The sequence below is a fragment of the Carassius auratus genome, chromosome 14 (genome assembly GCF_003368295.1).
Source record: "Carassius auratus strain Wakin chromosome 14, ASM336829v1, whole genome shotgun sequence".
Taxonomy (NCBI): Eukaryota; Metazoa; Chordata; class Actinopteri; order Cypriniformes; family Cyprinidae; genus Carassius; species Carassius auratus.
In genome coordinates this window covers 7597703-7741881 of record NC_039256.1, presented here as the reverse complement: position 1 = coordinate 7741881, position 144179 = coordinate 7597703, and the positions used below count along the sequence as shown (strand labels likewise).

Here is a 144179-nt window from a genome sequence, read left to right as displayed (position 1 = left end):
ATACACTACAGTCTCCACGCTCACAGTGTCCAAAACACAAATAATTTTAATATATTTTTTTTATATATATATATATATATATATTTTCATTGTCTGGCTATCAGGGACTTCGGTATGGAGTTAAAGGTTAAGATTATAACTTTTTTGCTAGTATTCTATAACATTGTGAGTTTATAGTAGCACCTTTTGTTGTTTTCTCATGGTAACTGATAGAGCTTTTGGACACGGAAATGCTGCTACGTGATGTCAGACTGAACAAGGGAATAGACTAAACAAAAGCAAAGTACATGGATTTAAACACTTGCATGGCATCGTGCTGGTCATTTAGTGTTCCCTGAAAAAGCAGGAACGAGATGCTGCCCTTAATAACGCTATTGAGAACATTCTTTGTGTGACCGGTTGCAAAGCATGTGTGTCAAACAAGCCAAGAATTGGCTTAAATAACCTCTGTGAGTTACGTCATTGATTATGAGCACCTGCAGGTGATAAAAATAGACATGAAACGAAAATATCTTCAAGGTTACGCTTTGTCTGAAGAGATGCCCAGACAGGTCTAGAGTGCAGCATTGAGGTGCAGCATCTCGTTCCAGCTTTTTCAGGGAACAAGGTTACAGTCAAGTAAGCCAAGATGTTCCTTTATAAAAAGCTACTCTCAATGCTGTGCTCAATAGTAAAAATTAGAACGAAAATACCATCGCCGCCTCACTAGAAGTGTCTGGACCCCCAAGGTCATTTAAAATGACATTTTTAAAAATTTTAAACATTTAAAAGGTCTCACACATGCCTAAGGGATGTTGACTCAAGGGCATATGAGCCTGGAGTAGCATGGACATCCAAACTATAGAATCTGACAAATGTGTGCAGAGAGGACCAACCTACTGCATCACACACTTGCTGCAGGGTGCTCCTCTTGCTAAAACCATTGAAGGTTGTTGAATGGGCCCTAACACAAAGAGGTAAAGTTTGACCATGCACCTCGTAGGCTAGGGCAATAGCATCCCTCACCCAATGTCAAGTCAAGTCACCTTTATTTATATAGTGCTAGAGAGAGTAAAGGGTGGCTTGTCTCCAAAAAATTGATTGATGAGGGTCATAAAAGCCATCTGTTCTGGACACCTGTTTGTACACCCCCTCCCCTCCCTGTACACCCAGTGATCTAAATATGAACCTAAGAAGGAATTTCGGTGAGGGAGGGGTAAAATGTGTTGGGATCTATGTGCTTTTTTAAAACTCTGAAAAGGGTGAAATCGTGAAAATGGCATAAGGGAAGATTTTATTAAGGTTTTAAGTACACAGTGAATTTCAAGAAAAAGGTTATAAACACATACGAAATGGAAACAATGTAATGGTCGTTTTCATAATTGGAAAAGTGTAAAAACGTTGTTAAAGTTGTAACAAATGAAATAAAAAGAAAACTAGGTTGCTGGTTATTTATCTAAAACAACTTAAGTAAAAAAAAACTATCAGATACGTCTGGTTAAGCAACACGTGAAAAAGATGTGAGAGCTTGTAGCATTGCAGTTTAAAAAGGTGTAAAAAAAAACTTTGCTACAGTTGTTACAAATTAAATAAAAAGAAAAGTAGGTTACTGGATATTTATCTAAAATGACTAAACAAGTCAAAAACTATCAGAAAAAGGTTATAAACACAGACAAGATGGATACAATGTAATGGTCGTTTTTTCGTACTTGGAAGTGTAAAAACGGTGTTAAAGTTGTTACAAATTAAATAAAAAGAAAACTAGGTTACTGATTATTTATCTAAAACACCTAAACAAGTCAAAAACTAACAGATATGTTTCATTAAGCAACATGTGAAAAAAATGTGAGAGCTTGTAGTATTACTATTTAAGCTGTTTTGTTACCAGTTAGAAAACTAGGTAACAGAGTTTTAGAATTTATACCTTACCTCAAACAAACAAAAAAAAGAAGCGAATGTAAAGCAGCGATACAAACCAGAAAAGTTGGTGTTTGTCACAATGTTAGAAAAAGTTAAAACAAAAGAAAATAGATTGAAGGCATCTACGCTGATCTCAAAGATAATACATCGGACCCCGTCTTTAAAACATCAGCACAAGATACTTGTCAAAACTATGCTATACTTTACCACTAAATACAATTTTAAAAATCTAGACTGTTACTGACAGAGAGTTAAACGAAAGAAAATAAAAAGATCTCCCAGCAGAATTTGCGAAGCCTCCGGTAAAACAACCTCACACCACCGCACACCACACTCAGAATGCTTACTTCTGGTCCCACTCAAACCACTCCTTCTGCCTCTTTCACGCGAAGCTTTAGGTGCATTTACCGCCACCTACAGGGAAGGAGTGTGGAGCATTGACCTTAATAAAAACTAACTCAAACATTAAGAGATAATAGAAATACAAAAATAAAATGAACGATAATAATAAACTTAGTAGTGATTCTTTAAATCCTGTTTATCAACTCTTTGAGATACTTAATCATTAAAACATTTCTATAGTCACATCTTTATTTAACATTTTCTAAAATGAGCTCTGTTTTATTTTTTATATTAAGTGTAAGTAAGTTGTATTCTTTCATTGTCATGTCTTTTACATTTTATTAAAATAGGTTCAACTGATTCAGGTAGATCACATTTAACACAAAGTCCAGACACATGTTTTTCCTCTTATAAATAATGACTGATTAGGTGCAATGTGTCCAATTCTATGGCGAGATCTTCTTTTCTATCCCCCAAATTCTCCTTTCATTTCCAACTGTTCTCTGAATATTATATTTATTCTCACCACCCCATTTAACTTGCCACATATCTTTTTTTTTTTTATTATTATTATTATTATTATTATTTTTTATTACCCATTTTATTTCTAACTTACTCATTGGAGTATCAAATTTGATGTCTGACATTTTAATGTTTTTATCTGATCCAGTACTTTCATCACCTATATGTGTGGGTATCCATACAAAATAAATATTAGTTTTTGCTTGTATTCTGAACAAACTCTGTAAAATGACTGACAAATTGTCTTGTCTAGTTGAAGATTCGCCACACTTTAAACTTGAAAGTGCTGAAAATTAGTCTGAACATATGACTACTTTAGGTATATTAACGTGTTTACCCCACTGAAGAGCCAACAATATGGCAATCTGACGGATGATTAGATGTTCTTTTTGCTATTCTATGCCTAACCCCTAGGAATATGTGTCCTGTTTCAGGAGCTTTAGATCCAACTGTGTATATGAGTTACTTTAAAACAAGGTTAGCCTATATGATCTTTATTTTTCATCTAAACAGTCCTTGTTGTTTTTATTTTATTTTAATAAGCCCACTTACACTTACTTTACTAGGCTAAACTAAATCCTTTAATATGTCTTTTATTTTGTCAATATCAACTTCTGGCACAAAATTGTACATTCATAAATGTATGTTTTTCAAAACTCCCCACGTTTAGTGGCATTTAAAGAGGAATTTGTGATGTATTTGTAGATGTTAAAAGGAATGAAAAGTCCCAAAGCAAGATTTTTGTATTCTTCATTAGTGGACTTTGGTTACTTAATGTGAAAATCTCTTACTCTATCTTTATCTTTATTTAAAAAAAAAAATTCTTAAGTGTTGTTTTATTTATTTTACATTTATTTTGTTTTATGATGTACAGAGTGTGAATGAAAATTTAGTGTAATCTCAGACCATATTTGTAAATCTACCAGTAATGTACGCCTTTATGTTTTTAATGTTTAAAGCATCGAATAAAAAATAAAAAAAAACACCCACTAACACTTCCCCCTAACACCTCCCTAATAATGTTGGTCGCAAAGGTTTAAATGTATGTTAAAATAATTAAACAAAATAAAGTTTTTTTAATAAAAACACATCAGTTCTTATTTGATGAAAACATTCTACCTGGTTTTAATATTAGATCAATGTTTTTTACTTTAAAATTAGGTCAACCTATACGATTTTATTTTCCATCTCAACAAAAGTTCTTGTTTTATTTTATTTTAATAAGTCACTCACACATAATGTTGTTAAGGGGAAGTTGTGGCCTGACGGTTAGCGACTCTGACTTGCAATCCAAAGGTTGTGAGTTCGAGCCTTGGGCCGGCAGGAATTGTAGTTGGGGGGAGTACATGTACAGTGCTCTCTCTACCTTCAATACCACGACTTAGGTGTTAGGTAAACAATAAAAAATGACTTATTTGTATAGCATAACTTACTTTCTTTTCATAACAATAAACATTCTTATGACTTTTTTAACTGCGAACAACTGGTTTGGTTGGAAAATAAAAAAAATAAATAAAATTAAAGCTGCAAGCAGCATTTTACCGGGGTTCAAGCACATTAAGGCCTCTGAGGTGGTCAGAGCCAACCTGGATGTATGGATGACAGTTAAACACTTCCAAAATGGAGAACAGGCTGGCAGACAGACACAAACACTGAAATTAAATGATTACTTAATTAAATGACTAATATATGTATACTCTATAAGCATATGCATACACACACACACACACAAAGACACACATATACATGGACACACATCTTGTTGCAGATATAGGTATTTGAAATAAGTGATAGGTGACAATAAACTTATTACATACACACTGAAAGTAAATGATTAGACTAATATATTAATTCTCTATAGGCATGTGCACACACACACACACACACACACACACACACGAAGACAAAGACAAAGACACACGTATACACGCACACACATTTTGTTGCAGATATAGGTATTTGAAATAAGTGATAGGTGACAATAAACTTATTGCAAGTCTTCTCTTTTTAAGAGTTTAGATGTCATTTTCAGGTTGAACTGTAATCATAATGTGGCAAAATTGTAAAAACTGATATATCTGTATGAACAAAATGGAAAACATTGACTCAATGAGATTTAAAATGTTACAACAGTTAATTTTTTAATGTTTTGGCATGAATTCATGAATCCTTTCAACAGTACTGTTCAACTTAACTGAATGAGCCCATTAGTGGTCTTCCGCTGCCATCTAGTGGTTATAAATTGCATTTACTCAAGCAACACTGTGATTTTAAAAATAACTGTTATTGTGTTCTTTTTTTTTTGCCCAATCTCTCTTAAATTTTGCATGCTTGTTTAGAATGAAATTATGCATTATTTTACACAGTTTTGATAATTTGTGGGCTTTCTGTTTGTATTAATAGGCCTTTGTGTACACTATGCAAATAACATATTATAAAATTACTGGTTTATAGTTGTCCAAATGCAATTGTTCAACATGTTTTTGATAATTATTGACCTTCAGAGTCTAGAGAATTGTACTTCAGTGGTTTATTGATTTTCAGCTTATACCCTATCACTAGTTTGCCAAAGTAACTTTTTTTTAATAATCTTGAATATTTAATTAACAGCTTTATTGACAACATTGGTCCCAGAGGCAAAGTTGTTCAGAATGAGGAGATCTATCATATGATATGAAGATCAAGTGTTTTTGAGTGAATATATGAGCATTTTCAAATAATTTGAGGCCATTTACCTTATAAATCTTGTGTTTTGAGACCTTTTCTACTGTTATAGCGCCACCTATGGCCTGATCTCCATGATCTTTGCATGCTTGTTAAGAGTCACCTGTTACATGTTCTAACCTAGTTTCGTAAAGTTTTGAGTTTTTGTTTAGGTTTTATAGGCTTTGGGGTATGTTTGGCCACACCCCTTTTCTAAAATTACCTCTTTAAAGCTAACCAAAGGACACAATTCAACATTTTTTTGATAATTATTGATCTAGAGAGTCCACAGAATATTACTGCAGTGGTTTGGTTCCGATCGGGCAAAAAACCTAGGACTAGTTCGCAAAAGTAGGTTTTTAACATATTTGTGAATAACAATTGAACGATTTGATTGACAGCAATGGTTCTTGAGGCAAAGTTGTGCATTATGAGGAGATCTATGAAATGATATGCATATTGTGTTGATATGTGAAACACCACGTGATTACAGAGCCATAAAACTCGTTAGCGCCAACTAGTGGCCGATTTATTTCAAAATTCTTACAGACCTTGAGGTCGAATGTACCCAGCGAGTTTCGTTCCGATCAACATCCGTTAACCCTTTCAAATAGGTGCTTAAAAATCTTTGGCCAATGGCGGCCATGTTTGTTGAGATATGCAAATGTCCTCATAGGTACTTGTGCCCCTTCAGACCAAGACATTGCATACCAATTTTCAAGTCGATCGAGCCAACGGTTGCCTAGTTATAGCCATTTATGTGTTTTTTAAATCTTATTGCGCCCTCAAGTGGCAAAGATGCGCAATTTTTTTTTTATTTGACCAAAGATTGAGCTCATACATATGTGTACCGATTTTGGTGAAGATATCTCATTCTATTCTAGAGTTATAGTCAAAATAGCATTTGGCTAACGTTAGCATAGACGCTTTTTGGTGTACTGTTTCGCGTAAGAATTGAAATTTCAACTTTTTTTTGATAATTATTGATATTGAGTTTTCAGGGAATATTTATGAAGTGGTTTGTTTCTGATTGGTTGAAAATCCTAGGACTAGTTTGCAAAAGTAGGTTTCGGATATAGCTCGATTTTACGAGAAAACGGTGCGTCGTAGACCCCAAAAAGGCGATGTACACTTTTGTTTGGGCTAACCCAAGGATTGCAACAATGCCATGTTTTTGAGTCTATGGCTAACGGTTTACACTTTACGGCCAAAAATTTTCAGATGTATATTCAGATGTAACATTTTCATAATTAACCGCAATTTAATTATTTTTTTCTCAGTGACTGTAACAGATTACATTTATTTTTGTAATCAAATGATATAATTGAGCTATATGTAACTATTTGACCCCTAACACTGATTATGCATTCTAACAATAATAGATGGTGAAAGAGTTCATTAACCTCTTTAACTTAAAAAATGCGTACAATGTCCGCAAACAAGGGTTTGTTCATAAAACAACCCAGTCCCCCGACTTGAAAGCACCGTAACAAGTATAGCCATTGCAGAAATTTATTATAGAGATGCAGTAAGATAAACTCTGGATGTACAATGGACCGAATTATCACGTTTACCATATTATTACAAAGCCCTGCTTTTATGATGAAATATGTCTGTAAAAATAAACAAGCATAAACACAATCTCCAGAATGGGGGCTGATGATGGGATTCATCATTTCATGATGAAGACAGACTGGATATTCAGACCACAGCAGCAGGACACGATTGTCTTTTTCTAAAGATAAATACAATTATTTGGTTTCTGGACACAATCCTAATGGTTCACAAGATAACATAACAACGGTTGCTCCATAGCCAACCCTATTTTAGCCTGTTTAAGCACATGTACAGTATATCGTATTATTGTTGAACATAGTCGTTTAGTCTAAATATGTGTTAACAGTTATCTTATTGCTATTATATGTATTATATGTTTTTGTTTTAAAAAGGGGTTCAATTTAAAACAATTAACTAATACCACATTCAAGCCATATAGATCTGCAGGTCAGGGAACTACAATACCCAACATACACCTCAGGCTTCAAATGTGGCCGTCATGGAGGCTTACTCATATTTTACATGGCAACGCTCTAAATCATCGGACATCTGATTAAATACATTTGCAGATAACCTGTGTAAAAAACGTAAATTTCTACGCTGTTTGTGAAGTATATTGTTACAAAACCTCTTTTTTGTGATCTGTTTTAGTGATGCAAAGTTAGATTCACTTCTGAAAAATTATTCATCTGGACAGTTTGGTTCAATGAACAGATTCATAGGGACCTTAAGTCATTTTCGCAGTTACGTCAGTACAATTTTTTTTGTCTTCTAAAAACTCAAGAGTCATTTTATTTCCGTGAATCATCTAATTAAATTTAATTGTGTGAACACATATTGGTGGTTATTATCTTTTCTCTTGTTCATTTAAGTTAATGTTGAATCATCTAAATAAAGTTAACTGTGTTAAAACATATTGATGATTATTGTCTTTTGTTCATTTAAATTAATGATGTTTGTGTTCGCAGTTTTATGCACAGTGCCTCTGTCATTTGTTTATCAGTTTTTAGTCAGTTACAAAGGTGTCAGGCATTATGTTTTTGTATTTTTAACTAACCTAATTATGACAGAGTTACAGGCTTCGGGTGTTTTTGGTCAGTGTAAGTGGTGAAAACTTAAATGTGACCGTCGAGTAACGTTAGCTACTTAAACAGTACACCTCGTCATCTTTTAATAAAATATTCCAGCGGAAAAACACTAAGACAAATTGTGTAAGTGTCCATTAAGATGCCAAAATGAAAATAAGCGTACAAATATTCATAATGACTATATACCCTACAATACAATAGTACAATAGTACAATATACCCTAAAAACACAATAGCCCCTGCTAAGTACACCTAAAATTTGCTAGAGTGGTGAGATATTTAGATTTATTAATTTAGCAGACACTTTTATGCAAAGTGACTTACAGATGAGGACAGTGGAAGCAATCAAAAACAAATCAGATTTTGTGGTGGTTGTGCTTTAAAATGAAATGATCACAATCCTAATTTAAGTGATGAAGGATTTTGAAAAGTCTGACGGTCATTAGCAGTTGAGCACACTAATGTTAACCCCGTCCTGTTTATATGTTTCAAAAGATTAACAGTTGAAAACATTACAAGTCTTAAAACATGTAATCAAATGTTATCAGTTACATAACTTTTTTTAAGAAATTGATATAGTTGCACAACCTTTTAGATTTTAAATGGGGTAATTTGTGATCTATTACAAAGTTCATAGTAACCTCCCCCAAAACTGTGCGTAAAATAATTCCACCAAGGTCTCAGCTACAGCTAAACGTTAAAACAAAAACTTAAGGTCCTTGTTGGCAGTTTTGCGAGGTGTGTGTGTGTGTGTGTGTGTGTGAAAACCGCGTGGTTTGGAAGAAAAATGTTTTAGCTTATATATGTGATTTTACTACAAACTATAAGCATTCTAACTAAGAAACACAATATATATATTTTTTTTCCAACCAAACCGGTTGTTCGCAGTTAAAAAAAGTCATAAGAATGTTTATTGTTATGAAAAGAAAGTAAGTTATGCTATATAAATAAGTCATTTTTTATTGTTTAACATCAACCAAAATGCAATTTAGTTAATTTAGAAAAAAAAAATAATTTCTTCACGCATCTATTTTCATCAGTCTCTGGACTCTTGCTAAAAACATTTGAGTGCTGACATGAATCCTGCATGAAAGCTAAAAAATTATACTTTTTTAAAACTATTTTAAACATCATGGTTAACAACACCATTTGGAAAGTGAGAAAGGACGTCTAATCTATTGTATAAATTTCTGTGAGACATTTGTAGCAACTTACACTTCTGGGTTTCAAAGAAAACTTATGACAACTCATTTTCAATCGTATATAGATATGTTTGTGTTTGTGACCTATTTTGTTTGTTTGTGTATTTTTGTACTTGTTTGAGTGTATATTAGCATTTATTTAGTTTGCATGTTCATGCTTTCTGTATGTTTAAGTTTGTGTGTGTGTGTGTGTGTGTTTATGATTGTATGGTTGTGTTTGTGTACTTGTTTGCATTCTCAGTACATTTATGTTGAGGTTGAAAGATATAGGGGTTAATAAAAATTATAAATGTAATTAAAATAAACTAAATTAACTCGAATTAAACTACATCTTCCTATATGGTCCGACTTGTTAAAAGATTTCACATCCTTTTGACCAGTAAATGAACTTTCAGCTAACCTCGCGATCACAGGCCTAAGCCATACAGCTGAAATTGTCACCCTTTGAATACACAAAACATTTTTTTTTCTTTTTTTTTTTTACTTTAGCTGACCTGCAGCACACCATTTACAACACCAGAATGCAGGAAAACTAATTAGATTACAGTTGAGTTGCTAACCCCAAAACCTTTAGATGTTTTACAATCTTCGCTGACATGGACGTAACAGTAAACACAAAGACATCAGATGTCAGACACCAGACGCGTTTCTCCGCACTATTTGAGATGAAATATTTAGCTTTTCCTGTAATGTTGTTAAAGTTTCTTTGGCAAGAAAAGCCCGTCTTGAATTTCTGTTTAATATTTGTATGCGTCTACAGGGTTTAAACTGATATAGCAACGATAAAGCAATGCCAGTAGTTAATATTGACAACGTTTAATACATATTAAAGGATTTAGACCACTAAAGTATGTGTGAGTGACTTATTAAAATAAAATAAAACAAGAATTTTGTTGAGATGGAAAATAAAATCGTATAGGTTTCACATTTAAACCTTTGCGACCAATGTTATTAGGGAGGTGTTAGGGGGAAGTGTTAGTGGGTGTTTTTTTTATTTTTTATTCGATGCTTTAAACATTAAAAACATAAAGGCGTACATTACTGGTAGATTTACAAATATGGTCTGAGATTACACTAAATTTTCATTCACACCAGAAGGAAAAACATGTGTCTGGACTTTGTGTTAAATGTGATCTTCCTGAATCAGTTGAACCTATTTTAATAAAATGTAAAAGATATGACAATGAAAGAATACAACTTACTTACACTTAATATAAAAATAAAACAGAGCTCATTTTAGAAAATGTTAAATAAAGTTGTGACTATAGAGATGTTATAATGATTAAGTATCTCAAAGAGTTGATAAACAGGATTTAAAGAATCACTACTAAGTTTATTATTTTCATTCATTTTATTTTTGTATTTATTTTATCTCTTAATGTTTGAGTTAGTTTTTATTAAGGTCAGTGGTCCGCAGATGGGAGTTTTACTTACTCAAACATGTTCTGAGGGCAGAAAGGAAAATGATTGGCTTACAGATTCAACCAATGAAATTGAAGCAGAGGCGGAGTCAGGAAATTTTAACGTGTGGAATGAATACTTCAGACAAATATATTACTGACGCTTCGTGGGAGGCATTTATTGCAAGGTAAGTTCATTTACCATATATTCTCATGAAAAAAATGAAAATCTCTAACATTTTAGATAATTAGACACAGCATTATTTACATAAAAGATAATTAGCAAACAAAGATACACAGAACAAATAATCATGCATTTTCACTTGACTGTTTCATCAGTTAATTGCAGCAAAGCTGGTTATGAGGTAACTGGAGTAAAACATGCTTTTCCGATGTTTCCACGCTGTCTGTGAAACCGAAATGAGCGAAAAAAGTACTCATTCGTATCTCCTTGACATCAGTCAGTTAGTGTTAGCATTAGCATTAGCACTGCTATCAGGGCAGGAGTACTCGATATAACTGTTATTTTTAATGAACTATGTGCTGCTTTTAGGGCAGGAAAACTCCATATTCATATTGCTAGTATTTTACTAAACTATGTGCTGCTTTCAGGGCAGGAGTATTCAATATTCATATTACTGTTATTTTTAGTGCGTTTTGTGCTGCACTCAGGGCAGAAGTACTCAATATTCATATTAATATTATTTTACTAAAATATGTGCTGCTCTCAGGGCACGAGTACTCAATATTCATATTACTGTTATGTTTAGTGTAAGGTACTGCTCTCAGGGTAGGAGTACTCAATATTCATATTACTATTATTTTACTAAACTATGTGCTGCTCTCAGGGCAGAAGTACTCAATATTCATGTTACTATTATTTTACAAAAATATGTGCTACTCTCAGGGCACGAGTAATCAATATTCATATTACTGTTATTTTTAGTGTATTATGTGCTACTCTCAGGTCACGAGTAATCAATATTCATATTACTGTTATTTTTAGTGTATTATGTGCTGTTCTCAGGGCAGAAGTACTCAATATTCATAATACTGTTATTTTACTAAACTATGTGCTGCTCTCAGGGAACAAGTAATCAATATTCATATTACTGTTATTTTACTAAAATATGTGCTGCTTTCAGGGCAGGAGTACTCAATATTCATATTACTATTATTTTACTAAAATATGTGCTGCTCTCAGGGCTCAAGTACTCAATATTCATATTGCTGTTATGTTTAGTGTAAGGTACTGCTCTCAGGGTAGGAGTACTCAATATTCATATTACTATTATTTTACTAAACTATGTGCTGGTCTCAGGGCAGAAGTACTCAATATTCATGTTACTATTATTTTACTAAAATATGTGCTACTCTCAGGGCACGAGTAATCAATATTCATATTACTGTTATTTTTAGTGTATTATGTGCTATTCTCTGGTCACGAGTAATCAATATTCATATTACTGTTATTTTTAGTGTTTTATGTGCTGGTCTCAGGGCAGAAGTACTCAATATTCCAGTGGTGGACAGTAACGGAGTAGCTTTACTTCGTTACTGTACTTAAGTAAATTTTTCAAGTATCTGTACTTTACTGGAGTAGTTTTATTTTGAGCAACTTTTACTTTTACTTCACTACATTCCAAAGCATAAAATCGTACTTTTTACTTCACTACATTTCATAAAACATATCGTTACTCCCTATAATATCATGTGCTCCGACACGCAGAAGTGGTGTCTGATTCATCATGAACGAACTGAATCTTTTCAAAATAAACTTTTAAATCGGATCGCGAATCACACCAAACGACTCGTTTACGAATTAGAATGATCCGATTGCAGCTGTTCTGGAGTCGACCCTTCACTGATTCAAATGAACCGTTTAGTGAGGGTCTACAGAAGTAAGAACCGGGAGATCTTGTGAGCGCGCTGGCGTCTGATGTTGCTAAAAGTAAGTTATTAATATCGAAATTTTGTTTGTCAAAACTGTCAGTTGTTTGGGAACTAAATCCATTGTAAAGAGTGATCTGTTGAAGCCCACTGAAATGCTCAAGTGCAGACGATGCAGACACATCAATTCTAGGTAAAAAAAAAAAAACAACAACAACAAAAAAAAAAAAAAAACATAAAATTACACAGATAAAATACAATAACTTGTGCACGTTCAAATTCACCGCTGCCGTAATGTTAACAGTTTAATTAAAATGTCCTTTGTGACATCTGTTTTTATATTGTTTATCGACAGTATCGTTATACATATGTATATTGTTTGGATTAACTAGACGAGTAGACAGACATGAATGTTCATCGTACTGAAAATAAGTAAATATTGTTAGCTGATGCTAACTGTCTAGCTAACAAGCTTGTTGGTGCTAAGTTGATGTAATTTTTATAAATAATGTCCAAATATTTTTATTCAGCCACCTATATATATATATATATATATATATATATATATATATATATATATATATAAATATATATATATATATATATATATATATATATATATATATATATATATATATATATATATAAATATATATATATATATATATATATATATATATATATATATATATATATATATATATGGTTAGAAAAGAAAGGATGTGATGTTCAGAACATGGTAACTACAGTAATTATCAGTGGGAAGAGATGCACCCCATTTGGCCATAGGTGTTTTTAAACCACAGACAAGATTTGAGAAGGAAAAAATCATTATGAAAATTATTTTATTATTTTTTTCCTTAAAATGTTCTTCCTAACTTCAGGCCTTATTATCATGTCATATTTACAGTAAAGACCAAAAGTTTGGACACACCTTCTCATTCAAAGAGTTTTCTTTATTTTGATGACTATGAAAATAGTAGATTCACACTGAAGGCATCAAAACTATGAATTAACACATGTGGAATTATACATGGAATTATATACATAACAAAAAAGTGTGAAACAACTGAAAATATGTCATATTCTAGGTTCTTCAAAGTAGCCATCTTTAGCTTTGATTACTGCTTTGCACACTCTTGGCATTTTCTTGATGAGCTTCAAGAGGTAGTCACCTGAAATGGTCTTCCAACAGTCTTGAAGGAGTTCCCCGAGAGATGCTTAGCACTTGTTGGCCCTTTTGCCTTCTGTCTGCGGTCCAGCTCACCCCTAAACCATCTCGATTGGGTTCAGGTCCGGTGACTGTGGAGGCCAGGTCATCTGGCGCAGCACCCCATCACTCTCCTTCTTGGTCAAATAGCCCATGATGCCTTCAGTGTGACTCGACAATTTACATAGTCATGAAAATAAAGAAAACTCTTTGAATGAGAAGGTGTCTCCAAACTTTTGGTCTGTACTGTAACTTTGATATTCTGTAAAACAACTAACTTTAAAATACTTTTTTCTTACTGGTGAAAATCAGATGGTCATCTCTGTTTTCTCTCAGGTACATCACAGTGTAAGCTTCACAGTGAACATCTGTCACGTTACGAGACGCTTGAAAGACGGCGAGAGAACCAATTGCAGGTAAGTAATATTTATTCAAGGGATAATCCAGAGGGGTAAACAGTCCAGGCAGGGGTCGAAACCAAAACATCCATCCACATAAAAACAAGACACGAAGACAAGGCAAGGCAAGACAAGGCAAGGATGACGGACATGAAATAACCTGACATTAAACAAGGACTCCGTAACACAGACTAAGACAGACTGGGTATTTATACACACAAGGATAATGAGGAGACAGGAGACAGGTGGGGAAACAATCAATTAACTTAACAAGGAGGAAGGTGACCATATAAGGGAACAGGAAGTGATCTGGTGACAGACACCGTGAGAAAGGAGGACATCTAGTGGAACCCCAGGGAACACAACCCAGACACTGTGACAGTACCCCCCCTCTATGGAGCGGCTCCCAGACGCTCCAAGACAAGACACAACACAGAAACCAGGAGGGAGGCGGACAGGTGGAGGCTCAGGGGGAGGGACGGAGGGCCGGAAAAGAAAAACATGGGGAATAAACACCAAAAATGTAACATAAAACAGGGAGAACCAGGAGGGAGGAGGAACGGAGGAGGTTCAGGGGGAGGGATGGAGGGCCAGAAAAACTAAGGGGAACAGACAGGAACATCACAGAACTCAAATACACAAAACAGAAGTCCATAAAGGGCATGTTGAGAGGCCACCAGGGCGGAGCAGAGGACAACCACAGCCATGTGGTCAAGGCCAGAGCACTCCAGGGCGGAGCGGAAGACCACCACAGCTTTGTAGTCAAAGACAGAGCCCTCCAGGGCGGAGCGGAAGACCACCACAGCCTTGTGGTCAAAGTCAGAGCCCTCCAGGGCGGAGGGGAAGACCACCACAGCTTTGTGGTCAAAGTCAGAGCCCTCCAGGGCGGAGTGGAAGACCACCACGGCCTTGTGGTCAAAGCCAGAGCCCTCCAGGGCGGAGCGGAAGACCACCACAGCTTTGTGGTCAGGACGGAAGCCCCCCAGGTCCAAGCGGAAGACCACCACAGCCATGTGGTCAGGACGAGAGCCCCCCAAGGCGGAGCAGATGACCCACACGCCCCCGTGGTTGAGGCCGGAGTCCCCCAGGACGGAGCAGCAGACCACCCAGTGACCTGACTCGACTCCGGAGAGTCCACCAGGACCTGACTCGACTCTGAACTGTCTGTGGAAACCTGAGGCGCCTCGGTCTCGGGCACTGCCTCTGGAACGGCCTCGGGCATCACCTCGGTAACGGCCTCTGGAACAGCCTCGGCATCAGGCACAGCCTCGGCCTCCGGATCAGTCTCGGGCACCGCCTCGGCATCGGGCACCGCCTCGGCCTCTGGAACAGCGTCGGGCACCGCCTCGGCCTCCGGAACAGCAACGGGAACCGCCTCGGCCTCCGGAACAGCATCGGGCACCGCCTCTGCCTCCGGGACAGCATCGTGCACCTTATCTGGAGACTCAGGCTTTGAGTCGGCCATCTTGTGCTGTGGCGCTGGGCTGGCGGCCATCTTGTGCTGTGGCGCTGGGCTGGCGGCCATGTTGTGCTGTGGCGCTGGGCTGGCGGCCATCTTGTGCTGTGGCGCTGGGCTGGCGGCCCTCTTGTACTGTGGCGCTGGACCGGTGGCCAATTTGGGCATTGGCGCCGGGTTAGCGGCCATCTGTACTGTGGCGCTGGGCTTGCAGCCATCTCGTGCTGTGGCACTGGGCTGGCGGCCATTTTGTGTTGTGGCGCTGGACTGGCGGCCATCCTGTACTGTGGCGCTGGACCGGTGGCCAATTTGGGCATTGGCGCTGGGTTAGCGGCCATCTTGTACTGTGGCGCTGGGCTGGCGGCCATCTCGTGCTGTGGCCCTGGGCTGGCGGCCATTTTGTGTTGTGGCGCTGGACTGGCGGCCATCTTGTACTGTGGCGCTGGACCGATGGCCAATTTGGGCATTGGCGCTGGGTTAGCGGCCATCTTGTACTGTGGCGCTGGACCGGTGGCCAATTTGGGCATTTGCGCTGGGTTAGCGGCCATCTTGTACTGTGGCGCTGGGCTGGCGGCCATCTCGTGCTGTGGCCCTGGGCTGACGGCCATTTTGTGTTGTGGCGCTGGACTGGCGGCCATCTTGTACTGTGGCGCTGGACCGATGGCCAATTTGGGCATTGGCGCTGGGTTAGCGGCCATCTTGTACTGTGGCGCTGGGCTGACGGCCTTCCTGGGCAGTGGTGCTGGGCTGACGACCACCCTGCCGGAAGTGACAGGAGTGGCTGGGGCATCCCACCGACACCGAAACTGCAGGTAGCGCACAAATTCCCAGAATTCCAGTGTCTCCAACTGCGACATCTCCTCCTGAGACACTGGATCATCCAGGCCGTCATTAAAATAGTCCTTTAGGGCCGCATCGTTGTAGCCCATGCCCTCGGCCAAGGACCAGAACACCTGAGCTAGGGCACCCACTTCATTGCCCTCTTGGCGGAGGGCGATTAACCTCAGGTATTTGGCTCGCCTCTCCGCCATCTTGGCTGGGGAGCGGAAAAATGACATACCGCTGGTTCTCTTAGTGAAGGAGTCCTTCTGTCACGTTACGAGACGCTTGAAAGACGGCGAGAAAACCAATTGCAGGTAAGTAATATTTATTCAAGGGATAATCCAGAGGGGTAAACAGTCCAGGCAGGGGTCGAAACCAAAACATCCATCCACATAAAAACAAGACAAGACAAGACAAGACAAGACAAGACAAGACAAGACAAGACAAGACAAGACAAGACAAGGATGACGGACATGAAATAACCTGACATTAAACAAGGACTCCGTAACACAGACTAAGACAGACTGGGTATTTATACACAGAAGGATAATGAGGAGACAGGAGACAGGTGGGGAAACAATCAATTAACTTAACAAGGAGGAAGGTGACCATATAAGGGAACAGGAAGTGATCTGGTGACAGACACCGTGAGAAAGGAGGACATCTAGTGGAACCCCAGGGAACACAACCCAGACACTGTGACAACATCACTCTCATCAGCGTAGTCCATATCAACAACAAAAATATATCTTGACTCCATATAGTGGTTATTTTGAAAAAATCCAAGGTATTTTGAGCAGTAGGATTATAAAAAAATGTGCTAATATAAAATTAAATTAAGTAGCCTATATAAAATTGCAAACATCTATCTTGCAGTACTTTTTTACTTAAGTACATAAAAAATTGAGTACTTTTGTACTTTCACTTGAGTAAAATTGAAAAAGGAGTACTTTTACTTTTACTGGAGTAATATTTTACCATATGTATCTGTACTTTTACTCAAGTACTTGATTTGTGTACTTCGTCCACCACTGCAATATTCATAATACTGTTATTTTACTAAACTATGTGCTGCTCTCAGGGAACAAGTACTCAATATTCATATTACTGTTATTTTACTAAAATATGTGCTGCTTTCAGGGCAGGAGTACTCAATATTCATATTACTGTAATTTTTAGTGCATTATGTGCTGCACTAAGGGGAGAAGTACTCAATATTCATATTACTATTATTTTACTAAAATATGTGCTGCTCTCAGGGCACGAGTACTCAATATTCATATTGCTGTTATGTTTAGTGTAAGGTACTGCTCTCAGGGTAGGAGTACTCAATATTCATATTACTATTATTTTACTAAAATATGTGCTACTCTCAGGGCACGAGTAATCAATATTCATATTACTGTTATTTTTTGTGTATTATGTGCTGCTCTCAGGGCAGAAGTACTCAATATTCATAATACTGTTATTTTACTAAAATATGTGCTTCTCTCAGGGCACGAGTAATCAATATTCATATTACTGTTATTTTTACTGATCTATGTGATGCTCTCAGGGCAGGAATACTCAGTATTCATATCACTGTTATTTTAATAAACGGTGCACTGTTCTCAGGGCAGGAGTACTTAATATTCATATTACAGTTATTTTTACTGCTCTCAGGGCAAGAGTACTCAATATTCAAATTACAGTTATTTTTATTGTTCTATGAGCTGCTCTCAGCATAGGAGTACTCTATATTCATACTACTGTTATTTTTAGTGTATTATATTCTGCTCTGGGGCAGAAGTACTCAATATTCATATTACTGTTATTTTTACTGAACTATGAGCTGCTCTCAGGGCAGGAGTACGTGATATTCATAGTTTTAAGAATAATCAGTTTTTTTGAATTATTACATTTATAAATCAATGGAAAATTTCTGCATTATTGAATGATCTTTTATTTTGTTTTCCAGTTACCTAGAAGAGCTGGCAGAAACAAGACAAATCAAAGGAGCTAACACTGAAGAGGCATCTGATGCTGCTGGGTGCAAAATGGTGCAAAAATGGAGATGAATGAAAAATGATGTGTGTTTGGTTCCACCTGATAAAAGCACATAATAGCCAAGGGTATTCGAAGGGTAATTGGTTCTCATGGGGACGTTAGTGATTATCAGCATTTACAGGGGTTAGTCTGTGATTTTATTGCCATCTGAATCCAGAATGTCATTATTTTTTCTCCCACAATCCCCATAAAAATCTCCAGCCGAATCCCAAGGTCATGTGTTAATTTAATCGCTGTCCAAATCCACATCTCTGAGATTAAATCATTTCAAAAGTAAAATTATAGTTATTTTTTACTGATCTCAGGGCAGGTGTCACGAATACGAACCCCGTGAGTCCCTCCAGAGGCCAGCAGAGGACACCATCGCCCGAATACTGACACCTACAGGCATCCAAACACTCACTTACACTGATACTCACCACATTACCCAACAGCCCCGTACCTTGGACTGATCACCGGCCAGGTGTTCCATATCAGAGACTGCCATATAAGCCAGACCTTTGCGTCACCTCATTGCGAAGTCTTGTTTCTGCCACGGCTAACATTTCTGAGCGTTCTACCCTGTCTTGCTATCCCAGTTGCCAACCCTTGTTGTTTATCGATCCTAGAACCTTTGCTGCCTACCTTTGAACCCAGATTGTTATACGGACTGTGATACTTGCTGGTTACCCCGACCCACTGCTTGGTATTGACTACGATTCTGATATCTCTATTATACTGTGTTTGCTGATCCTGACCCTTCGCCTGTACGACTACGAGTGTTCTAATAAAAGCTTGCAAATGGATCCCATGTCGAGTCAGTCATCGTTACAGAAGACTTCGCCAAGACAAGATCCAGCAGCCTATGAACATCTCTGCACCAACCTGGCAGCTCAGGCAAGTCAGATCGCTGCTAATCAGCAACAGTTAAATCATCTTACCGCCGTCACGGAGGAATTGGTGAAGGCTATTCAGAATCTCCATAGTCCTGTTGTCACGACACCCGCGCCACAAGCGGCCGCCATTGCACATGCGGTTCCCACGCCCTCTCAGATTAACCCACGACTGGCTTTTCCTGAGAGATTCGACGGTGACCCTAACAAATGTAAAGGCTTCTTACTACAATGTTCGCTGTTTGTGGAACAACAACCCATGCTCTATTCCACTAACAACAGTAAGGTTGCCTTTGTTTGCTCGTTGTTAACCGGAAGGGCTCTTGACTGGATTACCGCTGTATGGCGCACGGATGGATCATCCTTCTCCTCCTTCAATGATTTCCTCACACGCTTCCGTGAGGTTTTCGATCATCCCAAGGAGGGAAAGAGTGCTGGCGAACGCTTGCTAGAGCTCTCTCAGGGGAGATCTTCAGCTGCTGAGTATGCTATGAACTTCCGCACATTGGCAGCACAAACGACCTGGGTGAGTGACACCTTAAAAGTTCTGTTTCGAAAGGGTTTAAGTCATGAATTACAAGCTGAACTAGCATGTCGAGATGAGGGGAGAAGTTTGAACGATTTCATCGAGTTGACGATAGCAATTGACAATCTGCAGCGTTCACGTAAACCTCGCTCTCATGTCAGTACTGTCATTAAAGCAGCTCAGTCTGTCGAGGACTCTGAACCCATGCAAGTTAATACCTATCATCTCTCATCTGAGGAGAAGAATCGCCGCTTGGCAAATCGTCTATGTCTGTATTGCGGATCCCCTGGTCATCAACGAGCCAACTGTCCTTCACGTCCCTCATCTGTCTCATCCAAATTGGTGAGTGAATCCTTACACTCTCTCCATCCAGTAAACTGTGTGTTTGTACCCCTGAAGCTAACCATTAACAACGTTCAAGTGACCACATTTGCTTTACTGGACTCTGGAGCGGCTGGGAATTTCATGTCAGCTGAGTTTGCAAGAACAAACAACGTATCATTAATACCCTGTGCTAACTCTCTGTCTGTAGCTACCATAGATGGTCGTCCCCTGGGAACTGGTATCATCACTCACCTTACACAAAGTCTATCCGTCACAGCCGGTTTACTGCACCAGGAGGTCATTCAGTTCTACGTTCTGCCCACGTCTAATACACCCATAATTCTGGGACTACCATGGCTGAGACTGCACGATCCGCTAGTATCATGGAGGGAAGGTCAGATATTAAAGTGGAGCACTAAATGTCAAACAAAATGCCTATCTACCGTTTCTCCTCTTCCAGTGCGCTCGTTGGCGATTAACAAGGAGTCATTCGAGGTTCCCAACCTACCAGCGGAATATCACGACCTCAAGGCAGCTTTCAGCAAAACCCAAGCAAACACCTTACCACCTCATCGACCCCATGACTGTGCTGTTGATCTTCTACCAGGTCACAATCCACCCAAGGGTCGTGTGTTCCCACTGTCACTCCCAGAAACCGAAGCCATGACTAAATACATCAAGGAGGAGTTGGAGAAAGGCTTCATACGTCCTTCCACTTCCCCTGCATCCGCTGGTTTCTTCTTCGTCAAAAAGAAGGACGGCAGTTTAAGACCCTGCATTGATTACCGTGGTCTCAACGAGATCACGGTGAAGTACCGTTATCCCCTTCCTCTGGTTCCAGCTGCATTAGAACAACTTCGCACAGCTCAATACTACACCAAGCTTGACTTACGCTGTGCTTACAACCTGATTCGCATCAGAGAGGGTGACGAGTGGAAGACGGCCTTTTCTACAACCAACGGTCACTATGAATACCGGGTTATGCCGTTTGGACTGGTCAATAGTCCGTCCATCTTCCAGGCGTTCATTAATGATGTCTTCAGGGACATGCTGAACAAGTTTGTTGTGGTCTACATTGACGATATTCTCATCTACTCCAACACCCTACAGGATCATATTCAACACGTCAGAACTGTGCTACAGCGCCTCATCGAACATCAACTGTACGCCAAAGCCGAGAAATGTGAGTTTCACACCACATCCACTACCTTCCTGGGTTATGTCATCAGTCCGGGGGGAGTTGCTATGGACGACAGTAAGGTCTCTGCTGTACTCAAGTGGCCAGAGCCTCAGACTCTCAAGGAGCTACAACGGTTCCTGGGATTCGCCAATTTCTACAGACGCTTTATCAGAAATTTCAGTACAGTCGTCAGTCCTCTCACTTCCATGATCAAAAGAGGTACCCATCGTCTCACCTGGGCCGAAGCCTCCCGTCAAGCCTTTAAGGAATTAAAGGAACGCTTTGTCACCGCTCCTATCCTGCATCACCCTGACCCCTCTCTTCCCTTCTTAGTCGAAGTTGACGCTTCCAATACTGGCATTGGGGCCGTTCTCTCACAACGACCAGGCCCTCAGGAGAGACTTCATCCCTGTGCTTTCTACTCACGCAAGCTCAACCCAGCGGAGAGGAATTATGATGTGGGTGATAGAGAACTGTTAGCCATGAAGGCAGCGTTTGAAGAGTGGAGACATTGGCTCGAAGGGGCTATTCATCCTTTCACCGTCTTTACGGATCATAAAAATCTGGAATACCTACGCTCCGCCAAGAGACTCAACCCACGCCAAGCCAGATGGTCCTTGTTCTTCTCCCGGTTCCAGTTCAATGTCACTTATCGCCCAGGTTCCAAGAATACTAAAGCCGATGCTTTGTCACGTATCCATGATGACGACCCTTCCATCTCAGTCCCCGAACGCATATTGCCCTTCCATGTGGTGGTTGCTCCCATCCAGTGGGATATCATGACTCTTATTGAACAACACAATTCACAAGAAGCACCACCAGCCGCCTGTCCACCGGATAAAACCTACGTACCTGCCCCTCACCGTGATCAGGTCCTGAGTCATATTCACTGTCTTCCTGCCTCCGGTCACCCCGGCATCACAGCCACACTCCATCTCCTCAAGAACCGCTTCTGGTGGGAGACCATTAACCCCGACACTATTAAATTCATTCAGAACTGTCAGACGTGTAACATGCACAAAACCCCTCGTCAACTGCCAGCTGGACTCCTTCAACCTCTTCCTATCCCTCAACGACCCTGGTCACACCTTGCCATAGACTTCATCACAGACTTACCCCTATCCCAGGGTAACACGGTCATACTCACGATCATCGATCGCTTCTCCAAGGCTTGTCGCCTCATACCTCTACCCAAACTCCCTACTGCTCTTCAGACCGCCGAACTCCTGTGTAATTGGGTGTTCAGGTTTTACGGCATACCTGACGACATCGTTTCGGATAGAGGTCCTCAGTTCACCTCTCGTTTATGGAAGGATTTCTTTCAAGCCCTAGGGGTCAACGTAAGTCTCACGTCTGGCTATCACCCCGAAGCCAATGGTCAAGTGGAACGCCTCAACCAGGAGCTCACTCGGTTCCTCCGCTCCTACTGCAGCTCCCATCAAGAGGACTGGTCTCGTTTTCTCCTATGGGCCGAATATGCTCAGAACTCCCTGATCAAGCCTTCCACTGGAATCACCCCCTTCAAATGCGTTCTAGGGTACCAACCACCCATGTTTCCCTGGTCAGGTGAACCCACCAATGTTCCCGCTGTTACTGATTGGCTTCAACTAAGCGAGGACACATGGAATCAGGCCCATGTACATCTTCAACAAGCTGTACGGCGCCTGAAGGAACAGGCCGACCGTCGTCGACGCCCTGGACACACTTACCAACCTGGTCAATGGGTCTGGCTGTCCACCAGAGACCTTCGGATGAGATTGCCATGCCGAAAGCTAAGTCCTAGGTACGTGGGTCCATTCAAAATCACACAACAAATCACTCCTGTGTCATTCCGCCTTGCTTTGCCTGACACATATCGTATTTCTCCCACTTTCCACATGTCACTGCTCAAGCCCGCTGCTGCCCCTGAGGAGGAGGGTGAGGGGAGGTCCCGTGAGCAGAGTCCCCAACCGGTTCAGGTGGAGAGCGAGGAGACCTATCAGGTGCGAGAGCTGCTTGATTCAAGACGTCGGGGACGAGTTCTCCAATACTTGGTTGACTGGGAGGGGTACGGTCCAGAGGAACATTCCTGGGTCAATGCCGAGGACATTCTTGACCCCAACTTAACCACTGATTTCCATAGAGAACATCCAGAGAAACCGGCCCCTCGACCTCGAGGAAGACCCCGACGTCGCCCTCCACCTCACGCCAGGAGGCGTTCGCAGGGAGGGGGCTCTGTCACGAATACGAACCCCGTGAGTCCCTCCAGAGGCCAGCAGAGGGCACCATCGCCCGAATACTGACACCTACAGGCATCCAAACACTCACTTACACTGATACTCACTACATTACCCAACAGCCCCGTACTTTGGACTGATCACCGGCCAGGTGTTCCATATCAGAGACTGCCATATAAGCCAGACCTTTGCGTCACCTCATTGCGAAGTCTTGTTTCTGCCACGGCTAACATTTCTGAGCGTTCTACCCTGTCTTGCTATCCCAGTTGCCAACCCTTGTTGTTTATCGATCCTAGAACCTTTGCTGCCTACCTTTGAACCCAGATTGTTATACGGACTGTGATACTTGCTGGTTACCCCGACCCACTGCTTGGTATTGACTACGATTCTGATATCTCTATTATACGGTGTTTGCTGATCCTGACCCTTCGCCTGTACGACTACGAGTGTTCTAATAAAAGCTTGCAAATGGATCCCATGTCGAGTCAGTCATCGTTACATGTATGATGCATTATTACCTGTTTTTATTTTTGGATGTATTTTTTTTATTTGATATAGGCTATTAGAAGAAAGTGTAATAAAACCAAAAATAAAACCCCGAACAAACGACATGAAGTTATTTTTAAAACTAAATGAATGCCTTGTTCATTTTTCCTTTTAATTATCCGAAGGACTTGGTGGCCAAAAAAAAAAAGAAACAGCATCGATTTACAAAAATGAATCCAGCCTCAATATAATTTTCAAGTTTCAAAACAACAAATCAAATAAATAAAGGAGGAGCGGTTTCTGCACATGGACGTTCTTCTGCCATCTTTGGCCAATGATGACGCTAGAACGAGGGGTGTCGGAAAATCTCACTAATATTCATGATCTCCTTTATTTTTGATATCAGTAATCACATGGTTACTAGTACAGACGTCGATTCTTGATATCAAAAATTAAATTCTTGATATCAACAATTTAATTGTCACTAGTAACAATGTTAATTCTTGATATCAACAATTAGATTTTCACTAGTTAAAATGTTGATTCTTGATATCAGGAACTAGATTTCTACTAGTAATAATTGCTATTTTTGATATCAACAATTCAATTTTCACTAGTAAAAATGTTAATTCTTGATATCAATAATTCAATTTCCACTAGTAACAATATTAATTTTTGATATCAGGAATTAAATTTCTACTAGTAACAATTGCTATTTTTGATATCAACAATTCAATTTCCACTAGTAACAATGTTAATTCTTGATATCAGGAATTGTATTTTCACTAGTTAAATGTCACCATAGGCTTCCATTCAAATTTAATTGTTGATATCAAGAATTGCTTTCTTACTAGTTGAAATTCCGATCTCACATATCAGAAATACAATTCTTACTAGTAAAGACCTTTATTTTTGATATCAGTAATCACATGGTTACTAGTACTGACGTTTATTCTTGATATCAACAATTTAATTGTTGATATCAACAATTACATTTTCACTAGTAAGGACACGTATTCTTGATATCAAAAATGACGTCATCAGAAATGCAGAAATGCGTTAATCATATCAAAAATGAAATTACAACAAGTAATACACATAATTCTTGATATCTTTCACTTAATTGTTACATGTTAAAATTACATTTTCACTTGTAAAAAGTTTTATTTTAGATATCATGAATTCCTTTTTGGATATGTGCATAATTTAATGATGAGTGCAACCCTTTATGAATGCTTATTGCTGATAGACGACAAAATAAAGAGCCCAAAAGAGAATGGGCACATTCGATTGCCTTCTCATGAAAATAAACACTTCTGTAGGTTATTTTTAATAATTATTTGTATTTTATTTTGACAGAGACTATTTAACTCCGCCTACCAACGCGTGTTAGTGTTTGTCAAAACTGCAAAAAGACATCTAAAAGCTGTTAATGATTGTGGTGCAGATGGTGGGGCGCCAGGCAATCGCTTTTGGAGGCAGCAGACCCCGGTTCGATTCCGCCTTCTGCCAAGCTTTTTACTTCACCCTTTTCACGTCCCCTATCACATCGAAAGGCATATATTTTCAATAAAACTCAACGAAATTATCGAAAAGTGAAAAATAACGTGGAGATTGTGTAAGGCTAGGGCTAGTTGTAGGGACGGTTTCCATTTAATCATTTGTAAATAACAATTATAATTTACTCTCAGTATGTTATTATTGTAGCCTATACTGTTTTATAATGTAGCCTAATACAATAATGAGGTGCACATATTGGTCACTACTTGCACTAAGTAGCACGAACAGCATCAAACTATTACTGTAAGAAAATACTCATATTTATTAAAAAGTGTAAATAGAATGTATTGCTAATAAAATATGCTATTTTCACTTAGTGTAAATATAATTCATTGTATTCAAATAGCCCCTGGCAAAATCAAACTCTAAACTATCAGCCAATTCAAATGAAAGATTAAGGCTGTGGTATTAATTTTTCAGATTTCTAAGGATTCTTCTAAGCCTTTTTCAGTTTTATTTACATTTAATAATTTTGCAGACGCTTTTATCCAAAGCGACTTACAAATGAGAACAATAGAAGCAGTCAGGTCAACAAGAGAACAACAACAGTATACAAGTGCCATGACAAGTCTCAGTTAGTCTAGTACAGAACGCATAGCCAGGTTTTTTTTATATGAAATATGAAAAGAAAGAAAAGTGCTAGTATTAGTAGGTTAAGTGCAGGCGAAAAAGATGAGTCTTAAGATGTTTCATGAAAATGAGTAAAGACTCAGCTGTACGAATTGAGATTGGGAGGTCATTCCACCAGCTGGGCACAGTCCAGGAAAAGGTCCGTGAGAGTGATTTTGAACTTCTTTGGGATGGCACCACAAGGCGTCGTTCACTTGCAGAGTGCAAACTTCTGGAGGGCACATATGATTTAACCAGTGAGTTTAGGTATGTTGGTGTCGTGCCAGTGGTCGTCTTGTAGGCAAGCATCAGTACCTTGAATCTGATGCGAGCGGCTACTGGTAGCCAGTGTAACTTGATGAGGAGAGGAGTAACGTCAGCTTTTTTTGACTCATTAAAGACAACCCTTTCTGCTGCATTCTGGATCAGTTGCAAAGGCTTGATAGTACATGCAGGAAGAGCCAGGACGACATTACCATAGTCCAGTCTGGAGAGTAGACAAGAAGTTCTGTGGCTTGCTCTGACAGGAAGGGTCTAATCTTCCTAATGTTGTATAAGGCAAATCTGCAGGACCGGCTCGTTGTAGCAATGTGGTCTGTGAAGTATAACTGATGATCCATCATAACTCATAGGTTTCTGGCTGAATTGAAAATAAATGCAATAAATGTGTATAACCGTAGTGTAGCAGTAGTTTAATATTATTGGTGTGCATAGAAATATGTTTAAAGCTTGTAGATAATTTACCCCAATAAAACAAACTTGATTAAATATACAGTATCTCACAGAAGTGAGTACACTCCTCACATTTTTGTAAACGTTTTATTATACCTTTTCATGTGACAACACTGAAGAAATGACACTTTGCTACAATTTAAAGTAGTGAGTGTACAGCTTGTATAACAGTGTAAATTTACTGTCCCTTCAAAATAACTCAACACATACCCATTAATGTCTAAAGCGCCGGCCACAAAAGTGAGTACACTCCTAAGTGAAAATTTTCAAATTGGGCCCATTAGCCATTTTCTCTCCCTGGTGTCATGTGACTCGTTAGTGTTTCAAGATCTCAGGTGTGAATGGGGAGCAGGTGTGTTAATCTAGCCCTCACTCTCTCATACTGGTCACTGGAAGTTCAACACGGCACCTCATGGCAAAGAACTCTCTGAGGATCTGAAAAAAAGAATTGTTGCTCTACATAAAGATGACGTGGGCTATAAGAACATCGCCAAGACACTGAAACTGAGCTGCAGCACGGTGGTTTAACAGGATAGGTTTCACTCAGAACAGGCCTCGCCATGGTCAACCAAAGAAGTTGAGTGCACGTGCTCAGCATCATATCCAGATGTCATGTTTGGGAAATAGACGTATGAGTGCTGCCAGCATTGCTGCAGAGGTTGAAGGGGTGGGGGGTCAGCCTGTCAGTGCTCAGACTGCATCAGATTGGTCTGCAGGGCTGTCGTCCCAGAAGGAAGTCTCTTCTGAAGATGATGCACAAGAAAGCCTGCAAACAGTCTGCTGAAGACAAGCAGACTAAAGACATTACTGGAACCATGTCCTGTGATCTGATGAGACCAAAATAAACGTATTCCCTTCAGATAGTGTCAAGCGTGTGGCGGCGACCAGGTGAGGAGTACAAAGACAATGTGTCTTGCCTTCAGTCAAGCATGGTGGTGGAAGTGTCATGGTCTGGGGCTGCATGAGTGCTGCCGGTACTGGGGAGATGATACAGTCCACTGAGGGAACCATGAATGCCAACGTGTACTGTGAAATACTGAAGCAGAGCATGATCCCCTCCCTTTAGAGACTGGGCCACAGGGAAGTATTCCAACATGATAACGACCCCAAACACACCTTCAAGACGACCACTGCATTGCTAAAGAAGCTGAGGTGAAAGGTGATGGATTGGTCAAGCATGGGCATCGTCAAATGGAAGGTGGAAGACCACAAGGTCTCTAAGATCTGGAAGAGGACTCCAGTGGCAACATGTGATGCTCTGGTGAAATCCAAGCCCAAGGTTTCATGGGCTTTCATAACATTGAAATGGCTGAGACAGACATGAGAAAGAGGTTCAATAGACTTTATCATTCCTCTTGTCCACTGCTGCTTCATAATGCATATTAGGACACGACTCATTCAGGTAGCCAGCGATATTATAAAAAAAGAAAAGAAAAAAAGGTCCAGTAAAACGTTTGTATGATGCATTATCCCCTTTAATGTTTTTCCTTTTGGTTGTTTTTTATTTTTTATTTGATGTATTAGAGGAAAGTGTAATAAAACCAAAAATAAACGCCTGAAAAAACGACATGAAGACACTTTTAAAACTAAACGAATGCCTTGTTCAATTTTCCTTTTAAGTATCCGAAGGACTTGGTGGCCAATAAAAAGAAACAGCATCAACTTACTTTTTTACAATTAACAAACAAAATAATAATAATAATAATAATAATAATAATAATAATCCAGCCATAATATAATTTTGAAGTTTCAACGAAAAAATAAATTAAATAAAGGAGGAGCCGTTTCTGCACGTGGACGTTCTTCTGCCATCTTTGGCCAATGCTGACGCTTGAACGAGGGGTGTCGGAAAATCTCATTAATATTCATGATCTCCTTTATTTTTGATATCAGTAATCACGTGGTTACTAGTACAGACATCGATTCTTGATATCAATAATTTAATTCTTGATATCAACAATTTAATTCTTGATATCAACAATTTATTTGTCACTAGTAACAATGTTAATTCTTGATATCAACAATTCGATTTTCACTAGTTAAAATGTTGATTCTTGATATCAGGAATTAGATTTCTACTAGTAACAACTGCTATTTTTGATATCAACAATTTAATTTCCACTAGTAACAATGTTAATTCTTGATATCAACAATTCAATTTTCACTAGTAACAATGTTAATTCTTGATATCAACAATTCAATTTCCACTAGTAACAATGTTAATTCTTGATATCAGGAATTGTATTTTCACTAGTTAAATGCCACCATAGACTTCCATTCAAATTTAATTGTTGATATCAATAATTACTTTCTTACTAGTTGAAATTCCGATCTCACATATCAGAAATACAATTCTTACTAGTAAAGACCTTTATTTTTGATATCAGTAATCACACGTTACTAGTACCGACGTCAATTCTTGATATCAACAATTGAATTGTTGATATCAACAATTACATTTCCACTAGTAACGACACGTATTCTTGATATCACAAATGACGTCATCAGAAATGCAAAAATGCGTTTATCATATCAAAAATGAAATTACAACTAGTAATACACATAATTCTTGATATCTTTAACTTAATTGTTACATGTTAAAATTACATTTTCACTAGTAAAAATTGTTATTTTAGTTATCATGAATTCCTTTTTGGATATGTGCATAGCAATGAACTCCTTTTTGGATATGTGCATAATTTAATGACGAGTGCAACCTTTTATGAATGTTTATGGCGGATAAACTTCAAGATACAGAGCAGAAAAGAGAATGGGCACATTCGATTGCCCTCTTATGAAAATAAAACGCTCCTGTAGGCTATTTTTAATAATTATTTTGTTTTTATTTCGACAGGGACGATTTAACTCCAACTACAAACGTAGGGTAGTGTTTGTCAAAGATATTAAAAGACGCTAGAGCACTATCGTTTTCTATCAAAAATAGCAATTGTTACTAGTAGAAATCTAATTCCTGATATCAAGAATTAACATTGTTACTAGTGAAAATTGAATTGTTGATATCAAAAATACATATCCTGCGAATGAATAAAAGTTAATTTGGCTTGCCTATTGGCATTCCCAGGTTAAAAATAATTGATATCAAGAATTAACATTGTTACTAGTTGAAATATAATTCCTGATATCAAGAATTAGCATTGTTACTAGTGGAAATGTAATTGTTGATATCAAGAATTTACATTGTTACTAGTGGAAATGTAATTGTTGATATCAAAAATTCTAATTGTTACTAGTGGAAATGTAATTGTTGATATCAAGAATTAACATTGTTACTAGTGAAAATTGAATTGTTGATATCAAAAATACATATCCTGCGAATGAATAAAAGTTAATTTGGCTTGCCATACATTGTCACTAGTGACAATTAAATTGTTGATATCAAGAATTAAATTGTTGATATCAAGAATTAAATTGTTGATATCAAGAATAGACGTCTTTACTAGTAACCATGTGATTACTGATATCAAAAATAAAGGTCTTTACTAGTAAGAGTTGTATTTCTGATATGTGAGATCAGAATTTCAACTAGTAAGAAAGCAATTCTTGATATCAACAATTAAATTTGAATGGAAGCCTATGGTGACATTTAACTAGTGAAAATACAATTCCTGATATCAAGAATTAACATTGTTACTAGTGGAAATTGAATTGTTGATATCAAAAATAGCAATTGTTACTAGTAGAAATCTAATTCCTGATATCAAAATTAACATTGTTACTAGTGGAAATTGAATTGTTGATATCAAAAATAGCAATTGTTACTAGTAGAAATCTAATTCCTGATATCAAGAATTAACATTGTTACTAGTGAAAATTGAATTGTTGATATCAAAAATACATATCCTGCGAATGAATAAAAGTTAATTTGGCTTGCCTATTGGCATTCCCAGGTTAAAAATAATTGATATCAAGAATTAACATTGTTACTAGTTGAAATATAATTCCTGTTATCAAGAATTAGCATTGTTACTAGTGGAAATGTAATTGTTGATATCAAGAATTTACATTGTTACTAGTGGAAATGTAATTGTTGATATCAAAAATTCTAATTGTTACTAGTGGAAATGTAATTGTTGATATCAAGAATTAACATTGTTACTAGTGAAAATTGAATTGTTGATATCAAAAATACATATCCTGCGAATGAATAAAAGTTAATTTGGCTTGCCATAGTGACACTGTTCATTTCTGATATCTGAAAATGTATTTCTGATATCAACAATTGGGAGGGTAATTTCTGATATCTAAAATGGCATTCTTACTAGTAACAATTACATTCATGATATCAGAAATGAACATTGGCACTAGTGACAATTAAATTGTTGATATCAAGAATTAAATTGTTGATATCAAGAATAGACGTCTTTACTAGTAACCATGTGATTACTGATATCAAAAATAAAGGTCTTTACTAGTAAGAATTGTATTTCTGATATGTGAAATCGGAATTTCAACTAGTAAGAAAGCAATTCTTGATATCAACAATTACATTTGAATGGAAGCCTATGGTGACATTTAACTAGTGAAAATACAATTCCTGATATCAAGAATTAACATTGTTACTAGTGGAAATGTAATTGTTGATATCAAAAATTCTAATTGTTACTAGTGGAAATGTAATTGTTGATATCAAGAATTAACATTGTTACTAGTAAAAATTGAATTGTTGATATCAAGAATACATATCCTGTGAATGAATAAAAGATTTGGCTTGCCATAAAGATTGTAACGCTTTGACTCGGATAACTTGGTAAATCCATTAAAAAGAAAGAGATGGGAAACGAGGAGTTGTTGTCTCACACATTTAAAGGCTGGTAAACTGTAACCCACTCTTCTCATACATGAGATAACAACTCTTTCTTTGCATTACATACAAAGTAAAGACAGAAGAATAACAACTGGCTGAGCAAACTTATCATCTATCGTGGTTCTCTTTACACAGTCACATAGTCCTTCTATGTCATCACCACACAGCGCGTATCTTAAATCAAGCGATCACTCTCTTAAAGGGCACACCGCAATACAACGTGATGCATGCAAAACATACAGTTTTGGGCATTACAGATTCCCCACCGGAAAGAAAAACGCTGTCCCCAGCCATACACAACATAAGGACAACATTTAAATTCAGCGCCATGCATGGAAACTTGGAAATCCATCACCACAAGCAAAGTAGTAACTTTTAACACATCTGTCAGTATGATACTTATTAGTCCTTTTATTGTCTGACCACCCTTAGGTGATTCTAGGTGCCAGTCTAGGTCTGAGATTGTAGTGATGACCTTCAAGATCAATGTCAAAGTCAGGAAGATGTGCATGTTGTGAAGATGTATTAACATCAGTGTCAGCATTATGAGTACAACAACTCATGTTAAGCTTGGTCACGTCATGTAAATTGTCAGTTGAATCTTTACAATTAATATCAGCCTCATTAGGCAGAGAAAAACATGCATCTTGACGTTGGTCCTCACCCCTCTGTGTCACCAGCAAACTGTCCTCCAACCCCTTATTGGGTGTTTCAAACTCATCTTGAGGTCTACTTGGTGTATGGCTGCTGTATGCATTCCAAGTGTGGAAAGGCTGCATATTGAGCACATGATAGACTCCAGCATCATGGCCAGTGTCCAGCTTTGCAAGTCTGTAATTCACATCAGACAAAACTTGGGTGACACGGTGTGGACAAGAAGACAAGTGTGCCAGTTTTGCTGTAAAATTGGCCAGATTATCTGATTTGGGGTGAGTTTTCACTCTCACAAGGTCATCAATATCATAAAAAAAAACGGCGACGTCTTTTGTCATAGTGCTGCTTCCTTTGTTAATGATAAATCCCCTGTTATGTTTGTACTGGCTACTGTATACAGGCCACCAGGGCACCATACAGACTTTATTAAAGAGTTTGGTGATTTTACATCCGAGTTAGTTCTGGCTGCAGATAAAGTCTTAATAGTTGGTGATTTTAATATCCATGTCGATAATGAAAAAGATGTATTGGGATCAGCATTTATAGACATTCTGAACTCTATTGGTGTTAGACAACACGTTTCAGGACCTACTCATTGTCGAAATCATACTCTAGATTTAATACTGTCACATGGAATTGATGTTGATAGTGTTGAAATTATTCAGCCAAGTGATGATATCTCAGATCATTATTTAGTTCTGTGTAAACTTCATATAGCCAAAATTGTAAATTCTACTTCTTGTTACAAGTATCGAAGAACCATCACTTCTACCACAAAAGACAGCTTTTTAAGTTATCTTCCTGATGTATCCGAATTCCTTAGCATATCCAAAACCTCAGAACAACTTGATGATGTAACAGAAACTATGGACTCTCTCTTTTCTAGCACTTTAAATACAGTTGCTCCTTTACGCTTAAGAAAGGTTAAGGAAAACAGTTTGACACCATGGTATAATGAGCATACTCGCACCCTAAAGAGAGCAGCCCGAAAAATGGAGCGCAGCTGGAGGAAAACAAAACTAGAGGTATTTCGTATTGCTTGGCGGGAAAGTAGCATATCCTACCGAAAAGCATTAAAAACTGCTAGATCTGATTACTTTTCTTCTCTTTTAGAAGAAAACAAACATAACCCCAGGTATTTATTCAATACAGTGGCTAAATTAACGAAAAATAAAGCCTCAACAAGTGTTGACATTTCCCAACACCACAGCAGTAATGACTTTATGAACTACTTTACTTCTAAAATCGATACTATTAGAGATAAAATTGCAACCATTCAGCCGTCAGCTACAGTTTCGCATCAGACAGTGCACTATAGACCCCCTGAGGAACAGTTCCACTCATTCTCTACTATAGGAGAGGAAGAATTGTATAAACTTGTTAAATCATCTAAACTTACAACATGTATGTTAGACCCTATACCATCTAAGCTCTTAAAAGAGGTGCTTCCAGAAGTCATAGGTCCTCTTCTGACTATTATTAATTCCTCATTGTTATTAGGACATGTCCCCAAAACCTTCAAACTGGCTGTTATTAAGCCTCTCATAAAAAAGCCACAACTTGACCCCAGAGAACTAGTTAATTATAGACCAATCTCGAATCTCCCTTTTCTGTCCAAGATACTAGAAAAGGTGGTATCCTCAAAATTAAATTCCTTCTTAGAGAAAAATGGTATATGTGAGGATTTCCAGTCAGGATTTAGACCGTATCATAGTACTGAGACTGCTCTCCTTAGAGTTACAAATGACCTGCTCTTATCATCTGATCGTGGGTGTATCTCTCTATTAGTTTTATTGGATCTTAGTGCTGCGTTTGACACAATTGACCACAACATTCTTTTGCATAGACTTGAACACTTTGTTGGCATCAGTGGAAGTGCATTAGCATGGTTTAAATCGTACTTATATGACCGCCATCAGTTCGTAGCAGTGAATGAAGATGTATCATATCGATCACAAGTGCAGTATGGAGTACCTCAAGGCTCAGTTCTAGGGCCGCTACTCTTCACGCTTTATATGTTACCCTTGGGAGATATCATCAGGAAACATGGTGTTAGCTTTCACTGTTATGCTGATGATACGCAGCTCTATATTTCCTCGCAGCCCGGTGAAACACACCAATTTGAAAAACTAATGGAATGCATAGTCGATATAAAAAATTGGATGACGAGTAATTTCTTACTGCTAAATTCTGAAAAAACAGAGGTGTTAATCATAGGGCCTAAAAACTCTACTTGTAATAACCTAGAACACTGTCTAAGACTTGATGGTTGCTCTGTCAATTCTTCGTCATCAGTTAGGAACCTAGGTGTGCTACTTGATCGCAATCCTTCCTTAGAAAGCCACGTTTCTAGCATTTGTAAAACTGCATTTTTCCATCTCAAAAATATATCTAAATTACGGCCTATGCTCTCAATGTCAAATGCAGAAATGTTAATCCATGCATTTATGACTTCAAGGTTAGACTATTGTAATGCTTTATTGGGTGGTTGTTCTGCACGCTTGGTAAACAAACTACAGCTAGTCCAAAATGCAGCAGCAAGAGTTCTTACTAGAACCAGGAAGTATGACCATATTAGCCCGGTCCTGTCCACACTGCACTGGCTCCCTATCAAACATCGTATAGATTTTAAAATATTGCTTATTACTTATAAAGCCCTGAATGGTTTAGCACCTCAGTATTTGAATGAGCTCCTTTTACATTATACTCCTCTACGTCCGCTACGTTCTCAAAACTCAGGCAATTTGATAATACCTAGAATATCAAAATCAACTGCGGGCGGCAGATCCTTTTCCTATTTGGCGCCTAAACTCTGGAATAACCTACCTAACATTGTTCGGGAGGCAGACACACTCTTGCAGTTTAAATCTAGATTAAAGACCCATCTCTTTAACCTGGCATACACATAACATACTAATATGCTTTTAATATCCAAATCCGTTAAAGGATTTTTAGGCTGCATTAATTAGGTAAACTGGAACCGGAACACTTCACATAACACCGTACTTTCTACATCATTAGAAGAATGGCATCTACGCTAATATTTGTCTGTTTCTCTCTTGTTCCGAGGTCACCGTGGCCACCAGATCCAGTCTGTGTCCAGATCAGAGGGTCACTGCAGTCACCCGGATCCAGTACGTATCCAGACCAGATGGTGGATCAGCACCTAGAAAGGACCTCTACTGACCTGAAAGACAGCGGAGACCAGGACAACTAGAGCCCAGATACAGATCCCCTGTAAAGACCTTGTCTCAGAGGACCACCAGGACAAGACCACAGGAAACAGATGATTCTTCTGCACAATCTGACTTTGCTGCAGCCTGGAATTGAACTACTGGTTTCGTCTGGTCAGAGGAGAACTGGCCCCCCAACTGAGCCTGGTTTCTCCCAAGGTTTTTTTCTCCATTCTGTCACCGATGGAGTTTCGGTTCCTTGCCGCTGTCGCCTCTGGCTTGCTTAGTTGGGGTCACTTCATCTACAGCGATATCGTTGACTTGATTGCAAATTAAAACAGACACTATTTCAACTGAACAGAGATGACATCAATGAATTCAATGATGAACTGCCTTTAACTATCATTTTGCATTATTGAGACACTGTTTTCCAAATGAATGTTGTTCAGTGCTTTGGCGCAATGTATTTTGTTTAAAGCACTATATAAATAAAGGTGATTGATTGATTGATTTTGTTGTGACTGGTTTCCAGGGCTGCTCTATCATGGTCATGTGCCTCTTGCAATGTCACTCATAAGCTCCTGGGATAAGTAATTTCAGGTTTGTCTATTTCATCCCAGACAGGCATTTTTTTTTTCTGCCACTTGAGCAGTTGCTTCTCTCACTGCCACAATCTCGACTCACTTTGAAAAATAATCAACAAAAAACAAACTGTAAGAATTCCCACTGGCAGTACGTAGCGAAGGGCCAACGAAATCCACCCCAACGTTCTTCCAAGGTGTTTGGGGCTGAATTGGGACCATCAGACCGGCAGGTTTTCTCTGACTCGGTTTTGTTAGTTGGCAAACCATGCAAGAGATTACATATTTCTTCACCTCAGATGCCATTTTAGGCCAGAAAAACCTGAGTGTCAGTAAGGCCAAGGTCTTGGTTGTCCTAGGTGACCTGCAGTTTGGTGATCATGGCAGTGTTTCAACAAAGTATTTCTAAGAGACACAGAAGCATACAGCTTTAAAGATTTCAAGGGGTGGATGCCGCAAGCAGGTTTGGGATCATGGGAATACAACAGGCCATCCTGAATGGAATACTGAGGAACCATCATCCATCTCAGTCTAAAATTGCAGACTCCATTTTACGGAGGAGATCACCTGTGATTGGATCATCAAGTTGTAACCGTCTAACATGAGAGCGATCCGTAAAAGTCACTGAAGGCAGTGTACGGAGATCAAGACCACCAATCATAGCGTAGTCAGGAAGGAGGTCCATTGGTGGCATATCATCTGCTAGAGGATTCCTTGATAGCGCATCTGGGACTTTGTTTCGAGATCCAGGCTTGTGAACAACATCAAAATCGAAGTCCTGAAGGTGTAGAGACCAATGAGCGAGGTGACCAGTAGGGTTGGGACGGGACATCAACCACTTGAGACCACTGTGTTCAGTGAAGACTGATATGGAGACCCTCAATGTGCTCAAGGTCCCAAATGATGACCAGACAGTCTTTCTCTGGCGTGGAATAAGGTTTCTCAGATTTATGCGAGGCACGACTAGCATACGCCACAGCAACTTCTCTGCCATACAGATCTCTCTGCATCAGCTCAGCTCCTAGTCCCATGTCACAGGCATCATCATGAACAAAGAAAGGTAGGGAGAAGTCTGGAAAACTAAGCACAGGTGCCAAAGTTAATTTCTGTTTCAGAAGGTCCATGGCTTCTTGGCATGCACTGTCCCATATAAAAGGAGCATCACTTTTAGTGAGCGCGAACAGTGGTTCAGCGCGGTGAGTGTATTCTTGTATGAACCATCTGTAATACCCTGATAGGCCCAAAAACTATCACTATCACTTGCTTCACATTAACAGGGGTTTTAAAGCCCATAATTGCCTTCACTTTGTTCTGGTCCAGCAGGACGCCACTTGGACAGACACAGTACCCCAAGAAGGTGAGCTCTCTGTGAAAAGACTGGCATTTGACAAGTTTAATGGTCCACCCAGCAGACTTGGGTGAAAGGCCGTGAAAAGACTTCCCTGAGGTCATCGAGATGTTGCTTGAAAGTGGGCGAAGCCACAACAATGTTGTCCAAATAGACTGCACAGCAACTATAAATAAGACCAGCCAAGACACTGTTCATTAGTCTTTGAAAGGTCACCAGTGCATTGCAAAGACCAAATGGAAGCACACGGAACTGAAAAGTCCCACAATGTGACACAAAAGCAGTTTTAGATTTTGAGTCTTCTGCCATGGAGACCTGCCAGCATCCCCAAGCAAGGTTGGTCATGCTCAAAAATTTTCCTCTAGAAAGGAAGTCTAGGGACTCATCGACTCATCGGTAATGGAGTCTTCACAGTAAGCTGGCTTAATCCACGATAGTCCACACAAAATCGTGGTTCATCACAAGGCTTCTGAACAATAACAACAGGGGCTGCCCAAGGTCCTGTTGCCAGTTCAATGATGTCGTCGTTCAACATTTTTCCTATTTGATCCTCAATCAAACGCTTTTTAGCTGGGGAGGTTTGATAAGGGGGAAGGTGGACTGGCTTGCCATTCCCCGTGTCAATGGAGTGCTCAGTTAGTGACGTGCAACCCAGATGACCATCAAAGAGATCTGAAAAACTTTCAAGTAGCCCTGACAGTTGTTCCTTCTCAGCATCACTCAGACATGCCTCCCCTAACCTTCTCTTGAAGTGTGGAAGATGGGACTTCAATAAATAACAATAAACTAACTACTTTCCGACCCCTGCACTTCCCAACCTTCCATCTCCTCTATTAATAAAGGATCATTGCCTATGACAACAGTTTTGGATGGGAAGTGAATGGTGATGGAGGCACACCACATGAAATTCATCCCCAAGACCAAGGTTGAGGGTAAACGTGGGACAATAGCAAACCGGTGATGAAAACGCTGTCCCATGAAGTCAAAAGCCAACCATGTCAGACCTAAGGGTCGGCATGCCCCACCATCTGCTAGCTGGATTGGGGTAGCAGACCATGGTTTAAAGTTAACCTTCAGTTTTCGCAGAAAGCGATGCACCTGTGTCAAGAGTAGCATCTAACACATGGCCATGTAGGTTAATCTTGACTCTAAATGGAGTGTTCCAAAAGGAAGGTGATGTGGTATCCTCTACATGGCAAAGAACACGATATTCTGAAACAGCAGCATTAGACGGTTGAGGCGAAATTATCTTTTGGAGGGAGGATTGCCTCTGTGAATCATCTGAATCAAATGAACTTCCTTCCACAACATTGCTACTTTCAGGGTCATTCATAACTCTTGCATCAAGAGCAGGTTCCGAATGTGCATCAGGGGACTCACTTTGTCGTGAGCCTATTCCAGAAAGTGAGTTGCATTCTGGACATGTACGAAAAGTGAAACCAGGGCATGAGCACTTGTAACAGTAGGTTTCTTTGGCAAATGTAACTTTATTCTGCATTGAAGACAAAGCACATTTACCTGGTCCCAAGACCGCATGGAGCTCGTGAGCCCTCAGCAAAATATCCATGCCAGAGTAAACAGAATTTCCATAGAAAGCAACTCAATACTTTTCAGTTTACAAATAAGGTCGATTTGTTCTTGCTCTGGTGGAGGGGTTTTCAGCTTTCTGAATTCACTTAGCATGTGAGCCACAAAAGTAGGAAGGGGCTCTTCAGGGCTTTGCATATGGTCCAAGATACCTCTCATTATTTGTTCCCGGCTGTCTGAAGGAAGGAAGACTTTCCTGAAGAAATCACAGAACTGGGCCGATTTAATGATATGTGCATCATGGAGGGGGAACCATTTCTTTGGCTCTTTTGCTAAAAACCGTGGCAGCTCGAGATCTGAGCATCGGTTAAATCAAGGGAGGTTCTGTAAACATTAACTGATTGTAGCCAATCCTCTGAGCTAACATGTCCATCTCCCGCAAACACAGGTGGTTCAAGCCTTGACTGGTACAGTACAGATGCGAGGATTCTGCTAGTAGTACTCACATTAGAAGAATTGGGTTGTGGTGAGAAAGTCATGTTTGTTTGAGAAAAGTTATTGGTGTTTGTACCTTGTAATCGCACTTAGCTTGGAGGGATGTGGATGTTTGGCATAGAGCTGGCCATAGGAGGGAGCTGTGCATGTGATTAGGGATGGGTACTGAAACCCGGTATTAAAATGGCCCCGGGGCTAAATTATGAAAGACCACCTAGTATCAGTAAGATCTGACAGTATCAGTTCTGCTTTCGGTACTGGAGGGGAAAAAATTTATGTACTGTGTATTTTTGCTTAATAATGTTATTGTGCGCATTTTATCTCACCAAACAATTCTAATGTGCGATCATATTAAGACGCTTGTCTGTGAGATCTGCGAGATCTCTCATGCACGCCGCGGAATCTGTCTGTCAGTCACACACACACACACACACACACACACACACACCACAACGAGCGCGGCCCACGCACAGACATAACAGTATGAAAACTCCCACTTAATAATAAAGATTGACGATGGTGAAGATATTTGCTTAATAATGTTACCGTGTACATTTTATCTTACCAAACATTTCTAATGTGCGATCATATTAAGACGTTTGTCTGTGAGATCTGCAAGATCTCTCATGTGTGCTGCCGAGGCTGTCTGTCAGTCACACACACACACACAACAAGAACAAGCTGCTAATTTGGTAGAAGTGCTACTGCAAGCAGTTTTTAGTGCTGCAAATCCATTTATTATCCAAATTTCCGCATCTTCATGGAAAAGGCAGGTCATGGTTGCTTAGCAACAGCAGACTCCTCAGGAGCGCAAGTGCCCGAAGGCTTTAGGGAAAATAATCAGAAAGCGGCGTGCCTATCGTTTTCCACGCGTTTTTAGACGTGTTATGTGAACGGCCCCTTACAGTCTCCTCTCTCTCTCTCTTTTTTTTTTTCTAAACTAAACTATACAGGGAACTCTACTGTTAAAGTTAAAGGGGGGTGAAATGCTATTTCATGCATACTGAGTTTTTTACACTGTTAAAGAGTTGGATTCCCATGCTAAACATGGACAAAGTTTCAAAAATTAAGTTGTATGTTTGAAGGAGTATTTTTGTTCCCAAAATACTCCTTCCGGTTTGTCACAAGTTTCGGAAAGTTTTTTTCGAGTATGGCTCTGTGTGACGTTAGATGGAGTGGAATTTCCTTATATGGGTCCTAAGGCACTTCTGCCGGAAGAGCACGCACTCCCGTATAGCGAGGCTGAGCAGCACAGACATTTCACTGATCAGAGCGATTCACTGATCAGAGCGAGAGCGTCGCGAAAAGTCACAAAAGAAGTGTGTTTTTGGTTGCCAGGTCAAGACAACCCTGCACAGATTACCAAAAAAAAACAGCATTAAGGGACCAGTGGATGGAGTTTATTTTTACAGAGCATCAACAGAGTTGTGCAAGTGTTTTTGTTTGTTCCCTGCATTTCGAAGATGCTTGTTCACAAGGCCCAGTTTGACGACGGATTTGCGTATCGTTTATTTCTTAAGGATGATGCAATCCCAAGGAAAAAGGGTCACGATCGTGTGTTGGAACCGCAGGCGGTGAGTAAAACTGCTTCAAATATCTCTGCCTCCTTGTTAGTGTGTCCCCTCCCATGCCAGAGACCCGGTTTGAGCCCCGCTCGGAGTGAGTCGTTGCTGCTGCTGCTCTCGTTCAGTTTCAGCCTCTGGATCATAAATAAACGGCTGAATCTGACTGTAAGCCATGGTAGGTTTTGGATGATGGGTTTTCCCTCACGGTAATGTCACAGCTTCCACATCCTCTCAACGCAAAAGCCTATTCGCGCTCGTGATTCTTTAGCTCCGCCCACACGTCACGCCTCCAGCCGGTCGTGTTTTTCTGGGAAAAATCGGTACAGACTATCTTTCTCTTATGAATATAATAAAACTAAAGACTTTTTGGATTTATGAAGGATGCAGTACTACTCTATATGTACTCAAGATTAACAGGATATTGAGTGAAAACGAGCATTTCACCCCCCCCCCCCCCTTTAATTAAAAGTATCAATTGATATGTATATAAGTTGATATCAGACCATTTTTTATAATAACAACATTATATCTAAAAAAATTTTATTGATTATGATAAAAAAAGCAATTGTTAAATATATAGCCTAAATGCAATGTTATTGCAATGCAAAATTTCCCTCTACTGTACATTTTCTCAGTAGTTTATGGACACTTAATGGATTTTCTGCAGTTATGTGACAGTGTTTTTAAGCTGCTGTCTTTGCTCAGTTAAAACACTTATTACATGAGGCACTATACATTCAGTACATTGTAGTTTATCTTTCAACATGGATCGCATGTTTATTTACTGTTTATTTCATGCTAAGTATAGAATGCACTCCTGCCTCGCTTGAACTGAGGCAATGCAATGGCACATGAGATGCTCTATCTGTGTCCTCTCTGCTCTGCCATGGTGCGAGCGGCAGGAAATGGACGAGATAAAGTGCGGTGCAAAACACCAGATGCGTCAAATCCTTGAATTCAAAGCTAAAATAAATGCTTCTTTGAGTACGATTAAACAACAGCAACAAAAAAAAAACTGATATATTAGCATCTTAATTATTGGGTTGGCCGATCAGATGTCAGGGGTGTCCAGTGCCACCTTGGAGTCATGTGCCACGCTGATATCACACCATGTGATTGTATCAAACATAAAAAAAAAAATAAAGAAAAATAAAAAAATTACATTGTATGTCTAAGTTACAGCAACTTACAGCAACAAGGCGAAAGATCGAACACCGCGCTGCTGAATCGAGCTCTTTCACTCTTTCGCTCTTTTTCTTAAGTTTATTTAAAATGTGATTTGTATTTGTTCGTTCAGGTGCAGGAGGACGCAAACGTCCTGAAGGAGAGCTTGGTTCAGTGTTGCGCGAGTAACCAGCTGCTCAGTTCAACTTTCCTGCATCGCGGGGCTGAAGCCAACTTGATGTGTTGAATGCTCGAAGCACGTTATAAAACCTATTCTTAAAATACACATTTCTGTTTTAATAAATGCTCATATTAAAACATAGCATTACACATAAGTAGGTTCAAAAATAATCAGTGATACATTTACGACCCCATAAAAATTTGGGTCGCAATGGCATTTCAAAAGGTTGCAGAGTAGTTCCCTGTGTAAACAACTTAACTGTTATGAAAACGTCCTCGAAACTGTGCGAATTTCTGCAAACTCATCTTTGTTCTCTTTTCTGTGTAACTGCTGCTGCGTTTGTTTAGCTGTTGCGCTTGCATTTGTCGCGGCTTTTTAAAATGGCTCGGCTGCTTCTGCATAGATCAACCTACCCTCAAAGATTCGCTCTGATTGGATCTCTTCTCCATTCGTACCTCCCATATATTTTCGTCTCAATTTTATTCGTTGACTAAAGTGTCAGTTATATTTCGCCACATTTTTCGTCATCATACCTGACTTTTTATTTAGTTTTTATTTCGTTTTCGTCTGTGAAAAAGGTTGTTTGACGAATATTTTTCGTCATAGTCTTCGTCAACGAAATTAACACTGGCAAAAACAACGGCAATTTTGCTGAGAAAATTCTAAATAACCAACTTCCTGTTGGGATTCGGATTTCGTACCAAGAGTTTTTTTTGTAGGTATTGGTGTGTTACATGTGAGAACCGATTTTTGTACATGTACGTGAAACATAGCTCGAGGTGCACTCTGTTGAAAGTGTGTAAGTGTCACGGTTGGTAAACCGTGATCTCTGGGTGTTTGCACTTTGTGGTGAGATCGTTGTGTGTTTGCGTCTGCACTGATTATTTTGTGGGCGTCTCCGTTAATTGTCATCAGCAGCAGCTGTCACTCATTACTCATTCCCTATATATTGGCTTGTCTCATATCTTGTGTTTGTGAGATCGTTGTTTAATCTCGCTTCCCCTGTTTTGTTGGGTTCAGTGTTGTCTGCGTTTGAATGTTCGTGTTTCCCCGGAACTTCATCCACTCTCCGCACTTTCACTCTGCCACAAAGACTTACCTTCGGCTCTATTCCCCGCAGTTCCTGTGCCATCCTCTCCTGCTGACTTCTCACCGTCATCAACCGGATTCCTCACCACATCACCACCATCTTGGATTGTCGTCTTCCCAGCATCATTGTCTCATTCTTGTTTGTTTATTTATTTTCATTAAATTGTATAACTCGCTATTGTTTCCAATCCTTCATTCACCCCACTCTCACAGAACGATCTCACCCATATGGAAGCAGCGAGCACCAACACCCTCACGGACTTTATGCACCACAGTGTGAAACGAATGGATCAGCAGCAGGAGAGCATCTCGAACACCAGACGCGCTGTCCAAGCACTGGTGGCACAGGTTTCCGAGCTCACCCAGCAGATTCATCAACTCACCTCTCCCACTGCGCCCGGTGAGCCAGCCTTTTGCAGAACTTTCTTGAATAAATGTTCTATACATTTCGCTTTGCAGCCCCGCACCTTCGCCACCGAGGAATCCAAAGTGGCTTTTATGCTCGCGTTACTGTCGGGGCCGCCCTATGGTGGATGGCAGTGTGGGAAAATCAACATCCGTGTTGTGCCTCATTCCACGCCCTCTCGGAGGAGATGAGGAGGGTATTCGATCGAGCGTGCCAGTGGAACGAGGCCGCGCAGTGGGTTCGATTCCTGCATGGGTTATCCGACCGTGTTCAAAAGGAGATCTACCTCCTCGAGCTGCCCCCTACACTTAACGGATTAATCAACTTGGCCTTACGAGTTGATGCACGGATTAACCGCCTGGGTCGCCAGCCTAGTCCAACGCGCCATACCATCTCTCCAGCTAGTGGGCGCTCGAGTCGAGAGAACGCGGTCAGCCCCGTCGACGACCTCTTCCCATCCATGTCACCACACTCAATGGCCAGGAACTGCCTCACGTCACACACCACACAGAACCCATCACACTACTCACTTCTGGAAATCATCACGAAACCATATCCTTTTTTCTCATGGACTCCACTGCTGCTCCCATTGTGTTAGGTCACCCCTAGTTAACTAAACATAATCCACGAGTGGAATGGGGTTCCAACACAGTCACATTGTGGAGTGAAAGTTGTCATGAGTCTTGTCTGGTTTCTGCTTGTCCTGTTGTCCCCGTTTCTGTCTTTCAAAAGGAGAACATGGTTTTGCCAAACGTGCCTGTAGAGTATCTGGACCTGAAGGAAGTGTTCAGTAAGTCCCGTGCTGCTTCTCTTCCTCCGCATCATCCCTACGACTGTGCCATATATTTAGTGTCAGGTAAGTCTTTGCCTAAGGGCAAGTTATACTCTCTTTCTATTCCTGAGAGGGAGGCCATGGAGAAATAAATTTCTGATTCCTTAGCATCTGGGTTCATTCGTCCTTCCTCTTCTCCAGCGGGTGCGGGATTCTTTTTTGTGGGTAAGAAGGATGGTTCTCTGCGACCTTGCATTGATTACCGAGAGCTGAACAACATCACGATAAAGAACACCTATCCATTACCACTCATGTCTTCAGCTTTTGAGAGGTTTAAGGGAGCATCCATATTCACAAAATTGTATTTACGTAATGCTTATCATTTGGTCCGCATCAGGAAGGGGGATGAGTGGAAAACCACCTTTAATACCCCCAGAGGGCACTTTGAATACTTGGTGATGCGGTTCGGGCTCTCGCCCAGGGTTTTCCAAGCACTCGTTAATGATGTGTTTAGAGATATGGTAGATCAGTTTATGTATGTTTACCTGGATGACATACTGATTTTTTCTTCATCTCTCCAGGAACACGTTCAACACGTCAGACAAGTACTCCAGAGGTTACTTGAGAATGGGCTTTTTGTCAAGGCGGAGAAATGTGTATTCCATGCACAGGGCGTTCCCTTTGTTAAGGATTTGATTATGTCCTTTTTATACAGTTTACTTTAAATGTTTAATATTTAAATTATTTATAATGTTGTTTATTTTGAATGTGTATTGTTTAATCGTTGGATTTTGTTTTTTTTAATTAGTTTATATATTTGTGATAATGAGGTCTTTTATTTTGAAATTCATCCACTTAAGCCTATATATTGTGGTGTGCTCAAAGCATTGTTGTTAGGAGCGCAGCTATGGCGCACATGGTTGATTCATCCAGAGGCATGCGGTTAAAGAGAACTTCAAGGATTTAGCTCCTGGTTTAAGTGGAGAATAAGGTAAAATTTATTTATCTGTATTGTTTTGGATTTCTTGTTTTATAATGGGTATTAGTTTGTATGTGATTTGATGTATGTTTGTTTCAATATTTATATTATATTATTTTCATTATTTTATATTATGTTTTGTTTGTTTTGATGTAAAGCTCTTACGGTGATTCGTGATGTCTTATGGCATTTAACGGTGATTACTGCAAATCTACGGTGACGGATCTTTAATAAAGCTCATTATGAATCATCAGTGAAAGAGTTCAACATTTTTAAGCCTGGAAGCTACACCCTTCCTAGGATATATCGTCTCGTCCGAGGGAATAAATATGGACCCTGACAAGGTTAAGGCTGTAATAGATTGGCCATCTCCAGATTCCTGTAAGGCCCTACAGCGGTTTCTGGGGTTCGCCAATTTCTATCGGCGTTTCATTCGCAATTTCAGCCAACTAGCCTCACCTCTGACAGCCTTGACCTCTCCCAGTACTCCGTTCAGGTGGTCGGACACAGCTGAGGCTGCGTTCACTAACCTCAAAAGCCACTTCGTTTCGGCTCCCATCCTTGTGTCCCCTGATCCCACATGGCAGTTCGTGGTGGAGGTCGACGTGTCAGATGTGGGGGTAGGAGCAGTGTTGTCCCAACGTGCTGCTTCAGACGATAAGGTACATCCTTGCGCATTTTTCTCTCATCGATTATCTCCTGCTGAACGTAATTATGACATAGGCAATAGAGAGTTGTTGGACATCAAATGAGCGTTAGAGGAGTGGCATCACTGGCTGGAAGGTTCAGGAGTACCTTTTATTGTTTGGACCAATCATAAGAATTTAGAGTACATTAGAACTGCCAAAAGACTCAATTCCAGGCAGGCTCGGTGGGTACTTTTTTCGGTCGCTTTGAGTTTACTTTATCGTACCGCCCGGGTTCCAAGAATGTCAAGCCCAATTCTTTATCACGTCTTTTTGATCCCTCCGCCCGCCCAGTGACTCCCGAGTGTATTTTACCTGAGAAATTAGTGGTCTCAGCACTCGTATGGGAGGTCAAGTCGAAGGTCAAGATGGCCTTACAAGTGGTAATACCTCCGTCAGGTTGTCCACCGAACCGTTTATTTGTGCCGGAGGAGTTAAGGTCCGAGGTTGTCCAGTGTGGTCATTGTTCTAATGTAGCTTGTCACCCAGGGATAAGTAGAACTAATGGGTTGGTTAAACAACGATTCTGGTGGCCACGTATGGCTCGTGAGTCCACAATTTTGTTTTGGCTTGCTCAGTTTGCGCCAGTGGTAAGTCATCTAACTGGCCTCCTGATGGGCTTCTTTAGCCACTATGTGTCCCTTCGAGACCCTGGTCCCACATCGCACTAGATTTTGTTACAGCCCTCCCACCCGCATGAAGGTCGTTTTGACTGTAGTAGACTGGTTCTTGAAGGCGGAACATTTCATTCCCTTGCCCAAATTACCTACAGCCAAGGAGACAGTGGTCACAGTCCTAGATCACGTCTTTCGGCTTCATGGCCTCCCGGTAGACGTGGTTTCTGACAGGGGATCTCAATTCATATCAAGATTTTGGAAAGAGTTTTGTAAATTGCTAGGAATGTCAGTTTGCTTGTCTTCGGGTTATCATCCCAAAAGTAACAGACAATCTGAGCGAGCCAACCAAGATTTAGAGAGGACGTTGCGATGTTTGGTCTGCAAGAATCCTTCTTCCTGGAGTCAACAACTCTCTATGGTGGAGTACGCCCACAATTTGTTGCCAGTGTCAGCTACGGGCCTTTCTCAGTTTCAGTGCAGTTTAGGTTACCAGCCACCAGTTTTTCCCAGTTTGGAATCTGAAGTCGCGGTCCCCTCCGCTCACGTGTTTGTCCAGAGGTGCCACCGCACCTGGACAGAGCCCGCGAGACTCTGCTCTGGGTGAGGGAGCGCACTAAGGCCAAGGCAGATCGCCACCGGTCAAAGCCTCCCATTTATGTCGTGGGTCAAAAGGTGTGGCTTTCTACCAGTAACATTCCTCTGCGTTCCGTCTAATAAATTAGCTCCCAAATCACTGTCACGGTTGGTAAACCGTGATCTCTGGGTGTTTGCACTTTGTGGTGAAGTCTGCGTGTTTCGCGTCTGCACTGATTAGTGTGTGGGCGTCTCCATTAATTGTCATCAGCAGCAGCTGTCACTCATTACTCATTCCCTATATATTGGCTTGTCTCACAACTTGTGTTTGTGAGATCGTTGTTTAATGTCGCTTCCCCTATTTTGTGGCTTCAGCATTGTCTGCGTTTGGATGTTCGTGTTTCCCCGGAACCTCATCCACTCTCCGCACTTTCACTCTGCCACAAAGACTTACCTTCGGCTTTTTCCCCACAGTTCCTGTGCCATCCTCTCCTGCTGCCTTCTCACCGTCATCATCCAGATTCCTCACCACCTTACCACCATCTTGGATTGTCGTCTTCCCAGCATCATTTTCGCCAGTTTGGAGGTGTGTGCAAAGTTTTGTGATTTTTTTTGAGAATATTTAGGCCTTAAAAAATGCAATTCATTGGGAATAATAATAATAATAATAATAATAATAAACGGAGCAGATACAATAGGGTCCTCACACCATCGGTGCTCCCTTATAATAATAATAATAATAATAATAAACAAAGCAGATACAAGAGGGTCATCACACCTCGGTGCTCAGGTCCTAACAATATGTTCCTGTAGCTCAATTGGTAGAGCATTGCGTTATCAAGTGCAAGGTTAGGGATTCGATTCCCCGGGAACACATGGTAGGTAAAAATGGATAGCTTGTATGAACTGTAAGACGCTTTGGATAAAAGTGTCTGCTAAATGCATTAATTTAATTTAATAAAATAATTTAATGCATCTGCCAAACATTTCTGATGACCCTTTCTCTATGGATTCTTAGAAGTGCTAGATGATCTGTAAAATACTATAGGGCTTGTAGGTGGAAGACATTTTGACACAGTGAATTGGTTTCTCTGTGGAAATCTTAAAACCGTCTATATTATTGCTATTGTGTCCAAAGGATTCCACAAACTAGTGAGGCATGATTTTTGTGCCTGTCACAGTTGTCTAAAATAGTGTTTGTGCAGGCAGATCCAATCTGATGTGCATAAGTTAAACGTAAGTATTTATAAAATGAAGTGAGAATTTTCCTTATGTCTGACATAAAAAGCAGCATTAAGCCAATAAAAAAACTTTATGGCAGGGATTCTAAACTCTAGCCCTCAGAGTACACTTCATATAGAATTTAGCTCAAATCTCAATCAAACTCACTTGCTTGTAACTATTCTAGTAATCGTAAAGATCTTGGTTAGCCTCTTCAGGAGTATTTTATTAGGGTCGGATCTCAACTCTGCAATAAGGTGGACCTCAAGGGCCAGACTTGAGAACCAGTGTAATAAAGGTTCCCAAGTTTGGAATACCTGTATAATGCTTTAATTTAAGATCACTGAAAAACTATCAAACATCCTATATATTAAAAGCTATCATTTTCACACCGTTAATACTTAACTAACTATATATAAGGGAATGGGCTCAGAAGATATATTGCCTCATAAAAGTTGAATAAGGCCACTAGGAATGGCATCAAATACTACTGCAAATTCCTCAGCAGTTACAGGAATCTTGAAATGATATAGGAAGTAATTAAAGAGTGCGTAATGCATATACATTTAAAGAGCTGTCCTTTATTCTTAAATAATTGCCTCATCAATATGATACCATTGTTGTACCAATTTCTGTAAAATAAAGATTTATTTGTAAAAATTAATATATTTGTTGTTCCAAATCAAAATTATACCAAAACAACAACAACAACAACAACAATAACAACAACAAACCCCCCCCCCCCCCCCCCCCCCAATTTATCAAAATTTATTTCAGGGATGACATTCCAAATTTTGTCTTTATAGTTCAAGTAGTTTTTTATCCGTTTTATCTTAAATATACAATTAGCAGTATTAAAGTCGAGTACATTTAGATCATCATCTTCAAATGGGTTACATTTAAATAATGTGGCCTGTTCTCGCAGATGATATTGAACAACATAGTATCCACTTATTTTATAACAGATTGTGGAACGTCTAATGCAAGAGACGTATACATTAAGCGTGACATCCCTTCCTTTATTGGATATTAATAATCTTCCCTGTTAATGATTAATCCTTCTTTTGTGGGCTTTTGTCTGTTCGCGTTCCCGCCACAGCGTAATAATAAGAACACTTGCGTGATATTACGCGCTAAAACACTTGATGCGATCTACACACAAAAGACTGATAGAAATGTTAAACACCGATGATTTGAAGATCGGTGGACGTGGGCAGGTCTTTGGGATAGGCCATTCACAACACCGCCCCTCCCAGTGTCATGTGACTTCGATGTTGACGTACACCGAGGGATATTGGCGCGGTTTAATCTAAACCCAGCAGCAGTTTGTGCGTAAGCTTTCAAATTTTAATCGAAGCAATGTCTGCCTATCAAAAATACAGATACGAAAACGATTGCAAACCTGATGAAAACAGGTAAGAATTCGAGAAATATTTAGTCGTGGTTATAGTTGTTTTTGTTTTGTGTTTTATTACTCTTGACTTGACGTTAGCGGTTTGCTAGCAAGAGGCATTGTTTTGTGTATGTAAGTGCACTAACGTTATTTAGTCTGTTTTACGCACTCCTTTTGACTTCGTTTTAATAGTATCTTTAACTTTTAAGCGCCGACACATAATTGCTAAAAGGAACGTGAAGGATCCAGCAGGTGTTTTGTTTAGAGTGTAAAATGAGCATGTAAAATGAGCGCCAATGGAACGTCAAGACTGTAAGTAACTTAACTACGTTAGATTGATATTTTTGTGTTTTACTTAGCAGCTCGATCTCGTGTGTGTCGCCGTGAAGACTTTTACTGTAAATACAAGCATTTTCAAGATTTAGATGATTACGTTGCTGTTTTGATGTATAAATTGATTAAAAGGTGTTTATAATACAGCTGATTCTTGGTCAAATGTGTATCAAACGATTAATACGTTTTAACATGAAATACTTAAGTAAAAAAAATATATATTATTTTTAATGGACGTGCTTAATACTGTTGCAGAATGTTCAAATAACGTGTACGAATCCTTTTTTACTTGGTTTACTAAAAAGAGAAAAGAAAGTAAAAAATGCCACTAACGTTAGTGTCTTTGTCTTGAAGGAACAAAGGCACTTCAAGATGGACCCATTGTAGGAAACGCGGTGCAGATGGTAATCTAAGAAAATCTCTCGAGGTTGGAGAGCCTGACAAATGTTCACAGAGCTCACGCAGACAAGAAAGGTATTGATTTAAATGATGTTCCTTATCTGATTCGAATAATATGCTTAACAGACACTTATTTTCTCAAAAGTCAAATGGATTTCTTTTTTTATTTTGTGGTTGGCATTTTGTAGAGTATAACATGCATAAATTGTAAACTCTGTTGATCAAATTAATATCAGTTTTATGCTAGGATGAGGTCTAATCTTATCCTTTTATACAAACAATGTTTAGTGGTAAAAAAAATTGAGTGGCAAAACTTTTATTTGTCTTTTTATTTATTATTTTCTGTAGTTTCACAACCCCAGAGAGTGAGGGACCTGTGTCCAGAGTAAAAAACTGGGGAGATGAAGTAGAGGCAGAGGAAATGCGTTCAAATGTCCAACGTGATATGCATCGGTCAGTTGCCTCTTTTGATTTTATTTTCAGTTTCAATAACTCTGTAAATATGAATGTAGTTTATTTTATTATAATGTAAATGAATAATTTATATCCTTTATAAACTGGTAATTAGTGATCTCTCTTTTTCAGATATAGGAGGAGGATTCTTGAAGCAGATTTTCCTCAAAGAGATAGAAAAATCTCCTCTGGAAGGTTTGTGATTAAAGCAATGTAACATTTGCTTTAAGTTTTCAAAAAGCTAGTGTAAAGTTTTCCGTGTCTCTACTTTCTGCTATTTCAGTCTAATATGTACATTTAAAAGTATGCAATTCATTAGGGCTGAACGATATATCGTTATCGTATCTAGATATGAACTTTCAAGATATTAATATAGAAAAAAGCAACGATATAGATTTCCCCACTCCACGCTCGCCCTGCATACAACTCTGGCAGTCACAACCAACATCAGTTTTACGTGTGCCCTTGACTGCACCGCTAAAGCCAGTGCGCACACACTAGGGACGTGGGAACTATATTGTGTGGGGGGGGGGGGGGGCGTTTCCATGGTGACGCGTCATTGCTTGTTACGTGACACCACAGCAGCAACAGCGCTGAATGATGATCTGCTTTTAGATCGTTTTTCCTTTTTTATTCAGAATATTCACAAATGTGTTAGTTATGGCCTGAAATATCTGATATTCCGATTGTCAAATACATGCAAGTGGAAGTATATTGTTGTTTAAACATCTTTATAACGATTGCGTTAGTTGAGCTGTATGCGTATTTAATACTTTAAAGTAAGTGGCTGGTGAACTGGGAATAGAATATGCTAACACTGAAGTTACTTACACAATGTGTATCTGATATGAATAAAACGTGTCGAATTATAATGGAAAGGATTATTATTACCTCTTCCATAGACATCAGTGTGTATTTTACAAACTCTAAATGTATTGTTTTTTAGTACTTATGTGAATTTATTTGTTTGAAAACTAAAATAAACCGTATGTGGTTGAAAACACTGAAAAGTTGTGATATATGACAGTTCTGAGTAGGGCTGTCACTTTTAGTTTGAAAATCGATTGCACAAACAATCAGACCAACCAAAAATTTTTCGAAAATGAAAATAGGGAATCGATTTTAACCAAATATGTACACTATTAATTTTAAAATAATTAAACAATTAAAAAAATTGATTTAACAAAACTCACAAACAAGCAGAAAAAGAAATCCGAAAGTGCAGAATGCCTTCCGAGTGCTAGATAGAAAATACCTGCAATTTTAAGCTCCTGTAAGACCCAGTGACGTCGAAAGCGACCTCTTCGTCTGGCTCGAATGATTTCAGTGTTAGTCAATGTAAAGACGCGTTTACGTGCGTCTGGAGGTCTCGTGGCGCAGCAGATGAGTTATGAAAAGGACCATTGCAAGCTGAGAGCGACTGGCTTTTGTGGTGGGAATTGGCAGTAATACCCCCACCTTGCGCAGCTGTTCAGTGCAGTCGGAGCGCGTCTTCTCAACAGCTGGACATATAGTGAATAAAAAACGCTCTGCTCTGGCCCCCGAAAATGTTGATCGTTGGTTTTCCTGTCCACTAAATTTGTAATGGCCTTATTTTGCGCATTACAATATGCCTGCCTAGTATCGGTTACGTTCAATAAAAAAACACACATGGCCTGTTCTCAGGTCCATTTAAAGTTTCATTTTTTTTTTTTAGTTTTTTTAAATGGATTGAATCATTATCAAAAATAATCTTGGAGATTTTTGAATTGCCTAAATCATAAATGCAGTCGATTTAACAATAGATTCAATGAACACTTATGTCTTAAAAATCGAAAATGATTTTTTTCACAAAGTGACAGCACTAGCTCTGAGCGCGTCTGTCTTTGGCCACCCCCCCCAGCCCCCCCCCCCTCTGTATTTTGGATTCAGAAAAGACGATGTAAACCAGAGTGACGTGTTGTGCAGGTCGTGCTTAGCAAAAGAACATGTAGTCATATCGTATCGATATCGAGATATCTGGCATGAAAATCGAGAGATGAAATTTTGTCCATATCGTTCAGCCCTACAATTCATATGTTCATAAAGATGTTCACAAATCATAAAGACTGTATTCACTGTAACTTTGTGCTCCAATGAAAACATTGCAGTGTTTTTTGAGCGTCCCATCCATCTAAATGCAGGAACATTGGTGCAACCAATTGTGTGAGTTTAGGGTGGGACTTTGTGTTTGCATGAACAGTGTGGCAAACGAGTAAGTTTTTGGAAACCTGGTTCTTCCTCTTGGAATTCTTCTTCAACCCTCTACATTGCGAGTAAACTCTGGGCTACTAAATGATGTCTAATATTAGCCAATGGCTATTAAATTCTCAGATTTTACTCGCCAAACACTGATTTTGAGAGATTCAGAGTTTCACTCTCCATCAGTTTTTTTAAATTTTCAGTTTATCTGAATGGATGTGAAGCGCACGTGTTTGTGTATTTAATGTATCGTAAACTCTAGTGTGAAGGTGCACACTTCACCATCGCTTTGTCTCACACACACACACAGAGAGAGAGAGACCGAATAGACGCTCCACATGTAAATTATATTCTTTGTTGTATTTTCCTGTCAAAATAACGTTGTTCCTTTTGAGATTTATGAACCGTCAGATTTTCTGGTAGTGGGCGGAGCTAATGCACAGACGACAATCTCATTGGCTGGCGCTTACCTATTATCGTGCCTGTATTGATTTCAGAAAATCAGTTTGAGCTAATAATATTCATTAATCCAGTAGCTCAATAATCCTTAGTGCATTTTACATTTTTGTTATAATTAGAATTTTTATCATTATTATCTAATTATAGATAACCGCCAACACATTCTGCCATTTCCATGCCTCGTTCCTTGACGAACTCCTTCTACAGTTTTAATTGGATCATTTTCAAATTTGATGAGGGTAATCATAAGATCTTGTGACATTAAATTGGGAAGATTGACTTTTCGTCAAGGGGCATGTCCCTGCCGGCTTGACAAAATTTGATGTTTCGCCATGAAACATGAGGTTACTGTAACTCAGACAAGCTATGTCCGATCTGGCACAAACTTCACATGTTTGATAGGTGTTCTGTCCTAAACAAACACCCATGACTAAATTCAGTTATAGTCATAGTGCTAAGTGACATGGTTTTGGACTCCTACAAACATATTAAAAAGCGTCAACAAGTGTTAAATAGGCTGGGAACATGCTAGAAACATACTAAAACATGCTCGCAACACTTAGCTAAGTGCTAAAGCATGCTACTAATGCAGTGAAACAGGAAGTGACTGTAACTCTGGCTAGCAATGTCCGATCTGCCCCAAACTTCACACGTTTGACGAGTCCTGTCCCGAACACACCTACATGTCTGTATTCGATTATAGTCATAGCGTCACCTTTTGGCAACAGGAAGTGACATGTCTAACACTATTATGGACCCCTAACAACATACTAAAAATTATCAAGTGCAGAGCTTTATGTCAGAGGAACCGATAGTGGGAAGCAAACAGCAGCTGGTGTACTGGTGCACAAATAAGAGCCTTTCCCTGTGCGAGCGTACTGTACCTGTCCGTGCCCATGTAATTCCATACGCGCCCTGCACAAGCAGAGACAGTGAAGGGATGTTCAGCTCAACTTCTCGCGTGTTGGATGAGAAACTAAACCGACTAAACTGACAAAACTGAAATGTTTTTAGGGCCGAGCTCCGAGGTGCGAGGACCCTCTTGTATCTGCTTCGTCTATTATTTGGGTCCGAGCACCGAGGTGCGACGACCCTCTTGTATCTGCTTTGCAGAGGTGGGTAGAGTACCCAAAAACTTTACTCAAGTAAAATTAATTCTAGAAATATTTACTCAAGTAAAAGTACTAGTCTTGAATAGTTACTTGAGTAAGAGTAAAAGAGTATGGGATAAAAAATCTACTAAAGTAGTTAGTTACTTTGGGTCATATATACGGAGCCTATTTTTATTTAGATATAGATAAAATGTATGTTATGTGTGTGTGTATAAATGTATATTTCATCAGCCTTTACTCCAATTTATGTAATTTATTATAAAACCCTGTCTGTTTACTTAAGTAACAAATATTGGTGTCATGCCATAACATATTTTAATATGACTGACTTTATATTAAATGTAAATTTAACATTGAAAGTTAATGTGATGTAAATATTGCTACTAATCTTTCATTGTTCAGAAAGAGAGCAAATAACATTTACATTATTAAAGATCATTTTCACTGACAGTCTAGATTTCAATCACTCTCAGAAACTCCCATTAAAATCACTGAAACTGTTAACACTGTGAAATCAATATCTTAATTATAGATTCGTACACACATCTGCACTTTGTTGTTTCTGATGAGAGAATTCGCCAGAAAGAGGTATTCAGTCAGTGAGTGAGTGAAGGAAGCACCGGCATTTCAGCGATGACTCATCGGAACACCTCTGATTGGCCATTGCATTCAAAAGCTCAACATAACCGTGTGTTGATTGGTTAATGCGCAGCGCTTTAAAAACGCGTCTGTCTCTGGCTCAGCGCCAGCAAGAGATCACAGATCTGAATTTAGCAGCTGATGATATGACTTGCTGAACGTTTTTGTCTTTTGGAAGCTGCATTAAACTTGACTCCCCTCTGTTATAAGCCACACATGTACAACAAACTAATGTCACAGTGGTATTGTGTACTGTAATCGAATGTAGCCCAAGTTATTACCTGTTAAACAGTAGACAGCACACGCGTTCATCTAATAAGGATCTCCATCGCAAGCAAATAATAGCCTTTGCAGATTTGCTTTCAATTCAGTACAGTTCCATAGCCCCGTTTTCAACACTGCTGATATTCTTAAACGTTACAACTCTGAGTGAACTGCTTCTGACGCTCAGCGCGTGCGGCTGGGAACTGAACGACTCATTCAAACTGATTCATGAACCAATTCACTCATTTGCCAATTGGTTTGATCAACCCTTTGAACAGAATTGACTAAAAAGAATGAATCATTCGCGAATGGGCATCGCTCATTGCCCAGAGAAAAGTAGACTGCGCGTTTGGAATAAACTGAAGCATTTATAACATTAATTGCATTAAGATAAATTAACGAGAGGGGCACCGCCCACAGTAACGAAGTAAAAGTACAGATTTTTCCCCAAAAATGTACTGAAATAAGAGTATAAAGTACCCAACTTTAAATATACTCTGAAAAGTATTAGTTACCCCGAAAAATTACTCAAGTAAATGTAACAAAGTAAATGTAACTCGATACTACCCACCTCTGCTGCTTTGTTTATTATTATTAGGGCCTGAGCACCGATGGTGTGAAACCTGGTGAAAATGGGGAAAGTTTCCGTCTAATATAGGACTCAGAAGAGGGTGTGGTGAAATGGCTCAACAGCGCCACCTATACTAAGAAAATCAACAGCCTTCCAGCTATGTTTCACATACATGCATGAAAATTGGCACACACATGTAACACACCAGTACCTACAAAAAAGACTCTTGGAGCAAAATTCTAAACCCAACAGGAAGTTGGTTATTTTTAACATTATCAGCAAATTTTTTAATTTTTGTCATTTCCATGCGTTGTATTTTAACGAACTCCTACTAGAGATTTATTCAGATCAACACCAAACTTGGTTGGTTAAATCTAAAGGCCTTTGCGATGTTAAATTGCGAAGATCTTGAGGTTTTGTTAAAGGGCATGTCCATGGCGGCCTGACAAATTTCGATGTTTCGCCATGAAAATGGAAGTTGCTATTACTCAGACATACAATGTCCAATCTGCCCCAAACTTCACATGTAAGATAAGACTTCTGCCCTTAACAGATCTACATGCCCATATTCAGTTATAGTCATAGCGCCACCTGCTGGCAACGGGAAGTGACATGTTTTAAGCTGCGACAAACTACTCCTAGAAATCTTTTGACATTTAATGTATTTTTTTGTGGTCAGTTTAATCTAAAGGCCTGTGCAATGTTAAATTGTGGAGATCTTGAGTTTTTGTTAAAGGGCGTTTCCATAACGCCATGACAAAATTTGATTGTCTCGCCACAGCAAGAGAAGTTGTTGTAACTCAGGCATAAAATGTTCGATCTTCCTCAAACTTCACATGTTCGATAAGAGTCCTGGCCTGAACACATCTGAAGGCCAATATTCCATTATAATGATAGCACCACCTGCTGGCAACAGGAAGATTGGCACATATATGGAATAAACATTGATATATTCTACTTATATTTATGAGTTTAAACGCATATTTCTCACCGTTCACCTATTTACTAAAGTCACTCGCTGCTGGTGAGCCCGGGTGTGAGGGCCCGTTCATCATCATTAATTAGATTTTTTTTTTTTTTTTTTGTAAAGTGTAACTTGCAAACACGTTTGAAAAGCCAGAAGTAAATGTCAGTTCTGTATAAGATTATCTTTTTTCTTTTACTTTAAAAATACATCGACTTAATTTGATTTAAAAATCACCTGCTGTAGCACACTGAAAAAGTGTTTCATTCATCCAATGAAAAAAATTTAGGGTAATGATTTACATCTATATTTTTTAACTTGAGCAAATAGTTATTTATTTTTCATTGGCTCAAGTAAAAAAATATAGATGTGAATCATTACCTTAGATTTTTTTTTAATTGGGCGAATGAAACACATCTTTGTTTTATTCGCACAAACATTTGATTTTAACATTTTGGAATAATTTGTATAGCGTATTTTTTTTTTATTCTCACCGGTAAAGCTTTTTTTTTTTTTTTTTTAAACCAAATTTAAAAACTAAAACAAATACTGAATGTTGATTGAAGAAACATCTTATTGAATGTGTGTTGATTGTGTTGTTTGGATTGTAGAACTATGCAGTTGTTGCTTTTAATTTCACATGGTTACAGTTTATCTAAGTGGTGTCCAGTATGGCCCATATTTAACAAGTTTGATAAGAGTCCTATCCTGAACGCACCTACATGTCTGTATTTGATTATAGTTATAGCGCCACCTGCTGGCAACAGGAAGTGACATGTTGAACACTGTTATAGACTCCTAGCAACACAGTAAAATATGCCTTTGTTTGCTTAACATGCTAAAATATTCTCAAATATGCTAGCAACACTTACTAAGTGCTAAAGCATGCTATCAATACTATGAAACAGGAAGTTGTTGTAACTCATGCATACAATGTCCAATCTTTTTTTTTCTTATTTTTATGCAGTTCCACTAGGTGTCACTTGTGCAACAGTCATGTCTCGAGTTGTAACCCAAGCTTTTCATGTTTCACCAGTTCTGACTCCAGAGACTCGAAAGATTCCAAAGAATCACCTGCTAAAGGTGACATCGAGACAGACGAGACCACTCTCATAAGGAGACAAAAACAGATTAATTATGGGAAAAACACTCTTGCATATGATAGATACATCAAAGAAGTTCCCAAGTGAGTGAGATTATCATGATTATTGTTTTAAAACTAAATCCTCTTGTATATGATTTATTATGCCTTCTATAATCTTTTTAAAATATTTAACAATATTTTAACCATTATTTTAGGCTTATGAGACAGCCTGGTGTTCATCCAAAGACTCCAAACAAATTCAAGAAGTACAGCCGACGCTCATGGGACCAGCAAATAAAACTGTGGCGTGTCAAACTTCACGCGTGGGATCCACCTGCAGAAGAGGGAAGCGACCTGCAGCAGATGTAAGCTTCTTTGTCTTAATACACTAAACTTCTACAATATCCTAAAGGAATAATATTTTTTTATGATTGGTCCAGCAAAGTGGCAACACAGTGATTAATTGTAACCCATGCTGGCAAAATAAGTTGGCATGTGCAGGGTCTAATGAGCTACAGGCTAAAGAAGTGAAAAATTTAAGTTTTGGTCAAATTTGAGGTTTTTGCGAAAATGATTTCAGAGTTTAAACAGCAAAGGCTCAGTCACATCTTGATTTCAATTTAGCCTGAGGAACATTTAACAATCACTGGTTTGAAGACCTAAGAGACCTTCCAGAGTTTTGGGCAGATATTAAATCAGACAGATATACAGGTGTTAGCCCTTTAAACCTTTAAAAACCAGCAGCAGTACTTTAAAATTAATTATATATAAAATTGGGAGCCAATGCAAAGATATTAATACTGGGGTAATGTGTTTTTGTTTACCCACACAGTAAGGAGCCTAGCAGCTGCATTTTGTACTACTTGAAGTGAATTAAGAGATGCTTGATTAATACCCATATAAAAGGAATTACAGTAATCAAGCCTCTATGAAATAAAAGCATGAATGACCCTTTCAGAGTCCTTAAAATAAAGGAATGGTTTCACTTTAGAGAAGACTCTGATATGGAAAAAATAAATGTTTTTGACTACTGTACTAATTTGTTTGTCAAACTTGAGGCCACTATCAAAATAGACCCCCAAATTATTGACTACTGGTTTCACACAGGAAGACAAATGGCCAGGGGAGATAGCAAATTCTGATGATTCAAAAAATATAATCTCAGTTTACCTTCAAATCAGAGTGGTCAATTTTATCAAATGCCACCTTCAGAGAGATATATATTCAAATCAGAGTGGTCAATTTTATCAAATGCCACCTTCAGAGAGATATTCAAATCAGAGTGGTCAATTTTATCAAATGCCACCTTCAGAGAGAGAGAGAGATATATATATATATATATATATATATATATATATATATATATTATATATTATATATTAGGATTAATAGCCACATTAATGGTGGAAAAAAGTGCTCTTGAATTGTGAAAGTTCTTTTCAGTGAAATCTGAAAAGTACTTAAACCTTGCTGTTTTCAACGCTTTCTGATATTGTATCAGACTGTCCCTTATATTTATATTTTACATTTATTCATTTAGCTGATGCTTTTATCCAAGGAAATTACAATTGCTATATATGTCAGAGGTTGCACGGCTCTGGAGCAACTAGGGGTTAAGTGTCCTGCTCAGTGACACATTGGTGTCTCACAGTGGATTCGATCCCCGGTCTCTCACACCAAAGGCGTGTGTCTTACCCACTGTGCCAACACCACCCCATATTATTTCATAAACCCAAAGTTTATCTTTTTTTCACTTTCTTTTGGCGCTTCTACAGTCCTGTCTAAGAGCACGAGTATCCTCACTGAGCCAGGGCTCAGCCTTTGGTTTGTGTTGAGCCAGAGAGTTTCAAATATTAGTTTGTGATGATTGAAGTGGTGAAGACTATCTTAATTATTTTAATACGATCGGATGTTTGGGATACCTCCTTAAAAACAGCTGAAACTTAGTTTAAGAAGTTGGTGTGATCGTACGCGACCAATGAACAGCCTTATTACAGGCTAAAAAATTATCTGTCTAAGATTAGCTGGGCAACACATGCATGTTAAAAATCCCCAAGGATTAAAAGTCTATGAAAACTGGGGATGATTCCCCCTAAAAAGTCTGAAAACTCGTTAATAAAGTACTTATGTGGTTTAGGTGGACAAAGTGCACATCAATTACTTGAGTAAAAGTACAGATACATATAGTAAAATATTACTCCAGTAAAAGTACTCCTTTTTCAATTTTACTCGTGGAAGTACAAAAATACTGAATTTTTTAATGTACTTAAGTAAAACAGTAGTGAAAAGATAGATTTAGCAATAGAATAGGCTACTTAATTTAATTTTATATTAGCACATATATTTTATAATCCTACTGCTCAAAATACCTGGGATTTTCCCAAAATAACCACTTTATGGAGTCAAGATATATTTTTGTTGTTCATGATATGGACTATGTTGATGAGTGTTCACTTTAAAGTTTATACTATAATGTACCTGAGAGAAAATGGAGTTCTGATTTTCACCAGTAAGAAATTTTTTTTTTTAAAGGTTTTTTTTTTTTGTAGAAAATCCATGTATTACATGAGAATAAAGCCTGAAATAAGGAACAACATTTTAAGGAAAATATAATTATATTTTTATAATTATTTTTCCTCCTCAAATCTTATCTGTGTTGTAAAAACGCCACAGAGGGCATCAATTCCCACTTTGATAATTACTTGAGTAACCATGTTTTGAACATCACACCCTTTCTTTTTTCCCCAGTAATCTAGGTGGTTGAATAAAGAACAACAAGCTTGTTAGTTAGACCGTTAGTATCAGCTAACAATATTAACTTTTTTCAAGTATGGAAATAAGTGATAAGTCCAGTACTGTTGATTAACAATATTAAAACAGATGCCACATAGGATATGCGTAGCATTTGAATAAAACTTATAGCATTACGTCAGCAGGGAATTTGAATGTGCATGAGTTATTTTATTTAATCTGTGTTATTTTTACCTGAAACATAGAGACACTGGTGTGTCTGCATTGTCTGCATTCAAACAATTTCAGTGGGTTTAAATAGATCACTCTTTACAGCAGATTTAGTTCACAAACAACTGACAGTTTTGACCAAAATATGATTTAAAGTTACAATAATCCAAAATTTTGACATTAATAACCTAAAGAGCCACACAGATGGGAAATCAAAAATTACCTGTATTACAGTGTATGATGTAGCTGTCCATCAGTGTAAACGATGTGCAAAGTAATTAAACCAAAAAGTACACGATTTATAAAGTTATTGGCTTCTAAAGTAAGGAGTCGACTCTGAATCGCTGAAACGAGTCGTTATAGATTTCAAATCTTTTTCCCATCTCTATGTACGTCACTAGAACACTTTGCATAATAATCTCCGCCTGCCGTCTTGGGAGAAACAAAACTCTGACCTGCCCCACCCCCCACAAAGACGCTCTGGTTGGTGCGATAGCATCATGTCGAGGAGACAGTGTGTTTTTAATTGTAAAGGCAAGTTTGTTTTATTTTCACTGCCAAAGAATGAAGATTAGAAGAACCAATGGCTAAAATTCATTTTACCACAATACCAGAGCAGTACAACAAATGCTTTTTGTTGTGTTTACATTTCACTGATGACTGCTTTTCTAATCTCGATGAGTTCAAGGTGGGATTTTCAAAGCGTTTGGCCATAAAAGAGGGTTCATTACCAACTTCATTTGGACCAACAAGCATCTCCCAAACACAACCTGTAAATATGATTATGAAGTTGTGTTTGTTTTCTCCCGAGCGTCTTATCAGTATGTGTGCTGTCTGCAGCCTTTGCCTGCGCTGATCGTCATGTACAAACATGTCATTAAAATGAAGTGTAACTCTGTGAATACTAAACGAAGAGACATGAGAGATATATCTATAGAAAGCTTGACATGTCTACTTTAAAACTAAAAAAGTGCTGCCGAAAATATCACAGATATTATGTGATAAAGTAATCCATATGAAAACAACGCGATGTCCGTTTTTCACGTCTCCCTTCATTATATCTAATGTGACCACGCCCCTGCACTGAACGCGCTATTCAGATTCAAAATGAAGCGCGCGGCTTGAATACGCCCACACAGAAGAAAAAGCAGTGAGACTTCGCGATGAGAGGAATAAGACATAATTCACCCCAAAAAGATTCTAACGCATTGTTTACCGTGAAGTTGTGTGCGGAACAATCAATCAAAAGTGACTGTCAGTTGACCAATCAGAACACAGTATGCTACCGAAAGGTGGGGTTTAAGGAAACTGAATCTTTTGAACAGCTTCAAGCGAACCGTTTGGGGATCTCTGAGAATTGAGGTAATTTTAAAATGATATTTTGACAAATATACTTTTTTTTTTTTTTTTTTTAACCTTGGATGGATTTAAACCTGTTGTACGGGACTTATAAACAGTGATAGGAAGCTTAGAATTTTCATCTTACTGGCTCTTTAATTTTAACAGCATCAGACACGCGTGCGCTCACAAGATCCCTCGGTTCTTACTTGTGAATTCAATTCACTGGAGACTCTTGAATCAGTGAGTTGTCGACTCTAGAACAGCTGCAATCGGATCATTCTAGTCAAGTCACCTTTATTTTTATAGCGCTTTAAACAAAATACATTGCGTCAAAGCAACTGAACAACATTAATTTGGAAAAAAGTGAGTCAATTATGCAAAATGACAGTTAAAGGCAGTTCATCATTGAATTCAGTGATGTCATCTCAGTTCAGTTTAAAGCCAGAGGTGACAGCGGCAAGGAACCAAAACTCCATCGGTGACAAAATGGAGAGAAAAAAAACCTTGGTAGAAACCAGGCTCAGTTGGGGGACCAGTTCTCCTCTGATCAGACAAAACCAGCAGTTCAATTCCAGGCTGCAGCAAAGTCAGATTGTGCAGAAGAATTATCTGTTTCCTGCGGTCTTGTCCTGGTGGTTGTCTGAGACCAGGTCTTTACGGGGGATCTGTATCTGGGGCTCTAGTTGTCCTGGTCACCACTGTCTTTCAGGGCTGTAGAGGTCCTTTCTAGGTGCTGATCCACCATCTGGTCTGGATAAATACTGGATCTGGGTGACTACAGTGACCCTCTGATCTGGATACAGACTGGATCTGGTGGCTACGGTGACCTCGGAACAAGAGAGAATGGACTAATATTAGTGTAGATGCCATTCTTCTAATGATGTAGCAAGCACATCGGGTGTTATGGGAAGTGTTCCCGGTTCCGGTTAACCTAATTAATGCAGCCTAAAAATCCTTTAACATACTAAGCATATTAGTATGTTATGTGTAAGCCAGGTTCTAGAGATGGGTCTTTAATCTAGATTTGCAGGAATGTGTCTGCCTCCTGAACAATGTTTGGTAGGTTATTCCAGAGTTTAGGCGCCAAATAGGAAAAGGATCTGCTGCCCGCAGTTGATTTTGATATTCTAGGTATTATCACAAATTGCCAGAGTTTTGAAAACGCAGCAGACATTGAGGATTATAATATAACGAGCTCATTCAAATACTGAGGTGCTAAACCATTCAGCACTTATAAGTAGTAAGCAGTATTTTAAAATTTATACCATGTTTGATAGGGAGCCAGTGCAGTGTTGATACGGCCAGGCTAATATGGTCATACTTCCTGGTTCTAGTAAGAACTCTTGCTGCTGCATTTTGGACTAGTTGTAGTTTGTTTACGAAGCATGCAGAACAACCACCCAATATATCATTACATTATTCTAACCTTGAGGTCACAAATGCATGGATTAACATTTCTGCATTTGACATCAAGAGCATAGGCCGTAATTTAGGTATATTTTTGAGATGGAAAAATGCAGTTTTACAAATGCTAGAAACATGGCTTTCTAAGGAAAGATTGTTATCAAATAGCACACGTAGGTTCCTAACTGATGACGAAGAATTGACAGAGCAACCATCAAGTCTTAGACAGTGTTCGAAGTTAAAACATGCAGAGTTTTTAGGTCCTATAATTAACACCTGTTTTTTTCAAAATTTAGCAGTAAGAAATTAGTCATCCAGTTTTTTTTTTTTTTTTTTATATCGACAATGCATTCCATTCGTTTTTCAAATTGGTGTGTTTCACCGGATATTAAATGGATATTAAAATCACCAACTATTTAAACTTTATCTGCAGCCAGAACTAACTCGGATGTAAAATCACCAAACTCTTTAATGAAGTCTGTATGGTGCCCTGGTGGCCTGTATACAGTAGCTAGTACAAACATCACAGGGAATTTATCATTAACATTTGTTTCTCTGGATAATGTTATATGAAGCACCATTACATCAAACGAGTTATACTTGAAGCCTGCCCTCTGAGAAATCCTGACTGAAAAAATTGTTATAAATTGAACACCTCCCCCTTTGCCTTTTGGACGCGGCTCATGTTTATAACAGTAATCTTGGGTGTTGGACTCATTTAAAATAATGTTATCATCAGGTTTTAGACTGGTTTCTGTCAAACAGAGCACATCTAGATTGATCAGTGATCATATTATTTTACAAAGTGTTTTTGTAGAAAGGGATCTGATATTCAATAAGCCAAGCTTTATCATTTGTTTATCCTTATTGCTTCTGTTTTTTTTTGTTTTTTTTTTACCTCAATTAAATTGTTACTCTTAAATTGGTTTGGACGTTTTTTGTATTTTCTAGTTCGGGGAACAGACACACTCTCTATAGTGTGATTATCTAGGTGAAAGAGTCTAAATATGCTGAGAGTTAACTGACCTCTGTGACGTGAGGCAGCTAGCAGATGGTGAGTTTAGCCAGTTTGTCTGCTTTCTGACCTGGGCCCCAGTCAGTCCCCAGTCTAATTCTAATTCATAAATGAATCGTTTGGTGCGATTTGCGATCTGATTTAAAAGACTAATTGAAAAGACCACGTTCATTCGTGAATCAGAAACTACTTCTGCGTGTCGGAGCATGTGATATGTTATAAGGAGTAACGATATGTTTTATGAATTGTAGTGAAGTAAAAAGTATGATCTTATGCTTTGGAATTTGATGTAAAAGTTGCTCAAAATAAAACTACTCCAGTAAAGTACAGATACAATGTCTATACGTGAAATATGAAAGCAAATAGACATATAATTATGAAGATATGGTCTCTGTATATGGTTTTATGTTGCTAATGTTTTTTTTTATTTATTTATTTTATTTTATTTTTTTTTTAATGATGCATGACAAGCAGGTAGTGTTCAATCCATTATAAAACACATAAAGAGCACATGCCTGTCTATTACATAGCTCTTTCTTGTGTGGGTAATCAAGCGAGTTGCTGAGATTTGACCATATTGTAGTCATTTAATTTGATATTATTAGCTGACAGACCATAAAGTTGAGGTGTGATGAAGGCATTTGCAACCATTTCGGCATCCTGCAGACAGAGAGGATCAAATAGGAGAGAAGTGTTTGTAGTTCATGTATATTTTCTGCAGATCACAATTGTTGTTTTATGAGATAGTTTTTTTTTTTAATGTAATTCAATGTTTTACTTTACCCCTGTTATTGAAACAGAGAAGAGATTGACCTTGGTGAAATAATGGAATTTGAATTGGATGTGGAGTGTTCAGCGGATACTGAATTCCAATGTCCGACATCCAGTGGAGCATTGCTGTCTTTGGCAGAGGTAATTGTGTGTGTATCTCTCTCTCTCTCTCTCTCTCTCTTTCTCTCTCTCTCTCTTTAGAAATAAATTATTTTTTTTGATTTAACAAAATATATTCTACAATGGATGATATAATTGATTTTTTTTAAAAAATGTGATTTATATTATATTTCTATATTAATATAATTATATTTATATTAATTTTGTATCTAATTATATTAAAATAAATTATTATATAATTTTATTTATATTCATTATATTATTTTAAAATAGTTATTTTTTAATTTTTTAATTTTTTATGAAATTACTCTAAGGAAATAAACATGCCAGCAGGTGGCTGGCATTCATTCATTCGATGTTCAAATGGCTGATTCATTCAGGAATTAAGTAAATGGCTCTGTTTATGTATGGTTTTTTGAATCATTGGTTCGCATGATTTATTCAAGACTTGGATTCATTCAGAAACTAAACATCCCTGTGTTGCTTGGAGATGTGCAACAATTCTGCTATTGCTTTAAAGGATGTATGTTCTCTGCAAAATTTAGCAAAAACACATTGTTTTATAACAGTATAAACTGAACTGTTGTATAAAATCACGTTTAAACTAGTGATATTCACAAAAACTTGTATAATACTGCTCTCACTGCTTGTTTGATATCACTTATTGTATGATATAAATATGAGACACACTCGTAAAGGGGCACTTTTTGCACCAGTATCTTAAGTTTTAGGGCATAACTGCATTTATGGAACAGTTGCCATTATTTTTATACACACACACATGTATATTAAATGGAACCCTTTACAGCGTTTTCAAATTTATCCACTTTGGAGAGCCTTTTTAAAGGGCTTAGTTTTCCTTGATTAAAAACGTCGTCTCGGTGTGGACGGAAGGCCAAAACGGAGAGAAAAAGATGTATTTTCAAATGAAAACATATTAGTGTGGACATGGCCTTAAATAGGACCTACCTGACAAATTGAAGTAGACCAAAAGATCCTCAAAAGCTAGACATCATGCAGAGATCCAAAGAAATTCAGATAAAGAAATTCAGAAAAGTAATTGAGATCTACTAGTCTGGAAAAGGTTATAAAGCCATTTCTAAAGTTTTAGGATTCCAGCGAACCACAGTGAGAGCTTTTATACACATGTCAAGAACATGGAACATTGGAGAACCTTTCCAGGAGAGACCGGCCGACCAAAATTACCCCAAGAGCACAAGCGACGACTCATCCAAGAGGTCACAAAAGACCCCATAACAACATCCAAAGAACTGCAGGCCTCAGTTAAGGTCAGTGTTCATGACTCCACCATAAGAAAGAGACTGGGCAAAAATAGTCTGCATAGCAGAGTTCCAAGACGAAAAATGCTGCTGAGCAAAAAGAACATATAGGCTTGTCTCAGTTTTGCTAGAAAACATCTTGATGATCCCCAAGACTTTAGGGAAAATACTCTGTGGACTAACGAGACAAAAGTTTAACTTTTTGGAAGGTGTGTGTCCCATTACATCTGGCGTAAAAGTAACACCGCATTTCAGAAAAAGAACATCATACCTACAGTAAAATATGGTGGTGATAATGTGATGGTCTGGGGCTGTTTTGCGGCTTCAGGACCTGGAAGACTTGCTGTGATAAATGGAACCATGAATTCTGCTGTTTACCAAAAAATCCTGAAGGAGAATGCCCGGCTATCTGTTTGTGACCTCAAGCTGAAGCGAACTTTAGTTCTGCAGCAGGACAATGATCCAAAACACACCAGCAAGTCCACCTCTGAAAGGCTGAAGAAAAACAAAATGACTTTGGAGTGGCCTAGTCAAAGTCCTGACCTGATTTTTGAGATGCTAAGACGTGACCTTAAAAAGGCGGTTCATGCTCCCAAACCCTCCAATGTGGATGAATTACAACAATTCTCCATAGACGAGTGGACCAAAATTTCTCCAGCACTTGGTTGAAGTTGTTGCTGCTAAGGGTGGCCCAACCAGTTATTCGGTTTAGGGGGCAAAAACTTTTTCACACAGGGCCATGTCGTTTTGGATTTTGTTTTCCCTTAATAAAAACCTTCATTTAAAAACTGCATGTTGTGTTCACTGGTTATCTTTTAGTAATATTTAAATTAGTTTGATGATCTGAAACATTAAAGTGTGGCAAACACTTTGTGTGTGTGAATATATATATATATATATATATATATAAAATAATATGGATGGATTTGGTATCATAGGATTGGTTCTCGTGACATCCCTAGTCAGGAATGACATTTAACAACTTTTTTTTTTTCACAACTTTATCATCTTGTGTTACAGGATTCATTTGCAGGAACCCCTAAAAAGATGATGAAAATTGAGGATGCTGAAATGTCATGAGCAACTACACTGAGATCCAGTCTCTAATGAGGGAACTCCTGAGCAGCTGAATTGTTTTAATACACTGGTCGCCTTACCGTTTGAGCATTAGCATTATTATTATTGAGCATTATTATTTCAACAGGTTCTGATGTTTTATTGGTAGCACAGGTTTTGACAGATTATTAAAGAGAAGGTTTTGTCCGTATCACTGATTCCAACATGTTGTTTTCCATTTTTATTTAATTTTTGGGTCTTCGAAAGAAAATGTAAATGTTGTAATGGTTGAATTTTCTATTGTGGTAATCAATTTAGTGCTCAGTGGACATTCTCTTGTATTTATCAGTTTGTTGGATCTCAGAGAGGGTTCACAACAAATTTCCAATGTTAAAATTGTTTTTGGTTTTAAGTGTTCTTTTAGGCGTGTTTTTTTTTTTTCCTTTTCTTTTTTTTTTTGCTTGTTAACTAATATTTTATTAAGAACTTTTTGAAAATAAATATTGCTTGGAATGACCAAATAGTTGTCATTCATTTAATATAGAATGTATATAATCACTGAATATGCTTAGCTTTTAAGACCTTGGTATGAAGTAAAATTAAAAATCAAATTTTTTAGAAATCTTTTGGATTCCAGTCAAATGGAGCCCTTAAATGCAACAAATGTTTGGAATCACAAGGAAATACTTATTTGGTAATGAAATTGGTACTTTTACTCTTTAACGTTACATTGAAGTGCTGTTTTCTCTTCAATGATGCAAATGACTTTCTCAATATTATTTTGTGTCTGGCTTTACATGGTTAAGATTGAAACTGAGCTTATGTGTTATAGCATGCAGCATAAAAGGGTATACTCCAATACCCCCTTTTTTTCCTAAATGATTGTTAATACATTTCAAGAAAATAATACAAATCTGAAGTGTATTATTGTACTTATTTCTCTGTGTTATGTACTTCCTATCAATATCAATTAGCCAGGTTTTTTTTTTCTTTTTTAATAAAAGGTTTGGAGAAATGAGTACGCCATTGATTAAATTCAACAAATGTAATATTCTAATTAGTGCTGGGCAATAATAAATCACAATGATTCGCATCCAAAATAAACACTTTTGTTTATATAATATATGTGTGTACTTTGTATATTTAAATTTATTCATTTAGCTGATGGTTTTCTTCAAAGTGAATTGGAAGCAATCAAAATTAACAAAAGAGCAATATGCAAGTGTTATGACAAGTCTCAGTTAGCTTGGTGCAGTACATATAGGTTTTAATATTATTATAAATATAAACCAATAGCATAGAAAAATAATTGAGCAAGTTAGTTTTAGAGACTTGCACTTTGTTAATTGTGTCATAGAAATAAAACTGAATACAAAAAGAATAGAGAAGTTAGTGGTGGTTAAAAAAAAAATATTATTTAGTGCCATATATGTCCATATGCAACTACGGTGAACTGGCATACACACACATTGAGACAGCTAAACACTACAGTGTTTTCTTTACATTCCTTCAAGTGGTGGACCACAACAGTAAGACAGTTACCACCACGCAGGTAAAATGAAAAATTGAACAGCCTATTTTAGCCTATTTATTTTTGTTTTGAATATTTTAGTTTAAAAGTAGACATTTCTTGTGCAATGCAAGTGATCTTGTGGGCACCTTATTACATTGTCTGCTATTGGAAATTGGTAATTGGTTGATAAAACATTGATCAAAATTAAGATACAATTTATACAAAACAAAAATTAATGAAGTGGTCAAAATGTTTAACTCAGACTAGATGGAGCATAGGGCACATCAGGTGAGGTTTGAGATTTTTGTTGTACTCAGTTGCATTAACTATGGGGGGCTAGTAAAAGTACTGGTCATAACCACAGGTTATTGTCTCAGCTTTAATTAAGTTGTACATAGTTATATAACTGCCAGGGGCTAGACAGGTAGTGCTAGCATAACCGCTGATTATTGTTGGAGCTTTAACTAAGTTGTACATGGGTAGCTGAGGGGGACTAAACAGAAACACTATTTAAAATATGGTAAGTATGGGTAACCTATTAAATAGTATTAGTCATAACCTCTGGCTACTGTTGAGACTGGCGAGTTTGTGATTGTGGGGCACACGTAAAAGAATGGCCGTCGTGGGGCACCCTGAGCGACATAGATTCCTAATGAATGAGTAAAATAAAGTAAAGAGTTAAATTAGAATAATCAAATGTCAGAAGAATAACAATAATAATTAGAGACCAACAAACAACCAATTTGCCTTTCAACCTAAATTTGAGGTCATACTAATATGGAGTCAGAATAGATAAGAACATGGAGTCAGATTTGAGTTTAACCTAAATTTAATAACTCTACGCACTGAAAGACCGAACACGCAGGAAACCTTCATCCAGCACCGGACACCTTCCTTGGGCCGAGTTCCTGGACCTTACATTACAAATGCTAGTAACATGGATTTCTAAGGAAAGATTGTTATCGAAAAGCACACCTAGGTTCCTAACTGATGAAAAGGAATTGACAGAGCAGTCATCAAGCCTTAGACAGTGTTCTATTTTAGTACATGCAGAGTTTTTAGGTCCTATAATAAACACCTCAGTTTTTTCAGAATTTAGCAGTAAGAAATTACTCGTCATCCAGTTTTTTTATATCGACTATGCATTCCATTAGTTTTTCAAATTGGTGTGTTTCACCAGGCCGCAAAGAAATATAGAGCTGATTATCATCAGCATAACAGTGAAAGCTAACACCATGTTTCCTGATGATATCTCCCAAGGGTAACATATAAAGCGTGAAGAGTAGCAGCACTAGTACTGAGCCTTGAGGTACTCCATACTGCACTTGTGATCGATATGATACCTCTTCATTCACTGCTACGAATTGATGGCGGTCATATAAGTATGATTTAATCATGCTAATGAACTTCCATTGATGCCAACAAAGTATTCAAGTCTACGCAAAAGAATGTTGTGGTCAATTGTGTCAAACGCAGCACTAAGATCCAATACACTGTAAAAAATTGTCCTGTAAAATAACAGTAAAGAGCTGGCAGCAGAGACGCCAGCAGTATACCGTTATTTTTACGGTATTCATACGTAAAATGACTTTACGGTAGTAGTCTGTAAACCAGAAAAACGGTATGTTTCTGTATTTCTATAATTTACAGTAAAGAGCTGGCAGCAAAGACGCCAGCAATATACCGTTATTTTTACGGTACTTGTAACAATGTGATTGTTATTTGACTCGTGTTGCAGCACGGACCTTTTTGTATGTTGCACTTGAGGAAATGAATGCTGTTCAGTAAAAGCATAGTCAAGGGCAACTGGCAGTGGTCTGAGTTATTTATTCACTCTAGAGTAAGAATAAGAGTGAAACATGGTGGCAGCGGTTTTGTTTTTGCTGCCGGCGAACGAGTTTTGTTTTAGTGCTTAAATTCGCTGTGTGAAGTTCGCCGCGGGAAGATAACGTGCTAGCGAAAAAGCAAGCCCTTTTGCGCCGACACGAGCCTCAACTGGTAATATGGACGGCACACTTGGATTAAAACCACCGCCGACTTTGATGCTGGACTCGAGCAATCTGGCAAAGACATGGAAGTCATGGAAGGAAGAATTTCAGCTGTATCTTGATCTGACTTTAACAGAGGCGTCGGAAGGCACGAAGGTGAAACTTTTCTACTATCTGGTAGGAGAAACCGGTAGAGAGTTATGTGAAACTGGTGGGCTCATCAACGGAGGGCAGGACTATAAAGCTATTGTTGGAAGCATTTGATCAACACTGCAACCCAAAGCTAAATGAAACAGTTGAGAGATATCGGTTCTTTATGAGAAATCAAGGGACTGAAGAAGGGTTTGACAAATATGTTACTGAACTGAAAATGCTCGCTAGCACATGTAATTTTGGTGACATAAAAGACTCTCTAATCCGTGACAGGATTGTGTGCGGTACAAATAGTCCAAGTTTGAGAGAGAGACTGTTAAGAGAGGACAGTTTGACTCTGCAGAAATGTGTCCAGATTTGTAGGGCTACCGAGTTGTCCAGAGAGAACAGCAAAACCATAGAGGGAAAAGCCGTGGAGGAAATTCACGCTTTGAAACCGGTACCGACACACAAAAGACTCAAGGATGACAAGTGGAAAGCTGAGATTACCTGCAAATTTTGTGGAAAGAGACATGAAAGAGACAAACAAAAATGTCCAGCTTATGGGAAAACCTGTAGGAAATGTGGAAAAGCCAATCATTTTGCTGCATTGTGCAAGTCCAAACATCAATGTGGAAAGGTTGTGAATAATATTACAGAAACTGAGAGTGAGCAGTATGAGGATATCTGGAGCATTACAACTGAGTCTGTGAACAAAGTTACAAAGAGCCTGGATGGGCAGCCATCTCAACTGTTTGCAGGTATGCTGCTTGGAAAAAACATAGTCAAATTTCAGTTGGACTGTGGTGCAACGTGTAACATTATCCCTATAAACTTTGTGAATCCAGATGTTCAAATTGAGAAAACAGACCAGGTACTTGTTATGTACAATAAAAGTACACTGAAACCAGTTGGCAAGTGCCATTTGAAGCTGAGAAACCCATGTAACAAAAAGCTGTACAGACTGGAGTTTATGGTCGTTGATGCACACTCTGCAGTACCATTACTAGGAAACAAAGCAGTCCAGGGGATGAAACTGGTTAAAGTACAATCGGAGAATATCCTGATTGTGGATAATGTTGTGACAAAGACACACAGTGACGACACAAGTGAGCAATGGACGATGGAACAAATAACAAGTGAGTTCTCAGATGTTTTCACAGGTGATGGCTGTCTGCCAGGTCGCTACAAGATAGAGATTGAGTCTGGGGTGGAGCCAGTTAAACTGCCGAAGCGGAGAGTACCATTGGCAATGATGGGACCACTGAAGGAGGAGCTAAATAATCTCCAAGAACGAGGTATAATCACACCGGTAGAACAAAGCACTGACTGGATAAGTAGTCTGGTTGTCGTAAAGAAACCCAGTGGCAAGTTGAGAATTTGCATAGACCCCAGACCATTGAACAAAGCCTTAAAGAGGAGTCACTTCCCTCTGCCCACGATTGAGGATATTTTGCCGGAGCTGTCAAAGGCAAGAGTGTTCACGGTCTGTGATGTTAAAAATGGCTTCTGGCATGTCCAATTAGATGACCCATCAAGTTATCTCACCACGTTTGCAACACCTTACGGGAGATACAGGTGGTTAAGAATGCCTATGGGAATAAGCCCAGCACCTGAGGTTTTTCAGAGAATGTTAAACCAGGCATTAGAAGGACTTCAAGGCATACACATAATAGCAGACGACGTGCTAATAACTGGGGAAGGTGAAACGCTAGAAATGGCAAGTATAGACCATGATCAAAAACTCAAATTGTTCCTTGACAGATGCAGAGACAGAAACATCAAGCTGAACAAAGACAAATTCAGACTCAGGCAAAGTGAAGTGCCATATATAGGACACCTGCTCACATCTGATGGTCTAAAGGTAGATCCAGAGAAAGTACGGGCCATAAATGAAATGCCAAGACCAACTGACGTGAAAGGGGTACAGAGAATTCTAGGCATGGTGAATTATCTGTCTAGATTTTGCAGACATCTTTCAGATCACTGTGAAGTGCTGAGGCAGCTAACACACAAGGATAGTTTGTGGGACTGGTCTGAGGTGCACGAACAAGCATTTCAGAGCATGAAAGACCTCATAACCAGGGCACCTGTACTTCGCTACTACAGCCTCAAAGAACAGTTGGTCCTACAGTGTGATGCATCTGAGACAGGCCTGGGTGCAGCATTGTTACAGAGTGGAGAGCCTGTTGCTTTTGGTAGCCGTGCATTATCACTGACTGAACGTGGGTATGCCCAAATTGAAAAAGAGTGCCTAGCCATAGTGTACGGCATGGAGAAATTTCATCAATACACATATGGACGGAAAGTTATTGTGCAGTCGGACCACAAGCCTCTTGAGAGTATTGTTAAAAAACCATTGCTGCATGCACCTAAGAGACTTCAAAGGATGTTAATGAGACTCCAGAAATATGATTTTATCATTAACTATGTTCCAGGAAAAGAGATGTTGTTAGCAGATGCACTGAGCCGGGCGTACCTGGAGGACACAGCACAGGAAGGATCAGTAGAGAAAGAGATAGAAAGTGTCAACATGATTTAGTACCTCCCAATATCTGAAGAGAGACTCAAAGTAATCAGAGATGAGACCGCAACAGATGAGACACTCCAGATACTGATAAAGACAATAAAAGAAGGATGGCCTACGAACAAAAGACTCATAACAAACAAAATAGCTCACTACTACTCAATCCAGGATGAGTTGTCTGTGCAGGATGGTATTGTGTTTAAAGGTGAAAGAGCTGTGATACCAGATGTACTCCGAAACGACATGATACACAGAATTCACTCTGCACACCTTGGTATTGAAGGATGCTTGAGGAGAGCAAGGGAATGCCTCTATTGGCCTGGAATGAGTGCTCAGATAAAGAGATACATTGAAAAGTGTGAGATGTGTAGATCACTGGAAAGAAAACAACAGAAAGAGTCACTTTGCCCACACGAACTGCCTGAAAGACCATGGTCCAAGGTGGGCACAGATCTATTTGTATTCAATAATCGTGACTATCTCATCACTGTGGATTATTTCTCAAATTTCTGGGAGGTGGATTACTTACCAGACACAAAGTCTTCTACGGTGATTAAGAAGCTGAAAGCTCATTTTGCCAGGCAAGGCATACCTGACGTTGTGTTCTCAGATAATGGGCCCCAATACATGTCAACTGAATTCCAGCAGTTCAGTAGACGCTGGGAGTTTCAGCATAAAACATCATCACCCACTCATCCTCAAAGTAACGGGAAGGCAGAGTCTGCTGTCAAGACAGCAAAACGTCTGATGCAGAGAGCCAAAATGTCAGGGCAAGATCCATACCTGGCGATGTTAGATCACAGAAACACTCCGTCGCAGGGTCTGAATGCAAGCCCTGCTCAGAGACTCTTAAGCAGGAGAACACGCACACTCCTCCCTACACACAACAATCTGTTGAAGCCAAAAGTAGTTGACACCACACAAGAACTGAGACTAAATCAAAGACGACAGGAAATGTACTACAACAGACACACAAAAGATATGAACATCCTGAAACCAGGTGACCAAGTGAGAGTACAACCAACACAGTCACAAAAGATTTGGCAGAAAGCAACAGTTCTGGAACCAGTCAACAACCGATCATACAGGGTTAAACTGGACAGTGGTGGTGTTCTAAGGAGAAACAGAAGGTACCTCAGACACACAGGCCATCAAGATCAGGTCACGAAACAAGAACAGTTTGCTGAGAACAACAGACAAATGGAGCATTTTGTTCTGCCAAGTGGGGATACAAAACCTACGGTCACTACCAGAGCAGGTCGGATTAGTGTCAAACCAGAGTATTTGAAGGACTATGTTACATAATTAAACATTTACTGATTCGTATACCCTCTCTTTTTATTTTTGAGAAAAAAAAAAAAAAACCTGACATGTTCTGCAGGCTGAAAAAAAAAAAAAAGCATGAGACTAAATTAGAGAGAAAAATAAGATATTTTGAAATGTTCAGACAGACACCATGTTCAGATGTAAAGATAAATATGCATTGTTGCAAATGTGAAAAAAAAAGAAAAAAAAAAGGAAGGATGTAACAATGTGATTGTTATTTGACTCGTGTTGCAGCACGGACCTTTTTGTATGTTGCACTTGAGGAAATGAATGCTGTTCAGTAAAAGCATAGTCACGGGCAACTGGCAGTGGTCTGAGTTATTTATTCACTCTAGAGTAAGAATAAGAGTGAAACAGTACTCATACGTAAATAGACTTTACGGTAGTAGTCTGTTAACCAGAAATACAGTTTATTTCTGTAATCACACTGTTAAATGATTTCACAGTCTAATACAGTAAAAAAAAAATGCAGCATATATCTATGATTTATTTGAAAACTAAAATAATATTGTTTAGGTTGTTACTTTAACTTATAACATCTACTGTGCCTGTCTACAGTAAACTGTGAGAAGTTAAAGTAACAACCTAAACAATATTATTTTAGTTTTCAAATAAATCATAGATATATGCTGCATTTTTTTACTGTATTAGAAATAATCCTAAATTTAGCTGTTTCTTAAAATTCTTCATTGATATTTAAATACATTAAATACATTGATAATCAAATACCTTTATTTCAAAGAGCAATGCCAATGTCAACATGAATAAAAAAAAATAAATAAAAAAAAAATGGAAAGAAAAAGAAAAAATTTCCTCACAAGTCAACTTAAAAGATGTATATATGTATATATACATATATGCAATATATTCTCTGCTGTCTGTAAAAATATACTTTCATAATAACATTTGAACATATGCATAATTGGCAACATTTTGAAAACATACTTAAGAACATTTTGAAAATGGCCATTTTGAAACTAGAACATTTTAGCAGGATGAATCAAAAATATGCATCAATAAATACATTTAAAAATGAAACAGTAAGGTAGGCAACTGTGCCACTGCAAGCTAGACTTGCAGGTTACCTCTTAAAATTGTCCTATGAGGCTTGTGTTTTTACATCTTATTTGTTGATCCAGGAGAGATGACCATCACTTTGATAGTTGCTGTTCCTCTGTGCAGCATTATTCCAGTACTTCCACTGTCATAAAACAAAAAATATTCATAATGATAAATAAACTATACAATCAGGAATGTACAACATACACTCCAAGCTAATGCTTATAAATTTTATAATAACAGTTCTCTTGTGGCTTAATCCGTGTGTGTATGTGTGTGTGTGTTTGTGTAGATGTGTTTGTGTGTGCGTGCGCGTGTGTATTGAGGCTTGAAATGCAAATTTTATGCAAAAAAATACAAACACATTAATTTAATTGTATATATCCATATAATGATGACAGGGAATGAAGGGGTTTACCTTTGAATGAATTCCAGAGTTGCAGGCTGCCTCTTATTGATACTGAAGGTTGAAAATGTAGTAGATTGCAAACATATCAACAAGTCCTGTTGCAAATGTTGGTGTGATGCCCTCAGAGATTACAAGGCCCTCAAAGGTGATCACCCAACCCATAATTGTGATTTGCCCTGTTGCACCTGAAAGTCATAGCAACATGGGAATAATTGTTGCCTTGTGTAAACATTTGTAAACTCAAGATCAATGGGCGATATGATATACAATTTGTCTATCAATGAATATAAATTAAATGTATATTACCAGGCAGTATCAGGCGAGGACTTGCAGGAAGACTGAGAGTTGTCTTAACGTCAGCTGCAGTGGCAGACACCTGAAGGGAACAAGTACATTATCTTTATCATAATAAGATTTTTAAGAAGAATATTTATATAAAGAACAATAATTAGTAAACACTAGAGGAGAGTAACCTAGAGATGAAAGAAGTAGGCTTCTGAAGTACCTACAATCAAACTGCTAAATAGTTTTGGCATAAAAAATTTAAAGGGTAACAATTTTATTTTTACAGGTCTTGGGGAGTTCTACTGCAGACGTCTAAACGTAGTATGAACTCTTTTGTGGCTCTAGAGGAAACTGCACATAATATGATAAATTGCTTCCAGTGATATCACTCAGTGGTCAAGTTGCATTGTGGATAATGTAGGCATCTGGTTTTGAAAAGGAAGAAGAATATTTGGAATAAAAAAAGTTAAAACTTGTGTTTCTGCTGTATTGATTTGATCATTTGCTTTTAAAAATTTCAACAGTGTCATAGTAGGGCAAAGAAGACAAGTGCAATACTTTTTAAAACCTTGCACCTACTTTACCCATAATGCAATTTAGTAACTGGCTGACAACATGGAGGTAATTTATCAGCTTACACGCAGCTTCCTGTGAGCTACAAAATAATTTACACTTCCATTTTCACAAATGTAGTAGTATTCCCCAAAACGCACTTAAAGGTTAAATTAGGTGTATTTTTATGAATTCTCATGTGCCGTACTGTATGTCACTATTATGGCACAGTTATGACAACAGATCTGACGGGAACATTTTGTTATTGCCCAATGGCAAATTCCTTGTAGACTGAAAATCTACAAACATGTATTAGTCTTGATTACGGCTGCTGGCTGATTTTTAGTTACACCGTACCAGTGATCATGCAGAAAAGTTTAACCTTAACCGAGTTGCAATGTTAAGATAGTGAAAGAAAAGCTAACATTACCAAAATTAAATAAAATACCACCCAAAAGTAATATGGTTTTGGCTATTCAAATCTAAGCCCCACTGTTAAATGACATGTTCAAATCCCTAGCAAGACAAGCTACTATAAGTTTGATATCAAGCATTCTTGGCAATATGAATAAGATTTGAATTACCGTTTAATTTGTAGTTGCAAGACCAGATGGTTGTTGATGAAGAACACTCAACGATGTGCAGCACGTCATCTAAATTGTGTATCCTGTTCTGGACAATCTCCTATCCAAATGATGGTTCCCGAAGTCCCTCCAGGAGTTAATGGCAAATTATTTCTGTATTTCTTAAAGTTGACCAAAAGCAGTAGCCTCAATTTAAACATATTAACGTTGTAACAAGCTTCTGACCATGCTCCAAATTCCCCAGTCAATACGCAGTTTCAAAAAAATACTGTATTGTACTGTAATTTAAAACATCAGCATACTGTTTAGGGCCTCTGTCTTGTTGTTCCGGTTTAAGGAGCCCACAATGCATTGCGAACTACAGTACTAAACTGTTTAACATGAAAACAGTATTTTAGTGTTGAAAATCAGCTGTAAATTTACAGCAATTGCTTACAGTGTAGAACTATTAGAGAGATACAACCACGATTAGATGATAAGAGCAGGTCATTTTTAACTCTAAGGAGAGCATTCTCAGTACTATGATACAGTCTAAATCCTGACTGGAAATCCTCACAGATACCATTCTATCTCTAAGAAGGAATGTAATCTTGGACAGAAAAGAGAGATTCAAGATAATTAACTAGTTCTTTGTGGTCAAGTTGTGTTTTTTTTTTTTTTTTTTTTTTTTGATGAGAGCCTTAATAACAGACAGTTTGAAGGTTTTGGGGACATATCCTAATGACAACGAGGAATTAATAATAGTCAGAAGAGGATCTATGACTTCTGAAAGCACCTCTTTTAGGAGCTTAGATGGTATAGCGTCTAACATACATGTTGTTGGTTTAGATGATTTAACAAGTTTATACAATTCTTCCTCTCCTATAGTAGAGAATGGGTGGAAATGTTCCTCATGGTGTCTATAGTGCACTGTCTGATGCGATACTTTAGCTGATGGCTGAATGGTTACAATTTTATCTCTAATAGTATCGATTTTAGAAGTAAAGTAGTTCATAAAGTCATTACTGCTGTGATGTTGGGAAATGTCAACACTTGTTGAGGCTTTATTTTTCGTTAATTTAGCCACTGTATTGAATAAATACCTGGGGTTATGTTTGTTGTCTTCTAAAAGAGAAGAAAAGTAATCAGATCTAGCAGTTTTTAATGCTTTTCTGTAGGATAGGTTACTTTCCCGCCAACCAATACTAAATACCTCAAGTTTTGTTTTCCTCCAGCTGCGCTCCATTTTTCGGGCTGCTCTCTTTAGGGTGTGAGTATGCTCATTATACCATGGTGTCAGACTGGTTTCCTTAAGCTTCCTTAAGCGTAAAGGAGCAACTTTACGCTCAGAGAAAAATTGCGTAAAAATGCTTAAGGGTCAAAGGCGGAAAACCATACTGGATGGCCGTGATCTTCAGGCCCATAGTAAGCACTGCATCACATACAGGAAATGCTTCTGTAATGGAAATCACAACATGGGCTCAGGAATACTTCCAGAAAACATTGTTGATCCATGATCCAGAAGCTTATGGCGTTTTCTCTGGGCCGAAGCTTATTTAAAATGTACTGTGGAAAAGTGGAAAACTGTTCTGTGGTCAGACGAATCAAAGTTCTTTTTGGAAAACTGGGTCACCATGTCATCCGGACTAAAGAGGACAAGGACAACCCAAGATGTTATCAATGCTCAGTTCAGAAGCCTGCATCTCTGATGGTATGGGGTTGCATAAGTGCGTGAAGCATGGGCAGCTTACACATCTGGAAAAGGCACCATCAACGCTGCAATGGGGACCATTGTGAGATTGTTAGAGTTTTTGTCTCAAGAGACAAGTTTGAGAAGCAGGAGACTCAAGCAAAAATTTCCATTCGATCTTAAAGTAACCCAATTTCTGTCTAGGAGAAGTATTTGAGATGTTAAAGAGATCTCGCTTTTGATTTTTCTTTCCTATGGGAGTGCCATTTCACAACAATAATTCTCAAAATGTTCTATCCCTCCTAGAGGAATCACTCAATTAAATATATTGTTAATACATTTTAATTTAATCCTTGAGTAAGTTTTTTTTTTCTTTTTTCATTTAAGTAAATTAAATTTATGTAACTTTTGTTACAATAAATTTTGATTTATTTTTTTTTGTGTTTCATACACCTGTATGTACACACAGTGCAATTTTAATGTTCAAACTGTATATTTACAATGTTAAAGTGGCTGACAACAATAAATATTCTTATTAGGAATAAACCGGCATTATTTTTTTATTTATTATTTACTTCACCTGAATAGTACTACTCTGCTGAAATTTAATGTTGGTCATTATGGTGGTAATTAGAGAGCCAAATATTTTCTGAACTGATACTTGGTATAAAAAGTGAGAACCACTGTTTTAAAGGAATGGTATAACATGTAATTCTTTTTACTAAAATAACTTTTCAGTAAACCACTTCTTCTTTCCCCTTGTAGAGTCATCAACAATCCAGCTTATTATTGGCACATTGGTAAGAAAATGTTCATCTGCTACATAGCACTGTCACCTCTGGTAGAGATTCACTGACCTTTTGTGTTAGGTTGTGAATTTACTTAGTCTAATAAAAATGTACTTCATTTGATTTGACTTGTTTTACTACACTGTATAGTTAGTGTTCTGATTAAAACAGTGTAAATGGGGGCTCTGACACTGCTTGTGAATAATTTGTTCATATTGTAAACTTTCATTTAAATACATTAAATAAGTGTTTAATGAATAGTGTTGTGCACTTTGTTTCCACCCCAACTTGTTATTGAACTGTAAAGTGAAAATATTGTGTCATTCAGTTTTCAGTTAAAAATATTTCACAATATCAAAGTTGATATTTTATGAGGATTTATTTTTGGTTATTTTGTTTTTGTTTATACAAGACAGTACAGAAAGCGCACAAGTAGGAGAGAGTGGAGGGGACGGCATCAGAATGGACCTAGAGCTGAGACACGTTCGAGGATCACCAGAAGCACAACCACACTATATGCACGAAGCTGTTGGTTCTAACATTTTAGGACCCCCCTCAGTAGAAATCACAATCCACATTCCCAGAGGTAAAAAAAAAAAAATGCTGGGCCCTTGGAATTGTTCTAACCTCCCTTCTCCTTACGGCGCCCATGGTTGCAGGTTCCATTCTCGAACTGTTCACTGAACATTTTCACTGAACAAATGTACAAATCTCTTGTAATGAGACACATTAGTAAAACTATAATAGAAACTATAGTTTTCCACCAAAATAAAAGATCAACTGGTTTCAGTCATAAAAGTTTAAGGGTTTCTCATGTAAGTGCAGTGCAAAATATGCATATTTTACAAAAACCATTAAATATTATTGTATTTGGATTGTTCTTCTAAAGATTTTTAACAATACATCCATGGACAATCACTGCAAGCTAAAGTTTGGACAGGCTTTAAAAACTGCCAGGGCCGAGCATATCCACAATGATGATTCTTCTGCACAATCTGACTTCGCTGCAGCCTGGAATTTAACTGCTGGTTTCATCTGGCCAGAGGAGAACTGGCCCCCCGACTGAGCCTGGTTTCTCAAAAGGTTTCATCTCCATTCTGCGTTCTGTTCCCTTGCCACTGTCACCATGGTTGTGCTACAGGTCTTTCAGGCCAAACTCCTCCAGGCCATGGATGAGTCAGGACCAGCATCTCACACTCCTATAGGCAGTTTTCCGTTTTCTGAGGGGATCCAGGAGGCTCCGTCCACCCCGAACCCTCACATGGAACTGACCCACATCCTGAGAGCCTTAAAAGGGCTCCCCCTTTAAGCCACTACCAGTCTGCAAAGATAGAAATACTGTCACTGAAATTCACTCTGCGGCGACTAGTAGGTGACTTGCAGGCAGTCTTGATAAACCTTGCCTGTCTTGAGTTTGGGCCCAACAACTCCCAAGTTTTTCTTAAAGCCAAGACGTGGGTACAGTATGTCCCTAAAGCGCTCTACATGATTGTGTAATCATTGACTTGGTTGCAAATAAATGCACAGACACTATTTAAACTTAACAGAGATGACATCACTGAATTTAATAATTAACTGCCATTAACTGTCATTTTGCATTATTGACACAATGTTTTTCTAATGAATGTTGTACAGTTGCTTTGACACAAAGTATTTTGTTTAAAGTGCTATATAAATAAAGGTGACTTGACTTGACTACATGCTGTGGAGCTTGACCCTCTCTGCCCAGTTAGGGCATTAAGAATTTACATCGAACGTTCCACCACCTTCAGGCAGTCGGAACAACTCGTATGCTTTAGTGGCCGCATCAAAGGGACCCAAAGTATAGGATCTCTTGATGATTAGTTGATACTATTACACTAGCTTACTGTTCCCTGGGCCTTCAGCGTCCCATAGGAGTGAGAGCCAGGGGCGAAAATCTCATCAAAATGTTGGGGGGGACAATAAACATAACATTTCTCACGAGCAAGTTTTGAAGGGGACACCAAATAAAACAGGCTAAATTGTACTTAAGGATATGTGTACAGAGAGGAAAGTCTTACTATTGCATGGAGACAGAGACAATTTATAATGGAGACCATTCCATTATCCTTCTTCTCAAAGTTTCTTTCCAGTTCAAAGAAAAAGCTGACTAAATTGCCCACAACATTCTTCAAAATAATATTTTTTGTTGTTGCAATGTTTGTGAAGTTGTTTACACAATCAAGCCACCAAAATACAATGGAATTTGAACTTAACTTCAACTTTTATTTATTTATATAGCACATTTAATAGTAATGTTGTTGCTTCACAGTTAGAATTAAAACATGAATATGAAAACATTTGCCATGCCTAGCAAAATGAAGGCATACACACTCTTAGACATACACCCTCACACAACTGTATAGTGAGATCGGTATAGACGTGAAAGAGAGGGAAAAAAACCAAAAATGATACCCCCTGAGGAACAGTTACACTCATTCTCTACTACAGGAGAGGAAGAATTGTATAAAATTGTTAAATCATCTAAACCAACAACATGTATGTTAGACCCTGTACCATCTAAGCTCCTAAAACAGGTGCTTCCAGAAGTCATAGATCCTCTTCTGACTATTATTAATTCCTCATTATCATTAGGATATGTCCCTAAAACCTTCAAACTGGCTGTTATTAAGCCTCTTATCAAAAAACCACAACTTGGCCCCAAAGAACTAGTTAATTATAGACCAATCTCGAATCTCCCTTTTCTGTCCTAGATACTAGAAAAGGTGGTATCCAAATAATTATATTCCTTCTTAGAGGAAAATGGTATATGTGAGGATTTCCAGTCAGGATTTAGACCCTATCATGGTACTGAGACTGCTCTCCTTAGAGTTACAAATGATCTGCTCTTATCATCTGATCATGGGTGTATCTCTCTATTAGTTTTATTGGATCTTAGTGCTGCGTTTGACACAATTGACCACAACATACTTTTGCATAGACTTGAACACTTTGTTGGCATCAGTGGAAGTGCATTAGCATGGTTTAAATCGTACTTATATGACCATCATCAGTACGTAGCAGTGAATGAAGATGCATCATATCGATCACAAGTTGAACTGGCTCCCTATCAAACATCGTATAGATTTTAAAATATTGCTTATTACTTATAAAGCCCTGAATGGTTTAGCACCTCAGTATTTGAATGAGCTTCTTTTACATTATAATCCTCTACGTCTGCTACGTTCTCAAAACTCAGGCAATTTGATAATACCTAGAATATCAAAATCAACTGCGGGTGGAAGATCATTTTCCTATTTGGCGCCTAAACTCTGGAATAACCTCCCTATCACTGTTCGGGAGGCAGACACACTCTTGCAACTTAAATCTAGATTAAAGACCTTTCTCTTTAACCTGGCATACACATAAAATACTAATATGCTTTTAATATCCAAATCCGTTAAAGGATTTTTAGGCTGCATTAATTAGGTAAACTGGAACCGGAAACACTTCCCATAACACCCTGTGTACTTGCTACATAATTAGAAGAATGGCATCTACGCTGATATTTATCTGTTTCTCTCGTTCCGAGGTCACCGTGGCCACCAGATCCAGTCTCTGTCCAGATCAGAGGGTCACTGCAGTCACCCGGATCCAGTACGTATCCAGACCAGATAGTGGATCAGCACCTAGAAAGGACCTCTGTTGCCCTGAAAGACAGTGGAGACCAGGACAACTAGAGCCCCAGATACAGATCCCCTGTAAAGACCTTGTCTCAGAGGACCACCAGGACAAGACCACAGGAAACAGATGATTCTTCTGCACAATCTGACTTTGCTGCAGCCTGGAATTGAACTACTGGTTTCGTCTGGTCAGAGGAGAACTGGCCCCCCAACTGAGCCTGGTTTCTCCCAAGGTTTTTTTCTCCATTCTGTCACCGATGGAGTTTCGGTTCCTTGCCGCTGTCGCCTCTAGCTTGCTTAGTTGGGGTCACTTTATCTACAGCGATATCATTGACTTGCAAATAAATGCACAGACACTAGTTAACTGAACAGAGATGATATAACTGAATTCAATGATGAACTGCCTTTAACTTTCATTTTGCATTATTGACACACTGTTTTCCTAATGAATGTTGTTCAGTTGCTTTGACACAATGTATTTTGTTTAAAGCGCTATATAAATAAAAGGTGACTTTGACTTTGGATGGTGTTTACTTATTGAATGAATCAGCTTTTTGAATGAATCTATTGCATAAATGATTCAGTGATTCACTCATTAACACAGTCAAATGCTTTGTTTCTGAATGAATCAGCCATTTGAATGAATGTGTTGAATCTCAACGACTCACTCATTAACATTCACTTGCTGTCACCTACTGGCTTTTTAATTTCACATTTGACCATTTTTTTTTTAATTTTAAAATGATTTCAAATATCAGTTTCAACGTTTATGTTAAAAACAAAACACGAGGCCTTTTTATACATCTGAATCTGCAGTTTAAATGCATCCATGTCCCCTGTGAGATACACAAACTGTGTAAATACATGCTATTTCAGATGCAGATTCCAAAAAAATGTTTTCGTATACGGTGGAATGAAAGACACTAAGTAACGGAAGAAGTGCTTCTTATTCTTACCCAACAAAATATGAAATGGAAGAAATAGTTGAAACTGAACACAATCTTGCTACTCAAGTATGTATGAACTTATATAATGTGACGCGAGTCCTGAGCTCTCATCAGCGTCGCCCTGGAAACCAAGGAGGAACACCCGCACGCACTAAGCACGGGCTGGCCAGCCACAGCTGAGCCTCATCAAGCTCATCAGCTACAAAAGCTGCCGCGTCTCACACACACTGGCTGGAAGCCGCAGATGAAAGTAAAAGGTAATGGACGACCCTTCCAAGCCCAGCTGGATTCAGGCAGCGCCATGTCCCCGCGCATCGTGTCACCATCTTGGCCAACCCAGGCACCTGGCCCTAGAAGTGGGAGTCGTGAGGGACCTCCCTGTCCCCATTCTGCTCGGGAGAGACTGGCCGGGGTTCGACCAGCTGCTCGCCGCCGCCATTCAGCCTGCCAGCCTGTGATGCTGAAATTAGGGCTGATAGAACCATCACGCAGCCCATGGTCTAGACCCATCGTCATGGTCCCAAAACCTGACTGCACCCTCCGCTTTTGTAATGACTTTCGATGCTTCAACGAAGTCTCGGAGTTTGACGGCTATCTGATGCTGTGGGTGGATGAGTTATTGGATCGCTTGGATAGAGCTCAGTTCATCTCCACCCTAGACCTCACCAAGGGGTACTGGAATGAACCATTGACAGAAGAGGCCAAGCCAAAAACTGCGTTCTCAACCCCCAGTGGCCACTGGCAGTACCGGGTTCTCCCCTTCGGCCTCCATGGGGCCCTAACTAATGATGGATATCCTGTTGAGGCCCCACCAATCCTACGCGGCTGCTAACTTGGACGGCGTCATTGTGCACTCGGAGAGCTGGGAGGACCACAGGGTGCTGGTGGAGCTACGCTGGGCTGGACTGACCGCCAAACCCCGGAAATGTCATCTGACCCTCTTTGAAGGCTCCCCAAAAGCCACTGCGTCACACACACTGGTTAGACATGAAGAATACCGCGATAACTAATAGTCTTCCTTTCTTCCAGACAGCAGTGTGTGACCAGCCAGCTCCAGCGTGTGAGCACAGCACGGACACCCAGCACTGGAAAGCACAGAGTACGGATGGCGGAGCACCAAGCACCAGCGCACCTCACCTGAACACGTGGACACCAGTAACCAGTATTGCCTTCAACCAGTAATTCACCCTCCAGGGCCTTTATTGTTTTCCCATTATATATACAGTATATATATATATATATATACAGTACAGACCAAAAGTTTGGACACACCTTCTCATAAAAAGAGTTTTCTTTATTTTCATGACTATGAAAATTGTAGATTCACACGGAAGGCATCAAAACTATGAATTAACACATGTGGAATTATATATGGAATTATATACACAACAAAAAAGTGTGAAACAACTGAAAATGTCATATTCTAGGTTCTTCAAAGTAGCCACCTTTTGCTTTGCACAATCTTGTCATTCTCTTGATGAGCTTCAAGAGGTAGTCACCTGAAATGGTCTTCCAACAGTCTCGAAGGAGTTCCTAGAGAGATGCTTAGCACTTGTTGGCCCTTTTGCCTTCAGTCTGCGGTCCAGCTCACCCCTAAACCATCTCAATTGGGTTCAGGTCCGGTGACTGTGGAGGCCAGTTCATCTGGTGCAGCACCCCATCACTCTCCTTCTTGGTCATATAGCCCTTGACCTTCCGTGTGACTCTACAATTTTCATAGTCATGAAAAATATATATGCTTCATTTCCATTTAGCATTTCCATTTTGCACATACTTTAAGAATTTTACTCAAGTAATATTCCAAACTGTGACTTCAACTTCCACCAAAGTAATTTTCTGGTAAGATATCTGTACTTTTACTTGAGTATGACTTTCAGGTACTTTATTATACACCACTTTATACATTTTGTGTGTTTCCCTTATTTAACACAGCTGATTCTGATCATCAGCTCATTAGGAGAGAGCTCCATGAAGTGAACTGATAAGAGAGACATACAAAATGTGCAGTGGGTCCCCAGGACCAGGATTGAAAACCACTGGATTAGTACATACTAAATATCTTGTTAGATGGAGCATGGGGCACATCAAGTGAGATTATAGATTTCTGACTAACAGCCTGACATTAGTTAAGTTGTTATGCAGTAACATTTACTATGGTGGGATAGACAAAATACTATTGGAGTATTCACATGGTTTGGGCATATTTTATAGTATTAGCCATAACCTATGGTTGTTGTCTCACTATATTCAAGTTGTTATATACAGTACTGTAACTAAATTAATTATAGGGGGCTAGGTAAAACACGACTGGAATTGCATATTTCACAGTGCTAGCCATAACCTCTGATTATTGTTTGAGCTTTAACTAAGTTGTTACATAGTTGACTGTAGGAGGCTAAACAGAACCATTATTTAAAGAATGACAAGCATGAGGCGGTCTATTTAATAGTTAGTCACAACTTCTGACTAATGATCAGACGGGAGAGTTTGTGATCATTGGGTACATATACATCGGCCGGCATTATACACCCTGAGCGACATAGATTCCTAATGAATGAGTAAATATAAAGTATTTAATATATAATATAAATATAAAGTTATCTAGAATAATCTAATTATAATAATAATAATAATAATTAGTGACAGAAAATCAACCAGTTTGCCTTTCAATCTAAATTCAAGGTCATACAAAAATGGAGTCAGATTAAATAATAAAATGGAGTCAGATTTGGGTTTAACCTAAATTGATCCTTCTTCTACGCAGTATGTGGTCTGGTATTGTCATGTTGGAAAATGCAAGGTCTTCCCTGAAAGAGATGACGTCTGGATGGGAGCATATGTTGTTCTAGAACTTGAATATACCTTTCAGCATTCACAACAATGTCTAAAATCCTTCAATCAGCACTGAAAACAACTTTAACATTTATTTTATGGTACAGTACCTCTGTCTATTTACATAAGCATTCTTGTCTTCTGACGGTGCAATAATTCAGACGTGGGTTCCATCAATTACTCCAACAACACCAGGGAAGCCTGCTATATGCATAAATGCAGTTTTTTTTGAGCCTGCAAAGTGGCAATGTACAATGGAAATGCAATGAACTGCATATAAATAAGATCTGAAAGTGCTGTAATTGTCTGTGTGATCGCTTTGCTTATAGAAGGTTGTGACAGACCTACTGTAAATCATCACTGCTGCATAGTTGCATTTTCCCAGTTGCCAAATATCTTAATGTTGTGATTATTTTCATTTCTGGCGCTATGTGATTTCAACCATGATCCCTGCACAATCTAATCCGTGTTTTATTAATTCACTGTCATCCTTTCTTTAATTTTAAGAGGAAACAACCACATTTCTTCTTATTTTCTTAGAGCAACTCACTAAGATTTTTCATAATATGGGCCCAGACATGTGTGTTCATGTGTGTCTGCTCGCCCAACTCAGACTGACATTTCACTCCTGTAATTGAGAAGAGCTCAAAGCAGGATTTCATTTTCCAATTTATGTACGTTTTGTAAACATTTGGGAATAAAGAAAATATACAAATAAAAAGAATGGAGGGAATAGTTTTGGATGGAAATATGAACAGTGGGTCAAGGATTATGGTTTGAAGAATGAAGTAATCAGTGCAAACATGCCATTAAATGGGATATCAGTATGGAATATTCCTGAATTGTTGAAATGAGATTTTTATGAGATATATATATAATTTTTTTTTTTTTTTTTCATACAGATCTATACTGATGGAACAAAAGACCCAATCAGACAAAAAATGGGCATAGGAGTGTATGTTCCAAGATTTAAGATGAAAATATATTTGTTAAGAATAAGTGACAAATTGTTTATATATTCTACCGAATGAACTGCTATAGTAGGACTGCAATGGGAAGAACAGGTTAAGCCAAATAGAATTTGCTCAGATCCATCAGCTCTTAAAAGTATAGCCTACTGTCGAGAGTTTACAGGATTAAACCACGGGATCTAGCTTTTGAGGATTAGAAACGTGATGCTTTTGTCTTCAGGGGTTAAGACGACCAGTGTGGAAGCTGAAGGAACTGAACACGCAGCCTCAGTTTAAGCTTGGGCTCTGATCCTCTGGGATGGGTGGGGCAATATATATATATATATATATATATATATATATATATATATATATATATATATATATATATATATATATATATATATATATATATATTTTTTTTTTTTACCCATGTGCGCAAGATATACAGTAGGTGGCGGCAATTCTCCTAAGGAGTGAACGGCCATTGAAGAAAAAGATGAAGAAGAAGAATTATATATGTCATTAACATCCTATGTTAACATCGACAGTAAAAGGAACTGTCTTGCCGCCAGCTAATCGCTGCATTGCAGATCGTGGTCTCGAGTATCGATGCATCTGCCTTTTTCTGGATGCACGAGAACGCGCACTTTGAGACACAACCATAGTTCTCTTTTTCTTGTTGGCTATGTGCTCTCCCCAGGCTATGCTAATTACTGTATATGTGCTTAACTGAAGATTAACTAACCTATCCCTCAAAATAGGTGTCTTCCTTTTAATAGGTTTGGCCTATTGAACTGAAGGTTTATCATCAGCACTAATAAGTGACTATTGGGATGATTTTATTATTAACGGATGCGACTAGTCTTCCGCAAATTCTATAAGAAGAAGAAGAAGAAGAAGAAGAATGCTATTATTAGCGGGGCCGAGCATAGTTGTGTGCTCGCTAGTTAACAACAGTTAGCCTCTTAGCATTAGAGTAAAATTATGGAGGATACAGACACGGGTGGATGCTAAAATTAATAGCTGGATTAAATCACAATTTGAATGTTTTCATGCGACAGGTAAGTCTCATCCTAGTGTTTTGTTGTCACGTGTAATGTTATTTATACTTGAGTATTATTTGTATGTAGCAAACAAGTATCGTAAAGCATTCTTCTGCTAATTATTATTCATTTGTATTTCATAGACTAGACTCGTAGCAGAGATGAAATCTAAGTCTGCTTTTCTTTTGAGATGAACAGGTAAACTTTCAGATTTACTATAATTTTGTTACCAATATAACTGTGTTACTGTCCATATCATCTTTCTAATGCGTGTTTGATTTGTTGTCGAGGAGGGATGTTGTTGGTTCGAGTTAGAAATGGCTCATGCTTAAGGCATGTCACAGGCAGTGGTGGCTCCAGACAATTTTGATTGGGGGGTCCTGGTCATTTCAAAGGGGGTCTCATGAAAACCAACAAAAAATACAGTGGACACGGCTAATAACTGCATATTACTGCTACTAAACAACAAAAACAACACAGCATATCAACTTCTTTGTTTTTAATTAATTAATCAATTGCAGTTTGCAAACAAAGCAGTTTGCATTCCTTGCTGATTCACGTATAGATCCATCCATCCATCCATCCATCCATGAGGTCGTCGTCGTGTTGGTCATTTTATTTATGACTAAATTATTATTAATAAATTGTACTAATATTATGATTGGGCGTGGGCAGGCATTCACAAAAGGCAATGTTATTAAAAAAAAAAAAAATTGCTCTGACAAAAGTGCACTTAAGGGGCAAAGGAGCAGGTGCTCAAGTGAACCGGATCCTTCGGACAATTCGATCAAATAAAACCAGTTAAAAAAAGAAAGAAAACGGTTCACCGGTTCTTTTGCGCTGGATGTAATGTCATTTGCGATGACTGCTCTTCATTCAAGCCGTTGGTTTACCCGCGCTCATAACACTAGCAAAGAAATCAGTTCAGAATCAATCATCAAAAGAATCAGTTCGGTTCAGACGAGCTGTATACAGTCTATGGCTCTTTATCCCGGATATATATACGTAATCAGGAAGAAGGTGGGGGGTCAAATGGGGGGTCAAGGCGTTTTTTGGCACCCCCCCCCTGGCGCCGCCGGTGGTCACAGGAGGGACAGACTGATATCAAAAAAGCACACAACCACACACACTAGCAGGTGCCATGTTCGCCTTTTAATCTTTTTGTCCTGTGGCTTGTTGTCTTTAAAAATAGGATACTGTCACTTATGCCAACTTTATTAATGTTAACAGGCATTTTTATTAATTACTTGCCGAAATGGTATTTTCTCTATTATAGATCAGTGGCTGTCCTACATTTTCTTTGGCTAACATTTTCATTAGCTTTTAAAATGTAGTTCATCCATTCTTTTCCTACCGAGCCTCGGCCTACGTTTTTTAATTATAGGAGGCACTTCCGGCATGGGAAGTTACATTCGAAAAGACTGAAACAAATGATTATGGCTCAATGATTAATGTTTTTGATTAACTGAACTTATGTTACATAATATAGACATATTTTAGGCTGCTGCTGTGATTATTTAATACTTATGTAATATTGCGGAGGAAACACTAGAGCTTGTTATGGATATTCATGGTAAGATAAAAGTAGTTTGTTAATACTTTTGCGCTTTTCAATTTTCTTTCAGTGATGGTTGAAGAGAATAATTTCATCCCTGTTCCCAAAACTCTTATTGCGTTCATACTATACTATATATATATATATATATATATATATTACAATATAACATTTCTGTAACCTATATAAATAGTCAACTGTTTTTGAACAGTACAAATTTTTTTATGTTTTATAAAGTCTCTTTGGCTCACCAAGCCTGCACAGTACAGCAAAGGCAGTAATGTTGTGAAATATTTTTACTATTTAAAATAACTGCTGTCTATTTGAATATATTTTAAACCGTAATTTATTTCTGTGATCAAAGCTGAATTTTCTGCATCCTTACTCCAGAATTCAGTGTCACATGAATCTTCAGAAATAATTCTAAAATGTGGATTAAGAAATCTTTTCAATATTTAAAAAACTTGAGTAATTTTTTTTCTTCAGGATTCTTTGATGAAAAGAAGGATCCACAGATCAGCATTTGTGTGAAATAAAAAAGCTTTTTCTAACATTATATACCATACCATGCAAAAGCTTACAGTCAGTATAATTTTTATTTATCTGAAAAGAAATTATAGAAATTAATACTTTTATTAAGCAAGGATGCTTTACATTTGTTAAAAGTGATTATGAAGAGATGTATGTTACAAAAGTTTTCTATTTCTGAAAAAATCTATTCTTCTGAACTTTCTTTTCAACAAAGAAACCTGAAAAAAAAATACTCTGCTGTTTTCAACATCAACATAACAAGAAATGTTTTTTTTTTTTTTTTTTTAAGCAGCAAATCAGAATGTCAGAATGATTTCTGAAGGATCACGTGACTGGAGTAATGATGCTTAATATTTAGCTTTGAAATTACAATAAATTACATTAAAATAAATGTTTTGCTGTACTTTGGATAAAAAATAAATGCAGGCTTGGTGAACAGAAGAGACTTATTTAAAAAAAAAAAAACTGTTCAAAACTTTTGATTGGTAGTGTATAGGCAACTTTATTTTCTAGCTTTTAATTGGCTTAGAAATCAGATAACTGCAGGACAATAATCAATAATAATGATTTATTAATTTTTATATACTACAAACACTTTTTATCATAGCATTTTTTACAGTATAGAAACTGTCAATTAGCTCTGCGTTGTTCAAATACTTTATTTATTACCTGAAGATGACTTGAAAAACACAAACCATATATTGTCACAATCGTATGTTAAACCCTTAAGGTCCCAGGTTTAAAAAAATATATTGACATCAAGATTTCACATTTTTGTGGCTTAAAAGGGCTTAAATATAGATATCTTTTGTGAATTAGAAAAATGTTGGGCATGACCGAAAGTTTATGTGGGGTGTAAATATACTGATCTAATTAGCATATTATGACGTCATCAATAGGGCTGTGTATCACCAGCATAGTCACGGTACACTACGTATCACGATACAGAGGCCATGACACAATACAACTTTCAATAAAACAGCTTTATGAAGAGACTCCATAACTGTACCGCAATATAGGAAATAGCATACATTTCATGTTTGCATTGGGCAATCCCCACCAGGTACAACATTCTGATTGTTTGCATTTTATGTTTAAGCCCATAAATAATAATGTAGGCTACTCATTATAATACATTTATATTGTAATGTACTCCTATTAATTTATTTAAAAAATCATGTTAACATTGATGGTATGCTATCTTTGCACAAATGAATGCAGTCTCTACATTTTAAAAATAAAATAAAAAGAAGAGCTCTAAATTAATACACTTCATCACACACACGCACACACACACAGTCACACACACACACACACACAGTCACTCACACAGATCATGTTGCGCGTGCACTCAGACATTTAGGGACAAACTTTTTAGCGCTCCCCTGCATATTTATTTCATATTTATTTATTTATTTATTTTATAATAAACTAAATAGCTTAAGGGGGGGGGGGGGTGAAATGCTCGTTTTCACTCAATATCCTGTTAATCTTGAGTACCTATAGAGTAGTACTGCATCCTTCATAACTCCAAAAAGTCTTTGGTTTTATTATATTCATAAGAGAAAGATAGTCTGTACCGATATTTCCCGGAAAAACACGACCGACTGGAGGCGTGACGTGTGGGCGGAGCTAAAGAATCACGAGCGCCAGTATACTTTTGCGTTGAGAGCATGTGGAAACTGTGACATTACCGTGAGGGAAAAACCATCATCCAAAACAAACCATGGCTTACAGTCAGATTCAGCCGTTTATTTATGATCCAGAATCAGATCCCGAGGCTGAAACTGAACGAGAGCAGCAGCAGCAACAACTCGCTCCGAGCGGGGCTCGAACCCGGGTCTCCAGCATGGGAAGGGACGCACTAAGAAGGAGGCAGAGATATTTTAAGCAGTTTTACTCACAGCCTGCGGTTCCAACACACGATCGTGACCCTTTTTCGTTTGGATTGCATCATCCTTAAGAAATAAACGATACGCAAATCCGTCATCAAACTGGGCCTTGTTTGTAAAACAAGCATCTTCGAAATGCAGGGAACAAACAAAAACACTTGCACAACTCCGTTGATGCTCTGTAAAAATAAACTCCATCCACTGGTCCCTTAATGCTGTTTTTTTTTGGTAATCTGTGCAGGGTTGTCTTGACCTGGCAACCAAAAACACACTTCTTTTGTGACCTCTGTTTCGGGGATTACTATCAGGCAACCCTTGCTGTGTTCCTGTGTGTCCAGATTAAACCTTGTTGTAGCCTATATATTATGCTGTATTCATAATTTTTTTTGAAAACCTACATTTTTCTACTCAGTTTTTTAATTGTGTTCTTGTATTCAAATTAAGCGCAGTCCACTGCAGCGCACGTGCCACAATATTGATACAGGGCCAGTAGGGCTGGGACAACGCGTCGAGGTCATCGATGACGTTGACGCTAAAAATACGTAGACGCAAAATATGCGCATCGATTCGTCAACCTGTTTTTATTTCTCTAAAAAATGTTTGCAAAACGTTTACCTTATGTGCGCTGAATATACGCGATGGCCGGATCAACATTCTCTCCAACGTTATATAACCAATCCAGGGTTTTTTCTGCATTGATCTTTTTTTTGGCGGCTGTCAAAGCCTTATTTGATCGGTGAGTGATGTAGAATAAAATGACTACGAGAGAGAGCCCCGGCTGCGCGCGCACTCACAGTCTTCAAATAACACGAGCGCTTCTTGCTCTCTCTCTCTCTCTCCCTTGTGCATATTAATCAAAATCATTAACCCTTGTGGGTTGTTGGGGACGTTTTCGTCCACTAGGGGGTAAAGTTGAGTCTTATTTTGACCACAACTTTCTCTGTGTTTGAGCTAATGGAATGATTTTTGGTGACAAATCTTATTTTGACCCATATATTGATGTCACTGATTTGGGGGGGGGGGGGTTTGGGGGCACACAAAATTACATATTTTCAATATAAAAGTAATTGTGGCTGGATTTTTTTTTTTTTTTACTTTTTATAACAGTCTTGGGCATGTCAAAGATTAGTAGCAACATTGGCTTTGATGCATTTTTAGTTGTTGTGCAGCATTAGATTTAAAATTTTTCTCCCTAATTAGTTGTTGGTGGCTGTTTTTGCACGACATTTTTTGATTGCAAAGCCATGACACCATATAATCATGCATTCTTGATTGTTTGTGGTTTTCCCCATTTGGGAAGAGGTAAAATTTGTTATTTTTACAGTTGATCACTAGGTGGGACCATTAACCCTTTAGATAGGCCTGTGCAAAAAAAGGCTTAGTTTCTGGCTTGTATATGGAGTTATATGGAGTATAACAGCAAATTATAGTGTTTGTGTGTGTGTGAGATTCTTGAAAAAATATGAATCTGATACATTTTTACAGCAGTTTAATTGAGTGGATGTTTTCATCCACGAACAACTCGAAAGGGTGGTGAATTTGAACAATCCACAAGGGTTAAACACGATAGAAAAAGGGCGAAACACCAAAGTTTAACGCGCGCTCGTGCATTCAGTCTTCAAACTACACGAGTGCTGTCTTGCTCTCTCTCTCTCTCGTGCATATTAACCAAAATCATTAAACTCGCTAGAAAAAGGGTGGAAAGCCAAAGTTTCACGTGGAGCATTCAGATATTTTTTTTTTTCTCCATGACAGGCTGTTGGCTCCCACTGTTAATTTGTATTTATTTATTTTTTTGGAAAAGCACTTTCTGTATTAGCTTAAAGCCCTCAAGTTTACATTGGTTACTGTATTCTTTCAACTGCTCTAAACAAGTATTTTGGGTGACCTTTTTTTATTGAATGCTAGACATCAAGTTGTTGTTATTTTCATCGGAAAGAACTTTTTTTCAGTAAACTAGGCCCTATGTGTTCAGTAAGCTTGTTTCAGTAAGCTATGTGATTTCAAGGCTTCAAGGTTTTATTGAATGCTATCTCTATACAAGTGCAAAGTAATGCATTCTTAGTCAGTCTTTTATTTTGTCATTTTAAGAGCAATAAACATATATTGCAATGTTAAGGAATTAATGTTTTTTTCATTCAGATTAGGGCTGAAACGATTCCTCGAGTAACTTGAGTAACTCGATTACAAAAAATGATTGAGGCAAATTCCTCTGCCTCGAAGCCTCTTTTAATTTATTTTAAATCTCACATCAGGTTCTTTGGCAATGATTTTTTTTAATGTGACAACGCGTTTACGTCACTCACAAAGCGGAAGGAGACACAAGCTCTGCGTCCTAAGGCGCATACTGCAAGGAGTCAGCAGTGTTTTGATTTGAGTGCGCGGGCAAACGTAAAGAGAACGTCGTGGCATATGTCCAATGCAAGATAGAGCTGGCATACCACAACTAGGGCGCTTTGATTTCCGAGATGCAGAAAACGCGGAGGGAACAGGCGGCAAGGAAGTCGACCGGAAGTTGAAGTCGGCCGGGTGCTGCCATCTTGTAGCAGAACTTCACTTGCGTTAGCATCCCATTGACCTCCCATTCATTTTGGCGTCACTTTGACAGCGAATAACTTTACATCTGAGGCGTTTAAAGACTCAATTTGTCCATTATTTATTTCTAAAGATACACAACAATGTATAAAGGGCTCCATTACCTTCTATGTTACATTATGGCCCGTAGAAACAGTTTTTGTAAAAATAGGCTAACGATTGCGTCATAACCACGTGACTCTCTGTCGCATTACCGTACAGACAGGAGGAGAAGCTCGCAGGCAATTAACTTAATATGGCGTATTGGCGTTACATTTTAAAATACTATACAAAATAATTAATCAGAATACTTACTCCTGCTCACTCACGCCAAAGAACTCCCCGCTCAAGCTCGCCGTCTCTGCAAGATTAACGATGGCAGTTTTCACGCACAGCTACTAGAATGTTTACATCTGTCAGACAGGTTGCTGACGTCGTCAAGCTTCGTTTGAGTCTGCGCGTCAGAATCGGAAGTGCTAAAAATAGCTAAAAACAGGCTTCACTTGTCTCAATTGAGTTTCAATGAGGTCGCTGTGTCCATTTCTTTTACTGTCTATGGGAGGGAATCGCGGAATCCAGTCATAAAAACGGAATTTACAGTTTAACGCGGAATGGCAAGGAATTTGCCAAATTTTGAATGAATTAATCAAAAATAGCTCATTGCACTTACATCAAATCACGATATGAACTAATATCTGTAAATATTAAGTATATAATATTATAGGGCCCTATCTTGCACCCAGCGCAATTGACTTTGTACACCGACGCATGTGTCATTCCTATTTTGCACCCGCGCAAAGTGCGCTTTTCCCTCCACAGAAGCACGTCGCTAAACTAGTGAATGAACTTGCGCTCCCTGAGCGGTTCAGCGCAAAAAAGGAGGCGTGTTCCGGCGCAAACAATCCCTGGTGCTATTTTGCTGTTCCATTAAACAATTGCGCCACTGACCAGAAAAAACCTAGTCTAAAGTCAGTGGGCCCTATCTTGCACCCAGCACAATTGACTTTGTACACCGACGCATGTGTCATTCCTATTTTGCACCCGCGCAAAGCGCGCTTTTCCCTCCACAGACGCACGTCAATAAACTAGTGAATGAACTTGCGCTCCCTGGGCGGTTCAGCGCAAAAAAAGGAGGCGTGTTCCGGCGCAAACAATCCCTGGTGCTATTTTGCTGTTCCATTAAACATTTGCGCCACTGACCAGAAAAAACCTAGTCTAAAGTCAGTGGCGCGTTGCGCGTTGTTCATTATGCTATTTTAAGGGCGCTTTTTTGACCATAATGTAGTAGCGTGCAAAACGCGCATACACTTTGCTCATGTAATCTACACAGATGCAACAGTTATTTTTGCAAATCATAAACTGTTACACTAAAAAATATTAACACATGAGATGACGGAAATCATTGTGGTGTGCCACGAAGATGTGAAAAAATAGGCATAAATCTAGCTTACAAATTATTCAGGCTAATTGTAGTAATTAAGGATCAGACATGTTTGAGGTCATATATGTATATAAGGACATCTGACAAATTGGTTTGTCCGTCAGGAACCAGGAAAAAAAATCGATGAAACAATTGTGGCTATTTCCTCCCACGCCTGTTTAACCGACGCTATTTTGGGTGGGTTTCTCCCATCCCCATACAACACAACTTCTCTGTCTTTCACTGCTCTTACAAGAACATCAGTCTACTCGGCTGTGAACCGCTCCTGGCATGCGCCTGGTAAATACGCCATAATAATAGCAATCTATAATGGAACTTGCGCACCTGCTTTTAAAGGGAATGTTGGATGACGCTCTGATTGGTTTATTTCACGTTACGCCCAAACCACACCTATGAATAATGAAGCTACTTCAGACCAACCCATTTTAGATTTGCGCCGGGCGCAAGAGCCATTTATCCCGCCGGGAAAATAGCAACAGCGCCGAGACCCGCCCACAAAGTTACTTGCGCTTCGCGCTTTGACACTTGCGTTTCAGATCGTTAAAATAGGGCCCATTGGCGCGTTGCGCATTGTTCATTATGCTATTTTAAGGGCGCATTCTTGACCATAATGTATAGCGTGCACAACGCGCATACACTTTGCTCATGTAATCTACACAGATGCAACAGTTATTTTTGCAAATCATAAATTGTTACACTAAAAAAAATATTAACACATGAGATGACGGAAATCATTGTGGTGTATTTTGGGTGGGTTTCTCCCATCACCATACAACACAACTTCTCTGTCTTTCACTGCTCTTACAAGAACATCAGTCTCCTCGGCTGTGAACCGCTCCTGGTGTGCGCCTGGTAAATACGCCATAATAATAGCAATCCATAATGGAACTTGCGCACCTGCTTTTAAAGGGAATGTTGGATGACGCTCTGATTGGTTTATTTCACGTTACGCCCAAACCACACCTATGAATAATGAAGCTACTTCAGACCAACCCATTTTAGATTTGCGCCGGGCGCAAGAGCCATTTATCCCGCCGGGAAAATAGCAACAGCGCCGAGACCCGCCCACAAAGTTACTTGCGCTTCGCGCTTTGACACTTGCGTTTCAGATCGTTAAAATAGGGCCCATATTCTGTTTAAATATGAATCCTGCATGTTCTGCGTGTCTTTGTTAAAGGGGGGGTGAAATGCTATTTCATGCATACTGAGTTTTTTACACTGTTAAAGAGATGGATTCCCATTTCAAAAATTAAGTTGTACGTTGGATTCCCAATTCAAAAATTAAGTTGTACGTTTGAAGGAGTATTCACAAGTTTCTGAAAGTTTTTTTCGAGTATGGCTCTGTGTGACGTTAGATGGAGCGGAATTTCCTTATATGGGTCCTGAGGGCACGTTTGCCGGAAGAGCGCGCACTCCCGTATAGCAGAGCAGAGAGAGGCTGTGCACAGACAATCACTGATCAGAGCGAGAGCGTCGCGAAATGTCACAAAAGGAGTGTGTTTTTGGTTGCCAGGGCAAGACAACCCTGCACAGATTACCAAAGAAAAAACAGCATTAAGGGACCAGTGAATGGAGTTTATTTTTACAGACTCAGAGCATCAACGGAGTTGTGCAAGTGTTTGTTTTCTTTTTTTAAAATGCTTGTTTTACAAACAAAGCCCAGTTTGACGACGGATTTGCGTATCGTTTATTTCTTAAGGATGTTGCAATCCCAACGAAAAAGGGTCACGATTGTGTGTTGGAACCACAGGCGGTGAGTAAAACTGCTTAAAATATCTCTGCCTCCTTGTTAGTGCGTCCGCCTCCCATCGGAGACCCGGGTTCGAGCCCCGCTCGGAGCGAGTCCTTGCTGCTGCTCTCGTTCAGTTTCAGCCTTCACAGCTGTCACAGCTTCCAAACGCTCTCAAAGCAACTGGCGCTCGTGATTCTTTAGCTCCGCCCACACGTCATGCCTCCAGGCGCTCGTGTTTTTCCGGGAAAAATCGGTACAGACTATCTTTCTCTTATGAATATAATAAAACTAAATACTTTTTGGAGTTATGAAGGATGCAGTACTACTCTATAGGTACTCAAGATTAACATGATATTGAGTGAAAACGAGCATTTCACCCCCCTCTTTAATGAATGGATCAGAAGCGCGTCTTTATTCATTAAACACACTGAAGCGCGCATGAAGCTCGCAGTGAATTCAGCGTCTGCTGTCTCTCTAAATAAGACGTGAACACATGTACAACATCTCCAGAACTGCTCTGACAGTCACTTCATGAGCATTTGACCGTTTGAGTTGTGTAAAACTAGCGTCACATCACACTGTAAAGGCACGCCAACCCGTCAAAATAAAAGTCCGGTTAAAGACTGTTGTTCAGCAGAATGTACATAGCCTACTACTAAAAAAAAAAAATCTTACTTTGTTTTTTTAAGTTTTAATCACACAACATTTCTTCCATGTTTTATTTTTTATAGTAAATCCCCTTTGTTTACCAAAAAGTTAAGTACATTTTAAATAATTAAAAGATAAATTAATGTTTTATGTGTTTAATGTGCATCTCAGAAAATGCTTTATTTAAAACCCCAACTGAATGGCACTTAAATGTACTTAATTCATCTGTCAACTTTATTGTCATTGTTCACAGTACAAGTAAAGACAGAGAAACAATGGGTAATAATTAAATGCTTATTTTTGATGTATGCATTGCATTCTATGCATTTAAAAAAATAAATAAAAAAAATCTAAAAAAGGAAACTTAGTTGTTCATTTTAAGAGACCCAGGAGTCTTATTTTCTCTTGCATAATTAATATTGCACTTTAATTAAGCAAAAACAAATTTTATCCGATTACTCGATTAATCGATGGAATTTTTGGTAGAATACTCGATTACTAAAATATTCGATAGCTAATTCAGATATGTAAATCAACATGTATAAATTTTTAGTAGTCAATTAATGGGGAGATAATCGAAATCGAATCAGTCTGGAAAAATTAATCGTTAGATTAATCGATGCATCGAAAAAATAAACGCTAGATTAATCGTTTAAAAAATAATTGTTTATCCCAGCCCTAAGGGCCAGCTGTATCAATATTTGTATCGTCAAATCTCTGAAGATACATCGTCGTATCGAACACAAAAGTGCATTATGTGGAAAATAATGTGTGTTTTTTTTACTTAAACTGCATAAACAGATTTCATTACACCAAATACACAAAATAATGGTTATAGCAACATCATATGACCCCTTCAGTATCATGCAAACGTTTCACTCAGTGGTGTAAATCTAGTTTTTTGTGAGTATAGTGTGAAAGGGGTTAAAAAATTTTTTTTCTCTCTCTCCCTCCCAGCCTCATATTCACCCATCCCAGAGCAACTAATAAGCAACACCACACTCACTAAACAGGGCTCTGATACTTATATATATTTATTTATAACATTTCTAATTGAAACAATGGGAAAAGAATAGTAAGTTATTGATCAAATAAAATCAGTATTAACAAAATTAATTTGCACTACAGTGTGCACAGAAGAACACAAAAGTGGCTTGTCGGTATTTACAGACATTTCATGAGGCTCAGAGGTTGCATGAGTGCAATTAACTTCATACATTGATGTTGAGAATATTGTTGAAATATAACATTTTGAATATAGAAATATTCAGTGATTTAAATAATTGAAATTATACTTATTTTTACTAAAACTGCCATTAGGTGGCGGCAAGTTACCGAATTTATCACTAAATCATTCACTCAATTGATTAGTTTGAAGGGCTGATTTATTCCGGAACAAAGCATGTGACTGTCTTTATGAATGGATAATTGAATTGACTCGTTCATTCATTCACGAACGAAACAATGCTGTGTTTGAATGGAGATGTGCAGAGGCTCAGCTGTGAGTTTGTTTGAAACTATTTTAGTTGACAAAATAGAGCAAAATCAGGCAATACTGTTACAGTCAGACAATGTAAGACTGTAAGTAACTTAATATTAACTTTTTGTTTATTGAAATCACTCATTTTTCTTGCATGCCAACAATCCCCTGCTATTACAGTTATGTTAATGATAACGCATACTACTTTGACGTATCAGATAACGCTTTGATAGCATCAGCCTATATTTCTGTACTGTGTAGGATAATGTCAGCCTTATCTGGATCATTATATCACAATGTTCCTGTCATCTGTTTGCAGCCTGCTTCAGAGGCAGGCTTAAAACTGAAAGTGTAATCATTTCATATCTCCTTTAGTGATTCACATTAGTTCATTTTTATTTTATTTACACACCCACTGCTGTGCAAGAGTTGCAAAAAAGCAATAGTCGACATAAGAAATGGCGGTGCTTCACAACATAGACTAGGTGAATTTATGTATGAAAGTTGGAAGGGTCTGTTAAAAAATTGTTATTACGTTTCCGCTTACTTTTTTAAGTGGGTATATGCAAATCCTTGAGCTTTCCTAGTGTGGGTATATGGTGAATACCTGCATATCACATAGACTACACCACTGGTTTCACTGTTAATTTCAGTTTACTGTATACAAGAGTGCAGAATTAAAATGATTAAACAGGATCAGGAGAATTTCAATAACATTGAAATTTCAGCATTTGCTTTTATTCTGACATTTCTGATCCCAAACAGAAAACAACAGACAGTTCTGTTGGTGACAGTTGTAAATATCAGTGTTCTAATAATGAACAAGTGAGACCCAATGACTCACATTTTCATTTCATCTTCGAATCGTCACTGCACATCACTGAACTTTGATGTCAATTTATTTTAATTTTCTAGATTTTGAAATGAGGGACTAAGGTGTGTGTGTGTGTGTGTGTATGTATGTGTGTATATATATATATATATATATATATATATATATATATATATATATATATATATATATATATATATATATATATATATATATATATATATAAAGAGTTCAGATGCAGAAGCCTAAGTGGCTTCTGAAATTTTCATCTAAAATTAGGATTTTTATTAAGCTCCTTGTTTTTGTGACGCACGGTTAGCGTCTGGACGTAATACGCAATATGCGTCATTTCCGATTCTTCTTCCTGTATCCAAAGACTCAAAAGACCAAGATTCCTTGCGAATAGAATATGCGCAGAACACACATTTTGATGGGCATATGCCGAAACGCGTTTAGAAGACCAAATATTCGAGTTAGAAAAGGGGTACCCCAGGTATAATATCCGGGTTTTTGCCGGTGTTTACATGGCCGTGCACGACCGGGTTATTGCTAATATCCCGGTTTTGAATGGGTTATTGGCTGCATGTAAACGTAGTCACTGTTTTCTTTTCTCCTCTCTCTCGTTACGTTTCTTTTCTCTCTTGCTCCCTTTTTTCACAAGTTCACCAAACAACTGAGATAACCGAAATGGTAACACTTTTTAAGAACCCTGTATTTTTAATGCATTATAAGGGTATTCTTAAGGCATTATAATAAATGCATAATACATTATAAAAATGAAAAATATGTTATATAAATTAATGAATAATCATAACAACAATTAAAATACATCATAATGCTTAAGTATTTGTGGCTATACGTTTAAGAGTGTGGTTATTTATAACACACAATGAACTCCTATTAATTCTACTTCATTTACAGTATAATGGACTATCATGTCTTGACATTGTTTATTTAAGATCTGCACAATATCTTACTACAGTTTGAGAGTGATTAGATGTTGAGTGTTATTAGAGTGTTTCCTGTGGAGCTAATGTTAATTAATTGATGTGAGCTTAATACTCTTAAAAAATGCAAAAAAATGTTTTATACAGTTACATTTTATTTTGATGGTCCAATCGGCCAATCAATCGGCTGGAAGCAACTTTCAACTACATGTCAACTAACTCTCATAGAGTATTAGTATGCTCAAGAATGGTTGAATCTAGTATGGTGGAATAAGATGATGTACTTGCAAAGACACTTATAGTCAGTTTATCTGTTGGTTGACCATCAAAATAAAGTGTTAGTTTACAGTAGCAGACATAGTAATATTCTAATGACTGCTAGTTGACTGTAGTTGCAGAGTTACTTATCAACAGCTGTCTTAAGGGTACCATCAAAATAATATTACAATATAAATAGTTCAACGCAAATGTGTCATATTACACATTCATCTAATCTTATGGCTGTTTGAGAGCGAATTCTTTTTTTTAATTATTATTACTACTTATAAGTGGTCTTTGACCGCTTTAAGTAAAGTAGCATCAGAAAAGTGGCAAGATATGAGACTTATAATAAATTATAACTATGAGAAATATAATCTGTTGTAAAAGTGGATGCAACATGTTCATTGTGTTATAAATCATACTCTTAACAGCTATAACCACAAATAAGTAAATATTATAATATATTAGAACTGTTGTTATGAATACAGGGAACTACACTAACTTTTTCCACTGGTGGCACTTGCGCTACTAACTTTTTCAGTTACTGGCGCAAAACATGATTTGGTTGCACAAATTATTTATAGTAATTACTGGATAATAATGAACAATAATGAAACTGTATTGCATACAGATGTGCTTTTTATTTTACTTGCCATCTTTTAAACCAGATGCCTTGTTCTATTTCTTACAGTACACACAGTGCATTGCTCCGTCTTGTAGCTGGGGTTAGAGAGGCCCCGGTGCAGGTTGTACAGTGGGCCCTGTTTAAAATTGTTTAATTTGTACTGTATGTTCATTCTATTTATTTATTTGTGCTATTTATATAATGTTTACATTTTTTTTTTAAGTTGTGTTTTTGTTAATTTAAAATAGCACTGCATAGTCTTCACTGTAAAATAAAATACACAATCAAACCAAAATGTATTCAGACACCTTCAACATTTCTCACATTATCACAGTTTATTTGCTGTAGTTTAGAAATTGGTAATAAAATATGACAATATCTCAGAAAAAATTGATCTTGATAATGTAGGATAACTTTGAAAAAAGATCTTTAATGGCATCAACCAAAAATTTGTTGAACAGTTACCAAAAAAGCAATGCTTAATTTGGTTCAGTCTGTGGTGTGAAAAGGTTGCATTAGCAATTAAAGAAAGAAACACTTAAAGCTGCAGTAGGGAACTTTTGACGCTCTAGCGGTTAATAAACAGAACTGCTTGCGTCTTGCGGAAGAACATTGTAGCCGGAGCTACTTCTCTCTGTTTCGGTCTATGAAGAATCACAAAGGTACTGGGTTACTCCGCCGCGGTACCCCTGAAGCAATCTAAAATAGTCCGAATATAAACACTTATTATAGGTGTACCCTAGTGATTCAGGACAAGCTAAAAACACGGTTTGGAAAATGGATTCTTGGTGTACTCGCTTATTATGTTCATTTTTCTACATTTTGAACACAAACAAAGTTACGGACCACAGCTCTGATTGGTTGTTTTTTACCGGGAGCGCATGACTTTCTGCAAATGGCAATAGGACCACTGGGAGGAGCCAGAGGAGCTTGATTTTTTTTCACAGATTATCTGTCTCATATTCTACTGTCAGGACATAATGACAGGTTTAATAAATATGTAAAAAATATTTTTTTTTTTACAAAAGTTCCCTACAGCACCTTTAAGCAAAACATGGTCAGGTCCCTAATTATTATTATTTTTTTATCAATTTCACTGGTAGCCTAAAGTATGAACAATTTTTGTGTATAATATTTCACAGATCACTATTTTGCCATATTCACTTACATAAATGAACTAGTGGCTTGCACCCACTAGTAAAACAATTCTATCTGATTTTTGGATTGACTTTGGATAAATTCTTATTAAAACTACAAAGTAGTATATGCTAGTTAATTTCATATGCTAGTTAATTTCCATCTGTCAGCAACATGGGATTCACGTGTGATAAATGCAGGGAAATAGTTAGGCTGACAGAAGATTTCAGAATTAGAGACACGCATCCAAACTCTAATTGAGGAAAGTAAAAATGTGAGGGCTCTGGATACAGCTATGGATGTGACTAGCTCAGGGAGTCCTGTACATTGTTCGTGTCTGGTAACAGCGCCTCTGCAGCTGGGCAACTAGGTTTCTGTTCACTGCACGAATTGGTGGATGTGCAGTTTCACTGCGTGATTGAATAAGGCTTCAGTTCAGGAGAAAAAAATAGGTTTTCCCATAGCGTCTTCGATGCAGTACGAGTAAAGTATTTAAAGGGAACTGCAATATACTATATACTATACTTTATAGCAGGGATATTCAAATCTGGTCCAAGAAATCCACTTTCCTGCATAGTTTAGCTCTAACCCTAATCAAACAATTGAGCATGCTAATCAATGTCTTCGGGATCATAAGAAAATCACAGGTAGGTGAGCTTGATAAGGGTTGTCTGCTGCTAACCTCTGCAGCAGATTGGGCCTCCAGGGCAAGATTTGAGGAACCCTGCTATATAGGGATTAGTGAACGAGTGAGGGATTTTGGAAACGGCTATTGTTTTTATTTGTCTTGCATTTCCTATTAATGAGACACATATTTCTGTATGAGTTTAATGTTAAAGCTTGGTAGTGTATAAAAGTATTCAGTCATTTAGTGTATGATGCCCAGTTTTGTGTGTGTGTGTGTGTATATATATATATATTTATATATATATATATATATATATATATTTTTTTTTTTTCTGTAACTTTTTACAAAGTCTGCAAGTGAATGATGCTTAGTGTTTTAAAATCTGTTCAGATTTTAAACATTGTATAGTGTAATCAAGCCTTCACTGAAAGAAACTGATCAAACAGAGTTTTTTTTCCTTTTTTTTTTCTATTAGTAGTATATTCAGCCATTCTTTAAAAAGGGGTGCTGGAGGCTGGACGAATGGCCAGTCTTAGAAATGTTATCAGTATTACTACAATCTGCCATTTGATACTTTCAGACCTTTTTTATGTGGAGGACCAATCCTGCAGAGACTGTAAATAAATAAATATATATATATATATATATATATATATATATATATATATATATATATATATATATATATATATATATATATATATATATATATATAAATAAATAAATGTAGTAAAAGGAAAACAAACAAACAAACAAATAAATAAATAAATAAATAATGGAATAAAAACAAAAATAGTTCATTTGAAATAATATGTAATTTTTAATTTGTTTTTAAATGTATTTATTTATGTATTTATTTATTCCCACGTTTATTTATTTCCAGATTTATTTATTTATTTATTTATTTATTCATTTGTACTTTTCCGTGTGCAACATGGAAATGAAGGAGGCGTTCCTTGTGGTCTGTTGTTGTGCCAGATTAAATTGGAGAGATCAAATATATTTTTACAGATTTACATTATTATTTATAATTATTTTATAGCAACTGAATTCAGTTACTTATCTTCATAGTTACATCAATAAGCCTGGAACCATCAACATCGTCGATGAGCTTGAAGGTTGATGACGCCTCTAGACATTTGGGGGAGATATGTAAGGCTTGTCTTCATTTTGTAATCACAGAGAAAAGACTTCCAAAAACATTGTGAGCATAAGGTTAACATAAAACCAGTTGAACTAAATGTTTCTAAAGTCTACTCAGGCTCACAATGGTTTTTGGAAACGTGATCCAGTGCCATAAAGTTGGTTTTGTGCTAGACGCTCAAAATTCGCAATTTTAGGGACCATCTCTAAGGTTACGACATTGGTATATGTGTTCGATTTTTTTTATATTTATAAAATAAACTCAAATCCTATGTAAATATTACTGAATGTACCTGACTCTTAAAAGAACACTTTACAGTTGGTTTTGTGACTGTAAGGTATTCTCTTAAAATGTAATGCAATAAGAAACATGTATACTAATGTATTTACATTTATAGATGGTCCCTGAATTTACAAATACAGAGCATCTAATATCAAGCGTAAATATGGGTCGCGTTTCCAAAAAGCATTGTGAGCCTGAGTAGACCGTAGAGACCTTATAGGTATAACTGGTTAACAATAAACTTATGCTCACAATGTTTTTGGGAGTGAAGATTTTCTCTGTGATTTACAAAATGAACACACACAGTAAAAACCTCTATGTCATCATATTAGACCATTGACGATGTTGATGGTTCCAAACTTAATGATGTAATATGAGGATAAGTAACTGAATTCAGTCGCTATTAAATAATTCAACATAATAAGTGGGAATTTGTGAAAATATATTGGATCTCTCCAGTCAATCTGGTACATCCAATTCTCAAACCCCGATCTTAGTTTAATGTGCGCTTCTGCATGAGCTCTCAACCAATGATTCACCGGCAGTCCACAAGGACAGCCTCCCTCATTTCCATTTTGCAGATGGAAAAGTAAAAAGAAATACATGAATAATTAAATCATAAAAATGAATGAAAGTATAAGTAAATAAAGGTAAGAATAAAAATAAATTTAAAATAAATACATACATAAATCCAGGATTAAATTTTATTACAAATTAACTATTTTAGTTTTTATCACATCATTTATTTATTTTCCTTTTATTACATGTATTTATCTATATATTCATTTATTTATTTTTAATATCTGCAGGTTTAGTCCTCCATCCTTTTAAGGGACTGCTTAATTTACACTAAATCTGATACTTGCCGCCAATTTTGTGCAAATTTATTTTCTTAGGAGATTTAACCTTCGACAGGTTGTAAAATTTGGGAACCTCATAAAAAAATAAATGTAAAATAAAATCCACATATAGTATTTAATTTGACCTCAGAGAATTATATGGGTCCTCCCTGATGAATTTTAGGAAAAAAAAAAAATAAGAACCTGACTTGCAAATGACTTTAGAGTTGCATACCCTGTTTTAAATGAGTTTCCACTGAAACATTTTTAGTTAATTTTACATTTCTGTTTTCTCCCAGCTTCCTTGTACCAAGGTCTATTCACCAAATCCCTCCAGAGGTCAGAGGCTCTGATTCAAAACCATTTTAACCCCAGTCTGAAGTGGCTCATGGGACAGAAGGACAAAGGTGACAGTTGGGACTCTGAGAGTGAGAGCATCACTTCCTGTTCCTCCAGAAATATCCAACGTCTTGGGCAAACTTTACAGAGTCTCAGCTCTCAATACCATACACTCTGTGATCCTGCATCAGGAGGCAGGTTCTTTGGTTGTGTCATAGGTCTTTCTTCCTCTGAGGAAGAGGATTTTTACCACCACCATCAGTTTGCAGCCTTCAACCGGCATTACTCTCAACTTCAACACCTGATGGACCACAGAGCTCAGCTGCTCTTTCTCCATGAGTATAGTCATCACACACATGTGGCCACCTGCTTTGTGGTGCAACTGAACTCAGTGTTGGAGAAGATGCAACTACTTTTGGCTTACAGAGAGCATATAGCTGAGCAGCCCAACTCCACATGGAACCTCAACCTTAGAGCTTTGTGCCAGGAAATGCAGGTTCACATCAACCATTGGGATCTGCTCTGGGCCAATGCTCAATCTGACTTCCATCTCCGCCGTGTTCTTTTCAGCCGTTTGAAGACCCTTGCTTTCATGCAGCAAACTCTACACTTGCTGGGCTTGCAGGCCTTGTGGCTGATGGAGCGATGCATCCAAATGGCACTTTCTGCTTTGGCTGCTGCCCAGTTAGACAGTGTACCCGGAGATGCTTTAGTGGACCTGCAGTGTGCGGTTGAGATGTACAACCTGATCGTAGAAGATAAGTGGATCCAGGGTACACAGCTCATGTTCAGCTCATACAAACCTGTTTCAGGATCTGTTTTTCTTCGAAACAGAACTGGTCCTAAAAAATTCCCAGTTGATCAGTTGATGATGATTCTGGCCCAGAGTCAAGCTCAGAAAGCAGCCAAACAACTTTACACATGGTCTTTCCAGCAGAGTAACCTCCTCCACATGGCAAAAACCCCCAATAAACTTAACAGTTACTTTGCACACTGTAATCTCAATAGTCAGCTTTCATCCTCTCCTGAAATAAACATACATACAGTACAACTCAAACCTCAAGCTGCTATTAATGAGGTGCCCCAAAAGCCTCTTCACAGCCTCTGTTCATCTAATCTTCAATTTTCTTCATTTATCTCAGGAGACAGAGAGTGTCTTAACACCCTCTTTCAAGTCCTAGTGACCTCAACAAATATCTTAGCTACACTTATTCCCAAAAAAACTCTTTTAGACAGGACAGCTGAATTGGAGGACTATGTCAATATTTGTCATGGGGCCAGTGAAGGAGAAGAGAGACCGCTGAACAGAGCCAGAATGACCTCCAGGACCCACAAAATAGCCGCAGTGGATCTCAGGAAGTCCGACGCATATACAAAGCTCTTTCCTTATTATAAGAATCTGCTGTGGAGGGAATTTGGTAAAGCAGTTGTAAGACACTTTTATTGTCAGCCGTACAACAGCACTCTGGGAAGTATCAACCAGTGGAATGATGAAATGGTGCTTCATTTTGTCACATGGATCAAACATTTGTATATTGAAGGTACTGATGTGCATGTGGGGTTAAAGTATCAAATGTTTAAATAAAGTGTATAAAGCTAATGGTTAAATCTAACAAAAAATGTCTGGATCATGTTTTACCTCAAAAGAAAAAGAAAGTATATTTTTACATTAAAGGAACACTCCACTCTTTTTGAAAATAGATTCATTTTCCAACTTCCTTAGAGTTAAATAGTTGAGTTTTACCATTTTTGAATCCATTCAAGGAACTTTGCTGCCGTACTGTGGGTGCAGCAGGCTCAATTATATTATGCAGCACCTGAAAATAGTCCCCAGCAACTCTGCAACTCACAAACTAGCTGGGGACTATTTTCAGGCGCCGCATGATATCATTCTACCTGCTGCACCCGTGGTAGGGCAGCAAAGTTCCTTGATTATTATGCCAGAATGAGAGTATAGTTCCTAGCCTTGTCGGCCTAGAAAATCGCAACTTTTCATTTTCTGTTGGTCTTAGTACACAATGTAACTACAAATGTGTCAAGTTTTAAATAGGACAAATATCGAGACTCTTTAGTAATTTTTGAGAGAGATGCTAACGTACTAATCAGATTCAATGATCTATTCTAAGCTAAGCTAAAAGTGCTACCGCCAGACCCAGAGATGAATGGACTGGCTGAATGGATTCAAAAATGGTAAAACTCAACTGTTGAACTCTAGGTGAGATGGAAAACAAGCCTATTTTCAAAAATAGTGGAGTGTTCCTTTAAGTATAGTCATGATGTACACAACTTTTCAGAATTTTGCTCAGTGTTGGGCTTCTTACTATTTTTGGGAAAACTTGATAGATTTTGTTCAGAATTCTTTGAAGAAAAGAAAGTTAAAGTTGAAATATAATTTTTTTTGTAACATTTAAATTGCATATATAACTTTTGTTCAATTTAATTTATCCTTGCTGAATGATCCTTGAAGTATTAATTTCCTTCAAAGAAAAAAAAAAGCTGAAGCTCTTGAATGGTATTGCATATTTTCATTGTATCTTGCAAATTAACTTTACAAATAATTATATGTAAAATCTAAAAATATTTTCTTTATATAAAATATTTACTTTTGTAGTAAATAAATCTCTTCTATGCTTGTTTTTGTGTATTAAAACATTTACATAGAACGTATTTGCTATTACATATAAAGTAACTGGTACTGTATATTGGGCATCTCTAGTATTTTAAGCTCAAGTGAGTTTGCCTGGATTCAGACTTTTTCTTATTCTGAAGTTAAAGAGGGATTTTCAAGATTTTCTTTCACAATTATGTTTCATTACTTTTTTTTTTTTTTTGTAGACTTCATTCCACATGAATGTAAAGGAAATTTGAGCAATTTCTGCTCGTATATTTTATCTGCTGCTGCCTTCACACAGTGGGATGACAGTGAGTTATAATAAACAAATTATGACTATTCAGTGAAATGATTGATGGTTGAAGTGAAATTTGTTTTTGACTGTGTCCTGTTGTATTGTAGTGATGTGTTTGTCGCTGGGCTCAGGGCTAAAAGAGAAGTGCATCCTTGGATTTAAACAGAAAGGATGTAGAGTGAGGACCGCCACCATGGATCTCATTCTCCAGCTTTTCCCACCTCTGCATATTGTTCTTCAGCTACTGCAGTACCCAGATGTAGAGTCAGGTACTCAACTTTATACTTTTGTCATTGTCAGTATGATAAATAGTATAGAGTTGTCATTATTTGATTAGTTGTTGCTACACTGCCTTCCAAAAGTTGAATTTGATGTTTAAAAGTTTTTTGCTAACCATATCTGGATTTGGTGCTCAATAATTAATTTACTGTCACATTTAATCAATTTGTGTGTCCTTGCTGAATGAAAATATGATTGAATTGTTTGTTTGTTTCTAAAAAAATTCTGATCCCAAACTTTTGAATGGTAGTTAATGCTCAGTTTCACAGCAAAAATAAATTAAAAAATACAAAATAATAATGTAAATAATAATTACAATCAATGATAAAAATAAAATGAAGAGATTTACTGCAGAATCTGTGAAATGTGTTAATTGGAAACATTGTTTCATATGTTCTATATTACTAATATGTACTTGGTAACAAAGTACCAGTATTTGTATATCCCGATTTTTAACACTGTTTAAGGTACATGAGATTGCATAACTCAGTCCTGAATCCTGTTTCCTAATTAGATGTGTGATGTCTTTCACTAGTTGACAGTGGATTCAAGGGAGTTAAGAAAAATCATTTGGGATTGCTATGTAGATCTGTTGCAACTGTTCAGTCCTCTACTGTCTGGGTTATGAGTAAAGCCTACCAGTTTCTGGCCTCCTGGTCCCTTACTAGGTTCCTGCTGGTCACACAAGGAGATCTTAAGGTAAATTGACCTTTAAACTGAAATACCTCCATGCGTATATATATATATATATATATATATATATATATATATATATATATATATATATATATATATATATATATATATATATATATATATATATATAAACATTCATTTGTCTTCGTTTTAAGGATCTCAAGGAGTCAGTGGAGGGCCTGGTCCACCTCACTCAAGCCGCTGGCAGAAATTCTGCTCACCCTCTGATAATTCAGGAGACCGCCTCACTCTCTAAGGCTCTTACAGATCTGCAAGTGAGAAATTCTAGCCTCATTACACAATTCTTGAGTAATTATTAAAGGGTTGAAAATTCTATTATAATTTTCTCAGTCTTATGTAGTTTTAAACGTGTATGACTTTCTCTCTTTGAAGATGAAATTATGTTTTGGAGAATGTTCAAACTGTTTTGGTGATTATTGACTGTAGGCTGCATGGACCACTGCAAGCTGTAAAGTAAACAGGAAGTGTTTGTCCAAGCTCAACTGGTTTTGTGAGAGAATTACAAGTTTTGCAAGAAAAAAAAAAAAGAAACCAATATTTTTTCCACCACCGTGTCCCTTTACAGGCTTTGTAGGTTTGGAATTAAATTATTAAATAAAATTGTGTGAATTATCGTTAAAAGTTCTTGGGTCAGTAAGAAAGAAATTGATAGTTTTATTTTTCAGTATGGATGCAGTCAGTTGGTCAGAAATGACAGTAAACAAATATATAATTTTCATATAAATGCTGTTCCTTTGAACCATCTAACTTACAGATTGTTAGAAACAGTAGAATTATTTTATTTTATTTGTTTCCTAAAAAGAAAAAAATGAAGTCTGACATCTTTATTTAACCTAAATCTGTATTTACTGTTATATAATTTGTTATATAATTAATCTACACATAATTTATATAATTTCATATTTTAGTTATATAATAATAATCATACACAAAATTTGATTTAATAACCCATTTGAAGCAAAAACTATATTTTCGGACAATATTTGTGAAATTATACTACATGCCTGAACGAAACAAACAGCAGAAGCTCTGAATGAGATGCATATTCACTCTCTGACAGCAAAAGGTGCCTCTGGAACACCAGATACAGCTTTTCCTTTGTTCCCACTGTAAATAAAGCTCTGCTGCACTGAAACACTGTTTTAATATAAACTATACAGAGACGAGATGAAAAGAAAATACCACGTAAACTTTTCAGAAGGCAGTCAGTTACCCTCAGAAACACATTCACATAAACCCTCAAATCACCCTCAAATATTGAAGATTTTCTTCCAATAGTTTGTGCATCATAAACAGCGAGTGATCTGCCTGCTACAGTAGTTTCTCTGTGCACCCATCCTCAGCATCTCTAGCCTGTATTAACAGGTGTTTACAGACTTCATATTTTCACATAAATTACATTTCGGAAAATGATTGCATTGCAAAGCAATTTGTGCAAGTCCAGAACAGAGAGTTGCAATAAGGCAAAAAACGGCCTGTTGCCGATCACGTAAAGGCTGAAGTATACTCTGGTCATCCTCGCACCGTCTGCATTACACTATTTTCGTCATCAAGAGGGCTCACAGACAGCCGCACACCCCATGGTACTACTGCATGTGTTGAGGTCATCCGTCCGTGCTCATCTGCGGTTGAGTATACTTTTGAAAGCTGTGCAGACACGGCTGCGAGTGAGACTGAAAGGAGCACTGAATGTGAAGTGTACTTGGGCCTTAAAGGTGCAATGTGTAATATTTACAACAATCTATTTACAAAAATGCAATATAATATATATATATATATATATAGATATAACTATGTTTTCAGAGATGTATATATTGTTGAAGCCCTAAAACTGGCAAGTGCGGAATCCAAATCTTCAATACTTATCTTGCTTGATCTGTCCGCTGCTTTTGACACCGTTAACCACCAGATCCTCCTGTCAGCCCTACTGCCAAAGGGCATCTCAGGAACTGCACTCCAGTGTTTTGAGTCTTACTTATCAGATAGGTCCTCTAAAGTATTTTGGAGAGGTGAGGTGTCCAAGTCGCAACATCTAACTACTGGGGTGCCTCAGGACTCAGTTCTTGGACCACTTCTCTTCTCTGTCTATATTCCATCATTAGGTTCTGTCATTCAGAAACATGGCTTTTCTTAACACTGCTATGCTGATGACACTTAACTCTACCTCTCATTCCATCCTGATGATCCGACAGTAGCTGTTCGCATCTTAGCTTGTCTAACAGACATTTCTTGCTTGATGAAGGACCATCACCTTCAACTCAACCTTGCCAAGACAGAACTGCTATTGGTTCCAGCAAACCCATTGTTTCATCACAATGTCCCCATCCAGTTAGGTACATCAGTCATAACTCCTTGTTCTGTCCAGACTGGACTATTGCAATGCTCTCTTGGCAGGTCGTCCAGCCAGTTTTGTCAAACCTTTACAATTAATCCAGAACACAGAAGCAAGATAAATTTTTAATGAGCTGAAAATAATAAATGTCACACCTCTTGTTTACCAATTTGCACTGGCTACCAATAGCTGCTCGGATAAAATTCAAGGCATTGATGTTTGTCTACAAAACCACCACTGGCTCTGCACCCCTTTACATAAATTCATTATTTCAGACTTATGTGCCCACTAGAAGCTTGCATTCTGCAAGTTAACGTTGCTTGATTGTGCCATCCCAAAGAAGCACAAAGTCACTTTTACAGACTTTTAAATTAAATGTCCCTCCTGGTGGAATAACCTGCCCAACTCGATCCGAGTCCTTAGCCATCTTCAAGAATTGACTTTAGCACTCACTACTGTAATTCTGTTATTAAAAAAAAGAAAAATGTATTATGCAATTAACAAAAGCAAAAAAAAAAGACCTCTAACACTAGCTTGCTATATTTTTTCTATTCTATCTGTTTTGTTTTTTATTCATTATATTATTTAAAAGCCCTTGCTACGTGTAGCAAGAGACTACTACTGAGACTTTTTATAGCACTTGTATATTATTGCTCTTTTATTGATTTTGTTTGCTTCTATTGCCCTCATTTGTAAGTCGCTTTGGATAAAAGCGTCTGCTAAATGACTAAATGTATAAAGACGTTTCTTAATCAACCGTTATGTTTTTATTACCTTAGATTGAGCTATTTCTATCTACATACACCCATGTCCCCTTACATGGAAATCACCACCATGTTTGTACAGTAGCAATTAAGTAAATATAATTCCTTGATTTACCATTGTAAAGAAATCGCATTGCTCTCTGGTGTCTTTACCGACGGCATCTTTACCCCTGTTGGCCACTGTAGCGTCTCTAAAGGGAGGGGTGAGGGGGGGACTGAGCTGTTGGTCACAATTTGCAACCTCATTGCTAGATGCCGAAAAAATTACATAGTGCACCTTTAAGTTCGGTCATCCTACACACACGTGACTGACCTCTCACTCACACTCAGCCTGGGGGATTTATACTGTTTCAGTCACCGAGGAGACATGTAAAACAGTGCATACCACAGGAACGGTATAGAAAATATTAGTGGTTTTGAAACCATGAAATTTTCATTCACAATAACATCAGTATTCATTCATTATTTGTACTGTTTTCAATCAAAATAATGCAGCCTTGGTAAGCATAAGACAAGTTTTTCAAAAGTTTAAAAAGTTTACTCAAAAGAAAAGCAAAACTAAACTAAATCAATAGATGGTGAATACAAATGGCATGAACATTTTAATGTAACAACAGGGAAACATTAAAATCACACATGAAATTACCTCTTTAAAGAGCTCTTTAAATTTTATATATATATAATATATTAGGGGTGTAACGATACGCGTGTTTGTATTGAACCGTATGTACCGAACGGTTCGTTGGACTAATTAATTATATTTGGAAAAAAAAGTGAAATATAATGATATGCGTTCAACAAGGTAGCCCAATAACCCAAACGACGTAACAGGCAACGCCCCTGACACCCCCGAAGTAGAAAAAAACACCAACTTATATGTTTATGATAGGCTACTCAGTCAGGCGCTCGCTCACTCAGTACACGCTGAGTGAGCGAGCAGTTCATGCACGGTACGCGGTGGCCAATGCGTTTAACAGACCAGAAATAGAAGATCCTCCAATAACCAACAGGTCTCGTGTTTGGGTGCACTTTGGATTCCATGTAAGCCATGGTGATGGCAAGAGAGTGGTGGATAAAAAACAATGTTATGTCGCATCTACATGACAATAGGGTACACCAGCGGAAAAAAAAACAAAAAAACACCAGCGGGAATACTTGAAACATGTCAACTCATTTACGCTGACATCGCCATTTCAGCCAGACCGTAATTCCTGCTTTGTTCCAAAAAACATAAGCCATAGAGAACCAATTGAGTAAAAACACACTCAATATAAAGAGTTCTAGAGTTCCATATAAAAAGTTACATCTTTGTATTTGTTCATAACTACTACAACAATATAACATTTTCATTTTTTTTTCTTAAAATGAGCTGTTTTTGTTTTATACAGTATGCTGCTAAGAAAACACCATAGAAGATGGGTAAAGAATAGCTCCATCATTGTTCAATGTAAAAAAAAAAAAAAAAAAAAAAAACATACTTTGTTAGTTTTAATAAATAAAACATTTTTTAAAAATCAAGAAAATTTATCTGCCAATTTTTTCATTTTGCTGTATCTAAAACGTACCGAACTGAACCGTGACACCAGTGTATTGTATCGAACCGAACCGTGAATTTTGTGAACCGTTACACCCCTAATATATATATATATATATAAGTATGACCTACTCTGTTTGTCTGATATTGCAGGCTTCCTCTGATCTTGTCCTAAGGACCTTTTCTATAGACTGCAAGAAAATGTCTGTGGAGATCTTTGAGCAAACCATGCCATCAGCAAAGCATTGGAGGATCAATCACAAAACCGGTACAGATGAAATTAATGAAAATGTGCAGTGGTTTGGGTCTTCTTGTAGACTGCTAAATCCTCCTAAATATTTTTGAAATGATGTACATTATTTTTAGAGCTGCCCAGCGGTCCTAGTGATTATGCAGCCTCTGCAGCTCAGATTGTGATTGGGCAGGTGCTGGAAGGTGTTAAACCCCTGCCTGATGATGTTCGTATTCTTGCTCTCGCTGAGGCTATGACGGCTTTCATGGAGGCCTGGATGGAGCACATCCTTAAACAGAAGATCAAGTTTAGGTTAGTAAACATCGGGTGGTGCAGTGGTCTTACTGTAGTGGTTCATGTTCCATTCTTTCTTTCACTGTTCATGTTTCTGAATTCTTCATTTACTCTAGTATTCAGGGAGCTCTGCAGCTGAAGCAGGACTTCGACTTGATTCGAGATTTCATTCGTTCAGAGGAATATAGCCTCTCAGATGATCTGTACCAGAAGCTGCTGTCACTGCGTGTTTTTCATCAGGTGGACAATGCAATCGTGTGCCTGCTTCAGCAGCCTGTGGCCAAACCTTACCTGCCCTCTCGCAGCTGGGAGCCCTTCAGAAACTGCTGTGAGTTAATTCATTCCAAAAAAAAGGTCATGAACCGTTTTTAAACTATTTCATAAAGTTTACTGAGGTGCATTTATAATGTAAGTATTATTTTAAAAGATCAAATTAAATAAAATTGTCATAATTTAGAAATAAAAGACCATTTAAAGTATTTTAAATCCAGATGAAACTGCTGACAAACAAGAGAAACACTTTTCAATCTACAAGTAACGTTTATTTATAATGGATTTACAGTATTAACACCAACTGCACCATGTCATTGTGGCAGAAATGTGGCATATTTATCAAATTTTATTCTACTATTAATGTAGACATGTATTAAAGGAGTAATGTGATATAATTTAGTGTTTTTTATTAAGCTATATATTTGTGATGAAAAGCACAAAAATGCAGTATAGCTGACAGTGCAAACAGAATGTAAAAAAATAGATTAATTGTGCAGTGTAGACGGTATATTAATTACTATGTTTTCTTTCTCTCTCTCTCTGCATCGAGCATACAACTCAGGAAGATAACTTAAAAAGCAGTCTTTTGTGGTTGAAATGATGGTTCGTCCATTCTATAAATGCTGATCCCAAGGCATCTTTTTCATTATCAACATGGATATTAAAATCACCAACTATTAAAACTTTATCTGCAGCCAGAACTAACTCGGATGTAAAATAACCAAACTCTTTAATAAAGCCTGTATGGTGCCCTGTATACAATAGCCAGTACAAACATAACAGGGGATTTATCATTAACATTTGTTTCTCTGGATAATGTTATATGAAGCACCATTACTTCAAACGAGTTATACTTGAAGCCTGCCCTCTGAGAAATCCTGAAATCGTTGTTATAAATTGAAGCAACACCTCCCCCTTTGTCTTTTAGACGCGGCTCATGTTTATAACCGTAATCTTGGGGGGTGGACTCATTTAAAATAAGGTAATCATCAGGTTTTAGCCAGGTTTCTGTCAAACAGACCACATCTATATTATGATCAGTGATCATATTATTTACAAAAAGTGTTTTCGTAGGAAGGGATCTGATATTCAGTAAGCCAAGCTTTACCATTTGTTTATCCGTATTGCATCTGTTTTTATTTGTTTTTACCTCAATTAAATTGTTAATCTTAACTTGGTTTGGACGTTTTTTGTATTTTCTAGTTCGGGGAACAGACACAGTCTCTATAATGTGATATCTAGGTAAAAGAGTTTATATGTGCTGAGAATTAGCTGACCTCTGTGACATGAGGCAGCTAGCAGACGGTCGTTTTAGCCAGTCTGTCTGCTTCCTGACCTGGGCCCCAGTTAGTCAAGTATAAACACTAAGACTATTTGCCATATTTCTAAAGACAAGAGTGGCGCCACCCCAGGAGGGATGAAGACCATCTCTTTTCAACAGGTCAGGTCTGCCCCAAAAGCTCATCTAATTGTCTATGAAACCCATGTTATTCTGTGGGCACCACTTAGACATCCAGCCATTGAGTGATGACAATCTGCTATGCATCTCGTCACCAAGGTAGGCAGGGATTGGACCAGAGCATGTTACAGTGTCTGACATCGTGCTTGCAAGTTCACACACCTCTTTAATGTTATTTTTAGTGATCTCCGACTGGCGAAGTCGAACATCATTAGCGGAGACATGAATAACAATCTTACTGTATTTACGTTTAGCATTAGCCAGCACTTTTAAATTTGCCAAGATGTCAGGCGCTCTGGCTCCTGGTAAACATTTGACTATGGTGGCTGGTGTCTCTATATTCACGTTCCGTACAATAGAACCACCAATAACTAGAGCACTTCCTTCAGGTTTCTCAGTGGGTGCATCACTGAGTGGGGAGAACCTGTTTAATGTTTTGATCGGAACAGAAGAGCGGTGTTTTGACCCACGACTACACTGCCTCACTGTCACCCAGTTGCCCTGCTGCAGGGGCTCTGTTGCTGGAACCAAACAATATACAGGAATCCCTGAGCTAGACACATCCAAAGCCATATCTAGAGCCCTAACATTCTTACTGTCCTCAATTAAAGTTCGGATACATGTCTCTAATTCTGAAATCTTCTCTGTCAGCCTAACTATTTCCCTGCATTTATCACATGTGAATCCCTCATCTGAATTAAGTTATATTTTATCATAAAAAAAAAAAAAAACAGAGAGTGACCGTAAAATAAAGATTCAAGAAAAAAAAAAAAAAAAAAAGCTACACGGAGCTACGATTAACTACAGAAGGCCAACAAGAAGTAGAGAAAACACTGTCCAACAGTCACACCCGCAGTAGTGTAAGTATTGTGTAAGTAATTAGTAAGCAGTTAGACTGAATTTACATTTGTTTAAAACACGGAGCCAGGCAAGAGTCGATGCAGATTGCACGCATGTGTCAAGTCTCATCCATACTGCCAGATGCGTTCTTGGAGAGATGCAGGGAATATAACCAAGCATTATGAAACAGGCTGCATGAATGCAGCAAGTGTAAAAGCATGATTCGCACCGAGTGGGGCAGAGAGGAGTGAGTATGATAAGCATTCAGAGACATAGTCTGTGTGTGCGGTCTTCTGAATTTGGAAAAGCGAACATGCATTATAAACTTATTTCAAATTAATTTGTTGGGGAGATAATGTGTAAGATAACCATCTACTAACAAAACAGGCTTTTGCGATTAGCAAATCGCAACATCTCAAATTGCGATTCACTATATTTGCCCTGTCTGTTTGGTTAATGACCTGTTGTGCATACCATTGTGGCTCCTGCGGTTAGCTTGGGATATTTTCTGCATTTGTGTACAATGTATCAAGAATATAAGGATACCCAGGTTGCACTGTCTGTTCCTTCACATGCATCTATCGGATCGGCAACTGCCTTTAGCAGAGCCTTTACCAATGACCTCCATTTTTTAGGCACAATCATCTGTGAGTGACATCACCTCCCAATACAAACACTGCCCATTTTATAGTTCCTGACAGAGATTTTTGTGCAAGGCATCGAAAATTCAACTGGAAATTATGATTCTAAGTTTTGGCAGGTTACATGGTAAATAGTTGCAAATAGACTTTGCTTTTGTAATTAAAATTTAGCAGTGAAGTGAAGTGAAGTGAAGTGACATTCAGCCAAGTATGGTGACTTATACTCAGAATTTGTGCTCTGCATTTAACCTATCCGAAATGCACACACACACACTGTGGGCACACATGGTATTGAAGGTGGAGAGAGAGCTGTTCATGCACTACCCCCACCCACAATTCCGTCCGGCCCGAGACTAGAACTCACAACCCTTCGATTGGGAGTCCAACCCTCTAACCATTAGGCCATGACTTCCCCAATTTACAGTCACAGTAAATTGGCGAAAACGTAATCGATAATGCAAGATTTGCAATTGTGTTTGTATTATGTCACAATCTATGCATCCACTCAATAGAAAATTCAATACAATCCTCTGCTGTCCTGCTCTCCTTCTTATCTTCTTTGGTTGGGACAAAGATGCAATGATGCAGAAGTAGGCCTTGATCTGATTCTGCAGAGGTGGTCTTTCGTCATTGCTGTTTTGTCATCATAATGTGACAATCTGAAACATTCATTTTATTTTTCAACTTAGTTTCAATAAAAGCTGTTTTTGGATAAACAAGTAAGTTTTGAGCTCTAAAACTTAAAGGGTATCTTAATGGTACAATGACCTCTATATGTCAAATGAGCCAGTCAAAGTTGATTTCTCAGTTTATGCCCCTTAAACAAACAAACAGAGAGATGGCATGAATAAAAATGTATTTTATAACTGTAATATTTACATCTTGATTTTATGTTTAGTTAAAGGTTCGAGCACGCAGTGCTGAAACCCTTTTGTAATTGTTAAGATTTATATTATTATTATTATTCTGCCCTAGAACTGAACATGCAGCCCAAACTTTAAGGCCTAGAGACTTGAAACTTGGTCAGATCGTAGAGCTCAATTTTGGGAGAACCTATCAAAGTCTCAGCCTAAATGGCCAAACGTTAGACATATTTGACTCTAACTTGTAACTGTTTGTTGTAGACTCAAAAACATTACATAGTTGCAGCCCTTGGGAAAGTCCGAACAAAGGTGTCTATGCTAATATTAGTCAAATATTATTTAAGCTATAACTGTTGAATGGAACAAGATATCTTCACCAAACCTTGTGCACATATGTATAAGTTCAATCTTTGGTCAAATAAAAAAAAAAGATGCAAACCTCTGCCACTTGGCAGCGCTATAAGACAGAAAAAACACATAAATGGCTATAACTAGACAACCGCTGGTCCAATCAGCTTGAAAATGGGTATGCAGTATCTTTGTCTGATGGGATGAGTACATTCATGTATCTCAAAAAACATGGCCGCCATTGGACAAACAATTTTAAACCCCTATTTGACAGGGTCGAACATGCTCATGCTCAAGGTCAAAACGACAAAACTCTGTGAGCATGTTCGACTCATGGCCCTAAAGGTCTGTAAGAATTTTGAAAGGAATCTGCCACTAGTTGGCTCTAATGAGTTTATTTATTTTTTTCTCTGTAATCATGTGTTGTTTCACATATCCACACAAAAAGCATATCATTTGATATACAGTATTGTTCAAAATAATAGCAGTACAATGTGACTAACCAGAATAATCAAGGTTTTTCGTATATTTTTTTATTGCTACGTGGCAAACAAGTTACCAGTAGGTTCAGTAGATTCTCAGAAAACAAATGAGACCCAGCATTCATGATATGCACGCTCTTAAGGCTGTGCAACTGGGCAATTAGTTGAATTAGTTGAAAGGGGTGTGTTCAAAAAAATAGCAGTGTGGCATTCAATCACTGAGGTCATCAATTTTGTGAAGAAACAGGTGTGAATCAGGTGGCCCCTATTTAAGGATGAAGCCAACACTTGTTGAACATGCATTTGAAAGCTGAGGAAAATGGGTCGTTCAAGACATTGTTCAGAAGAACAGCGTACTTTGATTAAAAAGTTGATTAGAGAGGGGGAAACCTATAAAGAGGTGCAAAAAATGATAGGCTGTTCAGCTAAAATGATTTCCAATGCCTTAAAATGGAGAGCAAAACCAGAGAGACGTGGAAGAAAACGGAAGACAACCATCAAAATGGATAGAAGAATAACCAGAATGGCAAAGGCTCAGCCAATGATCACCTCCAGGATGATCAAAGACAGTCTGGAGTTACCTGTAAGTACTGTGACAGTTAGAAGACGTCTGTGTGAAGCTAATCTATTTTCAAGAATCCCCCGCAAAGTCCCTCTGTTAAAAAAAAGGCATGTGCAGAAGAGGTTACAATTTGCCAAAGAACACATCAACTGGCCTAAAGAGAAATGGAGGAACATTTTGTGGACTGATGAGAGTAAAATTGTTCTTTTTGGGTCCAAGGGCCACAGGCAGTTTGTGAGACGACCCCCAAACTCTGAATTCAAGCCACAGTACACAGTGAAGACAGTGAAGCATGGAGGTGCAAGCATCATGATATGGGCATGTTTCTCCTACTATGGTGTTGGGCCTATTTATCGCATACCAGGGATCATGTATCAGTTTGCATATGTTAAAATACTTGAAGAGGTCATGTTGCCCTATGCTGAAGAGGACATGCCCTTGAAATGGTTGTTTCAACAAGACAATGACCCAAAACACACTAGTAAACGGGCAAAGTCTTGGTTCCAAACCAACAAAATTAATGTTATGGAGTGGCCAGCCCAATCTCCAGACCTTAATCCAATTGAGAACTTGTGGGGTGATATCAAAAATGCTGTTTCTGAAGCAAAACCAAGAAATGTGAATGAATTGTGGAATGTTGTTAAAGAATCATGGAGTGGAATAACAGCTGAGAGGTGCCACAAGTTGGTTGACTCCATGCCACACAGATGTCAAGCAGTTTTAAAAAACTGTGGTCATACAACTAAATATTAGTTTAGTGATTCACAGGATTGCTAAATCCCAGAAAAAAAAAATGTTTGTACAAAATAGTTTTGAGTTTGTACAGTCAAAGGTAGACACTGCTATTTTTTTGAACACACCCCTTTCAACTAATTGCCCAATTGCACAGCCTTAAGAGCGTGCATATCATGAATGCTGGGTCTTGTTTGTTTTCTGACAATCTACTGAACCTACTGGTAACTTGTTTGCCACGTAGCAATAAAAAATATACTAAAAACCTTGATTATTCTGGTTAGTCACATTGTACTGCTATTATTTTGAACAATACTGTATGTCCTCATAATGCACAACTTTGCCTCAAGAACCATTACTGTCAGTCAAATCGTTCTTTAATTATTCACAAATATGTTAAAAACATACTTTTGCAAACTAGTCCTAAATTTTTCACATGATCGGAACCAAACCACTGCAGTAATATTCTGTGGACTCTCTGGATCAATAAGTATAGAAAACATTTAGAATTTTGTCCTTTGGTTAGTTTTAAAGGGGTCATTTAGAAAAGGGGAGTGGCCAAACATACCTCAAAGCCTATAAAAACGAAACAAATAGTCAAAACTTTATGCAACTTGGTGAAAATGTGGCAGGTGACTCTTAACAAGTATGCAAAGTTTAATGAGATTGGTAAATAGGTGGTGCTATAACAGTTGAAAAAGCCTCAAAAACACAAAATTTCAATAGAAAATGAACACAAATTGTAGAACATGTTCATAAATTGACACAAACACTAGATCTAAATATCATATGATAGATCTCCTCATTGTGAACAACTTTGCCTCTGGGAGCGAAGCTGTCAATCAAATTCAGATATGGGTCAAAAACATACGTTTGCAAACTCTAGGTTTTCTGTCCAATCGGAACCAAACCACTGCAGTAATATTTTGTGGACTTACTAGATCAATAATTATCGAAGAATTTTTTTTTTTTTTTTTTTTTTTGTCCTTTGGTTAGCTATAAGGGTTCATTTAGGAAAGGGGAGTGGGCACACATACCCCAAAGGCTATAAAACCAAAAAAAAAAAAAATTATAAACCTTAGTGAGAATATATGTCAGATGAATCTTAATAAGCATGCAAAGTTTCACGGTGATCGGACTATATGTGGCGCTATAACTTCATAAGACTTCAAAATACTATATTTCTGTTCTAAATGGCTTCACACTGCTAAAAAAAAAAGCTCATATTCACACATACTTTAAATTTGCATTCATTCTAAACAGGCATGCACATTTTTAGAGAGATTGGGCAAAAAATAACAATATAATAGTGATAAAGCTTAAAAACGCAGTGTTGCATGAGAAATTGCATTCATAACCACTAGATGGCAGCGGAAGACCACTTAATGAATAAAAACAGTATTGTTCATTTGTTTGTTTGTACACATTTTAAAATCACTGCAATAACATTTAAAATGACATTTAATCAAAGTTTAGCATTTGGTTTAAATATTAGTTTTTACAATTATGCCAGATTATGATTACAATGAAACCTGCCAATGACATACAAACTTATAAAAGAGAAGACTGTCTCTGTATGTGTGTGTGTGTGTGTGTGAGAGGTTAAGCCTATTCTCCATTTTAGATGTGTTCTACTGTCAGCCATACATCCAGGTTGACCTAGACCTTAAAACCTTGACACATTTTAAGCCCTGGTAAATGCTCGAACCCCGGTATTTGCTGCTTGCAGCTATATTTTTAGAATTTTAATTTTGATTGAAGTTAATAGAGTTAATATAAAAACACTGGTCAATAGACTGGTTAATAGTCTAATAAACTAATGGTCATCTTACGTTAAGGTGCACTCTGTCATTTATTGCACTGGTCTATATAATGCTGGATTTACTGTATACTGACAACTTGTGTCATGATTGTTGCATCAACCAAAAAGCAAAAGTTTAGGTAACAAACAGCATTGTAGCAGGGTTATTTATCATTTGCCAGGATTAAATTTTACTTTGAGGCAAGGTGTCTAACAATAGCAGGTTTAGCAGGATAAAATGTGAGTAGTATTCAACTTGTTATGTGACAGGTTACCCACTTCATATAAGAAATAAAACTTCAATCAATTGAGTCTTGGCTTTGTGTGAACGGACATCAGCAGCTTTTTGTTAATACCTTTGTCGTGTTTCCTCAGGTCCAAGCAGTGCACAGGTCATGGATCAGGCAGCAGGGAGTCTTAATAATCTGGAGACTATGGACATACAGGCAGCGTGCCAGCAGGCCCTAACACAAGCTGAGAGCTCAGTGACCCCTGAGCTGCTGTCCTCCTCCCCACCCGAGTCATACTTGGCCATGGCTCAGCAGGAATGGCTGGACCTGAGGATACACAGCGGCTCACGCCGGAAACTCCCAGTGCTGCATTGTTTTACTAAATCTGAACCTTAATCAGGTGACCAGAGCAATTATGAAAGTGTTTACTGGCCCACCTATAGATAAGTTATTCATTCAGATAAATGTTGTTAAATTTGTTAAGGATGTAATCAATGTAGCATTGTATTTTCTGTAATAAAAATAGTTTACCATCAGATATTTTTTTTTATTGTTGACGTTTTTCTGAATAAACTGTGTAAATGATACAATTATTCATATATTTATCTATTTTTAAAATGTTCTTCATTGTCAAAGTAATTGTGGTGTTTTGATAGAGACTTTAACTACAGATTTATTTAATAAGTTGTGTACTAAATGCATGATAGACAATCTATTATATCAAGGGCAGGAAAATGACTGCAGTGTAAGTAAACAAACAAACAACTTTGACTTTAGCTTTGATTATATTATGCATTCACTGTGCATCATCAACATGCAAGATCACCGCATTCATTTCCATCAAGAGATGCATTCATTTTTGGCCAAGATCTTGTATTGACAAAGGGAGAGTCAAACCACCCTGTAAAGTTGTCTCCGTCACATCCTAAAAACTAACAGAGTTAAGCTCAGCACTCTGTGGTGGCCAATTCATACAAGAAAAAATTATTCCTTATGTTCACTGAACCGCTTTTTCACAAATTCAGATGGGTGAATCTTGGCATTGTCACCCCTGGAATATGAACTACAGGTATACTACAGGTGTATCTCAATAAATAAGAATGTCGTGGAAAAAAGTTAATTTAAGTAATTCAACTCAAATTGAAATTAATTCAGTGCACACAGACTTTAGTAGTTTAATTCTTGGTTCTTTTACTTGTGATGATTTTCAATTCAAATTAGAATATGGTGACATGCCAATCAGCCAATCAACTCAAAACACCTGGAAAGGTTTCCTGAGCCTTCAAAATGATCTCTCAGTTTGGCTCACTAGGCTGCATAATCATGGGGAAGTCCACTGATCTGACAGTTGTCAATAAGATACCCTTCACAAGGAGGGTAAGCCACAAACATTCATTGCCAAAGAAGCTGGTTGTTCACAGAGTGCTTTTTCCAAGCATGTTAACAGAAAGTTGAGTGGAAGGAAAAAGTGTGGAAGAAAAAGATGCCAACCAACAGAGAGAACTGCAGCCTTATGGAGATTGTCAAGCAAAATCGATACAAGAATTTGAGTGAACTTCACAAAGAATGGAGTGAGGCTGGGGTCAAAGCATCATGAACCACCACACATAGACATGTCAAGGAATTTGCTGAACCACAGACAACGTCAGAGGCATCTTACCTGGGCTTTGGAGAAGAAGAACTGGACTGTTGGTGGTCCAAAGTCCTATTTTCAGATGAGAGCAAGTTTTGCATTTCATTTGGAAACCAAGGTCCTAGAGTCTGGAGGAAGGGTGGAGAAGCTAATAGCCCAAGTTGCTTGAAGTCCAGTGTTTACACAGTCTGTGATGATTTGGGGTGCAATGTGTTGAAAACCAAAGACACTGTTGTTGTTGTTAAATGTGAGCCAAAATATCACAATTAAAAGAACTAAAAACTTCAACTACTACAGTTCAATCTATTTATTTAATACACAAGTTTCACAATTTGAGTTGAATTACTGAAGTTTGTTTTCCATGACATTCTAATTTATTGAGATGCACCTGTATCAAGTGAAGTAACATTCAGCCAAGTATGGTGACCCTTACTCAGAATTTGTGCTCTGCATTTAACCCATGGAAAGTGCACACACACAGCAGTGAACACACACAAACCCGGAGCAGAGGGCAGCCATTTATGCTGCAGCTCCCGGGGAGCAGTTGGGGGATCAGTGACTTGCTCAAGGGCACCTAAGTCATGGTATTGCCGGCCCAAGACTCAAACCCACAACCCTAGGGTTAGGAGTCACACACTCTAACCACTAGGCCACGATGTCCCACATATGGCTTTCACTGTATGTCTTCAAACATGGTTGTTTGAGAATTTAAAAAGCTATACACAGCATCATTTAGGTTAAATGTTATTCCCTACAATAGTGATCCAATCAAACAGTATTTGAATATTTACATCCAAAAAAGGTGACTTTTCTGGCAAGTCCGTGAATTTTTTTAATCGGATCTGTTCATTATTTAACTGTGAAATGTAAAGTTGTTTATGATATATTTGAGGAATGGGGGATTATAAAATGGTTAAAACAGCAGGCAGTCGATAAGCATTTGTTAAAATGAATTTCTGGTTCAGAGCTTTATGACGTGCGGTTATATCTCGTATAACCGAAAGGTGGTGACAAAGCATCATGAATGAAACATGTTGATCATTAAAATCATTTATTGTATTAAATGCAGGTTGTTTAATACACCCGTCCTCTTGTTCACTGTTTAAAGTGTATTTATTTAGTGTTCCTTAATAAAAAAAAAAATAAAAAAAAGGATATGAATAATTCGTACCGCATTAAGTTCACGCTGTTTATGGACATTTACTTACGTCTCTCTCTCTCTCTCTCTCTCTCTCTCTCTCTCTATATATATGTATATATATTATGAGGTGTTTGTTTTAGCTTGGCAGATTAAATATAATAACATATTTTATTTATAATGCGATTTTCTCACACCTAAGCGCTAAAACATTGAAAAAATTGTAAAATACACAATTCAATGATACAATATAAAACAGCGAAATAAATCAAATCAAAACCATAATCAGTAGCTTTTAAGCTATTTTAAAAATAAGCAATTTTAAAGAGGTGGGTTTTTAACAGTTTAAAAGTAGCCTACTTAGTGTAAGAGCACTTCGAATAACGGAATCGCCTTTCCATATCCTCGGAGCGGCACGAGAGAAGGATCTGTCACATAGTTTTTAATCTACAGTGGGGATAATAAAGAAGAAGAGGATCAGCAGAGAGAAGAGGACGAAAAGGTATGTAAATGGTAACTAATTTACAAGCAAAAGAATAAGCCAATTCATGCACAGCTTTATAAGTAAAAACAAGTGATTTAAACTCGATACGCGACTGATCTGGAAGCCAGTGCAAGTTACAGACGACGCCACTGATGTGCTGCCGCGAGGCTGTGTGAATGAAAACACGTGCTACTGAGTTCTGAATATATTGCAGAAAGCAAAGGCCACATTCAAGCAATATTTCTGAGATGATAAAATGCTGATTTAGTAACACTCATAATGTGAGCCTCCAATGCCAAATGAACATCAAATATTACACCAAGATTACGAGCTTGTACAGACAGCAGTACAGAGCTGTTATCCAGTGTCAGATTAAAACCACTACGTTTATGGATGGCTGCTGGTGTGCCAATAAGAAGAACCTGAGACTTAGCTATTTCATTGTAGAAAGTTAAAAGTAATGCATCCATACTTTTATGTCCTGCAAACATTCAGAAAGGATCAGAACAAACTGTTACATCAGACTTTGAACTGACATACTGTATATTTAGGTATCATCAGCTTAAAAATGATACTAAAGACTGTGTTTTCTAATGATTTTCCCCAGAAGAAGCATATAAATGCTAAATAGTATGGGCCCTGAAACAGAACCTTGAGGGACACCATATTGGACCAAACTGGTGTCTGATTTATTTCCCAGAGCAGCAAATGGATCTATTTGTAAGGTAGGATCTGAACCAGTCAAACACAGTACCAGAGATACCGAGCCAACTCTTTAGTCTATCAAGTAATTTAGAGTGACATACAGAGTTAAATGCTGCAGACATGTCTAACAAAACCAAAATAGTAGAGGCACCAGAGTCAGCTGAGACCAGGAGGTAATTTATAATGCGAACCAAAAGTGGTCTCACTACTGTGACAAATGAGAAAAATGACAAATGAGAATGTAATTGTGCCAAAACAACATGTTCCAGGACTTCAGCCAGAAAAGGAAAATTTTAAATAGGCCTGTAATTTGTTAGATCAGAGGTATCACTTCCAGGCTTTTTAGGGACTGCTGTAATAGCTGCAGCCTTAAGTTCACATGAAAAAATCCTAGTAATAAGACAAGTGTTTAACAATATTTAATATGAGGTTACTGATTGCCACCTTAAGTTCCTTACCATACTGAATTAAATATGGCAGCAAATGTAAATTAAACATTTTCTAACCAGAAAATACATTCATTTTACTTTCATGCTGGGTAATTAGTCATTGCGGAATAGTAGAAACAGATAGTTAATATAAATATATATTAAATATATTACTATTCATTAAAGGTTTACATAACTATTTAAATGTATTTACTTACTTGTTAAGCATTACTATAAAGATATTAGGACTACTCCAAAATAGTGAAGCCAAACACACGCCCTTAAACAATATTACACCATAAACAATGTTTGCAAGCACTAGTCTAAATAAATTCAGAAACATATTCCAACAGTTTAAGCAGTTTCTTTGTGTGGCTTTACCTATTCAGGAGTTCTACAAATACTGACCCGAACCATGCAGCCCTTCACTTGTAATTAATTTAAACTGATCTTTACGGCTGGGAGGGAGACTTATGATGAATTTTTCCAATATCATTTGCTCCCCAGAAGGCCTGTCATACACCTGGGAAATGTATGATAATATCTGATTGGCTGGGAGGGGGCTGTGGTCATTGTTGAGCTTTCACCCCAGCATGCACGGCGGCTGAGTTATGGCTGCACAGCCCACCTTACTGTTTGGTGGCATGTAATTTGAATACAGATTAGTTGGCCCCAGTGTTCCAGTGCTTTGGCAATACCATTACTGGGGACAGTAATTTGACTGATGAACACAAGGGTTATCACAAGGTCATCACCTGCAGCGAGGTAAGAGGGGGATGGCGTGCCAGCCAACCCACTTTTGGAGCCACCAACCAAGAATTCTTTCAATAGCATAATTAGTTCCTTTAATTAAGAGGTGAGCAAGCTGATTGAATAAATCCGCTGCTAATGGAGCATCCGATTTCCCATTCCAATAGCTCATGTGTACTTTTGTTGCCATTTACTCCCTCTGTATAGTGAAAATAATCACGGATGCATCTTTTTTTGTGTGTGTGTGTGTTTGTGTGTCATTTGACATTTCCTTTGGTTTCTTTAAACTTGTACACTTACAGTAATCCATCTTAATCCTTTAATCTAATTTTAAGATGTATTTGTTTCACATGTTTTTTTTTTAGATAGATTTGTAATGACAGGCTATGAATGAAACACACATTTTGCTAAATTTTGAAGGCAAGTCATAGAAATGTTTGTTATTATCTGTTCCAGTTTTATAATAATGGTGACATTTTAGCATCTCTAAGTGTATATATGTGTATGCATGTATTTATTTGTTTATATTTGTTAAATAATTTGTTTAATATTTATATATAATTCAATGTAATTATATACAGTAATATATAATTCTATAAAGCTAAACTCTTTTAAGATGGGGAACAATTATAGAACAATACTATTTATGGAACAATAATAGTTTATCTCAATTTATCACAGTTAAGTTAAAATGCAGTGATTCTGAAATAATTTCACTGTTTAAGTTTTTAAGTAGGTTCCTAAGAGCAAAATTGGTCTAAAGAGTTTTTGGTGTTTGTGTTTGTGGGTCTTGCAGATGTCTCGCTGCTCATGACAGACACTCAAAGTTCCTCTATGAAGGCAGCAGATTACCATAATAATCACAATATCACAATAATGATATAATGTTTTATATTTAAAACATCAATGAATTAAATTAACATCTTACCTTTGGGGATTTAAGACATGTTGCAGGTTATTCTAACTTTTAGAACATCATTTTCAGGAATTTTACTTATGCTTTCTTTTTTTTTTAGAACAGTGTTTTGTCTTTAGAACATGCTTGATTTAAAAAGAAAAAAATATGAGCATTATTGAGAAATGTTTTTAATGATTCCAAGGTATTCTTAGCCTGATTCTTAATTAATATATATATATATATATATATATATATATATATATATATATATATATATATATATATATATATATATATACAGTAAATAAATAAAAATATTCTTCTTAAATGTTATTTATTCATAATATTTTATATTCTGTTTTTTGCTTCCTGATTATTTTTCTTTTCTTTTTTTTCCAATTATATCCCTTTAAACATGCCCATCCTTCATTTTTTCACTTTTATATATACATTTATTTCAGCTAGCTGTCAATTGCATATTTGTGTAAATCCATGGGGTTCAAAAGGCACCGCAGAACATCTAATGACCCTGTCCTGAATATCATATTATAGCCCTCAATTATGTGTGGAGTTCTGAATGAAGTATATCTAGCCTAATCATTTCTGCATTTTATGGTGTTTAACACACCTCTTGACTCATGTGATCTTTTAATCCCTTTAGGCTGTTATTATTGCCATGAGCCTCTCCTCTACCCCCAACCCTTATTTAATCTTTGGCTTTATCTGTTTGAAAATTAAGTGCTCTTGTGGTTATAGACACAAAAATATATGCCACTTAGACATTTATCAAAACATATTTTGTTCTTCTGCATCAGTTTAGCAGAAGATTAAATATTTTGAAAGATAAAAGAACATTAAAATATTTGAACAGCAGCCGTGTGTGGTGAAATAGGACTCATCATTCTGATATCCTTTGTAGCCCTTTCACTGGGAGATAACAGCATGTTATCTACTCTAAAATCCACCTGACATAATTAAACAGCGATGATCAACTGATCATAAAAAAAACAAAAGTGCCCTCCTTTAGCAGTCATTCAGTTCTCTTAAGTGGGATATTTAAATGACTAAATCAAAGACATTTTGATTTTGGCCAAAATACTATTTGTGCAACAAATTTCCGATTACCTTAAAGGTGTGTAAAGTGTGTTATTTCTGCATCAGCAGTAGAAGTAAATCCTCTGGTGTTCTTAACAGGGGACCTCAGCAGACTTCCAAGGGAACTGCAAGATGACTTTATTAATAGAGTATATGTTCTAATGAACACTATGACCAAGTTCAAATCACTGTGGCCACCAAGGGGCATCAATTAGAACGCCAACACAAATTGTTCCCGTCTTAAGGTGCGAAGTGAATAATAATGATGAAATACAATTGTGCTTATTGGTCTTTATGGGTGTTTGTGTGGTTCTGTAAAAAACCCAGACAAATTACAAATATACAGTCATTTAATCCCTAGACAAACATAACTAAAACTTAGTATCCATACAGTAGCTCAGAGGGTTTACACTAGCAAGGCAAGACGAACGACTGAACCTAGTATAGGATGCCAGGCTATCGTATCATAGTTGATTCATTACTTGCAGTATTTACATGAGCATACCTCTTTATGAAATGCAGGTGTTGTAAATGAGCAAGGGGGTGATTATATGTTTGTCTTGGATAACAAATACACTAGCATTGGACAGAATAAAGTTAAGGAAAACATTTACAAGAAGGCACTAAATATTTCTGAACAACAGGTCTGAGTTTATTGAACTGGTAACTCAATTTGTGTTAAATTCACATAATGATGGAGTTACAACAGTATAGTTTTTAATTTAATTTTTGCATTTAGCAGACGCTTTAATCCAAAGCGACTTAAAGTGCATTCAGGCTATCAATTTTTACATATCACGTGTTCCCGGGGAATCGAACCCCCAACCTTGCGCTTGCTTGTTTGCGCAGTGCTCTACCAGTTGAGCTACAGGAACACATTTTATCATTATTAATCCAAATTAATACAAATAACAATGCCCAACAGGTGTACTAACTGGATTTTGAATGCACACAGATGAAAACGAAATAATATTTACAATATTTTAGACTGTAAAACACTACACCTCTGTCTCACACATGAGATCCAGCACATTAAATGATGACAGTCTTCTCGTGCATGAGGGGAGTAAAGTGCATACTGATTGCTTTAGCAACCGATGAAATTATCTGAAACAGGTCAGTCCTTTGCCACAGTTAATATTAGATATTTAAAAAATAAGATTTAAAAAGAAATAACTTAATAAAAAATTTTTTTCCTCTCTAAATAAGTATTGTTTCTGTTTATAAATAAGCAGCTTTTTCATAATTATAGAGGTAATACATAAATATTTTACCTAAAATTGTGTTTTATACCTAAAACAGATCGATGTTTTGCTCATAGAACATTTTAGAATCTGCAAATTAAACCGTGATGCACAAAGTATCATGTTGCTTGATTATTACACATTTTATCCAAAAAGACAACTGTAGTACTTAAAGATTACTTAATTTCCTTAGTACACTCTGTAGAGTTCCATTATGTGCAGATCTTTTTTTTTTTTTATTATGTAAATTTGTATGAAGCCTCAAATGTTATTATAAGCAAGAGGCAATTGGCACCACTGCAGGCAAATACCCATCAGTAAGTGTTAAATGTAAAGACTGAAAGACGCTGCTTCATAAGAATTATGTTCCTTTTCTTTGACTGTGTAAAATGCATACATGATTTATTTAGCAGAATCTTATTGTGTTGAAAATCTAATTTCAATCATTCATGGCAGTACATGATTTAAGAATGCATTGTTTTATAGGCTTGCCATGGCCAAATTTAAACTTAAAGCAAAGCATTCAGTGTGCCTGTCTGAAACTCACTTAGGTAAACAAAGGTCTTTTAATATAAAATTTCCGCAAGATTTCTTTATTGATTTGGTGCAAAATGATTTGTGTGAAACATTCACGCAAATCAATAAAGGCCAAGTCAATAGTGTTTATAAAAAATCATAGTACCATAGATGAAATGTCAAGCAACTTCAGTTTAGCATTGACCCGCAGCGTATACTACACTGGAAAATACACTCGTAAAAATCCACTTGGCACATAATTTCCCGAATGACCTGTTTGATGGGTCTGACCAATACAATGCCTTTATTGGTTAACTGATAAAGCAATTTTTTATACCTGTAATGATTATGGTGGTAAAGTTATAAAACTCCAACTACACAAAGGAAGTAGCAAAAGTTTGTGTTATTAAAAGTGCAGTCTTGGAAATTGTATTGTGTTTTTGTGTGTACTTATATATATATATATATAAAAATAAATAAATACACACACTATTATGGAAGGCAGTATGTTGTCTCTGGGCTAGTAGATTCCTATATGTCTGTAGGTCAGTGATTCTAGGACCCTGGATCCCACTTTAAGGGGCCCCAGCAAACTTTCAGGATAACTTAAAATTATTCAGATTAATATATTATTATAAATACATTAAATATGATTAATATGATAATACAATATTATCTGAAACAAAGTTTATAATTAAATGATAAACAATTAGGAACTCCATGCCATACACTTGGAGTGTATGGAGCTATAAAAGAAAGTAAGACCTTTGACAAATCAAATTGTTCATGAGATCTTATTGCGACAGCAGAATTTAGTAACACTTCTGTCTTCACCAATGTTTCCAATCACATTTACTATTAATTTTTGAAAATCTTTAAAATATTTATATAGTGTATAACATTTAAATAGTACATTTATACATATGCCCACAATTTGTCTGAATCCTTGTTTCCATTTGAGGAAATAGACACAACTCAACTGTGGAAAGAGGATTGTGGGAGCCTCTTTTTGGGTCAGAGACTGGCCACACAGCCAATTGCACTGTGCCTGCTTGGCTGGGTTTGGTAGGGTAAAGTAATGTCAGCATGGGGAGGATGATAAATTGTGTTTGTTTAAGCTATCATTACATTGTACTTTTCTTCATGGAGGTCACTATTTAATAACACTTGAAGTTGATTGAGGCATGGGCATGACCCACTGGGTGTCCCCACTGGTCAGCTGGGTTGACAGGCCATGACTGCAAACATGGAGATATTACAGAGCCAACGCTGCTCCGGGATGTTGTCGTAATCTCACACAATCTGCTGCCTGCTCTAGTGTGTAATGTCCTGCTGAAAACTTTCGTTAAGGGAAACCCATGAAGGTTGGGTTGGGGGGTTGGGGAGGTTGGGCTTGCTAGTAATTTAAGGGCTAGTTGTTTTAAATTACAGCCGACCAGGGCACTAAGTGAATAACCTCTTCACCTCAGCACTTTAAGAAGTTGTCAGGATTATTATGCTTTGTCATGAATCTTGAATCGCCGATTTCGGACAGTTATCGATTTAAAATGCTAAGAATCGAATGAATTGCGATTTCTATAGCGATTCTGTGATTTCATAAAATATACTCGTTAAATTATTACCAGTGGGAATTTATGGAGACCTTGAACAGTGATAGTGCCTCGCATCTCTCCTTCACGCGCTCCATTCGTCTCTGACACAGCTGATGTGTGATTACTCCTTAGTACTCCTAGTCAGTAATGCTAAAGTATAGCAGTTTTACTTTTCTGTAGTTTTTAAATGGCTCTCTGCATCTTACCAACTACATTAGCTGAGCAGTTGAAAGCTGCACATTTATTGCATAGACGGAGGAAATATGTAAGTGTCTAAAACATAGGCACAGTTCCACTGAATTATAAATATGTTTTAACAGTGTTGCTGAACTGAATGTATGAAGGAAACAGTTAAAATAACCGAAGCTTTAACAACAACCTTGAAATAAGAGGGCGAGGTTTATCTTAGAATCAGATGCATTAAAATAATGTTTGTTGCTTTAGCAAACAGACATCGGGTGCGTTTTATTTCAGTCATTCTTTTGGCAGTGGATAGGGAAAGTTAAATAGGCCTTCTATAGTATTTTATTTTATGAAAATTAGATGAAGACGTTTTCATACTGAAAGAGAAGTCTCGCACTCATAGACAGGCTTTATCTGCAGCTTAACTGTATAAAAAGCAAAATGAACTGAAATGGAATAAATAAAAACAATTTATGAATGATGCAATGATTATTGGTATATCATTTATTGCAGTACAGGAACTATAAAGTTTATTTTCTAACTTATTCTGGGCAGAAAATGGAAATAATTGTTTGTAGTAGCTTAGGCTATGTGCCTATAAAACAATCAAACAATTGCCATTAGGAAAAATTATAGCAAATGAGTGATTATCGACCGGTAGTGTATTTAATTTTCTTATAGCAAATTCAAAGTAATACATAAGAAAACGATTCCTTGTAAAATAATAATAACTATAATGCATACATAAAGTAACTGTACTTTACATTTCTGTTACTTCTGAAATAATGGGTACAAAATTGTGACAAAATGTTAGCCTATACATAATTCTTTTAAAGCTATTTTTTTAAATCTTGGCTTACATACATTTTCACATATGCCATGTCATGCCATAGCATCATTAAACTATCATCTAACAATGCAAAATGATTTCTTGTTCTGCTTGTTCTTTTTTCTTTCTCTAACCAATGGTTACCACTGTTTCCCGAATACAGTCGCATCTCCGTCATTTGAACCATAGACAGTAAAAAAAATGGACACAGCGACCCCATTGGTTTCAACAGAGTCTAGTGAAGTTAATTAGAAGCACGCACTTCCTGGGGGTCGAGCGTACTATGCAGACTCAAACTGAGCTTGATGACGTAGGTGCCACGTGAGCAACATGTCTTCTAATCGCTGTGCCAAGAGAAATCTTAATCACCCACCGAATCTTGCAGACGTTGTTGAATAATTTTGTCCTGTGTCTTTTATAGACTCTCTATGGGCTTCTCCCTTATGCCTCCACATTCCCCCGATTGCCTCATAGACAGTAAAAGATTGCTTGCGAGCTTCTCCTGCTGTCCATACGGTAATTTCTCTACTATGTGACAGAGAGTCACAGGTTATGATGCAATTGTTAGCCTATTTTTACAAAAAGTGGTGGAGGAATAACTTCTGCTTTTTAACCAGTAAGACATCTCTAAGATGGTGCTTATGTAAAAGATTGTATTTATTTGAAACTAAATGATGTTGGTTACATTTTCAATGTTGTCTTTCAATGTTCTTCTAGGAACCAGTAACAACACACTGGATTTGAGAAAGAACACTGCGTGCATTTTACTTGGATTTATTAACATATTTGAATTTAGTTCAATAGCATGGATCCTGAATAACAAATGAGAGTAAAACCTTCAACGAAATGTTCGTTTAGGCCCAGGTAAGAAGACACACTTTTTAAAGTTGAAATAGAAGACTTTATTTATTTGAAATGAATGTATTCATTTGAATGTCAAACTCAGGCAAAACGTCTTCCTCTAGGGGGCAGTAACACTGGAGACTCTTTGGAAGGCTTTGCATTTGATTTTTGAAAGTCAATACCATGACTTCTGCATCACTTTTGACAATGAAAACTACTGCAAAATGTTTCATAAGATATCTGCAACAAGACACAGCCTTTGTAGCTGAGATAAAAGATTGTATTTATTTGAAACTAAATGATGTGTTGGTTTAATTTTCAATAATATTTGTTCTATTATATATATAATAATATTTTGTTCTATTATAGTTATGTGGCTAAAACTATATACCATCAAAATGTTCTTTTAGAAACCAGTAACAACACACACCCTTTGAAGTTGAGATGGAATACTGTATGTTTTAAAAATGAGTGTGTTAATTCAAATTGAATTTAAATTATGCATCCTGATTTACATATGATAGTAAAAGATGGCTGTAAGAATTGTTCTTTGTACAAGTAACACGACACGCCCATTTAAATTTACATATGAAAATGTATCCATTCTAAATTAATTTATTTAAACTTCTGAATGTCAGGTCAAGTCAAGTGCAATATGTTCGTCTAGGGGGCGGTAAACTGCACAATCTTTGTAATGCTTTGCAAGCTTTTCTCAATCGGTACATTTCAATAACTTTTGTTGTGCTACAGTTCTGTGAATAAAACCAACTGCTAAATCTTCTTTTATGAACAAATAATAAAATAGACCCATTTGAATTGAGATTTATTATTTATACGTCACAAGTGCATTTAGATTGAATAATTGTGCTTTTTTTCTCTTCGTTTTTCACTTTGCAGATAGTTCCTTTTTTGCACTTTTACATTATAAGGTATATCAGTTATAATTCCTTAAGGCAGATTAAAACCAATAAAACACAATATGTGTTCTCTTCTACATTTGAAAACAATTAAAACACAGTATGTATCTTGTCATTGTGCTTAATTGTTAAAGAATTATTGAAGATTTCCGAGGCTGAATCTTTGACAAAATGTCAAACGTCGAACCAACTTTATATCGATGGTTTCAGGAAACACAGAACTATGTTGGTAACAACGGAATTTGCGACAATTTTGGCTAACGATGCTTTTGGGAAATGCACCTCTGTTATGGAGTGTGCAACTTTCATGATCCAGTCAAGTGATTTTTATTATTATTATTATTATTAATAATATTTTTTTTTTTCTTGTTGAATGACTTGTTCTGCTTGAAAAAGTACTAAAATGGTTTGTGTGTCATTTCATGTTGATTTTAAAGGTAGATGAGATATATGAATATAATATACTTAAGTTCCATCTGCCTTGTCTTTCAGAACAGAAGTAGTGAGCAAAGTGTGCAATATGCAGACATTTTATGTAAAGGTCAAATGGAGCGATGCTTTTTCTCTGATACACCGCATGTGGAAGGGAATCTTACCAGCTCTGGTTATGTTGCATGATGATGCTTTGACATAGTTAGGCTGACAGTACCATTACTTATACCAGACTGTAGCAATGCAAACATAAGTTTAGAGGTAACAGGGGACTAATAGAGGCTTCTCCCTAGGAAATGGCTGTCAGCAGCCTGTCACCTGTTCCCTATCCCATCACCATCTAAACAGTGTACTTCTGCTAGGGACATATTCTCCGCTTGAGTGGAGTGTGATGAAGATCTAACCGAGTCATCAACCTCACTCGAATGATGTGATCTGTGAGATATCCTTTTGCACCTCCACCACAAAAGGGGCTCACACAATGGTCATCCACCAGCTACAAAATAAACAAGCAAATATCAGTCTGGTTGAGGGAGTTTTAGAACAGGAAAGTAATCATTTTGAGCTGTCAGATGAAATCATGTGTTTTTCTCTGATGGCTGATTAATATGAAAAGCATTACATAATGTATTTTAAGCAATAATATAAGAGAGGCCATAATATATTGTTAACACAGTCGTGGCTAATGGATGTTGATAGGTGTGATAGGCTGATATGTATACAATGCATCACAATGTAGTTTTAAACTAGCATTCATTAATTGCATTGGTTAATGTTTGAGCAAATTTTGAAAAGTGTCAATTTCTGCACGACTATAGAAGCATATAAACACTTTTATAGCTTGTTGTTGTTATTGTTGTTAAAGCAAAAAGCTTAATAAACCATAATCATGAATAATAATTTTTACAATATTGATCAATGGTGTCACTTCTTGTTCACACATGAAGCCTATTGTATGTAGTGTTTTGTTGTCGTGCTTAATATTTGAAATATTGCAAGAAATTAATTCATATTATTCTTAAGTTTTATTTTTAGAACAATCTTAAAATATATATATATATATATATATATATATATATATATATATATATATATATATATATATATATATATATATATATATATACTTCAATTTATTCTTAATATAGATTCCTTTACCTGAACAAACACTGCCCACCAGTACATCTAAGTTTATACTATTTGTTATTATTTTTGTTCATGATATTGTGGGATTACACTTCAGTTCACATTTTCTTAAGATTCACAACCTAAATAATGGTCCTTTAAATTTGGGGATTTAATTCAGAAATGTTATTTAATGCTTGCTTGATAATGGCTGATTACAAAGTAGACTTTAACATGAACAGACTTTAACAGTTTAACATGAAGTGTCAATATAAAAAATATACTTTTGAAATAAAATCTCAACAAGGAAAGTGGTCCTTTACCGTTCAAAGTAATGTAGCTTACGTTTGATTTTCAATTTAGAGATCAATTATCCTGTTATCCTCTCGTTTAAATCAATGATTCTCAAACACATTCCTGGAGGACCCCCAACACATGTTGTACATTTTGCATTTTTCCTTTGTCTGACACACCCATTTCAGGTCTGTGAGTCTCTACTAATGAGCAGGTGACCTGAAGTAGGTTTGTTTGATTAAGGAGACATGCAAAATGTGCATTGTTGCTCCAGGAATGTGGTTGAGAACCAATGGATTCAATTATAAGATAAACACATGTAAGCACTATGGTAAAGTGAACACATAAGTGTGAGCAATCATCTATAAATAATCTATGACGATTTGAAAACAGGTTTGTCTGCATGGTGTATTCTGCTTTCCACAATGTTGGATGTGTAATCCAGTTTTTCAGTGACAGCTAGCCCAATCTATTTAAAAAAAATAAAAATCACCCTGTCTACTTTGTAAATGCATGTACTATATGTGTTTAATTAAATTTTCCATGAATTAAGATGTGGTGACAGTGCTCTGTTTCAGTGACACTGAGCATTAAGCAAATTGACAGTACTCTAGCCCGATGGTGTTGATGGGGGACCGGGAGGCCAGTCATATTTTCAGGTGGAGCTGGTGGGGGGGTTACTCGATGCCAATCCTTTGGACATGCCCCTGCTGGACGTATGTCACAAAGAAAATATCTAGCACAACATCCATTTCATTGTAATTTTAAGTCAAGTCATAGCGCACGTGTCTGTGATAGTCTCACTTAATGAGCACAGAACTGTTTGCATTGATTTTTTTAGAAATTCTAGTGATCCTAATTAGATGAAACCTCTCTCTATATAATATTGTTTATTTTAATAAATAAATTCACAGTTATGACCTGGGGTGAATAAGAAAGTAATCTAAAGGGGAACAATAATGAAACTTGAATTGTCAGCAGCAAATGACAGCAATTGGATGGTACAAATGGGTGGTATTTTAAGTCCTATTAATACAATTATAGCTATATATTTAATGATTGCCAGGCTCACATTTATCACAAGGACACTGAATGAGGTTATGTCAAACACTAGGCTCTGAAACTTTGACACTTCATTAAACGGTGTCCAACGGGTGCTCAATCGCAATACACGAGAGACTGTGCGATTTTATCAAAAGCCCTGGAAATTGAAGCCATCACTATAAAGTGTCTGGGAATTAAAACAGTTCAGCCAGCCAGGGAAATATACCTTTTACAACACAGATCTTAGATTTTTTTAAAGGCATTATGCATTGAAGGAAAGGCATCCTATCATAAAATATATTATTGTGTATTTTTATTTTTATTTTTTTTTTATTTTTTTTGAGCAATGGCCATTTCAGAAATGACTAGAAGAGACAACACTGTGATAATGCTGTTTCTAGTGTGAAAAATGTGCCTGAATGTTCATAGAACAGACTGTGATTTGAAAACTAGATTTATATCATAATTTGAAATATATCTGTTTGTTTGCCATGAATTTAAGCTCTCTCTCTCTCTCTCTCTCTCTCTCTCTCTCTCTCTCTCTCTATATATATATATATATATGTGTGTGTGTGTGTGTGTGTGTGTGTGCATTTCTTGTGTGTTATCTTATTCTACATATCTTACTAAAATGTGAAATCCTAATTAACCAATCTCCCTTGTAAAGTAAAACAAAAAAAGGCAATACTGTGGTCTAGCAGATAAAAATGAGCAGAAAACTAGCATAGCTTGTGCTGCTCCTCTAATTCTGAAGAGCTCAAGTCAAAACAAATTACACAAATGGAAAACAAGCCTTTTATTTACCTTTGCCCAGTGCCATAAGGGTCCATTTTAATGCGTCATAGTATGTCACTTGTCTTGGCAGGGA

General features: G+C 37.6%; 2 protein-coding genes and 1 long non-coding RNA gene across 4 annotated transcripts; all 3 read left to right on the top strand.

Annotated features, from left to right (window-relative positions):
• The first annotated feature begins 10825 nt into the window (after positions 1 to 10825).
• Positions 10826 to 18962, top strand: LOC113114455 (uncharacterized). The gene is made up of 3 exons (XR_003293730.1): positions 10826 to 10900; positions 14149 to 14228; positions 18446 to 18962. It is a non-coding gene; the product is annotated as an uncharacterized LOC113114455 (long non-coding RNA).
• A 31192-nt stretch (positions 18963 to 50154) lies between these two features.
• Positions 50155 to 69769, top strand: slbp (stem-loop histone mRNA binding protein). 2 transcript variants are annotated; one of them, XM_026279725.1, is made up of 8 exons: positions 50155 to 50310; positions 50976 to 51095; positions 51369 to 51473; positions 51606 to 51668; positions 58739 to 58888; positions 59002 to 59151; positions 66308 to 66419; positions 68699 to 69769. In XM_026279725.1, the coding sequence occupies exons 1-8, from the start codon at positions 50255 to 50257 to the stop codon at positions 68756 to 68758; spliced, it is 816 nt and encodes a 271-aa protein (XP_026135510.1). In that variant the 5' UTR covers positions 50155 to 50254; the 3' UTR covers positions 68759 to 69769. The 2 variants fall into 2 exon arrangements, with proteins under 2 accessions (XP_026135510.1, XP_026135512.1); XM_026279727.1 differs by lacking the exon at positions 50155 to 50310 and adding an exon at positions 50498 to 50600.
• A 20646-nt stretch (positions 69770 to 90415) lies between these two features.
• ccdc142 (coiled-coil domain containing 142) lies at positions 90416 to 127697 on the top strand. The gene is made up of 11 exons (XM_026279724.1): positions 90416 to 91003; positions 91129 to 91183; positions 109833 to 111413; positions 112708 to 112794; positions 112886 to 113047; positions 113593 to 113756; positions 113909 to 114028; positions 118558 to 118672; positions 118771 to 118948; positions 119047 to 119258; positions 127307 to 127697. Exons 3-11 carry the CDS (start codon positions 109922 to 109924, stop codon positions 127555 to 127557), a joined length of 2781 nt encoding a protein of 926 aa, XP_026135509.1. The 5' UTR covers positions 90416 to 91003; positions 91129 to 91183; positions 109833 to 109921; the 3' UTR covers positions 127558 to 127697.
• The last annotated feature ends 16482 nt before the right edge of the window (positions 127698 to 144179 follow it).

Bases quoted from the DNA above. Each gene is read 5' to 3' on its own strand.
- slbp (XM_026279725.1), top strand. From the start codon at position 50,255: ATGTCTGCCTATCAAAAATACAGATACGAAAACGATTGCAAACCTGAT. The intron at 51,669-58,738 runs GTTTGTGATTAA...ATGTTTCACCAG, and splicing joins AGAAAAATCTCCTCTGGAAG to TTCTGACTCCAGAGACTCGA. The intron at 66,420-68,698 runs GTAATTGTGTGT...CTTGTGTTACAG, and splicing joins CATTGCTGTCTTTGGCAGAG to GATTCATTTGCAGGAACCCC.
- ccdc142 (XM_026279724.1), top strand. From the start codon at position 109,922: ATGGGACAGAAGGACAAAGGTGACAGTTGGGACTCTGAGAGTGAGAGC. The intron at 113,757-113,908 runs GTAAATTGACCT...CTTCGTTTTAAG, and splicing joins TCACACAAGGAGATCTTAAG to GATCTCAAGGAGTCAGTGGA. The intron at 114,029-118,557 runs GTGAGAAATTCT...CTGATATTGCAG, and splicing joins AGGCTCTTACAGATCTGCAA to GCTTCCTCTGATCTTGTCCT.